This window comes from Oncorhynchus masou, chromosome 22, assembly GCF_036934945.1.
Source record: "Oncorhynchus masou masou isolate Uvic2021 chromosome 22, UVic_Omas_1.1, whole genome shotgun sequence".
NCBI classification, from domain to species: Eukaryota; Metazoa; Chordata; class Actinopteri; order Salmoniformes; family Salmonidae; genus Oncorhynchus; species Oncorhynchus masou.
The window spans coordinates 25235974-25380152 of NC_088233.1; the positions used below are offsets into that span (position 1 = coordinate 25235974).

The following is a 144179-nucleotide window of genomic DNA, read 5'->3' on the forward strand; positions in this document are numbered from 1 at the left end:
AGAGGCAACAAAGAGACCAAAGATAACACTGAAGGAGCTGCAAAGCACCACATTGGAGATTGGAGTATCTGTCCATAGGACCACTTTAAGCCATACACTCCACAGAGCTGGGCTTTATGGAAGAGTGTCCAGAAAAAATCCATTGCTTAACCTTTCTGGCACAGGCATTCCGCTAGCGACCCACTTTGACAACATCCGGTGAATTTCTAGAGCGCCAAATTTAAAATACAGAAATAGTCATAATAAACATTCATAAAAAATACAAGTGTTATACAACGGCTAAAATATTAACTTCTTGTTAATCCAGCCACTTTGTCAGATTTCAAAAGGCTTTATGGCGAAAGCATACCATGTGATTATCTGAGGACATCCTAATAGTACCGGTAAAGGTCGTCAAAACATGTCAAACGATGTTTATAATTAATTCTCATGTTGTCAATTGTCTAAACAATCGATAATATTTCAACCGGACAATAGTGTCTTCAATAGAAAGGAAAAACAACGAAGGGTGCACACTCAGTCACGCACGCAAACCAGCTCTGCATTGTTCCTCAGTCCACAGACAGAAAGGTCTCATTCTTCTTCATTTTTCAGAAAACAAGCATGAAACCATGTCGAAAGACCGTTGACATCTAGTGGAAGCCATAGGAACTGCAATCTGGGTCCTAACCCTTTAGAGGGTAGCCTAGTGGTTAGAGCGTTGGACTAGTAACCGGAAGGTTGCAAGTTCAAACCCCCGAGCTGATAAGGTACTAATCTGTCGTTCTGCCCCTGAACAGGCAGTTAACCCACTGTTCCTAGGCTGTCATTGAAAATAAGAATTTGTTCTTAACTTAACTGACTTGCCTAGTTAAATACAGATTAAATAAATAAATACTCTATACTCTAGGTATTCAAATAAACAAAATCCCATTTCCTGGATGGATTTTCCTCAGGTTTTCGCCTACCATATCAGTTCTGTTATACTCACAGACATTATTTTAACAATTTTGGAAACTAGAGTGTTGGAGTGTTTTCTATCCAAATCTACCAATTATATGCATATCCTTGCTTCTGGGCCTGAGTAACAGGCAGTTTACTTTGGGAGCGCTTCTCATCCAGACGTCGAAATCCTGCACCCAAGCCATAAGACGTTTTAAAGAAAAAAATAAGCAAATACGTTGTGTGTTCACCAAAAGGCATGTGGGAGACTCCCAAGAATATTGAAGAAGGTACTCTGATCAGATGAGATTAAAATGTAGCTTTTTGGCCATCAAGGAAAATGCTTTGTCTGGCGCAAACCAACACTTCTCATCATCTTGAGAACACCATCCCCACAGTGAAACATGATGGTGGCAGCATCATGCTGTGGGGATGTTTTTCATCATCAGGGACTCGGAAACTGGTCAGAATTGAAGGAATGATGGATGGCGCTAAATACAGGGATATTCTTGAGGGAAACCTGTTACAGTCTTCCAGGGATTTGAGACTGGCATGGAGGTTCACCTTCCAGCAGGACAATGACACTAAGCATACTGCTAAAGCAACATTTGAGTGGTTTAAGGGGAACATTTAATGTCTTGGAATGGTCTAGTCAAAGCCCAGAACTCAAAGAAACATACCCCATGAGACTTGCAGCTGTTATTGCTGCAAAAGGTGACTACAAGGTATTGAATTTGGGTGGTTGAATAGTTATGCACACTCAAATGTTATTTTTCTTTGGTCTAATTTCTTGTTTGTTTCACAATAATTTTTTTTTTTGCATTATCAAAGTGGAAGGCATGTTGTGTAAATCAAATGATACAAACCCACCAAAAATCTATTTTATTTCCAGATTGTAAGGCAACAAAATATGAAAAATGCCAAGGTAACTGCTGTGGCCCAATGTCAAGTACTTTCGCAAGCCACTGTATCCTCATGTCCTCCTATTCCTCATTGGGCCACAGCAGTTGCTTCTCTATCACTATGCAATGCTAATGTTCTAGATGTTTTTAATGTCCTTGAGATTGTAATGCCATGCTAATAATGGAAAACCCCTATGTATTATTCTCTGTATTCTTCCAGACACAGTTTCCTATGAATGACGGATGGTAGTATAGTGGTATTGCTTAGTAAATCATGGTTGGAGATACATTACATATATAGTGTCTTATATGCTAGGGGAAAATGTACTGGGAAAAAAGACATTTGACAGAAACAAAATCAATGACTCCATTGGTGGCTATTGAAGCACACTGAAAATAAACATTTAAGATTAAATTCAAGTGGCACAAAATGACAATCAAAATCAAAACTTTTACTCGCGCCACAGTAATGAAATGGTTTAGATGGCATGATTATTTTCAGCCACAAAGACAATCGCCAGCTACGTCAGCATTGCCCGCGGGCAGAGAGATCCATCCAAGTAGTGGCATTAATCTAACAGCAGGTTCCTGGTGCAGACCCACAGCTGTCTGGCTGTCTGCGATGACTAAACGTCCCAGTGTTTCTCTCAGTGGGAGGGGGGGGGCTGTGCAGTACCCCTTCAACACACATATTGTACACACATGCACACTAAAGCTCAGGAGTACTCACCTTGAGTCAGGACAAAGGGAATGTTCTACAAAGTCACCTCATCTGGGGCATGTCCACCTTCTGCTGTCAATTACAATTACACAACTGTCTTGCTTTTCTCTCCCTTTCTCTACATTTAAAAAAACCTCTCTCACTTTCTCTCTCTCTTTCTCTACTGAGTGTACAAAATATTAGGAACTTATTCCTAATATTGAGTTGCACCCACTTTTGCCCTCAGAACAGCTTTAATTTGTCAGGGTATGGACTCTACAAGGTGTCAAAAAAGCGTTCCACAGGGATGCTGGCCCATTTGATTCCAATGCTTCCCACAGTTGTGTCAAGTTGACTGGATGTCTTTTGAGTTGTGGACCAGTCTTGATACACACAGGAAACTTTTGAGTGTTAAAAATCCTTCTTTAACCTGTCTTCTCCCCTTCATCTACACTGATTGAAGTAGATTAATATGTGACATCAATAAGGGATTATAGAGTTCACCTGGATTCACCTGGTCAGTGTGTCGTGGAAAGAGCAGGTGGTCCTATTGTTTTGTATACTCAGTGTATGTTCCCCAGTGCAGCCTAGGATGATTACAAAGTGTCACTAAACAGGACAGGTTTCTGAAGCATGATGTATGCATTGTCGTGTCTTTGGCTATGCCAGATTAAGTGATATTACATGCTATTCTATGAAATAATTTCTCTGTAATTAATATTACCTGATTAAGCTAATCAGGTAAATAATTAACTAGAAAGTCAGGGCACCACGAAAGAATGTTTATAGAGCTGTTATCTTCGGAACAGATACAATGGCTGGTTACACAAAGAGAGGGGGTTGGGTTTGAGTGAAAGAGCGGGAAGACTGTGTCAGGATTTGGCCAGGGTTGTTCCGGGTTTTGGTTAGGGTTAGGGTTAGGGTGCTTTTTGACCTTATGTTTTTTCCCTTGTTCCCCATTATTATTTGCACCTGTGACTCGTTTCCCCTTATTGTATTTAAACCCTTAGTTTCCCTCAGTTCTGTGCTCTGTGTTTGTATGTTAGCACCCAGCCCTAGTGTTTTGTGTATTCTTGTCGTTTCCGGTGGATGCTCTTGTGGAATTCTGTTTTTGTTTTTGAGTATCTCTTGAGGCTTTTTTGTGCTATACCTACCACCTTTTGGATTTGCCATTTTGTATTGAAGGACTTCTCCTTTTTTACTTTATTAAATACACCGTCTTAAGTACTGCTGTGTCTGCCTCATCTTCTGGGTTCTGCTGACTATTCGTGGCTCAGTTGGTTAAGTGACTGTTTCTCACTCCGGAGACCCAGGTTCGTAACCGGGTCCTGACAGACTGGGTAACAAAGGGAGAAGCTATGCTATCATAAATACAGAATCTTATGCATTCTAAATAACCAGCCATTTGAAAGGAGAATGCAATAAATATTTACTCTGAGCTGCGTTTCGGTAGATTGGTCGTTGATGGATGGCCGGTTTGTCCTTTATGGATCTCTGGTCCTCTGAAGAATGTCTAGTGGTGAACTGGAGTGTGGTAGAATGGATACTCTGTCTGTCCTCTCATAGCCCACGTTTAGCAACTGCTGCTAACTCAACTGCTAGGAGGTATCACTTCTGGAGTGAATAAGAGTTCATACCAAGTTGCCATACTTTTAAGCTCATGCTATATTCTGGCTGGTATAGTTGAAATTCATCCTTCCGGGGTGTAGGTCGTCACCTTCACATTGAAATTCAATGCTAATTTCATTAGGTTCTCTAAGGTTCTTCTCATTTAAGTGTAGGACTGTCGCTCCAACGTCCTCAGAACAGAAAGTTACATTTTCGTCAAGGGCTTTATGTAGGAGGGGAGAGAAGGGCGTGTATAATAGTTCATAACCAATGTCTGTTCACATGGGAAGGGCTACTGAGTTGAGCATAGTTCACTCATGAAAACCCAATTCTCTCATTTGGAAGCTAAAATTACATGTCATATTTTCACAAATAGTTTCATATTTAAACATTTAAAATGCACAACAATTCCATGTGAATCTGATAACTACAGTGGGGAGAACAAGTATTTGATACATTCGCGATTTTGCAGGTTTTCCTACTTACAAAACATGTAGAGGTCTGTAATTGATATCATAGATACACTTCAACTGTGAGAGACGGAATCTAAAACAAAAATCCATAACATCACATTGTATGATTTTTAAGTAATTAATTTGCATTTCATTGCATTCACTAAGTATTTGATCACCTACCAACCAGTAAGAATTCCGGCTCTCACAGACCTGTTAGTTCTTCTTTAAGAATCCCTCCTGTTCTCCACTCATTACCTGTATTAACTGCACCTGTTTGAACTCGTTACCTGTATAAAAGACACCTGTCCACACACTCAATCAAACAGACTCCAACCTCTCCACAATGGCCAAGACCAGACAGCTGTGTAAGGACATCAGGGATAAAATTGTAGACCTGCACAAGGCTGGGATGGGCTACAGGACAATAGGCAAGCAGCTTGGTGAGAAGGCAACAACTGTTGGCGCAATTATTAGAAAATGGAAGAAGTTCAAGATGACGGTCAATCACCCTCGGTCTGGGTCCCCATGCAAGATCTCACCTTGTGGGGCATCAATGATCATGAGGAAGGTGAGGGATCAGGCCAGAACTACACGGCAGGACCTGGTCAATGACCTGAAGAGAGCTGGGACCACAGTCTCAAAGAAAACCATTAGTAATACACTACGCCATCATGGATTAACATCCTGCAGCGCACGCAAGGTCCCCCTGCTCAAGCCAGCGCATGTCCAGGCCCGTCTGAAGTTTGCCAATGACCATCTGGATGATCCAAAGGAGGAATGGGAGAAGGTCATGTGGTCTGATGAGACAAAAATAGAGCTTTTTGGTCTAAACTCCACTCGCCGTGTTTGGAGGAAGAAGAAGGATGAATACAACCTCAAGAACACCATCCCAACCGTGAAGCATGAAGGTCTGTATGGAGGAGTGGGCCAAAATCCCTGCTGCAGTGTGTGCAAACCTGGTCTAGAACTACAGGAAATGTATGATCTCTGTAATTGCAAACAAATGTTTCTATACCAAATATTAAGTTCTGTTTTTCTGATGTATCAAATTCTTATGTCATTCAATAAAATGCAAATTAATTACTTAAAAATCATACAATGTGATTTTCTGGATTTTTGTTTTAGAATCCGTCTCTCACAGTTGAAGTGTTCCTATGATAAAAATTACAGACCTCTACATGCTTTGTAAGTAGGAAAACCTGCAAAATCGGCAGTGTATCAAATACTTGTTCTCCCCACTGTATAATGTGTAGACTTTCCAAGATACAGTTTGTCGGCCTATCATAAGTAATCATGTCTCAGATGCCAACTGAACTGACATCATATTCATGAATTCCCAACACATATTTCCAACTGGTTCGATTACTGAAATATGGTTCCTTTCCCCCCAACTTTTGATGTTCCCAGACTCTCCATGTTTAACAAAGGCTTTTCAAGAGTCTTTCTGTAGAGTCAAGAGAGAGGAAAGGGAGAAAGGTATTTATGGGGGGGGGTCATAAACCTCACCCACAGGCCAATGTTATGACAGCACATAAAAGGAGCACTTCTCTCAAGTTCATAGGAACACATAAAAAAGCATACAGAAACAATGCATGCACATGACTTGCCTCAGGGCAAGAAGGCATGTCAAAAGGTGTAGGTAGTCTAGCGATTAAGAGCGTTGCATCAAATCCCATAGCCAACTAGATGAAAAATCTGTTGATGTGCCATCAAACAAGGCACTTAACCATAAAAATAAGCAACCCCCCTCACCTGGTTGTCTAGGTCTTAATTTAAAGTAAAAAAACAAACCTGCAGACACTAAGACCTCAGTGGAATGAGTTTAACACCCCTAATGGACTGTACAGTTTACAATGTATGTTACATGTGTTCAGTATGCTGTAAGGCTCGGCATAAGTTACCGTGAAGGGACAAACTTAGTCCGAAATTACATCAATATTTTTGTCAGGATGAAGCAGTTATTGGGAAGCACAGATAGAAGAGATATATTTTGGGTTTGTAAAATGAGCACATCTATCAATGTCATCAACTTTCTGCCAGTTTAATTTCACCACAACTTTATATGGATTACTTGCTCAAATTTCACATGCTGACATAGACAATTCATCAAAATAGCCATATTGTGTTCTTGTAGACAGTTAGATGGCACTTTCTAGAGAAAAAGCATGAATAACATTTCAGTAAGATGGGTATATATTTGTGTTCCAAATTAGCCCATTTTAAGGTAAAGTTGGAAAACTTTGGTACAAAAGGTGTAGCCTACGTAAGTAGATATCTTGCTTGTATGGCAGTCTGTCTCCTCATAGAATAGCATTGCTAGGTAATTATATGCTAATAGGATTGCAGCGGTATCAGTCATTACACAGTTGGAACGAGGAATGTGTAATTACTGATGTTTTACACATTTTCTTTATTCCAATTTGTAACTAATGTTACATACATTATTATTATAATTATCATGCACCTAAAGAGGAGCAAACAACTTAATGTAAAGTGAAACTCAACAGGGTATTTAATTACAATGTAACAACCTTTGCAGACAATTGAGTTACCAGGAATAATTAGGAGACAAATAACCACTTTAGTTACATTGTACTTATATATTAATCTTTAACAACCAATTATGTCATTACAATGTTACAATTTTACAAGGTATATACATGTATTTAAAATGTACTTATCCAGGAGCAAGCAATTGAATGTAAAGTGAAATGATATGTTTAATTACCAATGTAGTTACAATATAGCAACCTTTGTAGATAGAATAGGCTAAACATGACAAAATTAGGAGAAGGGGGAAAGTTTTCAGTTGGACTTTTCATTAATGGATTTGACAAAGATTCATATTGAATCCTTTCAATTTCAATTCCCCCTTTTCAAAGTGTGTAGTTACAGGTATCAATGTCACATTTTGGTTTGAGTTATTCACATGGTATTTCACAGGTAATTTTCAGGTGATTAAAATCAAAGTTCATTTGTCGTTTACACAGATTAGCAGATGTTAATGTGCATCCACTTGCTGGAGGTTATTACACATGTAATTATTAAACATTAATTACATAGTGGAACAACAACATTTGTAAAAACATCAGCAATTACACGTGTGGAATAACCTCCAGCAAGTGGATGTGTAATTACACAGACCTTGTTCCAATTGTGTAATAACTAATACCACTACAACCTATTATACTGCATTAACATAGTATTATCAATGTAACTACTATGTTGTTACTACAGTTATTACTGTGCAGTTACATAGTAATAGGGGCAACATAATTTAAAGTGTTGCAATTTTTTTACTCTCAAACTAGGGCTCTCTAGTTAGCATGTGCACTCAGAGGTCATAGAGAGAGCTAGATACAATATACCCAGGAGCTATCTGCAGACTGGCATACATTAACTTCAGTCTTAATGAACACATTTGTATTTCCTCTATGAGAGAGTTGGACTGCTCCACATACAGATGACACGTCAGAATGAGGATTTTTGATTGACAGACAAGATCGTGACTGGGATTCATTACGACTTGATTTTTGTAGAGCACTGTCAACAATACTGCTTTTAAAGGCAATGGTCCCACGTTCACAGAGATCACGTTCACTGTAAAAACGGCAGAATCTGAAATTACCTTTAAATGTCAAGCACTCTACAATGCATGATCACATTTATCCTAGGGGTAAATCTTTTTAGGATCTGAAAGGGTTTGGCATAACTCACAACTCTCCCAGAAGCTTTACTATGTTCTTTCCCTGAAGTAGACCCTTTTCTTGTCCTGAAGTAACTCATGTGCATGCATCTTATTTGATCTGTCTCTATTCTATATTCTCCAGCTGTACACCCATGGACTCCTCCTGTATATTCTGTTTATCCTCACCATGGTCCACATACACAGCTAACAAATGGCCTATGGAGGAGTAATGCAATAATAAGCCTCTCCACACCATTGATGGAAAGATTAATTGGAGGACCATATATTATTAGCCTACCAATTACATGCATATATCATTTGTTTGTAGCTCAGCTCTTCCTCCCCCAAAAGTCACAACAGAATTTTTGTTGCAGAGCACAAGGCATTAATCTCACAGATGAAACTCCTGTCAAAAAAGGTGCTAGAAAAGAAATTCCATAACGTCAGTGGAAGCAAGTGTGTCATTTGTATATGTTCAACAGCGCTTAGTCATTCCTTTCTCTCAGACTCTCCTCCGCCTCTGTATATCCAACAAAATCCCTGTAATAATTTTCATGCAACTTTTACATATTCACCAGTGGTAAACATATGCAGTGAATCATAAATATGATACAGAAAGACCCATTCCTCTACTCCATTGGATCCTAGATATAGAGTTTCCAGAATGCTACGCTAGCTTCGTCTTTTCACAGATCTATGCGTTTAATGGGATTTTGCTGAGGGCAATTATTGTCGGTAGTTGTTGGGAAAGCATATGTTGGGAAAGCAGATGAAGTGGAATAGAATTTTTAGACAACGTGGCCCTGCAGGACTAAGCTGAAGAAAGGTTGGCTGTGGAGAGAGAGAGAGGGAGAGAGAGGGAGGGAGGGAGAGGGAGAGCATTTTCAGCCCCTTAATAAACAGAGTGGTTTTCAGGGCATGCCCTTTATCAGTAATGTACAGGGCAAGACCACATCCAACTCATTGATGGACAGCAGTAGCAACAACAGACACAAGCTGCCAAGACCATATTATTCATATTTTGCAGTTTTGTAAAATCCAAGATATTTGATAGAAAATATAAAATCATGACCCCAAAATCATGATCTGTAAACAAGTTGTTCTGGGATATACAGTGAGGTACGGAATTATTTACACCCTTGATAAAGATTAGCAAAAATGACTGTATGAAATAAATAATTATTATATTGTTTGCAAAAAAATTGGGCAATTATATTATTTTATACTCATTAAATAGTTCAGAGAAAGAGATTTTGTTTAACAAGTAATTGTTTTGTTCCTCAAAAAGGTAGGGAACAAAATGATTGACATCGCTATTTTCAATACATTTCAGTACCTTTTTCTGAAAAGTTTAATGAGTTGGTGAACACATTGGAAGGGATCTTAGACCATTCCTCCATACAGAATCATTCCAGATCCTTGATATCCTTCGTCTGCGCTTATGGACTGCCCACACAATGACATACAGAGCATTCGGAAAGATACACCTCTCTACATACTGTTGACAGAGCATGTCAGAGAAAAAACAAGCCATGAGTTTGAAGGAATTGTCCGTAGAGTGCAGAGACATGATTGTGTTGAGGCACAGATCTGGGAAGGGTGCCAAAACATTTATTCAGCATTGAAGGTCCCCAAGATCGCAGTGACCTTCATCATTCTTAAATAGAAGAAGTGTGAGACCACCAAGACTCTCCCTAGTGCTGGCCGCCCAGCCAAACTGAGCAATCGGGGGAGAAGGGCCTTGGTCACGGAGGTGATCAAGAACACAATGGTTACTCTGACAGAGCTCAAGAGTTCCTCTGTAGAGATGGGAGAACCATCCAGAAGGACAACCATCTCTGCAGCACTCCACCAATCAGGCCTTTATGGTAGAGTCGCCAGACGGAAGCCACTCCTCAGTAAAAGGCACATTACAGCCCGCTTGGAGTTTGCCAAAATCCACCTAAAGACTCTCAAAACATGAGAAAAAAATAATCTCTGGTCTGATGAAACCAATATTGAACTCTTTGGACTGAATTTCAAGCGTCACATCTGGAGGAAACCTGGCACCATCTCTACTGTGAAGAATGTTGGTGGCAGCATCAAGCTGTGGGGATGTTTTTCAGCAGCAGAGACTGGGAGACTAGTCAGGATTTAGGGAAAGATGAACGGATCAAAGTACAGAGAGATCCTTGATGAAAACCTGCTCCAGAGAACTCAGGACATTAGACTGGGGCGAAGGTTCATCTTCCAACAGCACAACGACCATAAGCACACAACCAAGACAATGCAGGAGTTGCTTTGCGACAATTTTCTGAATGTCCTTGAGTGGCCCAGCCAGAGTCATTGACTTGAACCCGATTGAACATCTCTGTATAGACCTGAAAATAGCAGCAAAAATGCAGCAACGCTCCCTGTCCAAAGACCTGAAAATAGACCTGAAAATGCAGCAATGCTCCCTGTCCAACCTGACTGAGCTTGAGAGGATCTGCAGAGAAGAATGGGAGACACTCCCCAAATACAGGTGTGCCAAGCTTGCAGCGTCATACCCAAAAGCACTCGAGGCTGTAATTACTGCCAAAGGTGCTTCAACAAAGTACTTAGGAAGGGTCTGAATGTAATACATATTTCAGTAAAAATAAATATTTTTTTAAAATTATTTTTGCCTTTGTGATATTGTGTGTAGATTTATGAGAGAGAAAAATTATTTAATACATTTTAGAATAAGGCTGTAATGTGGAAAATGTGGAAAATGTCAACAGGTCTGAACACTTTCCTAATGCACTGTAGGTGACCGCTTTCACCTTGACAGGCCTGCTCAATTCCATTGAGAAATACAATGAGGTGTGCAGTGTTGTAGGATCCAAGGAATGGCCTACGACCTACCACACCATCTTCAGAGAAATCTGTGCACATGGAGATGCTTCCCCCACATTGTCCAGGCACTTGGATGGTTGCCCGTTCGCCAATGAGGTTCCGCCCACGGTTTTGGCCAGGCTGAAGCCTGCTTCATCAATAAAGATAGTTATTTTTGCAGTATAATTCTAAGATGATATTGTAAAGTAGCATGTGCATCAAATAGTAATACAGTATATAGTGCTGTACCTGAACATACTCGGCCCTCAGTTGTTTCACTCAGGGGTTGTTTCTCTCAAAAGGCACCAGGTAAATGTGTTTCATATATACCTGGTGCCTCTTCAAAAGGTGGGGAATTGTTGGTAGGCTGATGGTTGCCACATTGGCAAAAGTGTCATTGTTCTCCTAAATGGTCTGCTTTATTTCAGACAGCCATATGTCATTCCTGGTTGGTCAAACACATGGCCACGGTCCCCACCATGGGACCATCTAGCAGTTCTGAGGATAGAACTCCAGAGTGGCGCAGCAGTCTAAGGCACTGCATCTCAGTGCTAGAAGCGTGACTGCAGACCCTGGTTTGATCCCAGGCTGTCTCATAACTGACCGTGATCGGCTGTCCCTTAGGGCGGTGCCCAATTGGCTCAGTGTAGTCCGGGTTAGGGGAAGCCGGGGTAGGCCGTCATTGTAAATAAGAATTTGTTTTTAACTGTCTTGCCTAGTTAAATAAAGGTTAAATAAAATAAAAAATTTGATGGACTATGCTGTCAATAGATCATATTGTAAGAATAATGCAACATGTTTTGTGAATTTACATGTATTACAAGAAGTAATTTACTTTAAAAGTAACGGTAAAGCATTTTTCTTGGCGAAATGTTCTTATAATCAAATTGACAGTTGATCTTTTCAGATTGGGGTGAACTTATCTGGCAGCCTCTGCTATGGTAAGGCCTCTGTTTACCACATGGTCAAAGGACGATGGTATGGACTTCATTAGACACAACAGTTCCCTGCCGTCTGCCTCTCCCTCTCTGATGTCCACCTCTTTGACAGGGCCCATGCCAACCTTTTTGACCTCTTTGATAGGTCCCCTGATAGGACAACAAAATAATTTCCACTCAATGAAAACAATCCAGTTCACAAAAATGTGACAACAGTTTAACACAGAACAAACACGCACAAAACCCTATTTAACCAGAGGGTTAAATAAGGAACATAATTATGGGAATGGAAACCAGGTGTGTACAATGAAGACAAAACAAATAGAAAATGAAAAGTGGATCGGTGGCGGCTAGAAAACCGGTGACGTCGAGCGCCGAACGCCGCCCGAACAAGGAGAGGGACCAACTTTGGCGGAACCAACATTGAGTAGTCATTATGTATGGTTATCATGTATCATACATGTAATTCATAAACACATGTTTATTTCTGTAGTTCTCAAAGTCCATATTAAGTAAACAAGCCCATTTAAAATCTATAGGTTTATCAAATGGTTAAGTGATTAACCATTAAGCGCAGTTGGATTAAGTTAGAGTCAAATGTATTCAAACAAATGAGCAGAGAAAAATATTGTGAGCATTGCATTGTGAAAGGCAATTATTTTATATAAAAGTTATTTCTAGAAGAAACACTGATTAGGTTTGGTGAAAAATTTACTGTGTGATTTTGTGTGCTGCACAGTCAATTGAAAATATGCTTACAGTTTAGATGATTGTTTTGAGATTTGTACAGTTGTGAAATTTTACCAAATACTTGTGAAAATTGCACCAAAGCGATTAATAAACACTGAATATATATATCCCAGAAAGAGTAGAGTTCTTGATTTTTTTAGAGTTCCTGATTTTGTGTGTGTGTGTGTGTGTGTGTGTGTGTGTGTGTGTGTGTGTGTGTGTGTGTGTGTGTGTGTGTGTGTGTGTGTGTGCGTGTGTGTGCGTGTGTGTGTGTGTGTGTGTGTGTGTGTGTGTGTGGAGAGCCTGTAGGCAGGACTAGTTCATTGTGGTTAATTGGCTGATTGATTAATTGATAAACATAAATGACAAAGCGGATTAATAAGCCCTCTGAAGGACGGGGAGATTGATGTTGTGATGTAATTATGATACCATTCACCAGCATATGAAATGACAAAGCATCCACACCAATGCAAACCAGAGATCCATTCTGAAGGGTGCTCTGAAAGGGACTGGAAGACCAATATGGTTTCACTGACATCAGTCATTTATTTTCCTAAAAAAAGGAGAATGTAAGAGGCTCTAAGAGGTACACAACAACAAAGCTGCACATAGATAGATAAAACATCTCTAAGAGTGGTTCCAAAGAGACAGGGCACAGCTAAGAGGAACATGAGAGTGGCACACTAGGCCCTAGCATTGATCAGACGTTAATTTACCCAGGCTGCCTGAAGCGAAGGCTAAGGAGAGAAATGAGGAGTTTAATGGTGTATTAAGGAGAAGCAGGTGGAACAGTGGGCCCAGGGCTGTGTTTTGAATAGACTGATGTTATGAATACTAACCATGGCACATCCTCGACCTTGATCAAAGGGAAAAGTGCTTGGCATCGTAATGCATTGTTCCTTCAAGGAACAGCAGGGGCCTCAGCTTTTTGTATGTGCACCTTGCACATCGCTCTGAGTAGAAAGGAAAACATTTGAAAAATGTAGTGTAATGTATTGCGGTTGAAATAAATTATTTTGGCAATTGAAATAGCATTCATTGAAAGAGATAGAGACAGAGGTATCAACAACAATACCAATTATGTGCACCACACTGCTTAAACCATGGTGCATCGTTTTGTCCCCATTCTAAAATCAGGAGTAATGATGGATCAGTCCTACGCATTGGCAGTCAAGCCCTATAGAGCTAAAAAAATATTCAGCACTGCCCACTCTCTTGCCTAAACACCTGCTGGAACCAAAGCAGCCCGCCACCCCCAACCTGTCCTTCAAACACACACACCGTGGGGAAAAGAGAAAAAATGTATAGCTAATTATATAGCAAAAGTTATATAGCTAATCTCATGGTATTCCACACATTTTTCCATGAGGCTGAGAGAAAATGTATTCTCATCAATAACAAAGCAAACCCGACAGTAGACTGTCATGCTGTTTTTAGTGCTCAAACATAGTAAGAGTAAAACAGGTACAGTACATTTAGACATTGCTAACTACACATTTGCCTGCTGTGTTGTAAAGCATCTGTAGCATTTCTTGCAGGATCAGACAGTAGCACACACTGTGTTTACTGATGCACAGGTCCTATACTCAGGCTTCTGAATCCCTCATTCAATAACGCCTGAAAAATGTAATCCAGGCAGAAAATGACACGCTCCTGTCACAGGCTGGTAGGCATTTTTGTCTAATAAACATGGATCTAAAGTCCTCTAAAGTTTGATGTTATTTTACACACCAGAGAACTTTAAGTCTATCAGAGACTGTACATAGATTTTTCTTTTGTGTTATTGACTGTACGTTTGTTTATGTCTAACTCTGTGTTGTTGTTTTTGTCGCAATGCTTTGCTTTATCTTGGGCAGGTCGCAGTTGTAAATGGGAACTTGTTCTCAACTGGCCGACCTGGTTAGATGAAGGTGAAATAAAAAATATATAAAAAAAACAGACATAGATACGTTTTGGGAAAAATGTGGCTACAATGGATACAATAACACATTATTTCAGGTAAATGTCATTTTCCTTGATTCTGCAAACGAAGCCAGACATCCCATTTCAAATAGTTTACAGGTGCCTATTACGAACTTCAAAATATGTTTGCACTGAGGAAGCAACTGGGATTTGATTTGATTTGATTTTGAGGAGGCAACTGGGTTATAATGACTGTGGCTTGTATCAACACCTTGTTATTGCACAAACAAACACACAAAAGACAAATTCTTCCAAGTTGCAGAACATTTATATTTCAAATGAATTTCATTGCTAATGCTTCTTCTCCTCCCCTCAAGCGTCTGAATCCTCAGTTATGTAAAGTGTGCTAACAATAGACTTGCCTAGATTATCTGTAATTACAATCAGATTTTATGATTAGTTTAATCTAAATCTCATAAACCTTGGTGTGAAAAAGTCAAGCGCAGTTGTAAATCCAGACCTCTCCTCCCGGGAGGGTACTGTAAGAACACATGCTTTTCACTAACTACTGATGGTGTGGGGTTTTACGGGGATGGTGACAATGTGTTTACTGTTGTGGTTGTTAAATTAGAGTTAGTTATCATTACTAGTTAGTAAGTAGTTAGTAAGAGTACAAGTCATTAGAGAAGCGAGGCATATTGTTAGCACCTTGTATCCTTTTGACCCTGTTACAGTTTCCTGTTCTTCACCAGATTGTACAACAATTAAAGTAAGTAATAACCATCATCATTCACACTTTCCAGGTCTATATCTATAGTCTTTAATATGAAACTTGACAAGGACGAGTGCTAGTGGTAATTTGATAATCATTCCCACTGTATACAATCAACCATTTACAAGAACATTAGTCATTGTTGTAACCTGCTGGCAATCTCCATAATTATATGCAGAGACCGTGATGCTGTATGCAATGAATAGAAGGAGAAAAAGCTATTATCACTTCATATACAGCTGGCATATTCACTTACTTATACCGCAACCTCAACGGATGACCTTCCTTGCACAGAAAACACTTCTGGGTGGTGTGTTGTTTTGTGGCTCTAACTACAGAGAAAAAAAGGTTGTAAATAAGAACCAGACCGTAGAGAAAAACAACAATAGTTTATTTGTAACCTTATTTTTGTGTATGAACTACAAACTCTGGTTTCTATAATCAATCTTTATCTTTTTTAAAAGGTCATGAAAGTATACTTACATGATAATCAATTTCTTATTCTTTTACAGCATGTTTCTCTTTTTCACTTGTTGAACAGTTTGTTGGCACATGTCAAATTAAAATTTACAAATGTTTTTTTGTTGTTTTATTTTATTTCAAAATGTATCTTGATATAAATCTACCACTAGAACAGCATTCCCTTTCAGAGAAAGATAAAAATGACGTGGAAAGAAAAACCTCTTGCCCCATCTACCCAACCAAAACATTGAGATACAGTACATACAGAATGAGATGGATTGACTAAATGTCAATAGATCCACCATAAACAACTCCAAATGATGAAGGAAAGAGAAGGGAAGATGGATAAACTCTTATTTCAAGCTTTTGGATCCAGACCACGATCCCCAAACACACGAAGACATGGTTCACCACTGTGCTAAACTTCATGTAAACATGTTTCACCATGAGTAATTATTGTATTGGCAGGGATGTCACACTGAGGAACATGTTTGTTTCATGTTGACTACAACTGGGTTGTAGAAGCTCATGTGAGATGGAGTTAACTTAATTATTAATGACATCATTAAGTCCCACATGACATTAAAATAAGTTATTCATTCATCTTTGTGGATTTCGTCTTTCTGTGGACTTGCTGCCAAAAGTATACCATAGAAGTGACTTTTATACTGATTGCATCATTTATCTATTCTCTGGTTCTGAATCCCCTACTGTCTGGGTTTAAGTGGAAAAGTAACTGGGATGACACAACTTTGCATTATCATCAACCTCTATACCCTATTGTTAAATGCCAAACACTGGTCAAGTGCAAGGGGATGACATGCTATTACGTCACTGTAAAAATATTGTAACATAGTTGAGGTGTATTTCCATTAACACTATCCATAGAAATATTTCCATTTGACTATGAGTAATGAGTAAAGCATCTAGCCAATGGGAACTCTGTTAGCTCATGCCTTTCCGCTCAAGGTCATGATTTATATGGTGAATGAATCAGTCCAGTACTGTATTTGACATCATATCATTAATAGTGCTTTCTCCCAGAGAAGAACTAGATGACATCTGGATGGGAAACAATGATAAGAATTTACCCCCAACCTTCTGGAAAATGTAAAATACTACACAATCGTTTATTTTCTCAGAAACAGAATGGAACCGAATGAAAAAGGACTGTTGCATACTCCTTCTTAGATGTTTGACATTATGGAGGGTGTGGAAATCAAAAGTAAAAGGGAGAAAAAAATATCAGTTCACTTCATCTATAAAGAGACACCTGGGGCATGTGGCTAAGCCTTGGATGTGAAGGGTACTTGTTTGGCCTCTGTATTTATGGCACCATCTTTCACTGTGGGGCCTATTGGATGTTTTCCAGGGAACAGGGTGCCTGTGAAAAGCTGTCCACCCAAAGCCCCTGCAGGCACATCAATTAAAATGGAAATGGTGCCATGGCCGAGGTAGAGGGATGCAGGTGTGACCTGAACATCTGCTTGATGCCCGACGTCACACGCTTCATACCTAAATCCTCTCTCTGCAAAAGCCCTGGCACTCTGTCCTCTGGGCTTCATCCTGAACTTGGCAGGATCCCGGTGTGAATCTGAGGCTGCCGTGCCCAATGTGGGAACAGACTACAGACGACAGGCAATGTGCTGGAAGAAACAGCTGTGTTCGGGGTCCTAAACCCCCTCTCCCACTCACCAGTCAGCTCCTTGAATCAGGGGTCAGAGGTCAGAGAGAGTTCATACAGGATTCTCATCAGAATTATTGGGGGAGTTCTAGGTATCTTATTTTGGACAAATTATTAGATCTTTCAACACCTGGAGAAGTGCTTAATTTCTCAGGAACCACATTAATATGATACAGCAATCTTCTGGAAATGCGCCCATATCTGTGATGGAATGGCACACCATTATAACAGATGGTGTCAGATGGAAACAAGGGGTGTGACATTCAGGGAGCTCTCATATGCCTGACTACATTTGCCAACGTGATCTTAAAGCATCTTTGTGTGACTCACAAAGTTATGATGGATTAAAGCAAATAGAATAAAGAAGGAATCACAAATAGTATAAATGCACAACGTGTAAATGAGACAAAAACACTGTGAAACGTGTGATTTTCTGGCAAAATAAACACAGTGAAACAACTATGAATCGCTTGTTGCTAACAGTTGGCCCTGGGTTAGTTTGGAACACACTTCCCTCGTTTAACGTCCCCAATCTATCGATGGCAGAGCCAAGTGTACATCTGTGTCTAATGCATTTGAGTGGAAGATTTAATGAAATATTGTGTTATTATCAGATTTCATCGCTGACAGTCCCAGCGTTCAACCTCAGATAACAACCAAGCTTTTAATCCATCTAAATTAACAGATGGTCACAAAAGATTTCATCAATTAATTTGTGGCAGGAGGAAATCTCTGCGGTTATCTAGATATTCTCAAAGTATGTGGGGTAAAAAGTGATTGCCAACTTGCCATCACATACACACTTATGGTTAGCATTAGATTCACATAGAGTTTGTAAGCATATTAGTAAACCACCCTCCCTCAAATGAAGAAAAACAAAACATGATGAAATAAGTACTGAAAAAATAATTGCAGAATACAGTTTTTTTCTTGATTAACCACAATATATTTTTTCTTAAATAAATAACTTCTGTTTTGTAAAGACACTTTTTGAAACATTAGACATACCCTAGTTCCTTCCCAATGTCATTGAATAAACATCAACCACTGATACCCTGGACACACAGTGAGTCAAGTCCTCCACTTCCCATTCATAGTCCTCATAACTAATGTCCCTATTAGTAATTTTATCAGTTTGTCTCATTATGAAAAAAGTTTTAGATCTGGGTCTCTTGTACATTGTCTTTCGAGCTGGCCCGGATTAACAAAGGTTCGTGCGCCGAGCTGTGTATGGAGTTGATGGTGGAGACGTGGTTGTACGCAGTCTTATAGGTGTTGTAATGGTTGAGGTGCTCATGCTCAAGCGGGGGAAGAGTCAGGTGGCCCTCCATGGCCGGCCCGCCCGTCACACAGTCCTCGTCCACGTTGATGATCTCGATGGTGCGCTGGGGTGCATGGTGATTCTGCTGGTGGTGCTGCTTTCTCATCTTGTAGAAGATGATGAGCATGACAGCGGCCATGAGGGTGATGGCCACAAAGCAGCCTATGATGATCTTGGTGGTCTTCATCACCTCGTCCAGGCCGGTCATTGAGCCACCGTTCAGGTCTGTGACGGGGATGGTAAAGGTCTTCTCTGTGACCCGGGTGGAGAGGGGTGTCCGGGCCGTGGTGGTGGTGGTAGAGGTGGATGAGACGGTCTCCCAGGAGCCGGCAGAGGGGGTAGGGCCCACATTATGCCCAACTGTGGTGCGCCCTTCGTCATGCACTGGCTCTATGGTCTCCACTGTCACTGTGGTAAAGTAGCTGAGGACGTTCTCTGTGGATGACACGTTGAGCGTGGCAGATGCTGTGGTATTGCCGGCTGAGTTGCTCACCATGCAGGTGTAGGTGCCTGTGTCCTGCATGGTGACGTTGGTGAAGTTGAGAGTGCCATCGTTTAGCACGGAAATGCGGATCTTGTATGCACCGTGGGTCATAATGGAGCCGTTGGGTGTAATCCAACTGACTGAGGTCAGAGAACTGGCCCTGCACTTCAGCTCCGCTGCCATGCCCTCTGTCACATTCAGGTCAGCCGGAGGCTCTACGATAACCGGTGCATAACAATGGAAATAGTTCTGATCCAGCTCACCGATGTAGCGCCCCTTGTGGCTTGCTGGGGAACTGCAGCGGGCGCAGCAGCTGGTGTTGGCCGGCACCATCTCTTTGAGCCACCAGCTGAGCCACAGGATGTCACAGTTGCAGTTCCAGGGGTTGTGGTGGAGGTGGACTCTCTCCAGGTGGTGCAGGGGGGTGAAGAGATCATGGGGCAGCAGAGTGAGGTTGTTGTGGGCCAGGTTGAGCTCCACAAGCGACTGCAGGTCATCAAAGGAGTTCCTCTCAATGGTCTGGATCTGGGCGTGCATCATCCACAGCTTCTGCAGGTGGATCAGCCCTTTGAAGGAGCCGGGTCTGATGACCGTCAGCTGGTTCCCTGACATCTCTAGCTCATCCAGCTTGACCAGGGGTATGAGGTTGGGAATCTCCTTGAGATTGCACATGCCCAGGTTCAAGTAGCGCAGGTTGCTGAGTCCCTCGAAAGCTCCCTCTGAGATATACGAGAGGCGTTTCAGTTCCCCTAAGTCCAGCCTCCGTAGTGAGGGCACCCTGTTGAACGCATACGAGGGAATGCTCTCGATTGGGTTGTTCCTCAGCCACAGCTCCTTGAGTTTGGAGAGGTACTCAAAGGCCCCATTGGGGATTGTGGTGAGGCGGTTGTCGAACAGCTCCAGGGTGTTGAGACTAGCCAGGCCGTTGAATGCCCCAATCTCAATGTTGCGGATGTGGTTCTTGCTGAGCTGGAGGATCTCCAGGTGCCGCAGGTGCTTGAAGCTGTCCACCTTGATCACCTGGATGAGGTTCTCCTGAAGGTTCAGATATCGTGTGTTGGTGGAGATGCCGTCTGGGACATCACGTAGTCCCCGCCGGGTGCAGATCACCTTGCTGAACTGGTTGCTGCAGGAGCAGACGGATGGGCAGGTCTGCGCACGCACCAGGCCCGCCACCGCCAGGAGCTGGAGGGCCAAAAGCAGCACGAACAAAGGGTCGGACAGGACCCGGTTCCACCTAGGACCTCTCATCGTCTGCTGCTGCCAAGAAGAGGTCATTTTGTTCAACATTCATAATTCATTGGCTGGATCATCCACTCTTTGGGAAGAGGCGGGGTTGGGGAGAGCTGAAATGAGAGAAGAAGAGAGAAAGGGGAGGGGTAGGTTAAAAGGGAAGAATGTAAATTCAACTCCATCATGTATTGCAATATGAGGTGATTATAATGTGTTTACAAAATATAATTATAACATGTGTACATGAGCTCTGAGTCTTTTAATGCAGTTCTTCTGAAATGGAACATTGAAAGGATAAACCGTGCATAATTAAGGATGTGGCGGTCATTACATTTAGTCAGCCGGTGATTGTCAAGCAAATAACTGCCGGTCTCACGGTAATTGACCGCTAATTAACATAAACACATTTAGCTTCTTCTGGATTCCACATTTCACCTACAAGCCACTAATGCAGACCTTTTGAACATCTACATTTGAAAAACGAAACATGATATGTAGTCTATTTTAGAAGAACAGAATAGCATACTTTGAGTTGCCCTTATGTTACTGTAGGCCATGATCTGGCTATGCCAATGGCTATGGGCTACACTAATTAATTTAGCTGACAAGATATTCTTAGAGATCCATGGCATTATTTTAATTATTTTATAGTATGAAGAATACAACTGAACATAGCTGAATAAAATAGAAAGGATATTTTCCCAAAATGATTATAGGGAGTGCACACAAGTGGCTATTCCGTGTTGAGCAGTTAACAAAGAAACAGGTACACTTATATGCTTAAAACCCCCTTTTTTTCAATTTTGTCCTGAAAGACATACCCAAATCTAACTGCCTGTAGCTCAGGCCCTGAAGCAAGGATATGCATATTCTTGGTAACATTTGAAATGAACCACTTTGAAGTTTGTGGAAATGTGAATTGAATGTAGAGAATATAACACAATCGATCTGGTAGAAGAAAATATAAAGAAAAAAAACAACCGGTGTATTTTTAACGCAATCTGAAATGCAAGAGAAAGGTCACTGTTATAGCCATCACTCTGGTTTTAATTCCGATAGTGTCCACAATAGGGCAGCAGTGTATGTGCAAAGTTTCAGATGTATAACTTGGAGTATGACTGCTCGTCAAGACTTTTAGTGTGAAGTCCCCATGTATATTTGGGCAAATTATGAAAAACACATTCGTGTTCATATTCCATTTTTCTGCAAGAATATCAGCAAATCTGTATACTTGGACTTTTATTTAGCTTGCAAAACAACCAGTTTTCATAAATTCATAACTCTGAATATCCTCATATTTTTTGTCCAAAATGAAAAGGCATGATGTCGTACAAGGTTAGTACCTACATTTTATGACATATACATGGTTTACTCCCATAAATCCCAGCTCATTGGCTATCTAGATAGTTTTGTTTGACCCTGATTGTTGCTTATTTGACAAAGATACAGTCGTTCGAGTTTTTATTTTATTTTTTATTTCACCTTTATTTAACCAGGTAGGCTAGTTGAGAACAAGTTCTCATTTGCAACTGTGACCTGGCCAAGATAAAGCATAGCAGTGTGAACAGACAACACAGAGTTACACATGGAGTAAACAATTAACAAGTCAATAACACATAGTAGAGTGATGTCCACCCGCGTCTTTGGCGTGCCATGAAGTCGTCGCTCTATGACCAAATATGGTGTCCTATAGGATATACTACACTCCTAATGAAATAGTGAAGTCATGTTACCTTCTAGGATCTTTGAGGAATAGATATGAATGTGATTTGACTCGTTCAAACAACGTTCAGGGTGAGATTTTCACAGATTCCTTTATTTGCAAATTGAACATGTGGAAATACAAAATCAATCGTGTGTGTTATATGGACCTTTTTAGGACATGAAAAATGATTTTATCTAACAGAACGACACTTCATGTTATCTTTGGGACCCTTTGGATGATAAATCAGAGCAAGATTTCAGGTTGTAAGTACACATTTCACCTTCAGAGGTGAATTTATCAAACTTATCACGTTGAAAAAAGTGTTTTGTTGTTAGGAGCTCTCATAAAACAATGGCATGGCATTGTTTTGCAGTAATAACTACTTTAAAATGGACTGTGCAGTTATATTAACAACAATTTAAGCTTTCAGCCAATATAAGACATTATATGTACCGAAGTTTGTTGTTTCTCTAAAATCTGCGATCTTGACATAACACACTGTATGATTTACAACTGTCCCGTTGATGGAACGCCGAGTCATTTATGCAACTTTAATTGTGATACAAATGTTGGGCTATATGATTAGATGTTTATACATTCTAAGAATGCATGATGCAACTCTAATGATGATTTAAAAAAGTTCAATGAAAGGCATGAGCTCTTTGTTTGTTGTGAAGGCTGAACACACTTCATCAGTCTCTCATTTCCAATTTGACAAGCACTTGATAATGCCTCGAGTTTCCCGACTGCATCCACTTTGTGTGGCCATAATGCCTCCTGAAAGAATCTATGTCTTTTGGGGCCAGTGCCCATTGTGCCCTTGGGCTGAATATAATAATGATAGTTCCCTTCTCCCGGCTGCATGTCGAAGCACCTCTCACTCACATGGCTATCGGTCTTGTGATCTGTGTCCTTATCCAACTCTGAGGTGCATAAGGAAGATATTGGAAGAAATGTCCACATTTACTTTTCATTAGTCAACAAGATGAGTAGGCCTAACGAACTGTCACGATTGTTTGAATGATTGGACCAAGGCGCAGCGTGCGTAGAATTCCACATGTTTAATAAATAAGAAACTCACCAAACAAAACAGAAGAAAAAAGAAACGTGACGTTCTGGGTTGCTCACAGGCAGCTACACAAAAACAAGATCCCACAAACAACAGGTGGGAAAGGGCTGCCTAAATATGATCCCCAATCAGAGACAATGATAGACAGCTGCCTCTGATTGGGAACCATACCAGGCCAACATAGAAAACAACAAACTAGAATGCCCACCCTAATCAAACCCTGACCTAACCAAATAGAGAAATAAAAATGCTCTCTCAGGTCAGGGCGTGACACAAACAGCAAAAGCACTAGCCTAGTACAACAGTTGACCTATTCTATTCTGTGTGAGAAACAAATATTCCAAACATAGTCTGGGACAGTTGTGGGATGCGATAGATCCCAAATGAATACAATCACTATCATCAAAACACCTGTTTTTTAAGCAATGAGCCTGACGCAACAGATGAGAACATTTAGCTTAGAGTGTTGATCAACTATTTGGCTGTTTCTTCACATTATAAGCGCAGCAATGTTCACACAGCAGTAGGCTGGCTATAAGAGCAAATGTTCCATTAAGCAGGAAAAACAATTCTCAAAATTGACCACAAATGCAATTAGGCATGTAATGCTTTTATTATAAAGGTGCATTTTAATAGTGAAAAGTATCTTCCACAAACTCACGCGCTATGTATAGTATGCCAGCTAGGCTCTACACCCATTGCAAAGCAATAAACTGGGCATCATTCACAAGTGATAGGCTAATATTGTTAACCATCACACTATTCTTGATGTAATCTTGTCTTCACATACACTAAATAATATATGTTTTAAATTTGTTGTGATTTAGAATGGACCATTATCAGCACCTGACTCGAAACAGGGGCAGCGGAAAAAAATACATGTCATCTGTGCACTTAAATAGCATATGGGGGACCCTTTCCCAGTGTTCCTTTTCATGCCAGCCAGGTAGGCTACACTCCTGTTGTAAAGAGAAGCAAGGTGCTTAATATTAGGAAAGTTGAGACATAAATATAGTAGGCGTAGTGTGTAGAAAGCTGATGGGATCTTCCTTTTTTAAACCTTTTGCCGAGGCCATCACTTTTCTCACGCAATTCCATAGCCTATAGAAATGTTGCGCAACATGAGCTCATGCTGTCATGATTTTCAAATGTTCATTGATGTCAGAGTGATTAGAGGGCCAGTTGAGTGCTGAGTACCAGGCAGTTATCAAGTTTGGTAGGCTACTAATGGCCATCAGCAGCATCAGAGCTTGGAGAAGCCTAATTACTGTGACTAAATGTTCACGTGGAATTTGACTGCTGTCATGACTTGTGATCGCTGGTGTGGCGGTAATTCGGTCACCGTAACACCCCTATGCATAATCTGCTTAAAGAAAATGTTACAGGGTTAAATACACACACACACATACACAAAACAGAGACAGAGACACCAACATACACGCACACACATGCACACAGACATGCACCACACAGAGCCCAAAATATAAGCAATCCTCTGTCATTCACAGGTTATTCACAGGGTATGGCCACATCAACCATTTCAGATAGGATCTGACAAGACCATAAGGTGCCAAAACCCCAAACATAAAAACAGAGAGGGAAATGATCCCGTCCACCCCACAATACACTCACTCACAATGTGAACCACAATATGAACCGGCGATGACCTTGGCAGTGTGTTTTATATCTATTTCTGTCTCTGACAGTGTTCCCCTTGCAGTCTCAATCTCAGTCACATAAAGCAAAATCACAATAATTCCTCCAACATGTGTGCTGTATCTCTCCACTGGAGAGGAGGAGTGGAGGCAGGCACAGCCATGTCTGAAGCTGTGATGTGATTTATATTTCAGACTGTGGGGACATAAATAACAGGAAAGTTGCCACTCACCATTCCTTCAATCAAGCAGACATTTTAGGAAAGTTCTGATTACACTTCGCATTGATGCTCAGAGGCCTCTGTGACTGGACTGTGAAAAGGCAGAGCCACAAAGATAGCAGGGAATGATTATCTGTCATATGTCATGTTGTTAGGGGATGTGTATGCTGTACTATGCTTTCCTCCCCTCTGTGCTGGTGTGTGTGTGTGTGTGTGTTACAGTATAACTTTAGACCGTCCCCTTGCCCATACCCGGGTGCGAACCAGGGACCCTCTGCACACATCAACAACAGTCACCCACGAAGCATCGTTACCCATCGCTCTACAAAAGCCACGGCCCTTGCAGAGCAAGGGGAACTACAACTTCAAGGTCTCAGAGCAAGTGACGTCACCAATTGAAACGCTATTTAGCGCGCACCGCTAACTAAGCTAGCCGTTTCACATCTGTTACATGCGCATGCATGCCTTAGTATGTAAGAATAAATTATGCATGTGTACTTTCATGTGTTTGTGCTCTTAAGTTTCTATATGTACTTTTGCAGCAGGTTCAGCCATGAGTATATATTTGTCATACTTGTGCTCATATAGCTTTGTGTCTGTCTGACTGTCACTATGGATCAGTGGAATCACCATGATGCAGTACTGTATTTTAATGATATTTGACTTCAGTGTTGCAACTTATAGTATGTATGAGGGAGCCACACTAGTGCTCTTGAAGAAGGTCTTAGCTACAGTACATTCTCCAACGTGTCAGTCCAGCCATAGGGCCAGCTCTGGAACAAAATACGTCCCATTTTCACTGGAGGATGGGCAGGCTATTACTGTAACTACTGATTCATTTCATGATTACCAAGGCCATTCATTATTTAATTACCTTTACCCCCATTCTGATCAGCCCATAGCCTGAGGGCGGACGTGGTGTTTCTGTTCAGGAGATCAGGGAAATGTGACAGGGAACACACACAAGGCTGAAAATCACATACCATTACAGCTCCTTCATTTGTTGGGCAATAAGGCAGAAAGCAATTGACAATGGTTAGAAATTTAGAGCACAATGTTACTTTATTTTGGCATGCCTGGTCTCTTTCTCATAACTCATTGGTTACCAGGCCTTATGGATTGACATTGTATTGAAGGTGACTATTTGAGGGGATATATTCAGTGCAGTACATTAAATTAAGCTGATCAAACTTTTGTCCATAAGATACAGTAAGACTCACTACCTACATCCAGCAGAAGTTAAATTAGCAGCTACTTTTAAAGCACCCCATAGACAGCTGTATCCCTTATCCCCTTATGCAATGTCATTCTCTACTTATTTCCTCATCCCCTAATTCTCCACCAATAGAGCCTTGCAATAAATTAAACAATGAAATCAAAGGTACGCAATCCAATTCATGACGAGAGAGAAAAGAAGATGAAGTTGATTTACGAAGCAATCCGTCTCCTCACTGACAATGAGAGCAGCGAAATTGGATTTAGAGCTGGGAGGGAATTAGATGGAAAAAAAGATAAACAAAATGAGATTAAGAAATGAATAGGTTTTTAAACTTTTGTCCCCATAAGAGACGATGAACTGGCAGTAGGCTTCTTGGAAGCCTGAGAGCAGGGGAAATGGCTAAAGCATGACCCAGATTGGCAGAAAGCAGCAAAAATTAGATAAGCAAGATCTGTGAATTCATTTTCTATGTAGCTGACAATGGAGAGAACTGTTTGAGAAGGAGAGCTGTTTAAAACTTGCCATCTCTGTCATGAAATGAAAAGGCCTCCACAATGTCAACAATCAGGCAATTCCAGGTGATTAGAGTAACGCACAGGGTAAATGTTCTGCCTCACCAAAGATGTAGGATCAGATTCAGACTGAAAACCCAACCTTGATCATTAGAAGTATAACACCATCTGACCCTGGACAAGCAGTCTGAGACAATTATTACCGAATCCTAGAGCTGGACTGCAGAGGCCAATTACCCTGATCAGCACAGTAGCTCTCTGCCCTCAGAGCATGGCCCAGCATCATGGCTTAGCTTCATGCAATCACGCTCCCTGATAGTCCTCTCGCCACACTGCTAGGTACAGTGGGTGTAATGACTACAGCCCATGTGCCATCAGGCAGCAGGAGAAGAGCATCACTAGTTCTGCTGCACAGTCTCTTTATTTTTGGGATGTATATGCCCTTTGATATGACAAAGCCAATGTAGCCAGAGGTACATGTTTCAACTAAATTCCAAGCCATCAGATATCTGGGGAAGATAACCAATGCAGACCCAGTTCAGAGCAATGACTGGACAATACTTTGAGGTTAAGGATCGCAAACTGTACACAACATCAAACATGAATACAAATACCAGGGTAAAAAAGGTAAACCTTTACAGTATATAAGGCGTAACCATTGCAATATAAATTTGACTTAAATTCACCACATACTGTAGGTAGGAATATAAACTGGGTATACCAAACAATAACTTCCTAATATTGAGTTGGATGTCAAATCCTTCTTTAACCTGTCTCCTCCCCTTCCTCTATGCTGATTGAAGTCTATTTAACAAGTGACATCAATAAGGGATCATACACTACCAGACCAAAAGTATGTGGACACCTACTCGTCGAACATCTCATTCCATAATCACAGGCATTAATATGGAGTTGGTCCCTCCTTTGCTGATATAACAGCATCCACTCTTCTGGGAAGGTTTTCGACTAGATATTGGAACATTGCTGCGGGGACATGCTTCCATTCTGTGCAGGCCAGTCAAGTTCTTCCACACCGATCTCGACAAACCATTTCTGTATGGACCAAGGGGGCATTGTCATGCTGAAAAAGGAAAGGGCCTTCCCCAAACTGTTGCCACAAAATTGGAAGCACAGAATCATCTAAAATGTCATTGTATGCTGTAACATTAAGATTTCCCTTCACAAAAACTAAGGGACCTAGCACGAACCATGAAAAACTGCCTCAGACCATTATTCGCTCTGCTTTCGGGCAGTTAGTGTTCTGCTGGCATCCACCAAATCCAGTTTACTCTGTTGGACTGCCAGATGGTGAAGTGTGATTCATCTCACCACTGTTCCAGTGTCAGCAAACTTTGCGTATGGTGATCTTAGGCTTGTGTGTGGCTGCTTGGCTATGGAAACCCGTTTAATGAAACTCCCGACAAACAGTTTTTGTGCTGACGTTGCTTCCAGAGGCATTTTGGAACTCGATAGTCAGTGTTGTAACCAATAACAGACAATTTCTACATGCTTCAGCACTCGACGGTCCTGTTCTCTGAGCTTGTGTGGCCTGCCACTTCGCGGTTGAGCCGTTGTTGCACTTCACAATAACAGCACTTACAGTTGACCGAGGCAGCTCTTGCAGGGCAGAATTTTGAAGAACTGATCTGTTGGACAGGTGGCAACCCATGACGGTGCCACGTTTAAGCCATTATGCCACAACGTTGGAAGTATGCTTTGAATCATTGTCCATTTGGAAGACCCATTTGCGACCAAGCTTTAACATCCTGACTGATGTCTTGAGATGTTGATTCAATATATCCACATAATTTTCCTCCCTCGTGATGCCATCTATTTTGTAAAGTGCACCAGTCCCTCCTGCAGCAAAGCACCCCCACAAGATGATGCTGTCACCCCCGTGCTTCACGGTTGGAATGGTGTTCTTCGGCTTGCAAGACTGTCCCTTTTTCCCTCCAAACATAATGATGGTCATTATGGCCAAACAGTTCTATTTTTGTTTCATCAGCCCAGAGGACATTTCCCCAAAAAGTAACATTTTTGTCCCCATGTGCATTTTCAAACCATAGTCTGGCTTTTTTATTGCGGTTTTGGAGCAGTGGCTTCTTCCTTGCTGAGCGGCCTTTCAGGTTATGTCGATAAGGACTCGTTTTACTGTGGATTTAGATACTTTGGTACCTGTTTCCTCCAGCATCTTCACAAGATCCTTTGCTGTTGTTCTGGGATTGATTTGTACTTTTTGCACCAAAGTACTTTCATCTCTAGGAGACAGAACGCGTCTCCTTCCTGAGTGGTATGATGGCTGCGTCGGCCCATGGTGTTTATACTTTGCTTACTATTGTTTGTATAGATGAACATGGTACCTTCAGGCGTTTGGAAATTGCTTCCAAGAATGAACCAGACTTGTGGAGGTCTACATTTTTTCTCTGAGTTCTTGGCTGATTTCTTCTGATTTTCCCATGATGTCAAGCAAGGGGCCCTGAGTTTGAAGGTAGGCCTTGAAATACATCCACAGGTACACCCGCAATTGACTCAAATGATGACGCTTACAGATATGACAATGTTTGTATTGGTAGTAGTATGAGTTGGGATTATGCTGGTTCATTCTTTAGCTAGCTAACTAGCTCCATGTCTAAATAAAAGACTCCACTTCAGCCAGATTATTACATAACCCATCAAATTAGCCAGGTGCGTCTGGGGGTGATTATGGCCATCTATTGTATTTCATGTGTATATGTTTAAACAATAGTGACCCATCCAATTAGCTAGATGTGGCTGGGGGGTGGTTATAGCATTTCCTTCACATGACCCATACATTTTGAGAAGTGTGTCAGGTAAGCGTCATCTAATAATGATAAAATATTTATACAATATTTTTTATCTGGACACTTTCTGTTTTTGATATCGTTACTATGCAAGTAACCACTGTAATGTTTACACCTTTGTATCCTGTGCATGTGACAAATAAACTTCAATTTCATTTGATATACTGTTTGTTTACCTCATGGCCTCACATGTGAGTCCTTAAAATATGGGTGTGGCTAAGACTTAAGAGGGTGTGAATGATGCTGAATGGGTTTAGACAAAGACGAGCTCTTCAGTAGGTGTACCCAAATATTCAAGGGCCATTTTCTCAAAAGTGGGGTTACAAGATTTCTTTCAACTGTGAAATCAGAATTACTGTCCCATTGTTCCTTAGCTGTAGTGTATGATATACAATTTTTTTTAAATACACAATTTCAAATTTTGCTACATAAGACCGAATCGAGCCGGTCGGTCTAGTTCTTACCACATATTTAGAGATGGGTTATCTTCTTCATCCTGAGTATGGATTACATCATTCACATGTTTAATAATGTTTCAAATAAAGTAGCTTCCATGTGATTTGTCAATGGCTGAATCAGAAAATGAAAGGCTACGTAGTGAGTGAAGTGATGTTCTTTTTTAAGGTTAAAATATAAATATTATCTGCAATAATCTGAACCAATTTCAATGTTTCATTTGATATACACTTTACCTTTGATATACACCTACCTATAACTGGTAACTGCATAATGTAAATAGTATGCAAACTGTAGATGTAACCTAACTCTGTTTGACTGGAAGCATTAGTCACACAGTGCCTGAAAACACTGCCATTTCTATTACAGCCCACAGGACACGGCACAACTACTCACAGAATCCTGGTATGATCCTGCCTCACACCCTCTCCCTCTCTCTCTCTCTCTCGCTCTTTTGGACATGATAGGAGGACCTGTCAACGCAGCACCTGGAGGCAACCAAGTGGAAATAGACTTTGGCAGCGGCAAAAACAAAAGGCCCATCTTTTGCATGATACACCAAATCAATATCCCTCCAGTGGAGGGGCTCATACTTCACAAACACAAAGGACACCTTGCTCAGTGAGCTCAGCCCACCCTGGCCTGTCAGATACCTTCCTCGATGAACCTGAGAATCAGGGAAACACACACACACATACAAACATATATACACACACACTAAAGTATGCCTGCACAAAGGCACATGCATGTGTACATAAACACAAGCACAGTAACTCACACACAACCCCCCCAGCCCCCGTAACAGCAGCACACAAAGATACAAGGTTGTCTGCTTCTACATTGGGCAAGGAGCACTATGTCAAAAGGACATTCATGGCTGCCATAGAGCAGAGATAAAAGAGAGAGAAGAAACCAGCGAAAAATGCTGCTGAGGCTTTTTCCACTTGGTCATCGCTTCAGCGCGCAATCATGATGAGTTTTTTTTGTCATGACTGCTAGTCACATGGTGGGGTTTTGACAGAGCTTGGCATGTGATATGGATAACATGGATGGTATGAGAGGATAGGAGAAGGAGGATGTTGGGGACCCAGAAGATGTTCTGTGAGGGAGGAGGCGGGCTGGGACTGCCTATGGATGGTGGAAGGAAATTACATGATGGCACTGTGAGGTGCCTACAGAGAGACACACATTAATGAGATGCAAAACTGAATCAGGTCAGCTCTGGCAGAGCCTGACGTTTTACACAGTACTCCAATAACAGGAGAGAACAGGGGACCAAAAATACCAAATCAATCACACTCGCAATGCAGTATTTAAACAGGAGCTCATTTTCCTGTATTTTTTCTCTCTTTTACCCATATTTCAAATCCTATTGTTAACACCATGTAAAATGATGCTAACATTGCTGTGGTGGATTTGATTGAATTTGAGCTGTCAAGGGATGTTTTCTGGGACGGTAAGTCCCTGAGAAGGATTGTTGCTAGAAGTGTGGAACCTGCTGTATACCAAAGTTACCGGAATCTTTTGTCATTTTGGTCATCAACAGTATCTGCTTGTATCTTGGTAATCAATAGTATCTACATGTATTTGTGAGAGGTATTAACATGTTGAATGCACCGAGCTGTCAGTTAAACTACTGGCACACAACTCAGACACCCATGCATACCCCACAAGACAAGCCACCAGAATCTCGTCAAGTCCCTACATCCAGAACAGACTATGGGATGCGCACAGTATTACATAGAGCCATGATTACATGGAACTCTATTCCACATCAAATAAATCATGCCAGCAGTAGAATTAGATAAAAAAAACAGATAAAAAAAAATACAACTTAAGGAACAGCAGGGACTGTGAAGCAACACAAACATAGACATTTACATACAAATACACAATAAAATACGCACTATACACACATGTACACATGGATTTTGTGTTATAGATATGTGCTAGCAGAGTAGAGGCCTGAGGGCACACACTTAATGTGTTGTGAAATCTGTTATAAATGTATTGTAATGTTTTTAAAATGTGTAACTGTATTAATTTTGCTGGACCCCAGAAAGAGTAGCTGCCAGCAGATAATGGGGATCCATAATAAATACAGATATTTATGTATATCTATTGTAACTTTGGGAATTTATTCTTTAAAAACATTAATATATATTAATAATGTATTACATCTGTGTCCATACTGTACATGAGTTTCTAGTAGATCGACTATATGGTTCAAGAGCAAATAGCCTATCTAATGAAAATGCATCTAATCAATATTTGCATAATTTTTTTTATTAACTCTGCAACTCTTTCAAATATTGACTTTTTTCACAACTGCCACCAGTTTGATGCCAAAACATTGAAATCAAGTACATATTAACATAATCTGGTCAAACAAATGAAAAGTGTGTAAAAGAATATATAAAGGATATTTCATTCTGAAACACTCACATTAAACACCAATGGTAAGTTGATGGTTTATATTTAGAACAATGTCTTACAGCATTGTCATTTTATATATTTTTTGTCATCTTATTCAATTATTTCATTTACAGTTGAAGTCGGAAGTTTACATACACTTAGGTTGGAGTCATTAAAACTTCTTTGGGATAGGGGCAGTATTTTCACATCTAGATGAAAAACATGCCCAAAGTAAGAAGAAGCTAGGATATGCATATTATTAGTAGATTTGGACAGGAAACACTCTGAAGTTTTTAGAATTGTTAGAATGATGTCTGTGAGTATAACATAACTCATATGGCAGGCAAAAAACTGAGAACAATCCAACCAGGAGGTGTGAAATTTGAGGTTTGTAGTTTTTCAAGTGATTGCCTATCCAAAATCCAGTGTAAATGGGGTCAGATTGCACTTCCTAATGCTTCCAGTAGATGTCAACAGTCTTTAGAAATTTGTTTCAGGCTTCTATTGTGAAAGGGGAGCGAATAAGAGCTGTTTCAACAAGTGGTCAGCCTGAAAGCCATTAGTTGTGTCTCGCGCGTGGCCGTGAGTGCGACGGTCGTTCACTTTCCTTTCTAATGACAACGGAATTGTTGGTTGGTATATTATTGACGATTCATGATAAAAACATCCTAAAGATTGATTATATACATCGTTTGACATGTTTCTACGAACATTAATGGAACTTTTTTGACTTTTCGTCTGGACTTAGTACCCGCGCATTGTGCATTTGGATTAGTGAACTAAAGGTGCGAACAAAACGGAGGTATTTGGATATAAAGATGGACTTTATCGAACAAAACCAACATTTATAGTGGAACTGGGATTCCTGGGAGTGCATTCCAATGAAGATCATCAAAGGCAAGTGAATATTTATGAAGCTATTTCTGACTTTTGTTGACTCCACAACTTGGCGGGTAACTGTAATGGCTTGTTTTGAGCGCTGTACTCAGATTATGTGTGCTTTCGCCGTAAATCTTTTTTGAAATCTGACACAGTGGTTGCATTAAGGAGAAGTTTATCTTTAATCCTATATATAACACCTGTATCTTTTATCAAAGTTTATGATGAGTATTTCTGTAAATTGATGTGGCTCTCTTCAAAATCACTGGATGCTTTGGAGGTAAAATATTACTGAACATAACGCGCCAATGTAAACTGAGATTTTTGGATATAAATACGAACTTTATCGAACAAAACATTCATATATTGTGTAACACGAAGTCCTATGAGTGCCATCTGATGAAGATCATCAAAGGTTAGTGATTCATTTTTATCTCTGTATCTCTATTTCTACTTTTTGCTTTTTGTGACTCTCTTTGGCTGGAAAATGGCTGTATGGTTTTGTGACTAGGCGCTGTCCTAACATAATCGCATGGTATGCTTTCTCCATAAAGCCTTTTTGAATTCGGATTAACAAGAAGTTTATCTTTAAAATGGTGTATTACACCAATGGTGTATGTTTGAGGAATTTAAATTATGAGATTTCTGTTGTTTGAATTTGGCACCCTGCAATTTCACAGGCTGTTTTCAAATCGATCCCATTAACGGGATTTGATCCATACAAAGTTTTAAAACTTATTTTTCAACCACTCCAAATTTCTTGTGAACAAACTATAGTTTTGTAATTTTTCCAACAATGGTTTACAGACAGATTATTTTACTTATTATTCACTGTATAACAATTCCAGTGGGTCAGAAGTTTACATACACTAAGTTGACTGTGCCTTTAAACAGCTTGGACACTTCCATAAAATGATGTCATGGCTTTAGAAGCTTCTGATAGGCGAATTTGCATAATGTGAGTCAATTGGAGGTGTACCTCTGGATGTATTTCAAGGCCTTCCTTCAAACACAGTGCCTTTTTGCTTGACATTATGGGAAAACCAAAAGAAATCAGCCAAGACCTCAGAAAACAAATTGCAGACCTTCACAAGTCTGGTTCATCCTTGGGAGCAATTTCCAAACGCCTGAAGGTACCATGCTCATCTATACAAACAATAGTAAGCAAAGTATAAACACCATGGGCCGACGCAGCCGTCATACCGCTCAGGAAGGAGACGCGTTCTGTCTCCTAGAGATGAAAGTACTTTGGTGCAAAAAGTGCAAATCAATCCCAGCAGAACAGCAAAGGAACTTGTGAAGATTCTGGAGGAAACAGGTCCAAAAGTATCTATATCCACAGTAAAATGAGTCCTATATCGACAAACTGAAAAGCTGTTCAGCAAGGAAGAAACCACTGCTCCAAAACCGCCATAAAAAAGCCAGAGAAATGTCCTCTGGTCTGATGAAACAAAAATAGAACTGATTGGCCATATTGACCATCATTATGTTTGGAGTAAAAAGAGGGAAGCTTGCAAGCCAAAGAACACTAAACCAACCGTGAAGCCTGGGGGTGGCAGCATCATGTTGTGGCGGTGCTTTGCAGGAGGGACAGGTGCACTTCACAAAATAGATGGCATCATGAGGTAGAAAGATTATGTGGATATATTGAAGCATCATTTCAAGACATCTGTCAGGAAGTTAAAGCTTGGTCTCAAATGGGTCTTCCAAATGGACAATGACCCCAAGCATACTTCCAAAATTGTGGAAAAATGGCCTAAGGACAACAAAGTCACGGTATTGAAGTGGCCATCACAAAGCCCTGACCTCAATCCCATAGAAAATTTGTGGGCAGAACTGAAAAAGCGTGTGCGAGCAAGGAGGCCTACAAACCTGACTCATTTACACCAGCTCTGTCAGGAGGAATGGGCCAAAATTCACCCAACTTATTCTGAGAAGCTTGTGGAAGGCTACCCGAAACGTTTGACCCAAGTTAAACAATTTAAAGGCAATGCTACCAAATACTGATTGAGTGTATGTAAACTTCTGACCCACTGGGAATGTGATGAAAGAAATAAAAGCTGAAATATATAAATATCTCTACTAATATTCTGACATTTCACATTCTTAAAATAAAGTGGTGATCCTAACTGGCCTAAAACAGGGAATTATTACTAGGATTAAATGTCAGGAATTGTGAAAAACTGAGTTTAAATGTAATCTTCCTACTTCAACTGTATTCAACATGTGATTAGGCCACAGAGAGGGTCAGAGATTATTACAGACACCTGTGATAATTGGAAGTACACAAAAGGGCCATCTAGATGTCTTGTGATAGATTACATAAAATCCTTAAACGATGCCAAATTTCTGTCAGTTTACTGGTAAACTTCAAATGTTTCCAGTAATATACCATCCCTTGCAACCCTAGCTGCTGCACATACTACTCTCACTATGCATCTCACATAACCATGAGCACAAACTGAACATGAGAAAAACAAAAACTGTGACCAATGCAACAGATAGGATTACCATAGATCTTATCGCTGGCATGGTTGTATTTAATAAGCAAAGGGTTTACTGCTGTTAATCTAAAGCATGGGTATGGAGAGATAGGTGGGAAGAGAGGGCACAATTTCCCTTTGGGGCAAAGTCTACAGATTAAAAAACAGCGAGTGTTGTTGCTTTTGAGTACACCCAGAGCACTTGTTTTCTGCATGACTACAGCAAGCATAGCACCGGTACTGAAATTGTGCTATTTGTTTAAGCACAGTGAATAATTTGGAGAAACACTACAGTGTTACAGCATGGGATGCCCAGGGACATGGGATTCCCATAGCAGCATGCTACAACTAAACAGACCCCACCCATTGATATCCGAGCTGCCTCCCCTCCCAGCCCCCAACACATACTCACACAACACACATACACTTCATCAGGGGACCGCAGAAAGTTAATACTTTGTTTCTCGTTAGTAATCATTCTTTGGTTGGAATCATTTTACTTCCTGTCCTTGGTTGCCATGCCAATGATCACAAAGGGAAATACCGCTACTAGGCATACTAGATTGTTGTATAATACTCTTCACTGTCCTTCCTCCCACTGAATCCCAAGACACGTCTATGAGAGATATTTTTCCCTATCTAATACCTCTCTATCCTTGAATCATCTTTACCATTACAATAGCTTCATATGTAGGTAGGTAGCCCAGCGGGTGAAGAGCGTTGGCCCAGTAACCGAATGGTTGCTGGTTTGAAACCCTGAGCTGGCAGGGTGGAACATATCTGCAGTTTTGCCCTTGAGCAAAGCAGTTAACCCCCAACAACAACTGCTTGCCGTGGATGCCGATTAAGGCAGCCCCCAACACCTCTCTGATTCAGATGTCCACAATGAGTGGGAGATTGAAGGGTTTGGTTGATGGATCAAAATCACATTTCAAAATGCAATCTTCTTTTTAGTCTTTACAATGAAATAACTGTTTTCTGTATTAGCTGTACAAGCTTCTGTAGAGACAGACAGTCTATCAAAACACAAGCTTTTCTGGCACAAAATTACAGTTATAATTTGCAAAGCAATTTTAATACAATTTATTAAAGTATTATATTGAAGGAAATATGACACTTAAAGTGACAGACTAAGCTTTAAGTCACATAACTCATAACTTGTTTTTTTAAGTTGTTGGACTGTATACAAAACATTAAGAACACCTGTTCTTTCCATGGCATAGACAGACCAGGTGAATCCAGGTGAAAGCTATGATCCCTTTTTGATGTCACTTGTTAAATCCACTTCAATCCGTTTAGATGAAGATGAGGAGACAGGTTAAATAATACTTTTTAAGCCTTGAGAAAATTGAGACATGGATTGTGCATGTGTGCCATTCAGAGGGTGAATGGGCAAGACAAACACTGTAAGTGCCTTTGAACGGGGTATAGTAAGAGAGGGCCGGGCGCAACAGTTTGAGTCAAGAACTGCAACGCCACTAGGCTTTTCACGCTCAACAGTTTCCCTTGTGTATTAAGAATGGTCAACCTCACACTGTGGAAAGCATTGGAGTCAACTTGAGCCAGCATCCCTGTGGAATGCTTTCGACACCTTGTAGAGTCCATGCCCTGCTGAATTGAGGCTGTTCAGTGTAGTTTGGGAAGAGTATGCTAATGGAGGATAATTGGAAAACACCATGCATGAAAGACTAAACAAATTAATGAATAAATAAATGCAACAGTACTCGTCAAAACGTACATTTAGTGAGAAACAAATATGAAAACACATTTTTGATAAATAAAACTGTCAGTGTTTTGTGGGATTTCAACATTTTGGATTAGAGTTCTCTTCCTTAAACTGGTAGAGATTTGACATGCGTTTTTCTGGATATTTTTGTTGTTATTCTGTCTCTCACTGTTCAAATAAACCTACCATTAAAATTATAGACTGATCATTTCTTTGTCAGTGGGCAAACATACAAAATCAGCAGGGGATCAAATACTTTTTTCCCTCACTGTATATTTGGGGAGTTTCTCCCATTACTCTCTGCAGATCCTCTCAAGCTCTGTCAGGTTGAAATGGGAGCATCTCTACACAGCTATTTTCAGGACTCTCCAAAGATGTTTGATCGGGTTCAAGTCCGGGCTCTGACTGCAGGACATTCAGAGACTTGTCCCGAAGCCACTCCTGCATTGTCTTGGCTGTGTGCTTATGGTCATTATCCTGTTGGAATGTGAACCTTTGCCCCAGTCTGAGGTCCTGAGCGCTGTGGAGCAGGTTTTCATCAAGGATCACTCTGCACTTCACACCGTTCATCTCTCGATCCTGACTGGTCTCCCAGTCCCTGACGCTGAAAAACATCCCCAAAACATTATGCTGCTACCTCCATGCTTCACCACAGGGATGATGCCAGGTTCCTCCAGTCGTGATGCTTGGCATTCAGGCCAAAGAGTTTAATCTTGTTTCTCATGGTCTGAGAATCTTTAGATGCCTTTTGGCAAACTCCAAGCGGGCTATCATGTGCCTTTTACTGAGGAGTGGCCTCCGTCTGGCCCCTCTACCATAAAGGCCAGATTGGTGGAGTGCTGCAGAGATGGTTGTCCTTCTTGAAGGTTCTCCCATCTCAACAGAGGATCTCTGGAGTTCTTTCAGAGTGACAATCTGGTGCTTCATCACCTCCGTGACAAAGGACCTTCTCCCCTATTGCTCAGTTTGGCCAGGTGGCCAACTCTAGGAAGAGTCTTGGTGGTTCCAAACTACTTCAATTTAAGAATGATGGAAGCCACTGTGTTCTTGGGGACCTTCAATGCTGCCAAATTTTTTTCGTACCCTTCCACAGATCTGTGCCTGAACACAATCCTGTATTGGCACTCTAAGGACAATTCCTTATGTCTCATGGCTTGGTTTTTGCTCTGACATGCACTGTCAACTGTGGGACCTTATATAGACAAGTGTGTGCCTTTACAAATCATCTGAAATCAATTGAATTTACCACAGGTGGATTCCAATCAAGTTGTAGAAACATCTCAAGGATGATCAATGGAAACAGGATGCACCTGAGCTCCATTTTGAGTCTTATCGCAAAGTGTCTGAATATTTACGTAAATGTGATATTTCTGGGGGAGTTTTATACATGTGCAAACATTTATAAAAACCTGTTTTCACTTTGTCATTAGGGGGTATTGTGTGTAGATTGATGAGGAAATGCCATTTTAGAATAAGATTGTAATGTAAGAAAATGTGGAAAAAGTGAAGGGGTCTGAATACTTTTCAAATGCACTGTAGCTATACCCATTGAATCTTATACTGCATGTATAACATGCTTGTATCAAAATAAGAAAAGAAAAGTACACCAAAGCAACATATCAAGGTTATGTGTTACATAAACGAGCCTTGTGATTTGTAAGGATTTGTAAGCCCTTGAGAGATACCTTGCGATGGTTCTAAATGAACTCTTACATGGTTCTTCTATAAACACCTGAGTAAGTATATGTTATATAGAAGCAACGTATAATCATGCATATTTGATTATGCTAATTTGAACAACCATTATTTAAGGTACTAGACATCTACTGTGAAGCACCTGATACATTCATATACAACCACACACGACTCAGACTCTCACCGCACACTTTTATTTGACGCTATTTCGATATGTATGATATGTCTCATTTTCTGCCACTGGGGTGGCTGGCAGTGGCTCATTTGTGAGTCAACACTGACCATCGGTCTACATCCAGCCAGTGTCAGGGACGGCGATGTGGCCATCGGAGCATGAAAATAACCATGTAACGTGTCTGCAGGGCAGCCCATTCACTATACAAATGAGCTGGGATCATATCCATGGGCTACGTCTACAGCGCCGAGCCAGCCACAGAGCTGGAGCAATCGTCCGATCCCCCAGTCGGGGAATGACCCCGGAGCAACACATTTTCATGACAAATGAGGCGCAGTAATTCCGATTGGCCTCTTTAGACACGAGTTTCGGGCAGAGAGCTCATTTAGACTGTTGGCCCTGTAACCCATGTACGACCACAGCATCATGCACATGCACACAAACACGCACGCACGCAGGCAGGCACACACACACACACACACACACTCATGAATAGATACGGATATAGACACACACCGGCACACAAACGTACACACAGACAGAAGGCACAGAGCATTGTGTCAAGGTAAGTTTACATACTGCAAACACACAGGCTCATTCATTCAAACCCACATCACACACACGTATATACTGACATACACATACCCTCTGTCAATACCTCCCTTTCTTTCACATACACAGATTTTCTTTGTCATTGCTATGGTGTATACCTCACTGAATTCCTGACCAATTTCTTCACTGACCAATGGAGAGGTCTGTTGTTGTAGTCTGTTGTCCTTTAATGTCACTGATTTATTTCCACAATTAAGCAGCATCTGACACCCAGGTGCTTTATCGATCATCTCAGGCTGAGGAGAGGGAGGGGAGGGCACAACTCAGGAGATGTGTATCGGTCTAGATCAATCTCCCTACATGTTTTCTTTCACAATCAATGTCCAAATAGCTCTATCACATAGGCAAGGATAAAATCCCCAAGTCTGCGTCCTGTGTGTGTGTGTGTTCCTTTGTGAGTCTGTCTATGTTTGCGTTTGTGTGAGTCTGCATTTGGTCATGCTGTGTGTTCGTGTGTGTGTGTGTGTACCTCCCATTCTGTGATGCTTCATCCTGTTAAGGATTCCGAGTGACTGTGGTTAGAAAATGGCCTCTAAACATTATGCTGTCATTTCATGGCTATGTGAGGCAGTCAGAAGCACCTCTCTCTCTCTGTCCACATTAGTCCTGTCAACCTGGGTGTTTGGCAGAGGCCAGGGTGACCATGCACAACATAAAGTCTGACCCGGCCATCTAGAGGTCACAATCCTGGGCCGCCAGGTTGCAGGCTAGAGCAGCAGCAGCAGCCTCTGGTCTGTGTGATGGAAGACGTGCCACAGACACAACAGCTGCTGGACCAGGAATAGAGAGAGAGACAGAGGCAGCTCCCAGGGAACAGCTGTCTGCTAAAGGCTACCAGCGAGGGCAACAACTAACCAACCCAGGTGTTTGGTGAAGAACGGAGGAAGTGTTGCATTGAATAACCTTTGTGACCAATTTGGTTTCTGTGAATGGGGTAACTATAATCAAAGGTGTGTTATGAGTTTGGATTTCCGTTTCAAATACAATTGGATAAGCACGGTACAGTAACAACCCGTTGCATTTCTGTTTCAGCATATAAACCAGAGGTGTATTTTTTTATGTAGTTTTCATCTTGAAGTGCTTGTGTGGAACAGTGCATCGGGGAGCTTAATGACTCATGCTGACTGAGCTACAATACACATACCAAAGAATGGAGGAAGAGACAGAGTCAACTGAGCAATCCAGACATCAAGCCTATGGATGGAGGAGTATCATTCCCACGATAGAATGCCTATATCTAGTTAATAACAGCTAATTGAGCTCCAGGAGCTCTCTCTCATGCCCCGTCATTTTCAGTACACACACAAGCTCCTGGTGATTCTGCTTTTAGCCCATCAGTAACACACACACGAGCACACAGACAAACAGATACTCACACGCGTGGTCGCATGACTTTGTCTTAAAGGGGGGTGCAAAAATAAAAATATGTTTTTTTATTAAACATTTAAACATTTCTTCACCAAAATAAATTCTATTTAACTTGAATATTTGAATGAAACACAGGCCAGAAAAAAATGTGTGCATTTATCTAGACATTTATCTATATACAAAAGGTGCAGAACAATTGATAATATACAGTGCCTTCAAAAAGTATTAATACCCCTTGACATATTCCACATTTTGTTGTGGTACAGCCTGAAATCAAAATAGATTAACCTGTTGAGTGTAGGGGGGCAGTATTTTGATGTTTCGATGAAAAACATACCCTAATGAAACTGCCTATTTCGCAGGCCCAGAATCTAGAATATGCATATCATTGTCAGATTAGGATAGAAAACACTCTAAAAACACTCAAAAATACTGTCTGTGAGTATAACAGAACTGATATTGCAGGTGAAAACCTGTGGAAAATTCAACCCGGAAGTGCTGTTTTTCCTGAAAGCTCTGTGTTCCATTGCCTGCCTTCGCTCCATTTAAAGGGATATCAACCAGATTCCTTTTCCTATGGCTTCTCCATGGTATGAAAAGTCTTTAGACATAGTTTCAGGCTTTTATTTTGAAAAATGAGAGAGAAAGATCGCATCGAGTCATTGGATGGCTGGGTGCCAGCAGCGTTTTGCATGCGCAACAGCTTGGAGCAGACATTTTCTCCTTCTCTCCTATTGAAGAAGCTACAGTCCCGGTTGAAATATTATCGATTATATATTGTAAAAACAACCTGAGGATTGATTATAAAAAACATTTGACATGTTTCTACGAACTTTACAGATACTATTTGGAATTTCCGTCTGCTCGATCGTGACCGCTCAAGCCTGTGGATTTCTGGACATAATGCGCCAACCAAATGGAGGTATTTTGGATATAAAATAATCTTTATTGAACAAAAGGAACATTTATTGTGTAACTGGGAGTCTCGTGAGTGCAAACATCCGAAGATCATCAAAGGTAAGCGATTCATTTTATGGCTTTTCTGACTTTCGTGACCAATCTACTTGGCTGCCATCTGTTTGCAATGTTTTGTCTGCTGAGAAAGGTGTCCTTACATACACGCTTGATATGCTTTCTCCGCAAAGCTTTTTTGAATTTGGATTAACAACAAGCTAAGCTGTGTTTTGATATATTGCACTTGTGATTTCATGAAAACTAAATTGCTTTAGTAATTTAATTTGAATTTGAATTTGGCGCTCTCCAATTCAGTGGATGTTGACAAAAATGATCCCGGTAACGTGATGGGTGCATCAAGAAGTTAAATATATGTTTTTTTTTCTCACCCATCTACACACAATTCCCCATAATGACAGAGTGAAAACAATAACATATATCTTTTTAACATTTATTGAAAATCAAATACACAAATATCTAATTTACATAAATATTCACACCCTTGAGTCAAAACATGTTAGGATCCCATTTGGCAGAGATTACAGCTGTGAGTGTTTCTGGGTAATTCTCTAAGAGCTTTGCCACCTGGATTGTACAATATTTTCACGTTGTTATTTTTAACATTCTTCAAGCTCTGTCAAGTTGGTTGTTGATCACTGCTAGACAGACATTTTCAAGTCTTGCCATACATTTTCAAGGCAATTTTAGGTCACAACTGTAACTAGTCCACTATGGAACATTCAATGTCTTAAGGACCTCCAGTGTAGATTTGGCCTTGTGTTTTAGGTAACTGCACTACTGAAAGGTGAATTTCTCTGCCAGTGTTTGATGGAAAGAAGACCAGGTTTTCCTCTAGGATTTTTTCCTGTGCTTAGCTCTTATTTTTATGTAAAAAAATGATGACAAGCATGAGCATAAAATGATGCAGCCACCACCATGCTTGAAACAGTGAAAATATGAAGAGTGGTACTCATTGAAGTGTTGTGTTGGATTTACCCAAAACATAACACTTTGTATTATGGACATTAAGTTGATTTGCCACAGTGAAATCCCTGACCGGTTTCCTTCCTTTAGGAAATATGCCTTTGTCTTTGCAGTGACTGGGTGCATTGATACACAATCCAAGGTGTAATTAATAACTTAATCACGCTCAAAGGGATATTCAATGTCTCCTTTATTTATAGATGCCCTTCTTTACGAGGCAACGGAAAACCGCCATGGTCTTTGTGGTTGAATCTCTGTTTGATAATTCACTGCTTGACCAAGGGACTATAATTGTATATGTAGGGTATAAAGGTGAGGTAGTCATAAAAAAACATGGTAAACAATATTATTGCACACAGAGTCCATGAAATTTCTTATGTGACTTGTTAACTTCTTGATGCTATACCCATCCTTTTAGCGGGATAATTGTCATCAGCAACCGCTGAACAGCAACAGCCCCGCAACATTCAAATAATATTTCAAAAAATATTTATATTCATGAAATCACAAGTGCAATATTGCAAAACACAGCTTAGCCTTTTGTTAATCCACTTGTCGTCTCAGATTTTTAAAATATTTTTTATAGTGAAAGCAATCCAAGCGTAAGTTTATCGATCACCTGAAAAAACATTATAGACACTTAGCATTAAGTAGCTTGGTCACGAAAAGCAGAAAAGCAATCAAATGAATCACTTACCTTTGATGATCTTCGGATGTTTTCACTCACGGAGACTCCCAGCTACACAACAAATGTTCCTTTTGTTCTATAAAGATTATTTTTATATCCAAAATACCTCCGTTTGTTTGTCGCGTTATGTTCAGAAATCCACAGGAAAGAGCGGTCACGACAACGCAGACGAAAATTCCAAATATCCCAATATCCGTAATGTCCACAGAAACATGTCAAATGTTTTTTATAATCAATCCTCAGGTTGTTTTTAAAATATATAATTGATAATATATCAACCGGAAATATCTTAATCAGTAGGAGAGGGAAAAGCAATAGCTGTCCAAACTCTGTTGCGTGAGCAAAACTGAAGTGACCACTTGACACGATGTTATCTTCCTGGCTCATTTTTCAAAATAAAAGCCTGAAACTATATCTGAAGACTGTTGACACCTTGAGGAAGCTATAGGAAAAGGAATCTGGTCGATATCCCTTTAAATGGATCATAGGGAGGCTATGGAACATGAAGTTTTCAAAATAGAAGCTACTTCCTGGTTTGATTTTTCAGTTCTGTTATACTCACAGACAATATTTTGACAGTTTTGGAAACTTTAGACTGTTTTACTTTGGGAATGCTATTTTGCCAAACATAAAAATAGTGTCCCCTAGCTTCAAGAGGTTAAGCACATGTTTTACTCCTGAACTTATTTAGGCTTACCTTAACTTAACATTGACACTACTGTGGAAAGCATCAGAGTCACAAAAGGCCAGCAACCCTGTGGAATGCTTTCGACACCTTGTAGAGTCCATGCCACAACAAATTGAGGCTGTTCAGAGTGCAAAAGGGGGTGCACCTCTATTAGGAAGGTTTTCCTAATGTTTTGTACACTCAGTGAAAATTTTGTTAAAATATTTATTTATTGAAACTACAATATCACCTGGTGATATTATGTCATAGAAAACATCTTTAAAAATGTGGTAACATCAGCAGTTGTGCTTGATTGTAAGAACCCTATGGCCGTGCAATGGCATAGCCTTGTTTTGCTAATTTAGCAGACAGTATACGTATTTACAGAGCCCTTATCACAGTCAAAAAAACACAAGGTAATATAACAGAATAAAATGGAACAGAATATTTTCAATTTAGTTTATTCTGTTATTTGGAATTTTCTAAATGGACAATTCCATGTCGAAAACTGCATGACGATGAACTACTGCCACAACATCTGTTTGGTGAGTAGGCCTAGGCTTAATGATTCTGAAGAAAACATTATCTTTGTCTTCATCAAACCAATGTTTTTGCATATTTTGAGTGTGTAACGAGTCTATGTTTAAGGGGGTTATAGTGTAGCCCTAGGCTAACCAATTCTAAATGGCACTAGCAGATTGCGAAGTAGCCTAATCGGAAAATAGATTGGACACAATTATTTTAAAACTGCATCTTGTTGTTGGAACTTCAATCAACCAGTTCATTTTGGCATGGAATGTAGCTTGGTACCCCATCAGTTATATACATTTTTATAAGCATGTGCAGTGCCTTCAGAAAGTGTTCACACCCCTTGACTCATCATGTTATGGGTATACTTGTAATAGTTAAGGACTGGGGAGTTGTTCAGGATACAAAATAAATGGAATGGCGCAAAGCACAGTCAAATTCTAGAGGATAACCTGGTTCAGCTTCCCACCAGACACTGGGAGATGAATTTACCTTTCAGCAAGACAATAATCTCAAACACAAGGCAAAATATACACTGGAGTTGCTTACATTCAATGTTCCCGAGTGGCGCCGTGATTGGCTCAGTGTTCTGTCACTCATTTGGACCTGTAGATCACTGCCGTCATAATTCACTTTTTTTTCCAAGTCCCCAGTTGTCTTGAAAGCACCACGAATCCAGTGAATGCCAACCTCTGATGGCAAAGTTTGATGACAAAATTTGCCACAAGAAGGACTGCCGCGCCACCTTCCTGTTCAAGTGAGCACAGCACAACAAGGTGAGTTCAAAAATGGCTTGTATGCTTCTGCATACATGATATATTTTACCAGGGAGAAAGGAATACTGTAGCTAAGAAAGTAATACTAAGTGTATGTTGTGTAGTAAGCTGTTAGTAGCCCATGTGCCTCACCCTAATAATTTGGTCCCTTTCCCCCACATAACTTAGCCTACTGTTCTGACTAGGTGGTACACCTGTAGCCTTATAGCCTGTTTTAAAGAAATGTAATCATTAAATATTGTATGAGCTTTCAGTGTCTGCTTTATATGCCTCCTTTATTTATCCTACGGTTCTGACTTGGTGTACAGGGAGAATGCTGTAAAAAATGCCCCATGTTCTGAATTCTGTCACTGTACATTTCAAAAGTGCTGAACTAATAGTCATATTGACTACGTCCGTCCTAGCTCGCTCATTAATGTCTTATTCTAAATTACGGATTGCCTTTTATCCACTCGTCGTCCCCTTATGCCGTAGTTTGTACATCTCAATTGAAAGTAGAAACCACATTTGTTTAACCCCTGTGTAGTCTTAACGTGCTGTATACGCCCCTTGTCCTAAGTGTAAAAAATAACCCGCTTTTATTTTGCATGAAAAGATAACCTGTCATTCATCACAAACTTTGTGAATATCTGGGAAAGAAAGACTGCATTTAATCAGTGGACACCACTCTTTTTAATTACAACACACCTGTCATAATTCTTTTCTTTACTAAAGTAGAGGTTTATTATTATTATTATTGCTAAAGGTATTGCATAGCTGTAAACATATACTTTTTGCAAGAACTTGCAATTGTATAGCATAAGAAAGTAGCAGAACGTAGTTTTGAATGCATTTATTTGAAGGGAAACAATAACAGTCTTGAACTTTTTTGGCAACATAGAGATATATTGTTATATACTGTGCAATGATGAATTCAACTACAAAATACTAGTCTTCTCCCATTTTTGTAACCATTGCCCCCACCCACAAGGTATATAAACAACAACAATAAAAAATAATAAAATAAGGTAATAGATACAAAACAAAAATGGGAAGAATATAAATCAATCAACTCTAATTAACACATGTAAGACAGTATGCAAGTGTGTGTGCATGGACTTTGCTGATGTATTTCTCTCATGTGCAGCACATATTATTTGTTTTCCATTCCTTCTTTGGGGGCAGCATTGGCATCTCCTCCTCTTGCCTGCCCCAGCTGCAGCCTCAGGTGGATCAGGACAAGATTCAGCCCCCTGAACAGCTTTCACAAGCGCTGCAGAGGCTGCTGTGTGGGGGAGGCGCTCCCTTCTTTGAATATGTGAGGTTACAAGTGCCATTCCCTGCTGCTCCAGGAGGTAAAGGCACTTGTTCCACTTATCAGGCATCCAGGTAGGGTTTATCTTGTTCCATATCACAAAGGCACAAAGCCATATCCATTTATACAATGTGCTCAGGAATACCACATTATTGTTCCTCTTTGGGAGGTAAGAAACTAGAGTGGTGGCAGGGGTGAAGGCAAACTTTGATGAAAAGACCTCTCTCCCCCTTGTTGCGAGGAGTGCAGGGTTGTAGCTCAGGCTTGTTCTTTCTAACTGTGCCAACCATGGTGATCTTCCTCTTCATGAGTTGCTGGCTGAATTCAATTAGTATTACACATAATCTAATTTTCTCATTGTGTGTGTGTGTGTGTGTGTCTTTGTGTTTTTTTGTGGTGTGTAAATCATTGTATAATGACTCTAAGACAATATTTGTACCCTGGTGGTGTACAGCTTTCATGGAAATATGAACAAAGGCAATGTTTCACTTTTCCAATGATGGGGTCACTCAAGGAAAAGTCATCAAATTTCAAGTTGAAAATTATCATTTAGGGCGATTTCTGTGCTGTTAAACATAGTGGAGGTTTTTGACCCTTAAAACCTGTTAGAGATCGGGCTACTTTTTCGACATTCTGGTAAAAATCACGCAACATTTCAATGTCCTGCTACTCATGCCTGGAATATAGTATATGCATATGATTAGTATGTGTGCATAGAAAACACTCTGAAGTTTCTAAAACTGGTTCAATGATGTCTGTGACTATAACAGAACGTATTTCATGCTCAAAATCGCAAGGAAACCGGATCACAAAATCGACGAAGAAAAAATCAATCCGCCAGTCTCTGTATTGTCTATTGGAAGGAATAATAGTTAAGGATGGGATTACAGTTCCTACAGCTTCCACACGATGTCGCCAGTGTTGTGATTTCGATGCAACTAAATCCTTGGCCAGATGAGTAATAGGCACATCCGGTCTTCAGGTCCACAGCTGGAAAAAATGGAAGCGGAAAAGTGGACTACGTTTTCCAAACTTGTTGCTATTGAATACAGATCGCTCCGTGATCAATTTGATCGTTTATTAATGTTTACTAATACCTAAAGTTGGATTACAGAAGTAGTTTGAAGTGTATTGTCAAAGTTTATAGGCAACTTTTTAATTTAAAAAAATAACGTTGCGTTTAAAAACGGTGTTTTTCCTGGATCTGACGGTCTTCATAAATTGACATTTTGGGTATACAAGGACCGATTTAATCGAAAAAAAGACCCAATTGTGATGTTTATGGGACATATAGGAGTGCCAACAAAGAAGCTCGTCAAAGGTAATGAATGTTTTATATTTTATTTCTGCGTTTTGTGTAGCGCCGGCTACGCTAATTCTTTTGATAACGTCCCCTTCTGGTATTTCGGGGTGTTGCATGCTATCAGATAATAGCTTCTCATGCTTTCGCCGAAAAGCATTTTAAAAATCTGACTTGTTGGCTAGATTCACAACGAGTGTAGCTTGAACTGAGTACCCTGCATGAGTACCCTGCATGTGAGTTTTAATGAACGTTTGAGTTTTAACGAGTGCTATTAGCGAAGCGCATTTGCATTTATTGTTGGCAAGGTGGGACGCTTGCGTGTCGGGTTGCCCAGAGAGGTAAAGACAACACAAGGGTTAAGCAAGTCAGCCAAATCAGCTATGTTTTTTAAAGGCAATAAGTTAGGCTTAACTTCTTGCGACTCTCAAACCTGGACCCGGGAGCGTAATCATCGCCTCAAACTAATTAGCATAACGCAGCGGACATAAATCTTCCTAGAAAATCTTCCTATTCATGAAAATCACAAATGAAATATATTGAGACACAGCCTAGCCTTTTGTTAATCATACTGTCATCTAAGATTTTCAAAATATGCTTTACAGCCAATTCTAGACAAGCATTTGTGTAAGTTTATCTTGGCATAATGCTATGCTAGGCTCTGCTAGCAGCAGGCAACATTTTCACGAAAATAAGAAAAGCAATCAAATTAAATAATTTACCTTTGAAGAACTTCAGATGTTTTCACTCAGGAGACTCCCAGTTAGATAGCAAATGTTTCTTTTTTCCAAAAATATTATTTTTGTAGGCGAAATAGCTCCCGTTTGTTCTTCACGTTTGGCTGAGAAATCGACCGGAAAATGCGGTCACTACAACGCCAAACCTTTTTCCAAATTAGCTCCATAATATCGACAGAAACACGGCAAATGTTTAGAATCAATCCTCAAGGTGTTTTTCACATATCTATTCGATAATATATCCCTAGAGACAATTGGTTTCTCATTAGAAGCGATAATAGCTACCTCAGTACTTTACGCAAGATTTTCTGCGGGAGCCATCATGTGACCACTTGCTCAATGTGGTCCCTTACGGCTATTCTTCAACATAAATATGTAAAAAGACGTCACAATGCGGTAGGCACCTTGGGGAATACGTAGAAAGCGTAAGCTCATTCGTAACCCATTCACAGCCATATAAGGAGTCATTGGCATGAAGCACTTCCTGTTTGGATTTCTATCTGGGTTTCGCCTGTAACATCAGTTCTGTTGCACTCACAGACAATATCTTTGCAGTTTTAGAAACACCAGAGTGTTTTCTATCCAAAGCTGTCAATTATGTGCATAGTCGAGCATCTTGTCGTGACAAAATATCCCATTTAAAACGGGAATGTTTTTATCCAAAAATGAAAATACTGCCCCCTAGTCACAAAAGGTTAATGAACTGTTTCGCTGACAGACAAGTCTCCACTGATAGCCAGATGTAGCGGTGGTAAGGATTCACTCCATGGTTCTGAAAAGAAAGCTCTGCTGTTGGGACAGCTTTATTTAGGTCCTAACAGTTTGTGGGCACCGTTTGTCACCGCGATAGTGCAATTAATGTATCCTTTATTGTTATGTTGTGTCGTGGCTTTGCTGGCATGCAGTTTGCCCCACTAAGATTTACATACTTAAATCACCACTGCATAGGGGACAACACAGAGAATTAAGATCATTTAATATTGCTATCAAAGCGCTAAGGAGAGTAAATATCAAGGGGCTAACTTAGTAATCAAGAGTCAAATACTTGAACTTGATACTGTTTTTTAGTTACATAATCATACTTCCACAATGACTAAGGAATTAGCGCATCTTTGGTGCTACTGTATGCTTTGTTATTTCCTGGAACTGCATAAAGGAAGATTATTGGAACTGAGATATCAATTTTTATTGTGATAGGACACCATTGCCTGACAACGGCCACCCCGAAACCCTTTGGACCTCCCTTCAGGCCAATGAGGAGTCATGTCCCTGTCACTAAATCCCATGCTCCGCCCCTCCCCATCAGACTGGGCGGAGTCAGGCCCTGTGGCTAATCCAGGATTAGCCTGTAGCCCCTGGTTGTCTCTTTCTCTCCTTTTGCCTCTTGTTCTGCTCTCACCTGCCAATTTATTTACAGTCTCCGTGGTTTCTGGCCATCCTCACGTTTGCTCGCTTTCGGCTGCTGGCTCACCCTGAAAGGAGAAGAGAGGAAAAATTACTCATTATGAATACTTAAAAAAAGAGAAAATAATGGCTGTGTTTACAATGACAAGCCAAGCTGCTTGGATGACACTTGGTTTTGTGGGATCCTCACTTGGCAACTGTGGCTAGCGGAGTGCATTGGTACTGCGTAGAGGGTGCCAAGGTCTTTGTTGAAGCGGGGCGAGTGTAGTACCGCCAAAGCAAGGGCTTAGTGAAAGAAAATGTTCTACCGGATAGGCATGGAATCACAGAGACTCTTATTAGTACATCCCACTCCAGCTATAGACCTTTAAAAATACATTGCTGACACAGAATTCTGGCTAGGCCTATATCGAGTATCGCTGGAGACTATGTTGGCAGACTGAACCTGTTTTCATTAACCATGTGGAAACCATAAAAATCTTATCCACCCACATGACAAAAAAATAACTCATACCTCCCCAAACCCCTTTCTTCTCCAAAAATATCTCTCTACATTCCTGGCTCTATCCCCTGCCCCCTCCCTCCTCCTCCTCTCCCTTTCGGCTCTGCTGAGGCAGGTTTCGGTGCTTTTGAGGAACCAAGCGTTACATAACTGGAGGAGCGAACGTCCAGCTGGGCCAAAAAGAAGACTTTCTACTCAGTGGGGGGTGGGCTGCTCCACATACCCAGGGACAGCGGACAGTCACATCTAACCATAGACTGAGGAGAGGAAATAGAGGATCCACTCACTGAATAAATGATAGAGGAGTAAAAAAAACACACCGGTAAAGCCCTCAATCCTTCCATCCATTAATGCAAAGGGACGAGTGTTAATAAGGGAGTGTTTGATCCTCAGGAACATAAAAGTAGAGGCCTTTCCGGACCGCTGTCCTTATTTTCAGACTGTGTTTACAGTTGACTCCTCTCCTCGTCCCCTCACTGCACTGTTCTGTACTGAAACAAAGAACAGGTGACAGTAATATGGTTGATCCCTATCCAGCACTTGCTTTCACCAGTACACTTCCTTCCCCTCAGAGCAGATGAAGGCAGGAGCCATGGAGAGGAAGTCTCTGTAGACTACTGAGATCCCTTGTCTCATCATGCTGCGGCCCAGTGGGCGCTGTTCCACAATATTGTTGCATTATTTGCAGGCGCACGCAGCTCATGGCATTGAAGCCTTGCGTAAGCCCAGAGCATCCAAATGTGTCTCTGGTTGTGTGACTTTGTGTGTGTTTGTGTGTGCGTGCATGGGTGTGTGTGTGTTTGAGAAATAGTATCGAGAGAGAACGAGTGTTTGTGAGTGTTTGTGTGTACAACAATGAACTCATCACACATCACACAATACACTCCCTGAGGGCCCAAACCAGTGCATCTCTCGCTCTCTCCCTCTTTTTCACTCTGGAGCTCGCTGATGCCGCAAAGCATATATTCAACTGAGAGTGACTAATTATACTAACAAAGAAGATGATGGATATGAGCATTGCCACACTAATCATCATCATCGTCATCCTCATCAGCAATGATATCTTCATAAAACAAACACGCACACACCACACACACACACACACACACACACACACACACACACACACACACACACACACACACACACACACACACACACACACACACACACACACACACACACACACACACACACACACACACACACACACACACACACACATACCTCCTACTTTGACAAAACACTGCATCATCACATTTCCAACTGTGGATCTAGAGTCATTGTCTCATAACGGGAAGAGATATTTGTTCTCTCTAATGAGGACAGAGGAAAAGACATATTCAACCATTATGTCAGAGAGAGAAGAGTACCAGGGCTGGAGAAGCCTCCTCTGTGGCTGGGTCCTACCATGGAAGGATGGGGATATGCAACCTACAGTACATTGATATGCGTTCACTGTTTGTACTATATATAGTTAATGCTAGAAGAATAGTATAGAGTACATGCTGTCTATTTCAGCTCAGCCACAGGATGGAGAGAGGTCAGGTTAGTGCAGCTGATGCTCCGAGGAGGAGAATGAATGGAAAGAACAGCAGCATATATTTTGAATAGTTGTCAAGACATCTCTCAACATTAATAAAAAATCCTAACACTAAAGTCCTGAAATTGTATTCAAGGCACCATTTCACTTTGATTTCTGTATTTTTCTGTGAAATGTGTTCTACCTTTCCATATGGGTGAATGGCACTCTAACCGATTGTATCAAATGATGGGTCCTATGTATGGGATAAGCACAACAATTTACTGGTGTTTTTTGGTCTACTGATAATAACCTCTGAATTCACCAACCCTTGAAGTAATTTTCCACACAATGTGCAACCTCAATTTCAACCCAATAAACCTAGAGATTGCAATACCTCCTCCAAGTCTCCAGAGACTTATGCTTGTATCCTACCACCTCCCCACTACAGCAGAAAGGGCTAACATATACCATGCTCGTATCTTTCCCTCTCTCCATCTCTCCTGAACTCATGGACACAAGGTGTATCGCTCCAGGAGTAGAAGTCCAACAAATCAAGTGATGTCAGCAATCTGCGCTCCTTCTAATCCTCTGGCCGCCCTATCACCACCTGACCCACAGGTCACCCTCCATCATCCTGTGGAAATGACCAAGAAGTGTTGTCAACACAGCCGCTTCTATAATTAAGGCTTGGGGTGGGGGGGTCCAGGCTGCGGTGGTGAAGGGGGAAAGTGAGGCCACCCTGGCCAGGAACAGGATGTCCCGGAGGGGCTGTGAATGCTGAAATCACCTGGGCCGGTCTTCCCGTTAATCATCACCTAAATTCATCTGTGTCTGGACCAGCTCTCTCACCAGGCCAGCGCACACACACACTGACCACACCACCAAGTAAGAAGAGAGAGGGAGGGAGGAAGGGGAGAGGGGGATGTAATTGAAAGAGAGACAGAAAAGGAAGAAAGAGATGTATAGAGAAAGAGAGATAATAGTACACGTAGATGGAGATGTGTTTGGAGTGGAGAGAAGAATGAAGACATTGGGAGAAATAGCCTGCTGTGTGTGCAATCCAGCTAATAAAGAATGTCTGGATGCCCCGCTGTTAGGACAATGTCTGAAGACCAGACAACATTTTGTGTCGAGACAACAAATGTCGATGAAACATTTGAAAGACTTGTAACTGAATAGCTGTTCATCACACATACTTCAAATATCTTTATGAAGGCACCAGGAGGTTGACTAGGAGTATAGGGTTGCGGGCCCGACATCAATCTTTGTGTTGCGGTCATCATTTTTCGTGCAGTGGGTGGGAGCCGGAGGTCAGACAGACAACTATGGGATGAAAATATTTTTGGGATCCTGCAGATTATTTGGCAACGGTCTTCTTTCTTCTAGGCATGGGTTAGCATAGGTCTACCTTTTGTATTAATAGCACATATTTGTTGCATTATTCACAAACTCAAAATCCGCTGCTTCGACTTCAATCAGTCTACCTTTCCTCTTCTAGTTGTGTTCGTGAGATCAAGTGTGCCTGTAGTAGTCTGTATGTGTGGGCTCAATGCAATAGAGTAGGCTGCCTATGCATGGGATCACGTGGGGGTTGTCTTTCCAAGGAAATGAACTTAAGTATGATTAGAATAATAGTTTAGTACGGTGTCTATAATTGAATATTAATCATGGAAAGAAGTGAAAGGGGCTCAACCAACATGAGTCGAGGTGCAGTCCAAAAATGTTTCAATAAATATTGATTACCCATGTATTTGTCTCTGCCTGCAAATCCTCATCCTAAAATGTAGGCTATATCCTATATGCAAAACATAAGAGAAAGTGCAAGTGACCCGCTGTCATCATGCTTGCTGCTTCAAGTTCAGTAGCCATGTGTGGTCTCATAGAGTAGGCTATAGCCTACGCATGGGCGCAGAATCACGGGGCAGTTCATCTGTCCACGGAAATGTACTTAATAAATATGATTAGACTATAGTTTACTACATTGCCAAAATTGCCGTCTGAAAATTGAGAAAGTGCAAGTCTTTCCAACTACTCTCCTCAAACTAAGACTAGTATCACCAATAGCCTAATATAATGGGCCATGTGAGAATTATTTTTTTTTCTTCTTTTTTACTCTTAGGTTATTTTTGCTTATTTTGATATTAACTATAGGGTGCAGGTTTCCTGGGACTAAGCCTGGCAAGTGCGTTGTGTCACATATCCTTAAAATAGCATTGCTGGACTGTGGTTGGGTTTGGGACCAGTTTTTTGCAGTAGCGGGTGGGTGTCGGACAGAAAGCCAGCGGGGGTGGGCGGGTGCAGTATGAAAAGCTGTGGGTGTGGGCGGGTGCAGTATGAAAAGCTGTGGGTGTGGGCGGGTGTAGTATGAAAAGCTGTGGGTGTGGGCGGGGGCAGTATGAAAAGCTGTGGGTGTGGGCGGGGGCAGTATGAAAAGCTGTGGGTGTGGGCAGGGGCAGTATGCAAAGCTGTGGGTGTGGACGGCGGCAATATGAAAAGCTGTGGGTGTGGACGGGTGCAGTATGAAAAGCTGCGGGTGTGGGCGGGTGCAGTATGAAAAGCTGCGGGTGTGGGCGAGAGCAGTAGGAAAAGCTGCGGGTGTGGGCGGGTGCAGTATGAAAAGCTGTGGGTGTGGGCGGGTGCAGTATGAAAAGCTGCGGGTGTGGGCGGGTGTAGTATGAAAAGCTGCGGGTGTGGGCGGGAGCAGTATGAAAAGCTGCGGGTGTGGGCGGGAGCAGTATGAAAAGCTGCGGGTGTGGGCGGGAGCAGTATGAAAAGCTGCGGGTGTGGGCGGGGACAGTATGAAAAGCTGCGGGTGTGGGCGGGTGCAGTATGAAAAGCTGCAATGTGGACGGGGGCATATGAAAAGCTGCGGGTGTGGGTGGGGGCATATGAAAAGCTGAAGGTGTGGGCGGGGGCATATGAAAAGCTGCGGGTGTGGGCGGGGGCATATGAAAAGCTGCGGGTGTGGGCGGGTGCAGTATGAAAAGCTGCGGGTGTGGGTGGGTGCAGTATGAAAAGCTGCGATGTGGGCGGGTGCAGTATGAAAAGCTGCGGGTGTGGGCGGGTGCATTATGAAAAGCTGCGGGTGTGGGCGGGTGCAGTATGAAAAGCTGCGATGTGGGCGGATGCAGTATGAAAAGCTGCGATGTGGGCGGGTGCAGTATGAAAAGCTGCGGGTATAGCTGCGGGTATGGGCGGGTGCATTATGAAAAGCAGCGGGTGTGAGCGGGAGCAGTATGAAAAGCTGCGGGTGTGGGCGGGTGCAGTATGAAAAGCAGCGGGTGTGGGTGTGTGCAGTATGAAAAGCTGCGGGTGTGGGCGGGAGTGGGATGAAGAAATCACTCCCATGCAGACCTCTAACTAGGAGGTTGGGGAGAAGCAGAGAGCTTTTCCAAGCTGCCAATGATAGTTATAATAGAGTCATAACTAGGACCTGACAGTGATCCATAACAATTGAAAGTTGCTTTATTCCTGTCTTGACGTGTCTCATATACAGACAGGGATTTATAAGTAATGCTGGTTTCTTTTATTATAATAAATATGTCTTGGGAGATGATGGTGATGAGATAAGGCAAATTAGGGACTAAAGTGGGAATTAAGTGGGAATACATGTATCTGGAACAAAGAATATGATTTGGTAATTCTGTGTTAGAGGATCTGTGACTTCATTAAATTAAAATGCAGCTAAAGCTCTACTTTAATATGATTTGTAATTAACACATTTCTCAGCCATATACATAATTTCTCTTAAATTGTGCTTACAGGCTTTTCTGTTTCAACCTATTTTGTGAAACTGTCAAAGGCTTTTATGTGTATTGTATTGTAGTGTGTGTGTGTGTGTGTGTGTGTGTGTGTGTGTGTGTGTCTTTGTGGTTATTGTGGTGTGTAAATAATTTTAAAACAAAAATGACCCTTAGACAATCTTTGTGACCTGGTGGTGTACGGCTCTCGTGGAAATATGAACAAAAGCGATGTTTCACTGTGTGTGTGTGTGTGCATTATTTGCAACATGATGTGTTTACATGTTTCCTTGTAATCGCCTTTACTGACAACCAGCCTGTAATGCTGAAAAATACGACACTGTTACGTTTCACACAGACAGGCTAATAGAGAGACAATGGTATGGTGTTTAGCCAGATGCCCTTCTCAGTCATTGACAATGAGGACAGAGAAGGCCTGCTTATTCTTATGTCGTTGACAGGCCTGCTGCATCTGGTCTTTCACAACATCTGTCAAGACCTCAGAAATGGCTGCCAGTCTTATAAAACCAATGACAAGAGGGACGATTAACAGCAACAATGCGTGATGGACATGACCTACCATGTTATTGCATTATCAGTTCTTAACTGCTCCAGTGTACAACCACAATCATAGATTCTATTCAATGGTTTTACCACCCAGTGCTAATTCACAATTGTATTAACAAATGTGGATACTTAAGACACTGTGTTATGTAGTTCCAGAAGTACGGAGGGATCGTTATCTGCCTGCCTGCCTGCCTAATATATATATATATATATATATATATATATATATATATATATATATATATATATAAATAAATAGAATTAACACAATCAGGGGAGAGATATAGTATTAAAATGTCTGATTAAGTGGCTGACTGAATTAGCATGTGGAGTGTAAGGAGGGTTTTGAAGGGAGTGAAACAGTGGGAGGGAGGGATTATATAAAAAAAGATGTCATTACAGACGGACAGCGTCCCACTGAGAAGATAATATTTCCTGGTTTTACCTCGTCTAGTTACAGTGGGGCCGGGCCGTCTTTTCTCTTTGATTAATTCTTTTTGACAAGGAAATGTTCCTCCGATTCATCTGACTGTGAAATTGATTCATATTCACCCTTCTGTTTTAGGTTTTCAGTAGTACACATACCAGCTGTCAATTCTTCATGAAGGGGAAGATAATTGTTTTGGGCCCCTTGAAAACTTCAAATTCACAGAATAAATGATGAAACATTTTTACTGAGAGAGATACTGGAATTAAAGATGAGTGGACCTTATGAAAGTGCTTAACTGGGGAGAGGAGATATGAAGGCAGGTACAAAGATAATTTCCTCCTAAGAAGAGAGAAAAAAGGAGACAATGCCAAAAATTCAACAGGCAGAGGAAGAAGATTTGGAAAAGTAGTTTGTGAAAAAGCAAAAAGCTGAGAAGATGAAAGCCCTATATGGTGAGGCACGGCGGAGAGGAGTGAATTAACAATATATGGATTCACCCACCCCTCAGAACGTTTGAGTCTCCTATGAAAGCCTGCCAAACACTGGGATATAGGAAGGTTTCAGGCTTTAAGCATGACACTGAGGGAGTCATCTGAAGACACATTACATGCACATTTCATATTACTTGTTTTAACTTTCTCATTGAGCATGCCAGCTGAGTTGTATAATACCCATAACATGTTTACTGTTGAAACTGGCCTCAAATTACACGTTTATTACAGCTGTTTTCTATGGACCTATGTGGGTGGAAAGGGGTTAGGAAACGGGGAGAAGAGAAATAGCATAAGACTAGTGGAGAGGAGTGAGGGAGGGATAGATCAAAATAGTAAAAAGAAAGGCAGAAGAGAGAACGTGATGAGGGAGGCATGGAGTAAAGGAGAGCGAAGGAGAGCAGTGGGAAGGAAGAGGAAAAGAGTTGAGAATGGCATAATGTATGATGGTAGAGGAGAGGAGAGAGTAGTAGAGTAGAGTAGAGTGATTGGCTCGTGGTGATTCAGTAGGCCTACTCATCTGTCCACCACTGAGGCTAGTCTGGGTCACAGGGCGTGATGTCAGTCTGCCTCTCTGGGCCAGGGGAAGTGACCACATCGCTCGCACGCACGCGCACACACGCACACACACACACACACACACACACACACACACACACACACACACACACACACACACACACACACACACACACACACACACACACACACACACACACACACACACTTGCAGGCCCGGGGCCATGAAGACTCAGGCTCCTGGTCTCTCATCAAAGGGCCATGCTAAAAGACTGGGGTGATTACAAATTAGAGCAACACCTCTGATGTTCCCCTCTCTTACTCCCAGGAGACTCCTCCAGGGATGGAAGTCCTGTTGGTTCCTTAGCTGCCTCACAGGTTGGCTGCTGCTTTTATTCTACATTTAACATGGTCACATAAAGCTGTTGTTAAAGTTCAATTAAATTGTTTAACTGTGCAATAAAATCAACGGTGAATATCTGAACCATTAAGTGTTTATGCATTTATAATGTGCAGGCTGAACTAACTGCATAAAATATTTAATGGTTTGGGAAGTGACAGAGTGTGAACTGAAGATTCTGTCACTCCTTCTAACTGCCTCAGATCACAACACATCACTCTGTCCCTCCTAACTCTTACAACTACAACAAACCATTTCCACCGACTTCCATGTATCTAGCACACACACACATATACAAGTTCCTCAATCCGGATTCTCTCTTTCAGGTGGGAGCAACCAGTATTTGGGAGACTGAGGCCTAGATTCAATCAGATCAAGTGTTAACCAGCGATAGCAGCTACCCGCATAGCAGATGTTTTGGTGGTGTCGGATGCGGCTAAAGCGGATCTGATTGAATCAAGCTTTGTGTGTCTCAGTTTGAGAGAGGCCTCCCAGAGCATGTAAGCCTTGTGTTTCCGCACGCTTACACCCTTCTTACACCTCTCTGCTCCTCCTCAGCCCAATCTCCAAGTCCTCACAGACACGTCTCACCACAAAGTGTAACATCCCACACAAGTCTTGTCGAGGAGAGAACAGAACACGCAACTCATGCGATGAGGTTTTCCATCCTTCTCTCTCAGCCAGAGAGAGAAAGACAGAGAGAGGTGAGGGTCGGTTCAGCTGTCATTGCTGCTTCCTTAAGAAAGGATCTGCCCCTTTTTTCATATGCATATTCTTGATACCATTTGAAAGGAAAGGAAACACTTTGCAGTGTGTGGAAATGTGAAGTTAATGTAGGAGAATATAGCACATTATGTATGGTAAAAGATAATACAAAAGAAAAAAACATGTTTTACATTTTTTTTGTACCATCATCTGAAATGCAAGCAAAAGGCCATAATGTATTATTCCAGCCTAGACGCAATTTCGATTTTGGCCACTAGATGGAAGCAGTGTATGCGCACATTTTTAGACTGATCCAATGAACCATTGCATATATGTTCAAAATGTTGTATCAGGACAGCCCAAATTTGCCAATTTTGTGCACTCTCCTCAAACAATAGCTTGGTATTCTTTCACTGTAATAGCTACTGTAAATTGGACAGTACAGTTAGATTAACACGAATTTAAGCTTTCTGCCCAAATCAGATATGTCTATGTCCTGGGAAAAGTTAATTTACTTACAACCTCATGCTAATCACATTAGCCTACGTTAGCTTATCCGTCCTGTGGGGGGGAGGGGGGGGACAATCCTGTAGAGGTTATAAAGAGGATTTCAGATATCAGCGCTAAGCATATCGTTCATTACAGGTATTGAGGAGGGGAAGTGGATGGTGGAGTTAAGAAAGGAACTGCTGACGTGGTACCAGAGAAGCAGAGTGTAATGTACCGTCTGTAGGCCAGATTAGAAGACGGCCTCGTATCAGAAGAGCTGTGAGCCAGATAGCTTCATACCGTACACACACACACACACACACACACACACACACACACACACACACACACACACACACACACACACACACACACACACACACACACACACACACACACACACACACACACACACACACAAAACACACTCATCTGCTACTCAACAACTAGGATTGCTTGTGTGAAAAATACAGGAAGGGAGACACACATGCCTGTGTGCATGTGTGTGTGTGTGCCTGTTTGTGCAAGTGTGTGTATGTGTGTATGTGTTTGTGCAAGTGTGAGCTAGAGTGTGTGCATGTGTGTGTGTGCGCGTACTGCATAGCACCAAGGATAGAGCTCAAAGGATAACGTATACCAGATCTCTCAATAGACACTTTGAGTGGATTCTTTAGAGGTTTAATGATTACACACACTGTGCCAACAATATGCTCATTTGGTTATCTTACAAATATATCATTTTAACAAAGCATGATTGATAAGAGGTACTATCATTTTCACTTGAATATGGGCGAAATCATTTTATTGCTTAAAATGTTGACACAAATGATGATGCTGACAATTATGTGGTTGATAACAGCTAATTGTTATGCATCAACAACAATGGCAACAACAAATAACAATAATGAAGTCAGATGATTCCACTCAAATTGATTAGGTTTTAAGCTTGAACAATGGCAATGAAATAAGGGGAATGACAGAGGAGAATGGGAGGGAAAAATACAGCAAACAGACAGTCAGAAGGACAAAGAGACAGATAGAAAGCAATCCTAGTGGGAGAGAGAGCACTACTAGAGTGAAAGAGCAATGCTTGAGAGAAAAAGCACTGCTAGAGCAAAAGAGAGCACTGCTAGAAAGAGCGATCACTGCTAGAGAGAGAGAGCACTGCTAGAGAGAAAGAGTAATGTTAGAGAGAAAGAGTACTGCTAGAGAGAGAGATCACTGCTTGAGAGAGAGATCACTGCTAGAGAGAGAAAGAGAGAGAGAGAGAAAGTGAGAGAGAGCACTGCTAGAGAGAAAGAGCACTGCTATAGAGAAAGAGTACAGCCAGCCAGAGAGAGATCACTGCTCGAGAAAAAGAGGAATAATAGAGAGAGAGAGAGAGCACTGCTAGAGAGAGAGCACTGCTAGAGAGAGAGCACTGCTAGAGAGAGAGAAATGCTAGACAGAGAGAGAACTGCTAGAGAGAGAGCACTGCTAGAGAGAGAGAACTGCTGGAGAGAGCACTGCTAGAGGGAACACTGCTTGAGAGAGCACTGCTAGTGAGAGAAAGCACTGCTAGTGAGAGAGCACTGCTAAAGAGAGGACTGCTAGAGAGAGAGTGAGAGCAGAGCTGGAGAGAGCACTGCTAGGGAGAGAGGGCACTGCTAGAGAGAAAGAGTAATGCTAGAGAGAAAGAGTACTGCTAGAGACAGAGAGCACTGCTAGAGAGAGAGAGATCACTGCTAGAGAGAGAGAGCACTGCTAGAGAGAGAGAGCATTGCTGGAGAGAGGGCACTGCGAGAGAGAGAGAGCATTGCTAGAGAGAGGGCACTGCGAGAGAGAGAGCATTGCCAGAGAGAGAGCACTGCTAGACAGAGAGAGAGCACAGCTGAAGAGAGAGCACTGCTGGAGAGAGCACTGATAGCGAGAGCACTGCTAGAGAGAGCACTGCTAGAGATAGAGAGAGCACTGCTGGAGAGAGCACTGCTAGGGAGAGAAAGCACTGCTAGAGAGAGAGTGAGAGCAGAGCTGGAGAGAGCACTGCTAGGGAGAGAGGGCACTGCTAGAGAGGAAGAGTAATGCTAGAGACAGAGAGCACTGAGAGAGAGAGAGATCACTGCTAGAGAGAGATCACAGCTAGAGAGAGAGAGCATTCCTAGAGAGAGGACACTGCGAGAGAGAGAGAGCATTGCTAGAGAGAGGGCACTGCGAGAGAGAGAGCATTGCCAGAGAGAAAGTACTGCTAGACAGAGAGAGCACTGCTATAGAGAGAGAGCACTGCTATAGAGAGCACTACTAGAGAGAGCACTGCTAGAGAGAGAGCACTGCAAGAGAGAGAGCATTGCTAAAGACAGCACTGCAAGAGATATAGAAGCACTGCTGGAGAGAGCACTGTTAGGGAGAGAAAGCACTGAGAGAGAGAGCACTACTGCTAAAGAGAGGACTGCTAGAGAGAGAGTGAGAGCAGAGCTGGAGAGAGCAATGCTAGGGAGAGCACTGCTAGAGATATAGAAGCACTGCTGGAGAGAGCACTACTAGGGAGAGAAAGCACTGCTCGAGAGAGAGCACTGCTAAAGAGGGGACTGCTAGAGAGAGAGTGCGAGAAGAGCAGGAGAGAGCACTGCTATGGAGAGAGGGCACTGCTAGAGAGAAAGAGTAATGCTAGAGAGAAAGAGTACTGCTAGAGACAGAGAGCACTGCTAGAGAGAGAGATCACTGCTAGAGAGAGAGAGCACTGCCAGAGAGAGAGCACTGCTCGACAGAGAGAGAAATGCTGAAGAGAGCACTGCTAGAGATACCAATGCTAGAGAGAATGAGTAATGCTAGAGAGAGAGAGTACTGCTAGAGAGAGATTTTGCACTGCTAGAGAGAAAGAGCATTGCTAGAGAGAAAGAGTACTGCTAGAGAGAGAGGGCACTGCCAGAGAGAGAACACTGCTAGAGAGAGAGCATTGCTAGAGAGAGAGCACTGCTAGACAGTGTGAGCACTGCTAGAGCGAGAGAGAGAGCACTGCTAGAGACAACACTGCTAGAGAGAGCACAGCTAGAGAGAGCACTGCTCGAAAGAGAGAGAGAGAGAAAGAGAGAGAGCACTGCTAGAGAGAGCACTGCTAGAGAAAGAGCACTGCCAGAGAGAGAGCACAACCAGAGAGAGAGAACTGCTAGAGAGAGAGTAATGCTAGACAGAGAGAGAGCACTCTTGGAGAGCACTGCTAGAGAGAGCACTGCTGGACAGCAAGATCACTGCTAGAGAGAGAGAGCACTGATGGTGACAGTACTGCTAGAGAGAGCACAGCTAGAGAGAGCACTGCACGAAAGAGAGAGAGAGAGAAAGAGAGAGAGAGAGAAAGAGAGAGAGACACACACAGAGAGAGAGAGAGAGAGAGAGAGAGAGAGAGCACTGCTAGAGAGAGCACTGCAAGAGAGAGAGCAAGAGCACTGCTTGAGAGAGCACTGCTAGAGAGAAAGAGTAATGCTAAAGAGAAAGAGTAATGCTGGAGAAAGAGAGCTGCTAGAGAGAGAGAACACTGCTAAAGAGAAAGAGTAATGCAAGAGAGAAAGAGTAGCAGTGGTCTATCTCTCTCTAGCAGTAGTTACACTGCTAGAGACAGCACTGCTAGAGAAGGAGAGCACTGCTAGAGAAAGCACTGCTAGAGAGAGCACAGCTAGAGAGAGAAAGCAGTGCTAGAGAGAGCACTGCTAGAGTGAGGTCTGCTTGAGAGAGAGCGAGAGCAGAGCTTGAGAGAGCATTGCTAGGGAGAGAGGGCACTGCTAGAGAGAAAGAGTACTGCTAGAGAGAGAGAGAGCACTGCTAGAGAGAGAGCACTGCTAGAGAGAGAGAGCATTGCTAGAGAGAGAGAGAGAGCTGCTAGAGAGCGAGAGCACTACTAGAGAGAGAGAGCACTGCTATAGACAGCACTGCTAGAGAGAGCACAGCTAGAGAGAGCACTGCTCGAGAGAGAGAGAGAGAGAGAGAGAGAGAGAGAGAGAGAGAGAGAGAGAGAGAGAGAGAGAGAGAGAGCACTGCTAGAGAGAAAGAGTAAAGCTAGAGAGAGAGAGTAGTGCTAGAGAGAGCACTGCTAGAGAGAGCAAGAGCACTGCTAGAGAGAAAGAGTAATGCCAGAGAAAGAGCATTGCTAGAGAGAGTGAACACTTCTATAGAGAAAGAGCACTGCTAGAGAGAAAGAGTAATGCTAGAGAGAAAGATTACTGCTAGAGAGAAAGGGTAATGCAAGAGAGAAAGAGTATTGCTGGAGAGAGAGAGAGCACTGCCACAAAGAGAGCAAGAGCACTGCTTGAGAGAACACTGCTGGAGAGAAAGTGTAATGCTCGAGAAAGATCATTGCTAGAGAGAGCAAACACTTCTAGAGAAAGAGCACTGCTGGAGAGAAAGAGTAATGCTAGAGAGAAAGATTACTGCTAGAAAGAGAAAGCCTTGCTAAAGAGAGAGAGCACTGCTAGACAGAAAGAGTACAGCTAGAGAGAGAGAGGGCCCTGCTAGAGAGAGAGCACTGTTAGAGAGAAAGAGTATTCCTAGAGAGAAAGAGCAATGCTATAGAGAACGAGCACTGCTGGAGAGAAAGAGTAATGCTTGAGAGAAAGAGTAATGCTAGAGGGAAAGTGTAATGCTAGAGAGAGAGCATTGCTAGAGAGAGATCACTGCTAGACAGAGAGAGCACTACTAGAGAGAGAGAGAGCACTGCTCATCAGAGAGAGCACTGCTAGAGAGATAACTGCTAGGGAAAGAGTAATTCTAGAGAGACAGAGTAATGCTAGAGAAAGAGCATTGCTAGAGAGAAAAAGTACTGCTACAGAGAGAGAGAACACTGCGAGAGAGAAAGTGTAATGCTAGGGAGAAAGAGTACTGCTTGAGAAAGAGCACTGCTAGAGAGAGAGCACTGCTAGACAGCGAGAGCACTGCTAGAGAGAGAGAGAGAGAGAGAGAGAGCACTGCTAGAGAGAGCACTGCTGGAGAGAGCACTGCTGGAGCGAGCACTGCTAGGGAAAGAGTAATTCTAGACAGCGAGGGCACTGCTAGAGAGAGAGAGAGAGAGCACTTCTAGAGAGAGCACACCTAGAGAGAGCACTACTGGAGAGAGCACTGCTGGAGAGAGCACTGCTAGGGAAAGAGTAATTCTAGAGAGACAGAGTAATGCTAGAAAAAGAGCATTGCTAGAGAGAAAGAGTACTGCTACAGAGAGAGAGAACACTGCGAGAGAGAAAGTGTAATGCTAGGGAGAAAGAGTACTGCTTGAGAAAGAGAACTGCTAGAGAGAGAGCACTGCTAGACAGCGAGAGCACTGCTAGAGAGAGAGAGAGAGCACTGCTAGAGAGAGCACTGCTAGGGGAAGAAGGCACTGCTAGAGAGAAAGAGCACTGCTAGAGAGAAAGAGTAATGCTAGAGAGAGAGAGAGCACTGCTGCAGAGATCACTCCTAGAGATAGAGAGAGCACTGCTAGAGAGAGAGCACTGCTTGGGAAAGAGGGCACTGCTCGAGAGAAAGAGTAATTCTAGAGACAGATTAATCCTAGAGAAAGAGCATTGCTAGAGAGAAAGAGTACTGCTAGAGAGAGAGCATTGATAGAGAGAGAGAACTGCTATAGAGAGAGAGAGCACTGCTAGAGACAGCACTGCTGGAGAGAGCACAGCTAGAGAAAGAGCAAGAGCACTGCTGGAGAGAGCAGAGATAGAGAGAGCCCTGCTAGAGAGAGAGAGCACTGCCAGAGAGAAAGAGCACTGCTGGAGAGAAAGAGTTATTCTAGAGAGAAAGAGTAATGCTAGAGAGAGAGAGAGCACTGTTAGAGAGAGAGAGCACTGCTATAGAGATAGCACTGCTAGAGAGAAAGAGTTATTCAAGAGAGAAAGAGTATTGCTAAAGAGAAAGAGTAATGCTAGAGAGAAAGAGTACTGATAGAGAGAGAGAGCACTGCTAGAAAAAGAGAGCACTGCTAACGATAAAGAGTATTGTTAGAGAGAGAGAGTACTGCTAGGGAGAAAGAGTAATGCTAGAGAGAGAGAGAGAGCACTGCTAGAGAGGGAGAGCACTGCTAGAGAGAAAGAGTAATGCTAGAAATAGAGAACACTGCTAGAGAGAAAGAGTATTGCAAGAAAGAAATAGTATTGCTAAAGAGAGAGCGAACTGCTTGAGAGAGAGCACTGCTAGAGAGAAAGAGTACTGATAGAGAGAGAGCACTGCTAGAAAGAGAGAGCACTGCTAGAGAGAAAGAGTACTGATAGAGAGAGAGAGCACTGCTAGAAAGAGAGAGCACTGCTAACGAGAAAGAGTATTGTTAGAGAGAGAGAGTACTGCTAGGGAGAAAGAGTTATTCTAGAGAGAAAGAGTATTGCTAGAGAGAAAGAGAGCACTGCTAGAGAGGGAGAGCACTGCTAGAGAGAAAGAGTATTGCAAGAGAGAAATAGTATTGCTAAAGAGAGAGCGAACTGCTTGAGAGAGAGAGCACTGCTAGAGAGAAATAGTACTGCTAGAGAGAAAGACTATTGCTGGAGAGAGAGAGCACTGCTAGAGATAAAGAGTAATGCTTGAGGGAAATATTCTTGCTAGAGGTAGAGAGCACTGCGAGAGATAGAGCACTGCTAGAGAGAAAGAGTATTGCGAGAGAGAAAGTGTATTGCTATAGAGAAAGAGTGCTGATAGAGTGAGAGAGCACTGCTAGAGAGAGAGAGCACTGCTAACGAGAAAGAGTATTGTTAGAGAGAGAAAGAGTACTGCTTGAAAGAAAGAGTAATGCTAGAGAGAGAAAGCACTGCTGGAGAGAAAGAGCACTGCTCGAGAGACCTAGTATTGCTAGAGAGAGAGAGCACTGCTAGAGAGACAGAGCACTGCTAGAGAGACATAGTATTGCAAGTAATGCTAGAGAGAAAGAGTATTGCTACAGAGAGAGAGAACACTGCCAGAAAGAAAGAGTAATGCTAGAGAGAGAGAGAGCACTGCTAGAGAGAAAGAGTATTGCTAGAGAAAGAGAGCACTACTAGAGAGAGAGAGCACTGCTCGAGAGAAAGAGTAATGCTAGAGAGAACGAGTACTGCTGGAGAGAAAGAACACTGCTCGAGAGAAAGAGTAATGCAAGAGAGAAATAGTATTGCTAGAGAGAAAGAGTATTGCTCGAAAGAAAGAGTAATGCTAGATAGAAAGAGTTCTGATATAGAGAAATAGTATTGCTAGAGAGAGAGAGCGAGAACACTGCTAGAGAGAAAGAGTAATGCTGGAGAGAAAGTCTAATGCTAGAGAGAGATAGCACCTCTAGAAAGAAAGAGTTATCCTACAGAGAAAGAGTGTTGCTAGAGAGAAAGAGTATTGGTAGAGAGAGAGCCCTGCTTGAGAGACAGAGTACTGCTAGAGAGAGAGAGCACTGCTCGAGAGAGAGAGAGAGAGAGAATTATTGTTTATTTCACTTTATATATTATATACCTTACTTGCTTTGGCAATGTTAACACATGTTTCCCATGCCAATAAAGCCACTTGAATTGAATTGAATTGAGAGAGAGTACTGCTGGAGAGAAAGAGTATTGCTAGAGAAGGAGAGAGCACTGCTAGAGAGAAAGAGTTATTCTAGAGAGAGAGTACTGCTAGAGAGAGCGAGAGCACTGCTGGAGAGAAAGAGTAATGCTAGAGAGAAAGAGTACTGCTAGAGAGAGAGAACACTGCTAGAGAGAAAGAGTATTGCTAGAGAGAAAGAGCACTGCAAGAGATAGAGAGACTACTTCTAAAGAGAAAGAGTATTGCAAGAGCGAAAGACTAATGCTTGAGAGAGAGAGAGAGTAATGCTAGAGAGAGAGACCACTTCAACTTGAGCAACTTTCTTTTATCACACAACAGAAAGTGCTATTAAGTTGGAGTACCAGGCAATGTTAACACATGTTTCCCATGCCAATAAAGCCCCTTGAATTGAATTGAATTGAAAAGGGCAACCAGTGAAGAACAAACACCATTGTAAATACAACCCATATTTATGCTTATTTATTTTATCTTGTGTCCTTTAACCATTTGTACATTGTTAAAACACTGTATATACATAATATGACATTTGTCATGTCTTTATTGTTTTGATACTTCTGTATGTGTAATGTTTACTGTTAATTTTTTTATTGTTTTTCACTTTATATATTCACTTTATATATTATCTACCTCACTTGCTTTGGCAATGTTAACACATGTTTCCCATGCCAATAACGCCCTTGAATTGAATTGAATTGAATTGAGTACTTCTAGAGAGAAAGAGTATTGCTAGAGAGAAAGAGTATTGCTAGAGAGAAAGAGTAATGCTAGAGAGAGAGAGAGAGCACTGCTCGAGAGAAAGAGTTATTCTAGAGAGAAAGAGTAATGCTAGAGAGAGAGAGAGCACTGTTAGAGAGAGAGCACTGCTAACGAGAAAGAGTATTGTTAGAGAGAGAAAGAGTACTGCTTGAAAGAAAGAGTAATGCTAGAGAGAGAAAGCACTGCTGGAGAGAAAGAGCACTGCTCGAGAGACCTAGTATTGCTAGAGAGAGAGAGAGCACTGCTAGAGAGACAGAGCACTGCTAGAGAGACATAGTATTGCAAGTAATGCTAGAGAGAAAGAGTATTGCTACAGAGAGAGAGAACACTGCCAGAAAGAAAGAGTAATGCTAGAGAGAGAGAGAGCACTGCTAGAGAGAAAGAGTATTGCTAGAGAAAGAGAGCACTACTAGAGAGAGAGAGAGCACTGCTCGAGAGAAAGAGTAATGCTAGAGAGAACGAGTACTGCTGGAGAGAAAGAACACTGCTCGAGAGATAGAGTAATGCAAGAGAGAAATAGTATTGCTAGAGAGAAAGAGTATTGCTCGAAAGAAAGAGTAATGCTAGATAGAAAGAGTTCTGATATAGAGAAATAGTATTGCTAGAGAGAGAGAGCGAGAACACTGCTAGAGAGAAAAAGTAATGCTGGAGAGAAAGTCTAATGCTAGAGAGAGATAGCACCTCTAGAAAGAAAGAGTTATCCTACAGAGAAAGAGTGTTGCTAGAGAGAAAGAGTATTGGTAGAGAGAGAGCCCTGCTTGAGAGACAGAGTACTGCTAGAGAGAGAGAGCACTGCTCGAGAGAGAGAGAGAGAGAGAGCACTGCTGGAGAGAAAGAGTATTGCTAGAGAAGGAGAGAGCACTGCTAGAGAGAAAGAGTTATTCTAGAGAGAGAGTACTGCTAGAGAGAGCGAGAGCACTGCTGGAGAGAAAGAGTAATGCTAGAGAGAAAGAGTACTGCTAGAGAGAGAGAACACTGCTAGAGAGAAAGAGTATTGCTAGAGAGAAAGAGCACTGCAAGAGATAGAGAGACTACTTCTAAAGAGAAAGGGTATTGCAAGAGCGAAAGACTAATGCTTGAGAGAGAGAGAGAGTAATGCTAGAGAGAGAGACCACTTCAACTTGAGCAACTTTCTTTTATCACACAACAGAAAGTGCTATTAAGTTGGAGTACCAGGCAATGTTAACACATGTTTCCCATGCCAATAAAGCCCCTTGAATTGAATTGAATTGAAAAGGGCAACCAGTGAAGAACAAACACCATTGTAAATACAACCCATATTTATGCTTATTTATTTTATCTTGTGTCCTTTAACCATTTGTACATTGTTAAAACACTGTATATACATAATATGACATTTGTCATGTCTTTATTGTTTTGAAACTTCTGTATGTGTAAAGTTTACTGTTAATTTTTTTATTGTTTTTCACTTTATATATTCACTTTATATATTATCTACCTCACTTGCTTTGGCAATGTTAACACATGTTTCCCATGCCAATAAAGCCCTTGAATTGAATTGAATTGAATTGAGTACTTCTAGAGAGAAAGAGTATTGCTAGAGAGAAAGAGTAATGCTAGAGAGAGAGAGAGCACTGCTCGAGAGAAAGAGTTATTCTAGAGAGAAAGAGTAATGCTAGAGAGAGAGAGCACTGTTAGAGAGAGAGAGCACTGCTATAGCGAGAGCACTGCTAGAGAGAAATATTTATTCTAGAGAGAAAGAGTATTGCTAGAGAGAAAGAGTAATGCTAGAGAGAGAGCACTGCTAGAGAGAGAGAGCACTGCTAGAGAGAAAGAGTACTGATAGAGAGAGAGAGCACTGCTAGAAAAAGAAGACAATGCTAACGAGAAAGAGTATTGTGAGAGAGAGAGTACTGCTAGGGAGAAAGAGTTATTCTAGAGAGAAAGAGTATTGCTAGAGAGAAAGAATAATGCTAGAGAGAAAGTTTACTGCTAGAGAGAGAGAGAGCACTGCTTGAGAGAAAGAGTTATTCTAGAGAGAAAGAGTACTGCTAGAGAGAGCGAGAGCAATGCTGGAGAGAAAGAGTAATGCTAGAGAGAAAGAGTACTGCTAGAGAGAGAGAACACTGCTAGAGAGAAAGAGTATTGCTAGAGAGAAAGAGTATTGTTACAGAGAGAGAGCACTGCTAGAGAGAGAGAGAGAGCACTGCTAGAGAGAAAGAGTACTGCTAGAGAGAGAAAGCACTGCTTGAGAGAACGAGTTATGCTAGAGACAAAGAGTATTGCTAGAGAGAAAGAGTATTGATGGAGAGAAAGAGAGAGCACTGCTCGAGAGAGAGAGAGAGAGAGAGAGAGAGAGAGAGAGAGAGAGAGAGAGAGAGAGAGAGAGAGAGAGAAAGAGTACTGCTAGAGAGAGAGCGCACTGCAAGAGAGAAAGAGTAATGATAGAGAGAAAGTGTACTGCTAGAGAGAGAGAGAGCACTGCTTGAGAGAAAGAGTACTGCTAGAGAGAGAGCACTGCTCGAGAGAGAGAAACACTGCTGGAGAGAAAGAGTATTGCTAGAGAAGGAGAGAGCACTGCTAGAGAGAAAGAGTACTGCTAGAGAGAGCAAGAGCACTGCTGGAGAGAAAGAGTAATGCTAGAGAGAAAGAGTACTGCTAGAGAGAGAGAACACTGCTAGAGAGAAAGAGTATTGCTAGAGAGAAAGAGTATTGTTACAGAGAGAGCACTGCTAGAGAGAGAGAGAGCACTGCTAGAGAGAAAGAGTACTGCTAGAGAGAAAGTGTTATTCTAGAGAGAAAGAGTAATGATAGAGGGAGAGAGAGCACTGTTAGAGAGAGAGAGCACTGCTATAGCGAGAGCACTGCTAGAGAGAAATAGTTATTCTAGAGAGAAAGAGTATTGCTAGAGAGAAAGAGTAATGCTAGAGAGAGAGCACTGCTAGAGAGAGAGAGCACTGCTAGAGAGAAAGAGTACTGATAGAGAGAGAGAGCACTGCTAGAAAAATAAAACACTGCTAACGAGAAAGAGTATTGTGAGAGAGAGAGTACTGCTAGGGAGAAAGAGTTATTCTAGAGAGAAAGAGTATTGCTAGAGAGAAAGAATAATGCTAGAGAGAAAGTTTACTGCTAGAGAGAGAGAGAGAGCACTGCTTGAGAGAAAGAGTACTGCTAGAGAGAGAGAGCACTGCTCGAGAGAGAGAGAGCACTGCTGGATAGAAAGAGTATTGCTAGAGAAGGAGAGAGCACTGCTAGAGAGAAAGAGTTATTCTAGAGAGAAAGAGTACTGCTAGAGAGAGCGAGAGCAATGCTGGAGAGAAAGAGTAATGCTAGAGAGAAAGAGTACTGCTAGAGAGAGAGAACACTGCTAGAGAGAAAGATTATTGCTAGAGAGAAAGAGTATTGTTACAGAGAGAGAGCACTGCTAGAGAGAGAGCACTGCTAGAGAGAAAGAGTATTGTTACAGAGAGAGAGCACTGCTAGAGAGAGAGAGAGCACTGCTAGAGAGAAAGAGTACTGCTAGAGAGAGAAAGCACTGCTTGAGAGAACGAGTTATGCTAGAGACAAAGAGTATTGCTAGAGAGAAAGAGTATTGATGGAGAGAAAGAGAGAGCACTGCTCGAGAGAGAGAGAGAGAGAGAGAGAGAGAGAGAGAGAGAGAGAGAGAGAGAGAGAGAAAGAGTACTGCTAGAGAGAGAGCGCACTGCAAGAGAGAAAGAGTAATGCTAGAGAGAAAGTGTACTGCTAGAGAGAGAGAGAACACTGCTTGAGAGAAAGAGTACTGCTAGAGAGAGAGCACTGCTCGAGAGAGAGAACACTGCTGGAGAGAAAGAGTATTGCTAGAGAAGGAGAGAGCACTGCTAGAGAGAAAGAGTACTGCTAGAGAGAGCAAGAGCACTGCTGGAGAGAAAGAGTAATGCTAGAGAGAAAGAGTACTGCTAGAGAGAGAGAACACTGCTAGAGAGAAAGAGTATTGCTAGAGAGAAAGAGTATTGTTACAGAGAGAGCACTGCTAGAGAGAGAGAGAGCACTGCTAGAGAGAAAGAGTACTGCTAGAGAGAGAAAGCACTGCTCGAGAGAACGAGTTATGCTAGAGACAAAGAGTATTGCTAGAGAGAAAGAGTATTGCTGGAGAGAAAGAGAGAGCACTGCTCGAGAGAGAGAGAGAGAGCACTGCTCGAGAGAGAGAGAGAGAGAGAGAGAGAGAGAGAGCACTGCTCGAGAGAAAGAGTACTGCTAGAGAGAGAGAGCACTGCAAGAGAGAAAGAGTATTGCTAGAGATAGAGAGCATTGCTAGAGAGAAAGAGTTATTCGAGGGAGAAAGAGTAATGTTACAGAAAGAGAGCACTGCTAGAGAGAGAGAGAGAGCACTGCTAGAGAGAAAGAGTAATGCTAGAGAGAAAGAGTACTGCTAGAGAGAGACAGCACTGCTCGAGAGAACAAGTTATGCTAGAGACAAAGGGTATTGCTAGAGAGAAAGAGTATTGCAAGAGAGAAAGAGAGAGCACTGCTCGAGAGAGAGAGAGAGCACTGCTCGAGGGAAAGGGTACTGCTAGAGAGAGAGCACTGCAAGAGAGAAAGAGTATTGCTAGAGATAGAGAGCACTTCTAGAGAGAAAGAGTTATTCGAGGGAGGAAGAGTAATGCTAGAGAGAAGGAATAATGCTAGAGAGAAAGAGTACTGCTAGAGAGAGAGCACTGCTAGAGAGAAAGTGTTATGCTACAGAGAAAGAGTACTGCTAGAGAGAGAGAGAGAGCACTGCTAGAGAGAGAGAGCACTGCTAGAGAGAGAGTTCACTGCTAGAGAGAAAGAGTATTGCGAGAGAGAGATCATTGCTAGAGAAAGAGTAATGCTAAAGAGAAAGAGTAATGCTTGAGAGAAAGAGTTATTCTAGAGAGAAAGTTTACTGCTAGAGAGAGAGAGTACACTGCTAGAGAGAGAGAGTAGTGTTCAAGAGAGAGAGACCACTGCTATAGAGAAAGAGTTATTCGAGAGAGAAAGACTAAAGCTAGAGAGAAATAGTATTGCTAAAGAGAGAGAGCACTGCTAGAGATAGAGCACTGCTGGAGAGAAAGCTTATTGCTAGAGAGACTGAGTATTGCTAGAAAGAAAGAGTAATGCTAGAGAGAAAGAGTACTGCTGGAAAGAGAGAGCACTGCTAAAGTGAAAGAGTAATGCTTGAGAGAACGAGTACTGCTAGAGAGAAAGTCTAATGCTAGAGAGAGAGAGCACCTCTAGAAATAAAGAATTATCCTACAGAGAAAGAGTAATGCTAGAGAGAAAGAGTATTGGTAGAGAGAGAGCACTGCGAGAGAGAGAGAGCACTGCTAGAGAGAAAGAGTATTGCTAGAGAGAAAGAGCACTGCAAGAGATGGAGAGACTACTTCTAAAGAGAAAGAGTATTGCAAGAGCGAAAGAGTAATGCTTGAGAGAGAGAGAGTAATGCTAGAGAGATAGAGTAATTCTAGAGAGAAAGAGTATTGCTAGAGAGAAAGAGTATTGCTAGAGAGAAAGAGCACTGCAAGAGATAGAGAGACTACTTCTAAAGAGAAAGAGTATTGTAAGAGCGAAAGAGTAATGCTTGAGAGAGAGAGAGTAATGCTAGTGAGAGAGAGTACTTCTAGAGAAAAAGAGTATTGCTAGAGAGAAAGAGTAATGCTAGAGAGAAAGTGTACTGCTAGAGAGAGAGAGAGCACTGCTTGAGAGAAAGAGTACTGCTAGAGAGAGAGAGGTAACTTGGGAAAGATTTTCTGTAGCATTTTGAATTCAAGAATTCAAACCTTTCTTCAAGAAAAAAATGTAATAAGTAAATGTCAAATTGGCTTTCTCCCTAACCATCGCACTACTGACCATATATACACCTTACACACACTAATTAATAAACACGTCCACCAAAAAAAAGAGGGCAAAATCTTTGCTTGCTTTATTGACTTTAAAAAAGCATTTGATTCGATTTGGCACGAAGGGCTATTCTACAAAATTCTACAAAGTGGACTTGGTGGTAAGGTATATGACTTAATAAAATGTATGTACACAGAAAACAAGTGTGCAATAAAAATCAAAAACCAAAGAACAGAATTTTTTTCACAATGTCGAGGTGTGAGACAAGGCTGCAGTTTGAGTCCAAATCTTTTCAACATTTATATCAATGAATTAGCAGACATGTTGGACCAATCTCCAGCCCCAGGACTCACACTATTTGACACAGAGGTGAAATACCTGCTATATGCTGATGACGTGGTACTTCTATCACCAACCAAAGAAGGTCTTCAACAGAAAATTAATATTCTGGAGCAATATTGCCATAATTGGGCCCTGGCAGTAAATTTCCAAAAAACTAAAATCATGATTTTCCAAAAAAAAAACAGATGTCAGAAACACAAATATAAATTCACCCTGAACAACACCTTAATTGAACACACAAAAAATTACACCTATCTTGGTCTGACCATATCTGCATCGGGAAACTTTAATATGGCAGTGAATGCACTCAAAGAAAAAGCCCGCAGAGCAATGTATGCAATAAAAATGAAATTATTCAAAATCAACATCCCAATTAGAATTTGGACTAAAATATTTGACAGTGTAATCCTACCAATAGCTCTTTATGGAAGTGAGGTTTGGGGGCCACTCAATAAACTGGACTTTAAAATGTGGGACAAACATCCAATTGAAGCCCTACATGCAGAATTCTGTCGGAAAATCCTACAAGTTCAGAGAAATACACCAACTAATGCATGTAGGGCAGAATTGGGCCGTTTTCCAGTAATAATGAAAATACAGAAAAGATCATTAAAATTTTGGCTACATCTGAATTCAAGTCCAAATTCAAGTCTGCAATTTAAATCACTTCAAACCCAAGAGCTGAGCCCAGAAACGAGCCCTCTCAGTCAGCTGGTGTTGGACCTCACCAACCAAGCTGACACCAGCACTGCTTCAAAAGAAAGAATTCCAATAAGCAAAATCATGAACCTATCAAAGGAATCATATTTACAACATTGGAAAAATGAAACAAAATCCCAAAGCCGACTAAATTGCTATCTGACCCTAAACAGAGAATATGAATTGGCTGATTATCTCTACTCTGTCAGAGATACGAAGCAGAGACAGATCCTTACCAAGTACAGGCTGAGTGACCACCGATTGGCAATAGAAACCGGCAGACATGAAAAGACATGGCTACCCAAAGAGGAGCGTGTATGTGGTCACTGCATAACAGGGGAGGTAGAGACAGAGATGCACTTTCTCCTTTACTGTGATAAATATTCCTCACAAAGAGATTCATTATTCACAGAAATTACTAAACATATTCCAAATTTTTACAAATTGAACCCAGAGGAAAAACTAAGAATACTCATGGGCGAAGGAGCAATGGCTCCTCTTGCAGCCAAATATGTATTTTCCTGCCATAGCCTGAGGGACACTGAATAATAACATCTGCATAGTAAGCAGTAACTTAATTGTTATTGCTATTATTGTTATTACTGTAATTATTATTATTTTTGTATTTAATTTTGTATTATTATTTACTACACTTTTATATTTTATATTTGCTATCATTTAGAATTTTGTTACAATGTATATTGTATACATTGTTGCTTTGGCAATATTGACACAATGTTTTTCATGCCAATAAAGCAGTTTGAATTTGAATTTGAATTTGACAGAGAGACAGAGACAGAGAGAGACAGAGAGAGAGAGAGAGAGAGACAGAGACAGAGAGAGAGACAGAGAGAGAGAGAGAGAGAGACAGAGAGAGAGACAGAGAGAGAGAGAGAGAGAGAGAGACAGAGAGACAGAGACAGAGAGAGACAGAGAGAGAGAGAGAGAGAGAGAGAGAGAGAGAGAGAGAGAGAGAGAGAGAGAGAGAGACAGAGAGAGACAGAGACAGAGAGAGAGAGACAGAGAGACAGAGACAGAGAGAGACAGAGAGAGAGAGAGAGAGAGAGAGAGAGAGAGAGAGACAGAGAGACAGAGACAGAGAGAGACAGAGAGAGAGACAGAGACAGAGAGACAGAGACAGAGAGACAGAGAGAGAGAGACAGAGAGAGAGAGAGAGAGAGAGACAGAGACAGAGAGAGAGAGAGAGAGAGAGAGAGACAGAGACAGAGAGAGAGAGAGAGAGAGAGAAAGGCAGAGAGAGAGAGACACAGAGAGACAGAGAGAGAGAGAGAGAGAGAGAGAGAGAGAGAGAGAGAGACAGAGAGAGAGAGATACAAGATGTAGGAATTTGGAAAACTTATTCTGATAATCTATACAAAAACATCCCACAAAAAGACTTGCAACAGAACCAATTAGAAATTAAAGAAAAATTGAACATCCTTGAATCAGTCATTAAAAACAACCAAAATCCATTAGATTACCCAATAACCCAACAAGAACTAAATGAAAAGCTAAAATCTATTAAATCAAAGAAGGCTTGTGGTCTAGACAACATCAGAAATGAAATGCTGAAAAACAGCACACCTGAGTTGCAAAATGCTGTGCTTAAATTGTTCAACATGGTTTTAACTTCTGTCTGCTTCCCTGATGTCTGGAACCAGGGGCTCATCTCCCCTATCCACAAAAGTGGAGACAAATCAGACCCCAATAATTACAGGGGAATTTGCGTAAACAGTAACTTGGGAAAGATTTTCTGTAGCATTTTGAATTCAAGAATTCAAACCTTTCTTCAAGAAAAAAATGTAATAAGTAAATGTCAAATTGGCTTTCTCCCTAACCATCGCACTACTGACCATATATACACCTTACACACACTAATTAATAAACACGTCCACCAAAAAAAGAGGGCAAAATCTTTGCCTGCTTTATTGACTTTAAAAAAGCATTTGATTCGATTTGGCACGAAGGGCTATTCTACAAAATTCTACAAAGTGGGCTTGGTGGTAAGGTATATGACTTAATAAAATGTATGTACACAGAAAACAAGTGTGCAATAAAATCAAAAACCAAAGAACAGAATTTTTTTCACAATGTCGAGGTGTGAGACAAGGCTGCAGTTTGAGTCCAAATCTTTTCAACATTTATATCAATGAATTAGCAGACATGTTGGACCAATCTCCAGCCCCAGGACTCACACTATTTGACACAGAGGTGAAATACCTGCTATATGCTGATGACGTGGTACTTCTATCACCAACCAAAGAAGGTCTTCAACAGAAAATTTATATTCTGGAGCAATATTGCCATAATTGGGCCCTGGCAGTAAATTTCCAAAAAACTAAAATCATGATTTTCCAAAAAAAACCCAGATGTCAGAAACACAAATATAAATTCACCCTGAACAACACCTTAATTGAACACACAAAAAATGACACCTATCTTGGTCTGACCATATCTGCATCGGGAAACTTTAATATGGCAGTGAATGCACTCAAAGAAAAAGCCCGCAGAGCAATGTATGCAATAAAAATGAAATTATTCAAAATCAACATCCCAATTAGAATTTGGACTAAAATATTTGACAGTGTAATCCTACCAATAGCTCTTTATGGAAGTGAGGTTTGGGGGCCACTCAATAAACTGGACTTTAAAATGTGGACAAACATCCAATTGAAGCCCTACATGCAGAATTCTGTCGGAAAATCCTACAAGTTCAGAGAAATACACCAACTAATGCATGTAGGGCAGAATTGGGCCGTTTTCCAGTAATAATGAAAATACAGAAAAGATCATTAAAATTTTGGCTACATCTGAATTCAAGTCCAAATTCAAGTCTGCAATTTAAATCACTTCAAACCCAAGAGCTGAGCCCAGAAACGAGCCCTCTCAGTCAGCTGGTGTTGGACCTCACCAACCAAGCTGACACCAGCACTGCTTCAAAAGAAAGAATTCCAATAAGCAAAATCATGAACCTATCAAAGGAATCATATTTACAACATTGGAAAAATGAAACAAAATCCCAAAGCCGACTAAATTGCTATCTGACCCTAAACAGAGAATATGAATTGGCTGATTATCTCTACTCTGTCAGAGATACGAAGCAGAGACAGATCCTTACCAAGTACAGGCTGAGTGACCACCGATTGGCAATAGAAACCGGCAGACATGAAAAGACATGGCTACCCAAAGAGGAGCGTGTATGTGGTCACTGCATAACAGGGGAGGTAGAGACAGAGATGCACTTTCTCCTTTACTGTGATAAATATTCCTCACAAAGAGATTCATTATTCACAGAAATTACTAAACATATTCCAAATTTTTACAAATTGAACCCAGAGGAAAAACTAAGAATACTCATGGGCGAAGGAGCAATGGCTCCTCTTGCAGCCAAATATGTATTTTCCTGCCATAGCCTGAGGGACACTGAATAATAACATCTGCATAGTAAGCAGTAACTTAATTGTTATTGCTATTATTGTTATTACTGTAATTATTATTATTTTTGTATTTAATTTTGTATTATTATTTACTACACTTTTATATTTTATATTTGCTATCATTTAGAATTTTGTTACAATGTATATTGTATACATTGTTGCTTTGGCAATATTGACACAATGTTTTTCATGCCAATAAAGCAGTTTGAATTTGAAAAAAATTTGAATTTGAGAGGACTGCTCGAGAGAGAGAACACTGCTGGAGAGAAAGAGTATTGCTAGAGAAGGAGAGAGCACTGCTAGAGAGAAAGAGTACTGCTAGAGAGAGCAAGAGCACTGCTGGAGAGAAAGAGTAATGCTAGAGAGAAAGAGTACTGCTAGAGAGAGAGAACACTGCTAGAGAGAAAGAGTATTGCTAGAGAGAAAGAGTATTGTTACAGAGAGAGAGCACTGCTAGAGAGAGAGAGAGCACTGCTAGAGAGAAAGAGTACTGCTAGAGAGAGAAAGCACTGCTCGAGAAAACGAGTTATGCTAGAGACAAAGAGTATTGCTAGAGAGAAAGAGTATTGCTGGAGAGAAAGGGAGATCACTGCTCGAGAGAGAGAGAGAGAGAGAGAGAGAGAGAGAGAGAGAGAGAGAGAGAGAGAGAGAGAGAGAGAGAAAGAGTACTGCTAGAGAGAGAGCACTGCAAGAGAGAAAGAGTATTGCTAGAGATAGAGAGCACTGCTAGAGAGAAAGAGTTATTCGAGGGAGAAAGAGTAATGTTACAGAGAGAGAGCACTGCTAGAGAGAGAGAGAGAGCACTGCTAGAGAGAAAGAGTAATGCTAGAGAGAAAGAGTACTGCTAGAGAGAGAATGCACTGCTCGAGAGAACGAGTTATGCTAGAGACAAAGAGTATTGCTAGAGAGAAAGAGTAATGCTAGAGAGAAAGAGTACTGCTAGAGAGAGAAAGCACTGCTAGAGAGAACGAGTTATGCTAGAGACAAAGAGTTTTGCTAGAGAGAAAGAGTATTGCAAGAGAGAAAGAGAGAGCACTGCTCGAGAGAGAGAGAGAGAGAGCACTGCTCGAGGGAAAGGGTACTGCTAGAGAGAGAGAGAGAGAGCACTGCAAGAGAGAAAGAGTATTGCTAGAGATAGAGAGCACTGCTAGAGAGAAAGAGTTATTCGAGGGAGAAAGAGTAATGCTAGAGAGAAAGAATAATGCTAGAGAGAAAGAGTACTGCTAGAGAGAGAGCACTGCTAGAGAGAAAGTGTTATGCTACAGAGAAAGAGTACTGCTAGAGAGAGAGAGAGAGCACTGCTAGAGAGAGAGTTCACTGCTAGAGAGAAAGAGTATTGCGAGAGAGAGAGAGAGAGCATTGCTAGTGAAAGAGTAATGCTAAAGAGAAAGAGTAATGCTTGAGAGAAAGAGTTATTCTAGAGAGAAAGAGTACTGCTGGAGAGAGAGAGAGCACTGCTAGAGAGAAAGTGTACTGCTAGAGAGAGAGTACACTGCTAGAGAGAGAGAGTAGTGTTCGAGAGAGAGAGCACTGCTAGAGATACATAGTATTGCTAGAGAGAGAAAGAGTACTGCTAGAGAGAAAGAGTATGCTTGAGAGAAAGTGTAATGCTAGAGAGAGAAAGCACTGCTAGAGAAGAAGAGTATTGCTAGAGAGAGAGCACTGCTAGAGAGAAAGAGTTATCCTGCTGAGAAATAATATTGCTAGAGAGAAAGAGTAATGCTTGAGAGAATGAGTACTGCTAGAGAGAGAGGCCTGCTAGAGAGAGAGAGCACTGCTAGAGAGAAAGAGTATTGCTAGAGAGACAGAGAGCACTGCTTGAGAGAAAGAGTAATGCTAGAGAGAAAGTGTACTGCTAGAGATAGAAAGTATTGCTAGAGACAGCACTGCTAGAGAGAGAGAGCACTGCTAGAGAGAAAGAGTATTGCTAGAGAGAGAGAAACAACTGCTATAGAGAAAGAGTTATTCGAGAGAGAAAGACTATTGCTAGAGAGAAATAGTATTGCTAAAGAGAGAGAGCAATGCTAGAGAGAGAGCACTGCTGGAGAGAAAGCTTATTGCTAGAGAGACTGAGTATTGCTAGAGAGAAAGAGTAATGCTAGAGAGAAAGAGTATTGCTAGAAATAGAGAGCACTGCTAAAGAGAAAGTGTAATGCTTGAGAGAACGAGTACTGCTAGAGAGAAAGTCTAATGCTAGAGAGATCACCTCTAGAAATAAAGAATTATCCTACAGAGAAAGAGTGTTGCTAGAGAGAAAGAGTATTGGTAGAGAGAGAGCACTGCTAGAGAGAGAGAGCACTGCTAGAGAGAAAGAGTATTGCAAGAGAGAAAGAGCACTGCAAGAGATAGAGAGAGTACTTCTAAAGAGAAAGAGTATTGCAAGAGTGAAAGAGTAATGCTTGAGAGAGAGAGAGTACTGCTAGAGAGAGAGAGTATTGTTACAGAGAGAGAGCACTGCTAGAGAGAAAGAGTACTGCTAGAGAGAGAAAGCACTGCTCGAGAGAACGAGTTATGCTAGAGACAAAGAGTATTGGTAGAGAGAAAGAGTATTGCAAGAGAGAAAGAGAGAGCACTGCTCGAGAGAGAGAGAGAGAGAGAGAGAGAGAGAGAGAGAGAGAGAGAGAGAGCACTGCTCGAGAGAACGAGTTATGCTAGAGACAAAGAGTATTGGTAGAGCGAAAGAGTATTGCAAGAGAGAAAGAGAGAGCACTGCTCGAGAGAGAGAGAGAGAGAGAGAGAGAGAAGTGTGCGGGTAAAATTGGCAAAAAACACACACATTTCTTCACACAGGGTCGTGGGGTTAGACAGGGATGCAGCTTAAGCCCCACCCTCTTCAACATATATATCAACGAACTGGCGCGGGCACTAGAAAAGTCTGCAGCACCCGGCCTCACCCTACTAGAATCTGAAGTCAAATGTCTGCTGTTTGCTGATGATCTGGTGCTTCTGTCACCAACCAAGGAGGGCCTACAGCAGCACCTAGATCTTATGAACAGATTCTGTCAGACCTGGGCCCTGACAGTAAATCTCAGTAAGACCAAAATAATGGTGTTCCAAAAAGGTCCAGTCACCAGGACCACAAATACAAATTCCATCTAGACACTGTTGCCCTAGAGCACACAAAAAACTATACATACCTTGGCCTAAACATCAGCGCCACAGGTAACTTCCACAAAGCTGTGAACGATCTGAGAGACAAGGCAAGAAGGGCATTCTATGCCATCAAAAGGAACATAAATTTCAACATACCAATTAGGATTTGGCTAAAAATACTTGAATCAGTCATAGAGCCCATTGCCCTTTATGGTTGTGAGGTCTGGGGTCCGGTCACCAACCAAGACTTCACAAAATGGGACAAACACCAAATTGAGACTCTGCACGCAGAATTCTGCAAAAATATCCTCAGTGTACAACGTAGAACACCAAATAATGCATGCAGAGCAGAATTAGGCCGATACCCACTAATTATCAAAATCCAGAAAAGAGCAGTTAAATTCTATAACCACCTAAAAGGAAGCGATTCCCAAACCTTCCACAACAAAGCCATCACCTACAGAGAGATGAACCTGGAGAAGAGTCCCCTAAGCAAGCTGGTCCTGGGGCTCTGTTCACAAACACACCCTACAGAGCCCCATGACAGCAGCACAATTAGACCCAACCAAATCATGAGAAAACAAAAAGATAATTACTTGACACACTGGAAAGAATTAACAAAAAAACAGAGCAAACTAGAATGCTATTTGGCCCTACACAGAGAGTACACAGCGGCAGAATACCTGACCACTGTGACTGACCCAAAATTAAGGAAAGCTTTGACTATGTACAGACTCAGTGAGCATAGCCTTGCTATTGAGAAAGGCCGACGTAGGCAGACATGGCTCTCAAGAAAAGACAGGCTATGTGCTCACTGCCCACAAAATGAGGTGGAAACTGAGCTGCACTTCCTAACCTCCTGCCCAATGTATGACCATATTAGAGAGACATATTTCCCTCAGATTACACAGATCCACAAAGAATTCGAAAACAAATCCAATTTTGAAAAACTCCCATATCTACTGGGTGAAATTCCACAGTGTGCCATCAGAGCAGCAAGATTTGTGACCTGTTGCCACGAGAAAAGGGCAACCAGTGAAGAACACGCACCATTGTAAATACAACACATATCTATGCTTATTTATTTTATCTTGTGTCCTTTACCATTTGCACATTGTAAAAACACTGTATATATATATATATATATATAATATGACATTTGTAATGTCTTTATTGTTTTGAAACTTCTGTATGTGTGATGTCTACTGTTAATTTTTATTGTTTATTTCACTTTATATATTATATACCTTACTTGCTTTGGCAATGTTAACACATGTTTCCCATGCCAATAAAGCCCCTTGAATTGAATTGAATTGAATTGAGAGAGCACTGCTCAAGAGAAAGAGTACTGCTAGAGAGAGAGCACTGCAAGAGAGAAAGAGTATTGCTAGAGAGAAAGAGCACTGCTAGAGGGAAAGAGTTATTCGGTTGAGAAAGTGTAATGCTAGAGAGAAAGAATAATGCTAGAGAGAAAGAGTACTGCTCGAGAGAGAGCACTGCTAGAGAGAAAGTGTTTTGCTAGAGAGAAACAGTACTGCTAGAGAGAGAGAGAGCACTGCTAGAGAGAGAGAGCACTGCTAGAGAGAGAGTTCACTGCTAGAGAGAAAGAGTATTGCGAGAGTGAGAGAGAGCATTGCTAGAGAAAGAATAATGCTAAAGAGAAAGAGTAATGCTTGAGAGAAAGAATTATTCTAGAGAGAAAGAGTACTGCTGGAGAGAGAGAGCACTGCTAGAGAGAAAGAGTAATGCTAGAGAGAAAGTGTACTGCTAGAGAGAGAGTACACTGCTAGAGAGAGAGAGTAGTGTTCGAGAGAGAGAGCACTGCTAGAGATACATAGTATTGCTAGAGAGAGAAAGAGTACTGCTAGAGAGACTGAGTATTGCTAGAGAGAAAGAGTAATGCTAGAGAGAAAGAGTACTGCTAGAAAGAGAGAGCACTGCTAGAGAGAAAGAGTAATGCTTGAGAGAACGAGTACTGCTAGAGAGAAAGAGTACTGCTAGAGAGACATAGTATTGCTGGAGAGAGAGAGCACTGCTAGAGAGACAGAGCACTGCTAGAGAGACATAGTATTGCAAGTAATGCTAGAGAGTGCGAGTATTGCTACAGAGAGAGAGCACTGCCAGAGAGAAAGAGTAATGCTAGGGAGAGAGAGCACTGCTAGAGAGAAAGAGTATTGCTAGAGAAAGAGAGCACTGCTAGAGAGAAAGAGTTATTCGAGAGAGAAAGAGTATTGCTAGAGAGAGCACTGCTAGAGAGAGTACTGCTAGAGAGAAAGAGTATTGCTAGAGCGAAAGAGTAATGCTAGAGAGAGAGAGAGTACTGCTAGAGAGAAAGAGTAATGCTGGAGAGAAAGACTAATGCTTGAGAGAGCACTGCTAGAGAGAGATTACTGCTGGAGAGAAAGAGTATTGCTAGAGCGAAAGAGTAATGCTCGAGAGAGAGACAGAGAGAGAGAGAGAGAGAGAGAGAGAGAGAGAGAGAGAGAGAGAGAGAGAGAGAGCACTGCTAGAGAGAAAGAGTACTGCTATAGAGAGAGCATTGCTAGAGAGAGAGAGCACTGCTAGAGAGAGAGAGCACTACTGGAGAGAAAGATAAATGCTAGAGAGAAAGATAAATGCTAGATAGAAAGAGCAATGTTCGAGAGATAGAGAACTGTAAGAGAGAGATGGAGCACTGCTTGAGAGAAAAGGTCAATCTTGAGAGAATCGGTAATGTTAGAGCGAAATGCAGGAGAGAGATGCTGGAGAGAGAGCGAGCACTGTTTGAGAGAGAGATCACTGCTGGAGAGAAAGAGTAATGCTAGAGAGAAGGATTACTGCTAGAGAGAGAGAGACGACCACTAGAGAGAGAGAGCACTGCTGGAAAGAGAGAGCACTGCTTGAGAGAAAGAGTAATGCTTGAGAGGAAGAGTAATGTTAGAGAGAGAGAGCACTGCAAGGAGACATATTTTCCTTTTCTTTGATAATCTCTTGCATGAGGGACAATGAAGAAAGATAGAGATATAGACAGATATTTATATAGATAGAAGGAGAGCGATAAAAGAAGAGAGGGATGGAGAGGCAGCTGATGATGAGGAGTACAGGCCACGCACCATCAGCCATGCGTCCCTATCTTGCCCAGACCATCCGTCTTCCGGTGCTTTCCGGAATGATCTCACCCCAGTCTAGCCCATAGCCTCAGTGCCAGCAGCAGCTGTTGTCGCCCGACAGCCCTCCCCATCCAGGGGGTGTAGTGTACACACCAACGCATCAGAGAATCATCAGGGTACCAGAGTCAGATACTGTAGCAAAACTGCCTGCCGTGCAGACTCCTTGACACCGAAACATAGCAGAGAGAGTTACAGTGAGGAGAGTAGGATTGGATGTTGTGTTTAGTACAGGATTCTGAATAGGTAGGTTGCAGCTTTGACAAAGGGGTTAGAGATGTGAGGAGGTAAGAGACAGAGGGAAGAATGAGTTATAAAAGGAGAGAAAGAGAGTCAGTGAGAACGTGTCTGCACAAGAGAGAGAGAGAGAGAGAGAGAGAGAGAGAGAGAGAGAGAGAGAGAGAGCGAGCTATAGGGAGGGACAGAGAAAAGAAAGCAGGATAGAGCTGAAGAGAAACTGGAGGAGCTACAGTACAGCCTGTATTCCATTGACATGTTTGGTTATCAAGACCGAATAGTTCTGCTAGATTTGTTTGCTCATCTATACAGTCGTGGACTGATTTGATATATTGGCATTGGCCATATCTACACTCCTAGAAAAAAAGTGCTATCTCGAACCAATAAGGGTTCTTCGGCTGTCCCCATCGGAGAACCATTTGAAGAACCCTTTTTTGTTAAGAGGTAGAAAGAACCCTTTTGGTTCCAGGTAGAACCATTTTGGGTTCAATGCAGAACCCTTTCCACAGAGGGTTCTACATGGAACTCAAAACAGTTATACCTGAAACCAAAATGGGTTCTACCTGGAACTAAAAAGGGTTCTGCGATGGGGACAGACAAAGAACCCTCATTGTTTCTAGACAGCACCTTTTTTATAGAGTGTATTTGGGTAACAGCTGAAGGATATAGGCCATATTTCAGTGAATGGAGCCATGCTTGCAATGTACTCTCTGTAATTGATGGCTATCAGTCGAGGCGTGTGTGTGTGTGTGTGTGTGTGTGTGTGTGTGTGTGTGTGTGTGTGTGTGTGTGTGTGTGTGTGTGTGTGTGTGTGTGTGTGTGTGTGTGTGTGTGTGTGTGTGTGTGTGTGTGTGTGTGTGTGTGTGTGTGTGTGTGTGTGTGTGTGTGTGTGTGTGTTTGTGTCAACAGCAGGCTTACCAGACAGAGTCTACATGTGTGTCTGAGAGTAGGCATGTGAAATGATAGAGATAGAGACAGATGGAGAGTGAGCAACTCTCTCTCTCGCGCTTCTCTCTGTGGAGAAGCAGGGCATCTGAAGAGGTTATATATTTTTCATCTGGAGATGAAACTGAAGAGCTGTGTGGAGATCCCCAGTGGAATTACTGACTAGGGATGTACACTCTTGGGCTTGCTGTTTCTCTCTCCCTTTCTTCCTTTTTCTTTCTGCATTTCTCTCTGCTTTACCTCTATCTCTTGCTCTCTCTCTTCTCTTACGCTCTCTTACCCACCATTCTCTCTCTATCTCCCACCTCTCTGATCTTCCCCAGTGAGCTCACACTGCTCATTCTAGTCTCCCTCCTCCTCCCGGCTGCCTCTCCAGCCGTCTCACCTCTAATTCAAACTCCTTTCAGCCCAGACTGAACCATGACAGCCATGCTGAGATCCAGGCTCCTCATAAGTCCTGTCTGACTCTATGTAGGAGAGCACACACCACACACACAAGTGCGTGCGTGCACACACAGGCATGCACACACACATGCACACACACTTTTATTCAAGCCCTGATTATTAACAGCACCCCCATCCCACTCCACAGTATTTCAAAACCCAGCCCTCATCCCTCCGTCCTCCCATGTGTTTTCCTTTCATCCTTCCTTCTTGGGATCGGACAAGGTTTACGATGAGGACGGCGGCTCTGCTGACACCTTAACTCTGCCAGGGCTGCTGTGTAAGTTATAGTTGGGAGGTGAAATGAGGCTACATAAAGCAGAGTAAAGCTGGGTCTCCTAGGCCTGCACTGGGCCTGCTTGTGTCTCCCGGCGGTGATGTACGGAGCTGTACGAAAAGTGCTATGCTATCCCGTCAACTCCATCCTTATGACTGCAAGGAGCTGTACGAAAAGTGCTATGCTATCCCATCAACTCCATCCTTATGACTGCAAGGCACTACAGAGGGTAGTGTATATGGCCCAGTACATCTCTGGGGCTGAGGTCCCTGCCATCCAGGACCTCTATACCAGAAGGTTTTCAAAGACTCCAGCCACCCAAAACTGTTATCTTTGCTACCACACGGCAAACAAAACCAATGCACCAAGTCTGGAACCAGCAGGATCCTGAACATCTTCTAAGTCAAGACTGTGTGGCTCAGTCGGTAGAGCATGGCGCTTGCAAAACGTCAACTGGGGCCACCCATATGTAAAAGTAGTGGCCCCAGCCGACTTGTAAGTCGCTTTGGACAAAAGCGTCTGCTAAATGGGATATATTATTATTATTATATTAAGACTGCTAAATAGTTAGTTAAATAGATAATCCAATAGCTACCCAGACTATCAGCATTGACCCTTTTTGCAATAACATTTTTTTGATCACATGTGCTGCTGCTACTGTATATTATCTATCCCAACAGGATAGAACATGTATTACTAGCTATATGTACATATCTACCCCCAGTTACCCCATACCCCTGCACATAGACTCGGTACTGGTGACCAGTGTATACAAGCCAAGTTATCATTACTCATTGTCTCTTTGTTATTACTTTTATTATAACGTGTTAATACTTTTCTATTACTTCTCTATTTTCTTTCTCTGTTAATTGTTGGGAAGGGCCCATAAGTAAGCATTTCAATCTTAGGCTACATCTGTTGTTTATGAAGCATGTGACAAATAACATTGATTTTATTGGATTTTGGAGGTTTGGAGAAGCCACGTAATTAAGGTGACACTGTGGTTCTGGTGAAGTGGACCCAGGCAGCAAGCCTTCCTGCAAACTCTCACTTGATGAGAGTGTGGCGCCCTGTGAATTTACACTTCCTGACTGTTTCCTGTTTAAGCATCACTTCCTTTATCAATCTGACCCCCCGACCCAGTGTACACAAACACCCATCCTCCTCCTCCCTGTCCACATGTGTGCTGTGAGGGAACCAGAAGAGAAACGGAGAAGAACGTCACAGATAGTTGGGTGGGTTGTCTATGTTCCTTTTTCTATGTGGTGTTTTTGTGTTTGGTCTGGTATGGTTCTCAATCAGAGGCAGGTGTCGTTAGTTGTCTCTGATTGAGAATCATACTGAGGTATCCTTTTCCTACATGTGTTTCGTGGGTGATTATTTTCCGTTTCAGTGTTTGCACCAATCGGGACTGTTTCTGTTTTCATTTTGTTTCTCTTGTTCTTTTTGTATTCTGTATTCATTCTCATTAAATTACATTATGGATACATACCACGCTGCATTTTGGTCCTCCGATCCTTCCTACTACTCCTCGTCAGAGGAGGAAGAAAGCCGTTACAATAACCCTGTTCAGCGGTGCCGTGGATTGTCGTAGCGGGTGAAAGTGCAAGAAAGAAAGAAAGAAAGAAAGAAAGAAAGAAAGAAAGAAAGAAAGAAAGAAAGAAAGAAAGAAAGAAAGAAAGAAAGAAAGAAAGAAAGAAAGAAAGAGGGGGAAGGGAAGGAAGGAAGGGAGACAGGGGAAAAGAGACATGGAGATTGAGAAAAAGGGAGGATGGAAAGAGAGAGAGAGAGGGAGATTATTCAAATAGAAACAAGCCCAGCCTCAGCTAATCTCCGTCACAACAGAGCCTAGAAAATGGATCTCCACTTTCTTTGCCTCTCAAAGCCCTGGACTAACAATGGACAGACAGGGATGAAATCAAATTTACACTCCACACACAACAACACGCACGTATTTATCCACAAGCACACAAGACACACACACATCCCAGACTAGCCACTCATTCCTTCATCCCCTTTCCTCCCTCCATTCCTCCTGCGTCCACTCTCCCTCCCCCACCTAGTTAACTTCATTGGTGAGGGAGGAAGAATGCTGAGGGTGCAGACTCAGGAGAACCAGCATCAATTAGAGTCTAAAGTGCACTTTGTTTTGGTCATCTTTTGCCAAATTCAATTACGTAATCAATTAATATAAGCGCAATGGAGAAGAGATGAAGTCTAAAATTGAAACAGTCCTCAACTCCCTTTACCCCAGTGTACTGACGTGTTTTTGTAATGACTGTGTGATGGAACCACACAGTATGCAATAAAATATCCTCACATGCAAAGACACAAAGACCTTTTTTATGTTTTTACAATATAAAAAATATATATCCCTGCATTCATCAGAACTCAGCTAGAGTAGTAGCAGTGGGTTAGCCTTGTCAAGAGCAAGAGCCCCCACTGTGTATTGTTTGTTCTCTTTTCTCTCTTTTGACTTGGTTAGCATTTGCATATATTAGAGCAGATCCAACTGCTTTGATAATTCAGCTGAAAACACAATTAAACAAAGGAAACAAGATAACCTCAGTCAGTATGTGAGGAGGGGTGGTGCTGTGTGCATGTGTGTGTGTGTGTGTGTGTGTGTGTGTGTGTGTGTGTGTGTGTGTGTGTGTGTGTGTGTGTGTGTGTGTGTGTGTGTGTGTGTGTGTGTGTGTGTGTGTGTGTGTGTGTGTGTGTGTGTGTGTGTGTGTGTGTGTCACATGCACATTTGTCACATGCTTCGTAAAGAACAGTGAAATGTTTACTTTACTGTCATGCCAAATAGTGTTCCCCTTTACGTCACAATGGGATTCGATGAGTTCTAGCTTCTGATGCTAGGGCTGTTGCTAGAACTTGAAACATTCTGACCGGATTACGTAATGAACCAAAGCATCCGTTGCTATGCTGGTTACTTGGCTCTATTTTACCTGGTAAAGGTCGCGAAGAAAGGAGGATCTGGGCAGTTCCAGTTTAATTTCACCGCATAAATGCTTGATCAGTCCGTGCAAAATTATTACCTCAGAATTGCTCTCCAAAGATGGTGTTTTTTATGGTGACAACCTGCTGACTACCTACTGCTTCAGAGGACCGAAAATCCTGGAAAGAGAACATTTTCTTTACCATGTACGTGTCCTTATATAAGTGCATATTGTTAAATAGGAATAAATCATTTAAGCTGTTTTTAGATTTGCATTGTTAGCTACTGCACTTATATAAGGTTAATTTATATAACATTAGCTATCTAGCAAGCAAGCTACTGTAACTGTAATTTTAGCTTTCTGTTTGTATGTAGCTTGCACTTCAATGGCATCCCTCGAGGAGATTCTCTTTTATCTTTCCAACCAGGCAAAGTACTATGAAGACACCACTGATCTCAACAAGAGAAGGAACATTCAGAGAAATTCACAACCATTTTCGATCTAATGTTTGCTAGGTGCTGACTATACATATAGTTCAGTGGAGATCTGGAATGGTATTAAACATGTGATTTCCATGTGGTTGATACCATTCAATTGACTCTATTCAAGACATTATTATGAGCCATCCTCCCCTCAGTAGCCTCCAATGTTATAGTTATATGTCTGTCATATTGAGTTGTCTAGCTATAAGTTAAACCTGATCAATCAAATGGATAGGTGTAAGGAATTTTGGAAATGACAAATTCCCTTAACTAGGTGTCTTCGCTAGACAGACACAGAGAGGGGGGAGGAAGAAAGTGAGAAAGAAAGGATGAAAGAGAGAGGGAGAGAGAGGTGGGAAGAAAGTGGAAGTCAGACAGAGAGCAAGATGGAGGGAGAGAAACAGAGAGAGAAAGACAGCAGTGCAAATCTACTTAGACTTGGGTATTTCAACAACTCTTCTCTTCCAACTTGTCATATCTACTTACGGGGGAAGGATGGCCAGCCACACAGGAGGGTGATTTTTATCAAGGAGGAGAAGGTGGCTGTGCTGACCGAGATGTATGCTGGCCATTTTGGAGTGAAGCTTATGTTTGCCAAAATCAACCTACGCTTTCTTCAGATGGGGAAATGTCAAGGAGGTGGAGAGCTGGGCAAATGAAATAACTTTTTGTTTATCAATCACGTTCTATTATATACAATTATTGCATATACTGTAGTCTATCAAATGTGTGATTGACTTAGTGTTGTTGTTTGGCTATTGATGTGGTGGAAGTTGTCAATCCAGATCAGAAAGCCTTCGACAACTAGGCTGAGAAGGAGGTGGAGGTTTTCGACCAGGTAAAAAGGATTGTCTTCTGTTTATTTATTTTCTGTCCCTCCAAGAGATATGCAAGAAATGTATTTGTAATATTACATTTAATTGCATGTATTCCTGTCATCAATCAAGGTGAGACTGAACATGGACAAGGTGCAGGAGAAACAGAAGGAGAGATACCAGAGCCGAATCAAGAGGGGGACCAAACGCTATGACATATGGCTCAATTACTTGGTTTGGAAGAAGGACGAAAGGAAGGCGAGACCTGGGAAACCTTGCTGCTCTTTCGCTCCTAGCTGGGATCCCCATCTATTCAAGTGAATATAAAACATCTCAGATAATAATTATTTGCATTTGCACACAAAATAACCTGAAGCTAGTATTAACTTCCCTAACACAGATAAATATACCTGCTGGAGCGTGTGCTACGGGTGGGTGCTGCTATGGTGACCAGTGAGCTGAGATAAGGCGGGGCTTTACCTAGCAAAGACTTAAAGAGTACCTGGAGCCAGTGGGTTTTGCAACAAATATGAAGTGAGGGCCAGCCAACGAGAGCATACAGGTCGCAGTGGTGCGTAGTATATGGGGCTTTGGTGAAAAAAACAGATGGCACTGTGATAGACTGCATCCAATTTGCTGAATAGAGTATTGGAGGCTATTTTATAAATGACATCACCGAAGTCAAGGGTCGGTAGGATAGTCAGTTTTACGAGGGTATGTTTGGCAGCATGAGTGAAGGATGCTTTGTTGCGAAATAGGAAGACAATTCTAGATTTAATTTTGGATTGGAGATGCTTAATGTGAGTCTGGAAGGAGAGTTTACAAGTCTAACCAGACACCTAGGTATTGTAATTGTCCACATAATCTAAGTCAGAACCGTTCAGAGTAGTGATGCTGGACGGGCAGGCAGGTGCTGGCAGAGATTGGTTGAAGAGCATGCATTTAGCTTTACTTGTATTTAAGAGCAGTTGGAGGCCACAGAAGGAGAGTTGTATGGCATTGAAGCTCGTCTGGAGGTTAGTAAACACCGTGTCCAAAGAATGGCCAGATGTATACAGAATGTGGTCATCTGCGTAGAGGTGGATCAGACAGTCACCAGCAGCAAGAGCGACATCACTGATGTATACAAAGAAAAGTGTTGGCCCAAGAATTGAACCCTGTGGCACCCCCACAGAGGTTGCCAGAGGTCTGGACAAAAGGCCCTCCAATATGACACACTGAACTCTGTCTGAGAAGTATTTTGTGAACCAGGCGAGGCAGTCATTTGAGAAATCAAGGCGGTTGAGTCATAAGAATGTGGTGATTGACAGAGTCGAAAGCCTTTGCCAGGTCGATGAATATGGCTGCACAGTATTGTCTTTTATCAATGGCGGTTATGATATCATTTAGGACCTTGAGCCTGGCTGAGGTGTGCCTATGACAAGCTCGGAAACCAGATTGCATAGCGGAAAAGGTGCGGTGGGATTCGAAACGATTGGTGATCTGTTTGTTAACTTGGCTTTCGAAGACCTTAGAAAGGCAGGGTAAGATAGATATTGGTCTGTAACAGATTGTGTCTAGAGTATCTCCCCCTTTGAAGAGAGTGATGACCGTGGCAGCTTTCCAATCTTTGGGGATCTCAGACGATACGAAAGAGAGGTTGAGCAGGCTCGTAATAGGGGTTGCAACAATTGAGGCTGATCATTTTAAAAAGAGAGGGTCCAGATTGTCTAGCCCAGCTGATTTGAACTATTTCAGAACATCAGCTCTCTGGATTTGAGTGAAGGAGAAATTAGGAGGTTTGGGCAAGTTGCCGTGGGGGGTGCAGGACTGTTGACCGGGGTAGGGGTAGCCAGGTGGAAATGATATTATTTCAGTGTAGACAAGGGAAGGGCAGGTTAAAATAAAAACATGAAAGCCAGACAAGCCAGTGTTTGAATCAAATGGATTTGCATATGAATGGAGTGGAAATTAGCTGACTTCGTGATCTGTAAGGTAAGTAACTTCAATGTGTCAAGCAGATTACGTGTTTTCTTTGTCATTTCTGAAACATAGCAATGTTTAAGATATGGATTTCATGTTGTAATGTTAACAAGGTACCCAAAAGTAGTTTGAATTCATGTTTTCATTTTATTAGCTAAAAGAAAACTTGTTTAACCAGTGAAATCAGCCTTGTTTGAATAGCGATGATGAAAATAATATAATTTAGGCTGTAATGATCTCCAAAATGTTAATCATTAGATCGTCACACCGTTGATATAGCAACGGACGGTAATTGTTTATCGAATCCCACTGTGACGTAGAGGGGGGCATTATTTGGCTGGGAGAGATTATTTGGCATGACTGGCCCTTCTCAACAACTCAGTGAGAACAGAAATATATATAATAGAAAAAAGAATAGCACAAGGAATAAATACACAATGAGTATGTGTGTGTGCATCCATGCATCCTTGCCAGCATGTGTTTGTATATGTAGACTGCGCTGCCGATCTGCTGAAGTTGTCATTTATGATGTTGATGTCTGGAAGATGTGGATGTCTGGAAGATGTATCAGGACCAGAGGTGCTGAGGGCCTGTTCATTAACTCTCAGGTGTCAGATACACATGTCATGGATGAGGTAGCACTGCAGAAGAACAGGCCTCAGGTACACACACAAGCAAACACGTATATGTGTACGCACGCGCACACCCACTCGCACACACACACTTGCGCACACACACACACATACATACACACACATTGAGCAGCTTCTCTACTTGGGGTCATCAAGGTACATATCCAGATCAGGTATATTCAGTAACACGTTTATCTAGACCTGTTATACAATTATAGCAAACAATGTGTGGATCGTTGTCTTTCATCAGTGTTGCCACTTGGCGGTTTACGTAAGCAGGATTTAAAAATAGAATAAGCACAGTTTCTCTCCCTGACTGTTCTCCTCTGTTCCCGTCTGGGTAGGAATAATGAGCAGGTTTGTGATACTATTTTCATAATGAGAGAAAGAAGGGGAGAGAGAGAAAGAGAGAGTGAGACGGGGGAAGAGAGAGAGGGGGAGAGAGAGAAAGACAAAGAGAGAGAGAAAAAGAGAAAGAGTGAGAGACGCACATTCCCTTGCCACATCTGCCATTCACCACACTACACTGTAGTGGGAAGTGTCTTGGCCTCTTCTGTGTTCTTGGATGCTGTGTTGTCTTGGGAGTTTGAAGCTTGTGCATTTAATTTGGCATCAAAAGCATGGATCAAAAGAACAGAGCTCATGGCTTTGTTTCAGATTTGCTCATGAGAAGGAGCTTGTTGCAGTTCAAACAGGAGCAAATAGTCCATTACAGATGACGTCCGTACACTCAGTGCAAACAAGCACCGTTCTCTCTTTAGTTACTATTTGATCAGGCTCAGAGTGTGTGTGTGTGTGTGTGTGTGTGTGTGTGTGTGTGTGTGTGTGTGTGTGTGTGTGTGTGTGTGTGTGTGTGTGTGTGTGTGTGTGTGTGTGTGTGTGTGTGTGTGTGTGAAAGAGAGCGTCTGGCAGAGAAATACATAGTGTGTGTGTTCATGTGGTTCTCTGCCTGGCCTGAGAGACCCCAAAACTGTGAAAAAACAAGCCCAGAGGAGCAGCCAGAGAAGGGGGAAATGGCTGAACCCCTGAGAACAGCCAGTCTGCCATCAGAACCCTGGGCAGCTGGGTCTCCCCATGGGCACTGTTTAGGGACGCAACCAAAATAGTTATAAAACCCAATACATTTAGTTGCAGGGTGGGGGTAGTCACACAAAACAGATGATGTAACTTCAGTGTTACAAATACCCTCTCAAGTGATGAGGTTAGGGTTGGTAAGTGATAAATCAATCTTCTAAATAGGTGAATATAATATTCACATGGTTAATTAAGCTGTGACAAATCCCAAATCCATTTGATCACTGGTACACAAATGATAGGGTTTCAGTTGGGGACAAACAAAGCTCACCTTTGAAGACACGTTCAGCTGGGTAGGTTTCAACTTTAGCTAAAGATCCAGAGAGAAAGAGAGAGAGAAAGAGAAACAGATTAGAGGAGGCAGAGAGGAAAAAGAGGGATGAGAGAAAAAGAGAGTAGAAGAGGCCGAGGAGAAAAGGGAGAGGACAGAGAGAGATATAGATAAAAAAGAAATTAGGAGAAAGAAATGAGAGAGAGAGAGAGTAGCGAGAGCCTCAAGCACTGTGTCTTTGCAGTCAGATCACATCCAGCTTGAAAGCACATTCATTAAGAAAATCCCCAGGCAGACTAATGTGAACCAGGAAGATGCTATTATTGGTAACCACTGATTTCAACTCTTGTGGACCGAACACCACAAACACCCCAATGCTCTAGAAAGTGTTGTCTGACATACACTTCACAGATCAAGTGTCAAGTTCCAGACAGTGGTAAACAAAATGGTGGGGATGTGAAATTAATGCATTCATTTGTTGTGATCGAGGCAGCCTATCACATAGTCTTTCATAATGAAAATTTAAAAAATCCAATTACCTTGAGCATATTCATTCAATCATCTTTGAAAATCAATTCTAAACCTCAAGGATGATGCGATTCAATTTCATTGAGTCCAGACATAAAACTAATTTCTCAAACCTCTTGAACCCTTCTAAAAGAACAGGTTCAAGAGAGCTAGCCATCCTGATTGGGAAACTACTAAAGAAGATAAGAAGACAGTGGAGTCTTTTCAGCATTCTATTCTCGATCGTGTGTTCGATACTCACGACGACACACATGCTTCACCACAGCCTGTGTGCGTGTGTGTTTGTGTGTGTGTGTGTGTGCTGGCTTACATGTGTGTGACTGTTTGCCGATATTTGTTTGTTGATATATGCCTCTCTCTCTTTGGGGATATGGTCCTCTGAGGCAGCTGAAGCTCATACTAGTGGAGAGCATAGCCAGTGGAGGCATTGCCAAAGCCAGTGCCATCCATAACACTGGACATATTCTCCATATTTAAACACATGAATTACAGCACACACCTCCCACAAGGTCCAGCACCAGCAAAGCATAACAGAGGAGTGGGGGGATGAGAGGAGAAGAGCAGGGATACAGTATTTGGAACCAAAAAATGTAAATGCTTACTTTTAATCACACAATGAAAGACGGACAGGAAGAGATGATGCTGAGAGAGAGAGAGAGAGAGAGAGAGAGAGAGAGAGAGAGAGAGAGAGAGAGAGAGAGAGAGAGACACAGAATCAGGAAGTTTATTAAAACGAATGTAAAATGGTAAGATTGAGAGATGTGTGGAAGAAAAATGCTTTCCATCCTCTCTGAATGTGGCAGTAGTTGGAGTCTATAAGAAGGGGATTGTTGGAATCTGATTGAGCACAGATGTGTGTCAAGTCATGGCAATATTGTTGGGCTGCCGTCCTCTAGGAATGATTAGCCCAGAAGAGCTTAATATAGACAGGGAGAACATGAGAGGAGAGAGAAAGAGAGAGAGTTGAGAGAGAGAGGAGAGAGAAAAGAGGGGCAGAGGAGGGTGTTCAGCACCACAGAGACACTTTACCTCTCCACGTCAGACCATGAACGCAGGCATTTAGCAATCTGTCTTCTAATTAATCATGCACTCTAATCAGTCAGAGCTGCTGGATCTGTGTGTGTGTGTGTGTGTGTGGGTGGGTGGGTGTATGAGTCTGTGTAAATCTGGCGTGTATTCATGTGTCTGTTCAAGTGTGTTTGTGTGTTCACGTGTGTATGTGTTCATGTGTGTATATGTGTGTATGTGTGTGTGCATGTGTAGACCTGGGGCCAAAGCTTGATGCAGACTGTAAGAGGGGTCCAGTTAGTGTTTACTTCTGGACAAACTTGTTTCTCAGAATATGAGGTTGTGGTTTAAAAAAATATATTTGCTAAACGTTCGACCTGGTTATTAGAGCTGGTTATTTGACCTGGTTATTAGAGCTGGTTATTTGACCTGGTTATTCGACCTGGTTATTCGACCTGGTTATTCGACCTGGTTATTCGACCTGGTTATTTGACCTGGTTATTTGACCTGGTTATTCGACCTGGTTATTTGACCTGGTTATTTGACCTGGTTATTTGCCCTGGTTTGCTCCTGCTTCCAGAAATACTTTATGGGAACATGTGTTGATGAGAGAAAAAAGTGCTCATCTGTTCCAATTCCAAGACCTGAGGCCTTACTTTTAGACCATGTGAGTGAGACCAGGGTCATTTTCTCCACTGTGATCTTGTTAAATACAGGAGTCGGAGGAGATCTAGCAAAGCTAACAATTGCCTGTATTTTCCCTTGATTCCTGTCCAGGTGTGAAATCCTCAGGGTGAATAGGCTGAAGAATTCATCACTTTGATAATGATCTCTACAGTAGTGATATTACCGTGACGGGAGACGGATTGACTCCACCGCCACCAGGCCCAGCAATCATGTCTGCAGCCATCAAGGCTAATAGTGACACGGTGGCAGTGTTCTGTTTAGCAGGGGTAGCTTAGCTTAGCGGCCAAACTATCAGCACCAACTACACAATCTCCAGCTTGGTGACCAACAAAAGCACTGATGCAGTCACTTTCCAGATGAGCTGCTGTTCTCTCCCCCAACCTCAGGGCTGTTTGTGCAGGTCGGCGGCAGCCTTCTTTAAATCTCTCCCATTACCTTTGGGACGGCAGTGCCAAAATCAGCCAAGACATTGTTGCTCCCTGGAATGGCTGTCTGATTGAAGGCATGCAGGGGAGCGGATTCGGTGTGGCGCGAGTGGGGACGTGTGGGGGCCAGGGATGTGGGGGCCAGGGATAAACAGTTCTCTAAACCAATTACTGAGCATAGAGCATGCAGAGCACATTGAGATTAGTCAGACAGAAGAAAATGGAGTCAGGAGGGGGTAAAAAAAAGATGGGAGAGAAAGAGACTCACTGTGTGACAGAGGGGGGAGATTATAACAGAGAAAGTGAGAGGGAGTTGTCTTGGTGTGTGAGCGCTAATGCTTGTGTGCGTGTGTGTGTGTGTGTGTGTGTGTGTGTGTGTGTGTGTGTGTGTGTGTGTGTGTGTGTGTGTGTGTGTGTGTGTGTGTGTGTGTGTGTGTGTGTGTGTGTGTGTGTGTGTGTGTGTGTGTGTGTGTGTGTGTGTGTGTGTGAAAGAGAGCGTCTGGCAGAGAAATACATAGTGTGTGTGTTCATGTGTATCAGACACACAAGCACACAATGTGTCAGGCAGATATGGAAACTAAAGAAGCTTCATGTTGGGCCCAACAGTACAGGTCTCCATATTACCCCACAGTCTCTCTGAGAAAGACTCAAACCCTATTCTCCATCCTCAGAATCTTTGTGTTCCTCTCTGTCTCCATACAACTACTTATCCTCTACTTGTCTGCCCCCTAAGAACTGATCAGCCCCCACAGATCTCTGCTCCATCCTCAGTACAGATGTAGGATCTTCATTTAAGCCAGTTTTCTCAGTGTGTCTGCCTGCCCCCATAGAACTCTGCACCACCCTCAGTGTATACCGGCCTGCTCCCACATAACTCTACTGGAGCCTCACATGGACTCACCCTGAGGTGGCAGGCTAACTTACCCTGTACACCCCTGCAACTAAGAGCCAGAGTTTTCTGCTCTATCAGGAGTTCTGTGAAAGCAGAGACTGTCGTCTAGCTGCAACAGCACATTCTGCCCACTCGATTTGAAAAAGCCAGTGCATCATTAGCTAATGTACGTGGGTAAGGAGGTAAAGAATTTGGAAACAATCCTCATCTGATGAAGTTGAATGGCAGCCAAAGGAAGGTATGTTTCTACGGGGATGCAATGGCTTGAGACAGGAGACTTGTCTTAGCCCTTCCTGTCAAGTCAGCGTAGGTTAGTAGGCAGCTGGATTTACTTTAGCTTGGTGTCTGAATTCACTACCCAGTCTCACAGGAGACTCACTGCCCAGAACCTGTCCAGATGCTGAACCACCAATAAAATAAAGTTGAAGTAAATGACAAAGTTTCTGTTTTTATTTTTCATGTTCAAACTTTGTAAATATACTAAGAAATTAATGGAATCCACAGAGCCAGGGACAAACTAGCACTATTTCTCCCTTATACCTGAGGATCTACAGTATGTTCCCTCCCATGGACAGGAACCTCTGCTGTCACAACAGCTGATGAGAGAGAACATGGCTTTGGGGACTAAACTCCCTCCTATAAGCTTTAGCCACCCGCCCAGTCATCCATTTAAGGCCATTTGCATTTTTGACACTTATGGAAGGGCTTTCCGCGCTTTCGGCATAATTTATATGACTTGTACAGCTCATTTACGGATTGATAGCTGCCATTCCTAACAAAGTGTAATGAATGCCTCAGCAACATGTCTAAGTCAGTGTGCTGGATCAGACGCTATGGCCAACACTCCACAGAGACACTCATTCTTCATTAAAGCCTAATTTGTCATTGGGTAGGCAGCGACTCTGCAATATTCTTTCTCCCACTTTTTTATGCGTAATTTCGTTCCGTACAGGAAACACAATTGTCCGTTGAGGTTCATCTCCTGAATCTGAGGAGTGATATCAAACAGACAAGGAGCTTATTCCAATTAGCCAACAGTGCCTGGGAGAGATGAGAACAGGAGAGTGGATTGGAGTGCACGGGGTGACTGTGGAGGGGACAGGTCTTAGTCTGTAGCAGCCAAAATATCAGTATGAATCATGGGAAGTAGTCTTATTAGAGATAATAATGCTAGAACCAAATCAGCGCAGTCTCTCTGATAGTGTGCTATGACACTAGTTTGACCTTGAACATATCCTCAGGGCCGTCATTCAACATGACCTATCCTCTGTGACCTCATTGGAATGGGCCTTAGCTCCTCAGAAAGGACAGGCTTCTCTGAGTACATGTTATTGAGTCTAAGTTGTTAAGACGTTTTAACCAAAGACTCTCTTTCCAATTCAAAAGCTGAGAAAAAGAAATAGCGCGGCAGATTTGTGCCTTTGAGAATAGTGTAGAGAAGTCATTGTGATGACCAGGCTGTGATGGGGCCTTTCTGGAATAAAAGGAAACACCTTGAGATGAAGCTAATGGATGCAGAAGGACTCTGGGTCTCTTCCATGCTCCCATCAGTGTTATGCTAATACATAACACCCCGGTAGGGAAGGGAGGCGAGATGGGGGGGATTGGCATAGCACAACACGCCAGTAACTGAGGGGTCCTACCTGTTCCATCAAGGCTTAGGATCCTTTTAACCTGGCCGCAACACCCTGCAAACACACATTTCCCACAGGGAGGGCATACCCTGTCTGATGCTGCAGCCTAAAAACAACTCAGGTTATATTGCATTTGAAATGGATGGCTGAAAATGCACCACCTGGTCTTCGCATTTTTCTGTCTCTTTATTTACATCCCTTTGTTCAGACATTGTGAGACAACGAGATACATGTTTTTCTACAATGCAGTGCATGTCCACAGGGATTTCAACTATACAAATCTTTTCATTTCAACAGAGGTGGGATAAAAACATGATGCAGAGACTACAAGCGTTGTAACTGCTTCTCAGGAAGACTTCAACATAAATCAAAGTAGAACAGTGAAGGGTGCCTAACCTCCCTAGTCTAACACACACACACACACACACACACACACACACACACACACACACACACACACACACACACACACACACACACACACACACACACAAAGAAACTTACTAACACACACACACAGAGACACACACAGAGACACAAAGAAACACCCACCCACACAGCGACACAGAGAAACACACTAACACACACAAACACACATACAGAGACACAAAGAAATACACACCCCCACAACGACACAGAGAAACACACTAACACACAGAGAGAGAGAGAGAGAGAGAGAGAGAGAGAGAGACACAGAGAGAGAGAGACAGAGAAACACCCACCCACATGGAGACACAGAGAAACACACACACACACACAAAGAAACACTCACCCACCCACACAGAGACACAGAGAAACATACTAACACACATGCACACACATACACACACCGAGTCACCTCTGCAATCCCATAACAAAGGCAAACCTTCCAGTTTATGAATATGCCGATGAGATGCATCTGGCTCATTAACATGACACAGGCGTGATATGGAAGGCCGATTAGTACTATAACACCGTACATGGATCAGGTGGTGCCATCCAGGACCTGTATACTAGGCGGTGTCAGAGGAAATACCCAAAAATTGTCAGACTCCAGTCACCCAAGTCATAGACTGTTTTCTCTGCTACCACACGGCAAGCAAGCGATACTGGAGCATCAAGTCTAGGTTCAAAAGGCTCCTTAACAGCTTCTACCCCCAAGCCATAAGACTGCTGAACAATTAATCAGATGGCCACCGGACTATTTACATTAACCCTCCTCCATTTGTTTTGTACACTGCTGCTACTCGCAGTTCATTATCTATGCAAATTCACTTCACCTCTACCCACATGTACAAATTATCTAACCTGTACCTCCGCACACTGACTCGCTACCGGTACCCCCATGTGTATAGCCTCGTTATGGTTATTTTATTATGTTACTTTTTATAATTTTTAATTTAGTTTATTTGGTGACAAATAAACGTTTTCACTTTAAGATATATTCCTGAAGGCCTATACCTGGCAGGAATATCAAACATGCATTCAGGTAGACTCTGTAATCAATATGAACCACATGAAGTACAGTATAGTGAGTGGTATAATGTGGTAGCTAATGGGATGTGTACAAAACAGTGAAGTTTACACATCTAACTGGCTATCTTCACTTCATCTAACATTGTATTGTTTTATAGATATATATCCATACATGTACATGTGTGCATGGATGAGGTGATATTCTGTATTGCTGCATTACCAGAGGATGATAATAAGTACTGTATGTGGACAGACCTTGGCAATTGTATGACAGTGTTGTTCTGTTTTGTGGCAGACGGGCCTCTCACAGCCAAACATTGTGCCCCACAGGGCGAAGAGCCTGGCGTAGGCTGCAGGAGGTGTGCCATGGGGTAACACACACACACACACACACACACACACACACACACACACACACACACACACACACACACACACACACACACACAGCGAGATTGAGAGAGAAAGGGAGTCACAGTACCCTCCTATAACCTGCTGCCACTCCAAGTGACCAATCAGACTATTCTTTATTTTTTTTAATGACCATTTGCCTTAAATCATGTTGGCATGGTAGATCTGGGTATGGTTATGGGTGACTGTGGATGGGAGGAAGGGTGAGTGGATAGGGCAATATGTACAGGATAAGGGATAGGATAGGGTAATATGTACATGATAAGGGATAGGATAGGGCAATATGTACAGGATAAGGGATAGGATAGTGTAAAATGTACATGATAAGGGATAGGATAGGGTAATATGTACAGGATAGAGGATAGGATAGGGTAATATGTACAGGATAGAGGATAGGATAGGGTAATATGTACAGGATAAGGGATAGGGTAGGGTAATATGTACAGGATAAGGGATAGGGTAGGGTAATATGTACAGGATAGAGGATAGGGTAGGGTAATATGTACAGGATAAGGGATAGGATAGTGTAAAATGTACATGATAAGGGATAGGATAGGGTAATATGTACAGGATAGAGGATAGGATAGGGTAATATGTACAGGATAAGGGATAGGGTAGGGTAATATGTACAGGATAGAGGATAGGATAGGGTAATATGTACAGGATAAGGGATAGGGTAGTGTAAAATGTACATGATAAGGGATAGGATAGGGTAATATGTACAGGATAAGGGATAGGGTAGGGTAATATGTACAGGATAGAGGATAGGATAGGGTAATATGTACAGGATAAGGGATAGGATAGGGTAATATGTACAGGATAAGGGATAGGGTAGGGTAATATGTACAGGATAAGGGATAGGGTAGGGTAATATGTACAGGATAGAGGATAGGATAGGGTAATATGTACAGGATAAGGGATAGGGTAGGGTAATATGTACAGGATAAGGGATAGGGTAGGGTAATATGTACAGGATAAGGGATAGGGTAGTGTAAAATGTACATGATAAGGGATAGGATAGGGTAATATGTACAGGATAAGGGATAGGGTAATATGTACAGGATAAGGGATAGGATAGGGTAATATGTACAGGATAAAGGATAGAATAGGGTAATATGTACAGGATAGAGGATAGGATAGGGTAATATGTACAGGATAAGGGATAGGGTAGGGTAATATGTACAGGATAAGGGATAGGGTAGGGTAATATGTACAGGATAAGGGATAGGGTAGTGTAAAATGTACATGATAAGGGATAGGATAGGGTAATATGTACAGGATAAGGGATAGGGTAATATGTACAGGATAAGGGATAGGATAGGGTAATATGTACAGGATAAAGGATAGAATAGGGTAATGTGTACAGGATAGAGGATAGTACAGGGTAATATGTACATGATAGGGGATAGTATAGGGTAATATGTACATGATAGGGGATAGTATAGGGTAATATGCACATGATAGGGGATAGGATAATATGTACATGATAGGGGATAGTATATGGTAATATGTACATGATAGGGGATAGGATAGGGTAATATGTACATGATAGGGGATAGGATAGGGTAATATGTACATGATAGGGGATAGGATAGGGTAATATGTACATGATAGGGGATAGGATAGGGTAATATGTAGATGACAGGGGATCGGATAGCGTAATATGTAGATGATGGGGGATGGCATAGGGTAATATGTAGATGATAGGGGATAGGATAGGCACACATAACACCACTCTATCTGTGTACATTAAAGATCCAATCTCTAATTACAAATACATTGGATTATGTCAACTGTGAAGGTGTCATTTTGGTCAGGCACCGTGAAGATAAGATACTATTTAGGTAGCACCATATTGAATAGCTTCTATATAAAAACAATAGCTGCATTATACTGTATCTCAAGGAGTTGTTTCCACCATGTAGTTCCTTCCCTCTATCATCCATGTTGTCTGGGAGTGAGTTGGCAGTCTCTGTCACAGGGCCCTGACCTTACCAGGCAGACACACTAGTACCTCATTAGACTCCCCGGAGACATGCAGGATTACATCAAGTTCAAGTCTCGTCCTGTCAGATCAAACTCCCCTCATAGGGCAAATCCAGTCGACACACAGGTAGCTGAATGACTGACGCATCAAGGACAGAGACGAGGAGAAAGAGGGGAGAGAGAGAGAGAGAGAGAAAGAGATACATACATACATACTGGTTGAGATAGATGTGAAGAAAACCCAGACATTGTGTACTGTGCTGTACTCTAGTATTAACTAATTGACTGCCCGGCCAGGCTCTTCGTGCAGGGGAAGAGTGGAGCGGTGCTAGCTGTGTGCTAGCTGTGTGCTAGCTGCACTAGTGTTTGAGTCCTGCCAGGCTGATTGGGTCTGGGAGTTAAAGAGAGGTTCAGGGAGACAGATGGAGAAGCCCGTCCCAGCTGTCCAGATCCCAGACGCTCATCCTACACCCCTGGGTCTACAGAAGGCTGCAGTCTGGGGGAGACCAACACACAGGGAGGGAGGGAGGGAGGGAGGGAGGGAGGGAGGGAGGGAGGGAGGGAGGGAGGGAGGGAGGGAGGGAGGGAGGGAGGGAGGGAGGGAGGGAGGGAGGGAGGGAGGGAGGGAGGGAGGGAGGGAGGGAGGGGAGGGAGGGGGAGGGAGGGGAGGGAGGGAGGGAGGGAGGGAGGGAGGGAGGGAGGGAGGGAGGGAGGGAGGGAGGGAGGGAGGGAGGGAGGGAGGGGAGGGAGGAGGGAGGGAGGGAGGGAGGGAGGGAGGGAGGGAGGGAGGGAGGGGGAGGGAGGGAGGGAGGGAGGGAGGGAGGGAGGGAGGGAGGGGAGGGAGGGAGGGAGGGAGGGAGGGAGGGGGGGGGAGGGAGGGAGGGAGGGAGGGAGGGAGGGAGGGAGGGAGGGAGGGAGGGAGGGAGGGAGGGAGGGAGGGAGGGAGGGAGGAGGGAGGGAGGGGGGAGGGAGGGAGGGAGGGAGGGAGGGAGGGGAGGGAGGGAGGGAGGGAGGAGGGAGGGAGGGAGGGAGGGAGGGAGGGAGGGAGGGGAGGGAGGGAGGGGAGGGAGGGAGGGAGGGAGGGAGGGAGGGAGGGAGGGAGGGAGAGGGAGGGAGGGAGGGAGGGAGGGAGAGGGAGGGAGGGAGGGAGGGGGAGGGAGGGAGGGAGGGAGGGAGGGAGGGAGGGAGGGAGGGAGGGAGGGAGGGAGGGAGGGAGGGGAGGGAGGGAGGGAGGGAGGGAGGGAGGGAGGGGAGGGAGGGAGGGAGGGAGGGAGGGAGGGAGGGGAGGGAGGGAGGGAGGGAGGGAGGGAGGGAGGGAGGGAGGGAGGGAGGGAGGGAGGGAGGGAGGGAGGGAGGGAGGGGGAGGGAGGGAGGGAGGGAGGGAGGGAGGGAGGGAGGGAGGGAGGGAGGGAGGGAGGGGAGGGAGGGAGGGAGGGAGGGAGGGAGGGAGGGAGGGAGGGAGGGAGGGAGGGAGGGAGGGAGGGAGGGAGGGAGGGAGGGAGGGAGGGAGGGAGGGAGGGAGGGAGGGAGGGAGGGAGGGAGGGAGGGAGGGGGAGGGAGGGAGGGAGGGAGGGAGGGAGGGAGGGAGGGAGGGAGGGAGGGAGGGAGGGAGGGAGGGAGGGAGCCATTACATGACTCTCCTTAGTGTTTTTATCCCTTGATCATTTGTTGAATTAGACATGTTAGTACAACAATCTGGGATTGAAGGACACTGCCTCATTGAGATATACGAAAACTAAAAAATATTGATCATGAGACACCTCAGTGCAGGTAATACACATATCTAACGAAAATCAGGACAGAACACTGATCTATAACCTCAAAGAAACCATACGAGGGACTGATCCCAGCTTTGTTTGCATTATAGCACATATCTCAACAGGACCTGAGTATACAAATGCTCAAAATGGAGTCAGAGTACATGATCATATCACAGAAACATTATCATTTCCATTATCAAATCTGATGCTATTATATACTATGAATATGGGGTGATTATATTAAGCTCTGTAATCGCGTTAGTGAGTTTTCTGTAGCCTCTGATTAATCTAGATGTGAGGTAATATACGTGGGTGTTTGAGTCATCAGCGATGCAGGCTTCTCTCTCTACCTCCCTCTTTCTTTCTCTCTCTCTACTCTCTGCAAGGCCCTTTCATCTGCATAGTAATAGATGTAATAGCAATCCATGATTATGTTACAGCTTCACACCATAAAGCAGAGGTTATTGTTTGCAAGGAATGACATACTCATAAACGTAGCCTAAAATGTAACATACCATGCCTTTGATGCTAACTTATGACCCGTGGAATGGAGAATTTAGAATTTAACCTTAGATTATATAATGAGGCTCCTTGACTTTGCCCAAAGTTAAGAGGCAACAGGAAAAGATATTCCAGACACAGTAAATCTGAAACATTTCAAACACCTGGCTGACAGTTACATTTTCAGTGCATGTGCTCGGCTCAACCACCGTTGCCCTATTTTCTCAGCCAACAGTGATGAATAATGATGTCTCCAGACAACCCATGAAAGGAGAAACTCTCTGAGGTTAATGCATACACACAGGTGATATATTATGCCTGTCCTCATACTGAGGGTTGGCTTCAGCCATCACCATTCTCCCTCTAGACTGGGCTACAGTATGCCTTTGAAAGGGACTGCAGAGGAAAGGACTGCAGCGACCAGAAAATAAAACACAATCTCTCCCCAGTAACAGGTCACTCCTCCATACCAGCATCAGGACACCACTTCGCTGAAAGTCCTTCCATCTCAATTTAGAATCTTTCAAAACACCACATGTTGACAGGGGACACAGACAAGTCTGTGTTTGTGTCTGTATGTGCGCACGTGTGTGTGCATATGTGTGCTATGACACAGTCTTTTACAGAGCACATAGGCCCAGTCACCATGACTGATTTAGTCATTATTTTAGCTTGAAAGGTTCTGCTCAGGCTCTTTGTGAGGGAAAATTGCATTAATGAACTCAAATAAGAACAATCAACTCCAGCAGTCTCCCTTTTTCTGCATTTCCAAATAACCTATTACATGCAGATTACTGCTGCTCCCATCATTAACATTTCTTCTCTCTTTCTGTTTATCCCTCCATGTTCTGTCTCTTTCTTTTGGTCCTTTTTCGCAGTGAAGGGAAGGGATCTATAGTCTCACCTTCATTAGGAGGAGGCCTGAGAGTGGGCGGGAGGAGGTGAAAGACAAAACGTCACCCTCTCTCAGTCCCTTTAACCTTTTCATTTAGCAACAGAAACTAATGTGGCGACCTGGGCCACTATCACTTTCAGCACATGCTGTCACACTGCCCTGGAGGCAAGAGGAGTGGCTTCTCTGGAGACACGTGTGTCAGTGGTGTGTTGCCGTGTGTGTATGCATGCGTGTGTATGTTTTCCTTCACCCAGGCTGTCACGTCAGCACAACCTTACTTCAGGGGCCGCCACTTCCTCGATTCTGCACCTTGTACATTCATGCATGGTGTAAGGGGGAAGAAGAAAAGAGGGGGGGGGCTAAGTCATTAAGTTGAACCTCGGCAAGACTGACAAGGTGGGTGAGGTAAGACCTGTGGTGACTGACTAACGTGGCAACTTGAATTCCAGGTCACTACTTTTGGTTGAGTTTTGGGGCGGAAGAATGAGGGGTGAGGGGAGAGAGGGAAAGGGACATCGTTGAGTCACAGCACAACAAGAATATTTCAGCTTGCCATTACCTGCTACGGGTTAGACTACTGGACCACCAATATGGAGTAGACTACTGGACCACCAATATGGAGTAGACTACTGGACCACCAATATGGAGTAGACTACTGGACCACCAATATGGAGTAGACTACTGGACCACCAATATGGAGTAGACTACTGGACCACCAATATGGAGTAGACTACTGGACCACCAATATGGAGTAGACTACTGGACCACCAATATGGAGTAGACTACTGGACCACCAATATGGAGTAGACTACTGGACCACCAATATGGAGTAGACTACTGGACCACCAATATGGAGTAGACTACTGGACCACCAATATGGAGTAGACTACTGGACCACCAATATGGAGTAGACTACTGGACCACCAATATGGAGTAGACTACTGGACCACCAATATGGAGTAGACTACTGGACCACCAATATGGAGTAGACTACTGGACCACCAATATGGAGTAGACTACTGGACCACCAATATGGAGTAGACTACTGGACCACCAATAGACTACTGGACCACCAATATGGAGTAGACTACTTGACAACCAATATGGAGTAGACTACTGGACCACCAATATGGAGTAGACTACTGGACCACCAATATGGAGTAGACTACTGAACCACCACTATGGAGTAGACTACTGGACCACCAATATGGTGTAGACTACTGGACCACCAATATGGAGTAGACTACTGGACCACCAATATGGAGTAGACTACTGAACCACCACTATGGAGTAGACTACTGGACCACCAATATGGTGTAGACTACTGGACCACCAATATGGAGTAGACTACTGGACCACCAATATGGAGTAGACTACTGAACCACCACTATGGAGTAGACTACTGGACCACCAATATGGAGTAGACTACTGGACCACCAATATGGAGTAGACTACTGGACCACCAATATGGAGTAGACTACTTGACCACCACTATGGAGGAGGCTACTTGACAACCAATATGGAGTAGACTACTGGACCACCAATATGGAGTAGACTACTTGACCACCACTATGGAAAAGACTACTTGACCACCACTATGGAGTAGTTTACTTGACCACCACGATGGAGTAGTTTACTTGACCACCATTATGGAGGAGGCTACTTGACCACCACTATGGAGGAGGCTACTTGACCACCACTATGGAGTAGTTTACTTGACCACCACTATGGCGGAGGCTACTTGACCACCACTATGGAGGAGGCTACTTGACCATCACTATGGAGTAGACTACTTGACCACCACTATGGAGGAGGCTACTTGACCACCACTATGGAGTAGACTACTTGACCATAACTATGGAGTAGACTACTTGACCACCACTATGGAGTAGGCTACTTGACCACCACTATGGAAAAGACTACTTGACCACCACTGCCAACCCCTAAAAGGTATGCACACGCTACAGCTGTGGTCACTTATCCAAACCTCACAGGCCCCTACTCCTCTTCTGGTACAGTACAATTGGATGTAAAGGAGAGGACAGTAATAGGAGCAGTGCATGCCGGCATCCAGTGTGACAGAATAGATGTCTCTCAGATTATTCCCTGAGATTGATGGGAGAGAGGAGCAGCCATTGATTAATCCATCGACTGAAGGAATGTAGTGCTGCTCTCCTCCGGATCTGCTGTCCTTTCCCTGGATGGCACATTCAGAGAGACAAGCTAGAGACGATGACTAATGAGCAAGCCCACTACAGCCGCTGTGTGTGTGTGTGTGTGTGTGTGTGTGTGTGTGTGTGTGTGTGTGTGTGTGTGTGTGTGTGTGTGTGTGTGTGTGTGTGTGTGTGTGTGTGTGTGTGTGTGTGTGTGTGTGTGTGTGTGTGTGTGTGTGTGTGTGTGTGTGTGTGCTAATGTGGGCTGTGTGTGTGCTAATGTGGGCTGTGTGTGTGCCCAGAGCACCTGTGTGTGTTTGCACACACTTGTGCGTGATGCATGAGTTTGTGCCTGCCTGGCTGCTTGCATTTGTGTGTATGTGTGCAGGATGTCTGTACTTGTCTGTCGAGTTGATTTAGAAAGCCAGTGCGTTGGTCCACAGCTCACTGACGTCTTCAGTCTCCACATGATTGAAATAGTAACTCTGATCCTTAACAAGAATCTAGATCAATGTCAGGAGTGCCTGAACCCAAAACCAGAAAACTCTTTGAAGACTGGATTGATTACCTTAACTACCAAAAACCTGAATGAAAACACATTGCTGTTCCTATTTACTCTACTAGTATGGTATTGCACAGGGTCGCGAATGGTGTTAAGAGCTCCAATAAAGATCAATGCCTGTGTAGATCATTGTAGTGCTACAGAATTAGCTTGAGCCGACAAAACAATAACAACCACAAATAAAACAAAATAAACCAAAAGGTCCACTCTTAGCTAAGCCATTCTACAGCCAAATAATGACTCAACATCTCATCCACAAATAAACCACTTCGAAGAGAAATGAGTTGAAAAGAATGTGCATGAATAGCTCACGATCCCAACATCCTGTGTAGGACTTCTGTATGTTAGTTTGAGTGTCGGCTTCCTGCGGCTGGGGTCAAAATACATATTTCTAAGGTCAATTGTTGCGGGGGCACTCAACTACAGCTTTGGTGGTCATGAAATTTTGTCAGCCGATTATTGTCATGAGAATAACTGACCGGTCTCACGATAATTGAACGTTAATTAACATAAACACTTTCGCATCTCCAGGCTTCCACACATAGCCTGTCATTTGAAACAGGTCCTCCTATATGCTTAAAATAGAGTTATTTATGCAACTTTAGTTGTGATGCAAACCTTAGGCTGTTTTCATTTCTAATACATTCTAAGGCTGCATGATGTGACTCTCATGAGGCATGCGCTCTGCTTTGTTTCAAAAATAATAATAACTACAAACACTTCATCAGTCTCTCATTCACAATTTGACAAGCTTGACAATATTCTCACCCATCTGACTATTCTCAGTGTAATCTATTCTTTACATTTAGCCTACTAATATATGCATGGAATTATTTTTAATTTAGAATGGCCCACAAAAAAACATGTCATCCGTAAACTGCACTCGAATGGAGGAGGCGTTTTTAATATGCCAGGTAGTCTACAAAGGTTTTAAAGCGGATTAATATCCGTAATTTTAAGAATTGAGGAATAAATATAGCAGCATGAGAAAGCTGGGATCATCTTTTAAATAGTGCCTAGTCAAAACTCACATGTGATTGCACAATGACTGGGCTTATAAGAAAAGGTTTCACTTGGCTCTATAGGCTATGGGCTCTCTAACCCTGTTCCAGGGGTCATAGGCCTAAAGGATACACTTAGAGTTATTTGGCCCTTAGTTGGAATGCAAATCTTATCAAAACAAATAGGCCTATACTGAGCTAGGCTACATAAAGCATGCGATGATGATTTGAAAAAGTCGCAAAAAATGCATGTGCTGTTTCTTGCCTTCCTTCACAAGTGATATTGTCACACATCAGAATATTCTCAATGTAATCTTGTCTTTACATATTCTATACAATATACGTGTGCAATGAGTTTTGATTGAGAATGGGTCATTATCAGGGTTGGGTAGGTAACCTTCTAAATGTAATCTTGAAGCGAGCATAGAAGTCATTTAGCTTGTCTGGTAGCCTCATGTCACTGGGCAGCGTGCGGCTGTGCTTCCCTTTGTAGTCTGTAATAGTTTGCAAGCCCTGCCACATCCAATGAGCATCGGAGCCGGTGTAGTATGATTCAATCTTAGCAGTCTATTGACACTTTGCCTGTTTGATGGTTCGTCGCAGGGCAAAGCAGGATTTCTTGTAAGCTTCCAGGTTATAGTCCCGCACCTTGAAAGTGGCAGCTCTAACCTTTAGCTCAGTGTGAATGTTGCCTGTAATCCATAGCTTGTGGTTGGGGTATGTACGTACAGTCACTGTGGGGACGACGTCCTCAATGCACTTGTTGATAAAGCCAGTGACTGATGTGGTGTACTCCTCAATGTCATCGGAAGAATCCCAGAACATGTTCCAGTCTGTGATAGCAAAGCAGTCCTGTAGTTTAGCATCTGCTTCATCTGACCATCTTTTTATAGACCAACTCACTGGTGTTTCCTGCTTTAATTTTTGCTTGTAAGATGGAATCAGAAGGATAGAGTTGTGGTCAGATTTACCAAATGGAGGGTGTTACAGTTAATAGTTACCTGTCCAAAATTGTCATCAGTAACGTAACTTTTGGATTACCCAAATTCAGTAACGTAATCGGATTACATTCAGTTACCTTTAGATTACTTTCCCCCTAAGTGGCATTAGAAGAAGATACAAATATGTTACCAATTGAACAACATCTATGACAGGATAAATCAATGTTAAAGTTTACATAGCTGGCTATATATGGAGGTAAAGTGTTATTTTATGGGTTGGTTATGTAGGCTTCTTCAAACCCATCTCTTTCTATTACATTTAATAATATGATAAAATTATATCTATACATTAATATATATATATATATATATATATAACTTATAAGTTCAAAAAAGGATGTAGCAACTACAGATTGCCCCTTTAAGTCTATCAAACGTTTACGAGTTTGAGCATGTGTCCATTAGGTCTATAGAGTTTAGTTTTTTTCAGCATGAATTAGATTGAGCAATTAAAGCACCACTTTTATTTCATAGGCTGGGATCCGCACTGTGCAGCTGTTGCATTTTTTACTAGTTGTCCACTGGTTTCAAAAACAATGATTGATTGGCAGCTTAAACTTCTTGAATTCAAACATTATTGACTTCAAATACATATTTAGATTGTGAACAGCCATCCACAACAACCCCAATCAGTAAGCCACATATAGCTAAATGAGAGAGCAGCAGTGTGATTCACATCAATGCGCAATGTAGATATCAACAATAAGTGATATCCGTATCGCTGTAGACTACACCACTGCTGTCATCCTTACCTCTAAGCGTTTATTCAAGTTGGATAATCTGTAGTCTACAAAAGCTTTTCCGGCGATCCATCAAACACATTTGTGACTCATTTCAGGAAACTAGCCAAATGTCGTGGGTCACTACATCAAAGGAGAGTCATTTGAATGTAAACTTTTTTTTTTAATCAAAATGCATTTTTTTGGGGCAGAAATACCTTCTGGGACATGTGAACTTTCATATGCCTTAAAAACAAACGTGTAACCCATCTGTAAATATGAATACAATTGTTAAATTACGAGCCAAGTTTGTTATGCCACAGAAAAGGACAGCAACCTTCCCACTCTGACTTATGGTCAGACTCGCTCAGGTGGAACAAACTTAAATTTGAGCTTTTTTTCAATGCTGATTTAAATGTCATTAAGAAAACAGAGAATTGTCAAAGATTTTTTTCACAAACATCCTTTCTGAATTTAAAAGTAATCTTCAAAGTAATCATCTAGTTTTTCAAAAGTATCTGTAATCTGATTACAATATTTTTGATAGTAACAACGTATTACAGTTATGCTTTTTTTGTAATCCCTTACATGTAATGAGCTTGAGGCTATAAATAGAATCCCGGATCCGGGATTGCGCAACGCAAGGGGTTAAAGCTGATGGGATATTCCTATTTTTAATAGATGCCATTAAAACTCTGTTTTCTCATGTAATTGCATAGCATAGCCTATAGAAATGTTGCGCAACATGGGTTTATGGGAACACTTATTAATTCCATGCATCAACCAGCTATGAAGAGCGGGATCTTGCTGCGCAAGAGGTGATCCTTTTCCGCTCAAACTCTGAATGCCAGGGCTCTCATGAAGTGTTTGATTTTATTTTCAAATTTATTTGCATTGATGACAGAGTGATTAGAGGGACAATAGTGCGCTGAGTACCAGGCCATTAGCAACTGGCCGTAAGCAAGTTTGGTAGGCTACTAATGGTTTCAACGGTCACATGGAATCTGACTGCAGTCATGACTCGTGACTGCTGGTGTGACAATCACCATAACAGCCCTAGACTCAACCATTGTCTCCATCAGCACCTAGACATGGGAAGTCATCAAGGGACTGAACTCATGTAACAAACCACCAATCATCTGAGATGATGCATCCAGTTAGAGTTGATTGTGTATACTCACAGCACAGCAGCACTGCCTTGACCTGAAAACATATCTGCCTTCTCTCGCTCTCTCTTGGTACCCCAGCCCCCCTCCTCATCTCAACCTCCCCCAGTGTGTTTCTATCTGCCGGTCTGGCAGCCAACACTTACCCCAAAAGGGTTCTACCTGGAACCAAAAAGGGTTCTTCAAAGGGTCCTCGTACGGGATAGCCAAAGAACCCTTTTAAGTTCTAGATAGCACCTTTTTTCAAAGAGTGTAGATAACACAGGACTGCCTGACTTTTTAATTTCCCCTTCACGACCAATCCAATACCCAGAGAACATTTCTACCCAGAGAAGATGAAAGATGTACGGGCGGTTCCATTATTGATAGAAGTCCCCAGCAGTCAGAGAAATGAATGCTAATGGTGTCCTAAGCTGGGGCTTTACCCAGATTAATCCGATTTAACAAATGAACATTTATTAAATGGCACAAAGCGATGGCCCTGATCTGAACGGAGTCACAGTCTGAAGAAATAAGCAACATTTCAAAGGAGGATGTGGGAAAAGGAACATGGGCATATGCTCTGTGGCTTCACGAGGGGCTGACACCTTGTCGCAATGCTACCCTTTTCTGGCTGACAAGTTCATTAATTTTTTGACAGGGCCGCTTGGCACAATTTTCAACGGATTACTGAGACCGCAACGAGGGGAGGAATTGGACATGAAACAGACGTCTGAGGAGGTGACAATGTTATCAACTGAAATCTGGCTTGATGTTAGCAGCAGGACTTTTCCCTCGGTCCTCAGTACCCACACTGCACCTGGTCTGAGACCACTGCACCACTGGGGATGCCTGAGACACACTGGGGATTATGTTGTTGTCACTAGCACATAATAAAATAAACAAACACGTAGGTGCACATGACTCTAGGAGATTATGGGAAGTTGTCATTGTATCATTGACGTTTTACAGAGCATGGACCTACAACAACGATGAAGGCACTACTGTACGTGCTGAAATGTTGACCATCTTACTGCAATATTAAAAAACAAGAACCCCCCCCCCCAGCCCTAGACTGATGACTTTCTATCACCTCTATTGAAAGGAAAGCTCAGGAGGGAAGTGGACCTTTGAGAAGCGCTCAACATGCAGAAGGGATAGGCTCCCCGTAGGCATGAATCACTCTGGATCAGGCCACAACAAACACATGTCATCTTTGGGATTCATAGAGTGGATGTATCATGCTAAAATCTTTGACAGGGGAAGAACATAAAATGAGCAGTCTAATTTGTCTCCCCAAGGCAACATGCTTTCTCAAATAGGGTGAAAGATGTTCACTCCCTCACTAACCTGAGGGAATAGGGGGCCACTTTAATCAGGTGACAGAAAGCTGCGATCAATTCTACAACAGTAGAATGACAACCGTAACCTCAGTTGCAACTGAAGCTATAACATTACTACTTCTATTACTTCTACTGTGATGTATTATTAATGATTTACTACTACTGTTACTACTAAATGGCATATACTTCCAACACTGAAAGGTAGGATAGATACTGCATTTGTCAATCTAAAACCAAGTCATAATATTCTCTGCGCGTTCACCAAGCCTTACTACCTGTATCGCCTCAAATTACCTACATATATCCATGATTCAATGTAGCTGTATTATAGGAGAAGATGGTAAAAACATGATGGAAAAATACTATTTGATAGTAGCTTGTAGTAGCTTGTATCCAGTATATACAGTGCCTAATTCCACATTTTGTTGAGTTACATCCTGAATTCAAAATAGATACAATAGTTGATTTCTCACCAATCTAAACACAATACCCCATAATCACAAATTCAAAACATGTTTTCTAGAAAGTCTGACTTTTTGGAAAATGAAATACTGAAAGAAATGATTTACGTAAGTATTCACACACCTGAATCAATTAATGCATGTTAGAATCAACTTTAGTGATTAGAGTTGTGAGTCTTTCTGGGTACATCTCTAAGAGCTTTGCACAACTGGATTGTACAATATTTGCACATTCTTCTTTTTTTTATCAGGCTCTGTCAAGTCTTAGGCCAGTGACACAACATCTCGATTTAATCCATTTTAAATTCAGGCTGTAAATCAACTAAATGTGGAGAAGTCAAGGGGTGTGAAAACTTTCTGAATGCACTGTAGAGTACCTAGTTCATTGTTTTCAGACAAATGGGTGGTTGAAATAAGAAAACACAATTGGTTAAATTCACATGTAAGAGAGTTGTATACTGTATAACAATTGCTTTAAGCATGCAGATATGATAAAACCTCATTTTGAAGGAGTCAAATTTAATCTAACGTTCATTACTGGCTAGATGCAAGGCCCTGTGTGTGCATGTTCTCTGTGGTCTTCTGTCTTGCTGTCCCTCTGCGAGATCAAAGAGACCACTGTGTGAGAAGGAGGGTTCAGTGTGTGTGTGTGTGTGTGTGTGTGTGTGTGTGTGTGTGTGTGTGTGTGTGTGCATGCGTGCGTGCGTGTGTGTGTGTTTCCATGTGCTCCTGGTGCCAAGAATGAATGAATGAATGAATGAATGGAGAACCAATCCGTTTCAACCTATACACCATATCCCATACCATGGCACACTGTACATCAGTGCATGGTGATCAATTATCATCACTGGAATATAACCAAAACACCATTGCTTCATGTATGTGTGCTATACACCACACATTATGCTACGTTCGTTTCGAGCCATCAGAGTTTCTAGCCTACGTTCGTTTCTGGACATCATGACAAGCGAAGCTTGTCATTTCAGCACCACGTTTATGAGAGACAGCTCCCTCAATACCAGTAGTGAGCCAACAGCAATGCCTCCGCATTAAAACAGACACTACCCTACATGGATAGGTGGAAATGAAAGTGCATTAGCTACAGCCCTATAGTGTTCTTGCAAACATCATTCTCAAAGACATGGCAGTGCTCATATGTTAGGCTTTCCACCGGTCGCATGCGAGGAGCCTTAATAACAGAACAGTGTGAAGTCAATTGCACAGCAATGTGCTCTACAAATAGCTATTGATGGGCCTACTGTGCATATTATAATCAGCATAAAATATTAGATATTCTGAATGTTATTTGGCCTTTGGTAGGTGCTGAAATCCAACGGTCCGAATAGAGCAAATGGGATGCAACAGACTGCATCACCACTACTCAACAACCATCCTCTCCACACATTTTCATCAGTTTGGGTTATTTGTGGTATCAGCATCAGCCTCGTGATAAAATAAAATGTGTATAGGTTAGTCGAATAAAGTCTGAATCGACAAGCATTTCCTAGAGCGTTCCAACACAAACGCACGCACGCGAACACACACACACACCGAATGGTCCATTCATCACATCACACAAAATATGCTTTTTTTGACAGATTAAGTCTGATGAAGCTTTTTGTTTAGTCTATGTCGTAATATAACACGACAAAGAGAGATAGTGCAGCAAAGGAACGCGGATTTTAAATAGCCTACCTCTACCAGATTACCAATATGCTTTAGCTAAAACCGTAATTCAATGTGGGCAAGGTTTTAGTGGCATTTAGAAATCATTTCAACTAAACAAAAATAGCACATATAACTTACTTGTCACCAAAGATGCTGATGTTAGCAGGATAGCTGATTCAAACAACGACAGTTGTCTCTTCAGCTCCTTCCCCTCGAAAACTGCATCGAAAATACATCCGCAATTCTCAAGCAATTTGGCAGACTCCGTGGTGATACTTTCACACACCTTATCCGGTCCCCAGATTGCAAACGATGTAGAATTTAATCCATCAATGAATATCAATCAATCGGTTGAGATTTAGGACTTGCACATTGATAATAGAGTCAAATTATCCATCACCATAATCATATTTTTCAAGAAGCAAATAATACGGAGGCACTGTTGAAACTAATGGTTCGATGCAGAGCGATATCCCGCTGTGAGGTTAACAAGGCACAATTATATCTATGTCGCTGTCCGGTACCATTTCGTGAATCAGGAGAAATCCGAGCTCTTCCCAGATCCAGCCCTTATATTTTTATTTTCAATAAAAACAAACCAACCTCTCCAGAGCCAGACCACTAAAGACACCGTCTCACGCAGCCGTGGACTCCCAGATTGATAACATCCTCAAACCTCATCATAATCTACGGCTGAACATCATCGACATACATATTGAGCAAAAATAAAGAGGTTGATAGTTGTCTTCCCGCTGTCACGCTTTTAGCTGGAACTTTTCTCACGCTTCCCCTTGCTACTCTGCAACCCCACTGGAATCTGATTAGATTTCAACGCACAACCCAGTGCGGATTTCAAGATTCTTACTAATCTTTTCCTCCGTATTGAATGTCGTTGGATGGGGTCCCGGAGTTGATGTAGCCTATGAATTCTTCGGTGGATTGGACGAAGAATGATACAGTCATCAGGCTTATCTTTGTCTTCTGATAGATTATTCCATCGATGTTCATAGGCGTCAGTCAGTATGTTTGATGGAAGGACCTGCAGCGAGTCAGGTGGAAAATCCAGCAGGTTGTATAGCCTATAAATGCATTAAAGCCTTGTTTACAGGGTTAACAACGAAATCCCCTTCCTTGGTCTGACTCTCAAATCTAAGGCAAATTTTATGAGTATGTTTCATAGGATGAACTAATATAACGCTATATATTAGGCCTATTATAGTTCCAAAGGTTTCGTGTCCCGACTTCTCATTGCGTCTCGAGAGCCGTTTGTTCACCAAGCTGCTCCTGTCAGTTTTCCCCCACAGCAATCATAGCCTCCTCTCTCTGTTCTCTTGCTCTATACGTATGTCAGACAGGACTCTCCAGTACCGACAATCCACTGATATCCCACAAGAGGGAACGAATATCCACCTAGTGATGATCCTCCGTGCGCGCTCTTCACCAACTCAAATTGCGCGTTGGGATGATGACCAATAGCTCTGACCACAGCTTATACATGCAATGCATTTGTGCACTCTCACATAGATCATATGATACCATGCATGTGCAAGTTCGAAGGTCTAGACAATAGATAGTGGACAGTGTGGTGAAGTAGTTTCTCCTCTGTTTCAGCGTGCCGATAGCCTGACACCCAGGACGCACTGGCTTCCTCCCTCACTCAAAACAAGACCATTTGTATATCGCCAGTCAGTGCAGAAGAAATACTCCCTCTAGACTGGCTGAACACCTCTCCTTTGACGCACATTCATGTGTTGCGTCTGCCTTGTTGTGGGTCCCTCTATATTTTCCCCACGTACCCTTTCTCACTGTTGATGGGTGAAATACAATTATCCAATTTCCTGCCATCATCTACCCGCTGATTGGTCAATTGCATTATAACTTGATGTCATGAGGAGCGATGCGTCTGGGGGTAATATGGATGCGCGTGTGTTTGCCCCAGTGCGTGCACGACCTAAGAATGTGTGTGTGAGTTAGAGAGAGAGAGAGAGAGAGAGAGAGAGAGAGAGAGAGAGAGAGAGAGAGAGAGAGGTGGGGAGGCCTGTTTCTCAGTGGCTCCCTGCACCAGATGGGACACGACTGCCACCTACCGACCCCCCCCCCCCCCCCCCCTCTATGACACCATCAGAGCCACAGGCTACTGGAGCAGCCGGTCAGAACACGGTGCTTCTCTCATCGACTTACGTTTCACAACGGGTCCATTTTCTTATGACCTATGCTGTGCATTATGCACACAGACACGACTCCAGATCACACCCATTGTAGCCAACATAATTCAGCGTGAGTTTCAACAAAACTTACACACTCCCATCGAGCAATATCTGTAGCACCTGACCAGATACAATTAAATAGCCAGTCCATAGTTCTTTTTGGCTTCAGTGCGCCTACAGATCAATTCACACTGGGATGCGCAATTGCGACGTCACCAGAGCAGCGCAGATGACATTAACGGTTCTCAAAATGGGACTGTTTGGAAACATTCAGTGAACGGGCGACTCGGGCACACAACTATGAGAAGTACCAGCGCTTTTGACTAGTTTAATGTAACTCGAAATTATGCACATCATCATCAGGCAGTGAAAGAGGCCAATGCCTGGTACTATCGCTAATTGCTGTGTCAGGGGTGATTTCTCAATACCAGAACAGAATTAGAGTCAATACAGTGCAGAGTACACAGTATGTACATATAACTGTCTAACATGTTATCACAATTATGATAAAACACATGTATTTAAATCTAAACTATTGGTAACACTGAATGTAGTGTAGTTCAGCTGGGATTTCTGTATATGTTTGGATAAAATATGCATTTGCTATGGTCTCAGACAAGGGTACTTATCACTTGACTGTAGCCCACCAATCTACCTCTGCTGCACATACTACTTATGATGGTATTGTCAGTGGCTACAAGAAGCAGCAGTGAGTGACATGACATATATGGAATATACATATACTGTTAAAACTGGACAATATGGATAGAACTATTTGCTGAAGGGGAGGGGGGAGACATTCCACTTGCAGTGGTTGCAGGCCCTTTTTAAAAAACTTTGGTACTGTAGATGTGAGAGAACATTATTATGCCAGATCAAGGATCTGTCCAGCTGTCAACGTCTCATCACATCTCAACAGTGAAGGTGTTGCATCATCTATCAGTCTTCAGAAATGTCAGCATGCCTGTCTGTCAGTTGTTGGCCACTCGTCACTAAAAGTGCACTGCCATTATTCTGCATTCCTCGCCTATGATTGAACAACTTTAATTGTTTGACATTAAAGGGTCACTCTCTCTGTCTCTGTCACTCTCTCTGTTAGTCAGTCACTCTTTCTCTCTCTGTCAGTCACGCTACCTCTCCCTGTCAGTCTCTCTCTCGCTCTCTCGCTCTCTCTCACTCTCTCAACCCGCCCACACACACACACACACACACACACACACACACACACACACACACACACACACACACACACACACACACACACACACACACACACACTGACCATTCATTTTCTCAGACTGACCATGCAAATGTAACCTATTACAATTGCAAACAGCCACAAACAGCCACTTTCCACCTAGGCAGAGCCGTAACCTTTTCTATTAATCTCTCTCTTACCTCTGCACAGTAGATTCATGCTGCTCACATGTATTGTTTAGTTCACTGTCATTGCGCACTCTGCAATAATAGCAGCCATGTTATGACAGCCATGCCTAATGGTTTGGATTGAAGGCTTTCATTTGACCACTTTCTTGTGAATCAGGTGACCATTTACTTAAAACCCTATTTGCTCTGTGGGTGCCATCACAAGCGGTCATATTAATTCCCATTTTATCTGGATTAATGTGCCTTTTGGGGAAACTGAATGAATGTTGATTGATACATCCCACTGTTACCTTCAAAAACATCAACCTGTTCTCTTGTTAGTATGTTCTGAGTATACATATTTATTTTGTCTGAAATTGGTGTCTTTATTTAAAGATCATTTGTTAGTTTTGAGAAGGAACTTCATTTAACTGTAATTATTCTACAATATATTGATTCATTTCACGTCTAAACACCTAATACATGGTCAACAGAGCACTTTGATCTCTTCATATGTTTTAGTATTGTCCTTGCATATGGTTAAAAGGGTCTTGTCTTGTTACTTTATGCTAGACATCATTGCTGACATTACAGCTGTTGATGATGTCATGTCTGTTTTGACATGTGAAGTAATCTAAGATCAACCTGCACGGTGATATGAGGCAAGCCACAGCAAACAGGAAAAGGCAGTGTAGCTTGATAAGCACATAATGCACATGGCTCTGACAGAGTATGTGCATCTCTTGACTTAACCCACTTCCAAATCTTGGTTCAAAACATCACCCCTGAATGGCTCTGAAAAATGGAGTGGAGTCGACGTAGGTTGTTTTCATTATTAATGCTGTTGCTTTTGGAGGGTTTGGAGTAGCGTCACTTCGCTAGTCCTCCTGGGACTCAGAGGAAAATAGAATAATGTAGGAAATGAAGAGGCAGGTGTTGAGAGGCGAGAGCCTTAGTTTGTGTCTCTGAGAGTGCCACTCGTCACTGGCCTCAATTCCGCTCCAGCAGGCCTGGTGGCAGCGAGGGTTACAGTGGTGATAGGCGTACCTCTCTTTCAATCTCCTTTCTGTTCTCTTTCTCACTGCTTTCTTTCTCTTTGTTTTCACTGCCTTGTCTAACAGTAAATCTAACAGTAAATGTTCAGCCACAGTTGTTGATAAAAATAGCAATTGACAGCTCCTCTTGTCTGCTACAGTAATGCTTTTAGTTCCTGACCTCCAACCTAATATTTGCCTGCAACACAACAAGGACTCTGGTGATACATATTGTATGCACTGTAAGTGCCCAGAGTGGGGAAAAACACATGTTGCCATACAATACAGTGGAAAACTCAATGAGTAAAATCCCCACAAACACCTCAGCGACTTGAATGTGATTCATAGAGGTTCAGCAAATTTCAAGGACTTCATAATTAGGCGCATCAATTTGTTTGCCATCCTGTTTAATATCCACTTTGATTCACACTAATCTCTCACTCTACTCGTTATCCAAGGATTCTTTTGGCCCATAGGGCCACGATCGAAGAGCAGCAGCCCAGTCCTGATTCTCAACTCACTGCTAGCAGCCCCCGTCTCTGCCTTTATTCCTCTATTCCACCCATTCAACTGGCAACATTTTTATAATTCAGCGCCGGGCACACCCTAAAAGCATCCTCCGCCTTGATGGAATTTCAGTATATGACAGGTAACAGAGGGCTTGATAACTGACGGGGTTATTGGTTTTAGGCTGCAGCACAGAACAGTAAGCAGAAAGGACAAGGGCAGTGTTCTGCACATGGAAGGATAACAGGAGGTATGATGATCATGATAACCATAATCACTATCATCCCATTGATCATTACCATTCCTCAGCAGCAGCGGTAGCAGCAGGCCCACAGGCAGAAGCTCTACCATTAGCAACACACAAGAGAATATACATCAAAGACACAGCAACCTCATCTTAGTACAATCACAGGTTCACTATGTTGCCCACACAACGTATGACTGACAACTCCCGATTATATGTAATCACTTGGTACTGTTGTGAGTGCATGCATAGACCATGTAGAAGTCTCAATAACGTAGAAGGATTTTCATTCAAATTCAAGCTAAGGTACTGTACTGAACTGAAACAGAGTTGGCACTAATTCAATGTGCACCTTTCAGGAGTCGAGAGTCAAGTCCATTTTGAGAGAACCCTACACCTATTGACAGATCAAATGTGACGTGTGCTTTCAGGCATACTTCCAATGATAAAAAGTGCATATTTGTACCCAGGGCGCTCCCTCACTGCACCAGAGACATTATAAGTTGTATTTTAATTAGAAATATGGCTCGGTTCAGTTGTAATCACAGCAAAACATGTCACCTTATATCTTGTCTCGGAACAAACTGTTTAGGATGCTATGACTAAAAGAGATGCTCTAAAGTGGAGTAGGTGGTGGAGGAATACCCTGTAGTCTACTCTGTCAGCTGGTACATGAACAGGGTATGCCTTAAAATGCCTAAAAATAGCTATTTGGACATTGAGGTTTCTTTTGTCTTGTAGATATATATTTTTTTACAATTGAACTTTCCTTGTTTTAGGTCATCATCATAAACAAATTGTACATATACAGTTGAAGTCGGAAGTTTAAATACACTGAGGTTGGAGTCATTGAAACTTGCTTTTCAACCACTCCACAAATGTCTTGTTAGGATCCGTTAAGTCTGTTAGGACATCTACTTTGTGAATGACACAATACATTTTTTCCAACAATTGTTTACAGACAGAATTAATTCTAAGTGAAATAATCTATCACAATTCCAGTGGGTCATAAGTTTATATACACTAAGATGACTGTGCCTTTAAACAGCTTGGACAATTCCAAGCAATGACATCATGGCTTTAGAAGCTTCTGATAGGATAATAATCATAATTTGAGTCAATTGGAGGTGTACCTGTGGATGTATTTCAAGGCCTACCTTCGAACTCAGTGCCTCTTTGCTTGAAATATATACATGGGAAATCAAAATAAATCAGCCAAGACCTCAGAAAATAAATTGCAGACCTCCACAAGTCTGGTTCATCCTTGGGATCAATTTCCAAATGCCTGAAGGTACCACGTTCATCTGTACAAACAATAGTATGCAAGTATAAACACCATGGGACCACGCATCCGTCATACCGCTCAGGAAGGAGATGCATTCTGTCTCCTAGAGATGAACGTACTTCGGTGCGCAAAGGACGTTGTGAAGATGCTGGAGGAAACAGGTAGAAGGGTATCTATATCCACAGTAAAACGAGTCCTATATCAACCTGAAAGACCGCTCAGCAAGGAAGAAGCCACAGCTCCAAAACCGGCATAAAAAAGCCAGACTACGGTTTGCAACTGCACATGGGGACAAAGATTTTTTGAGAAATGTCCTCTGGTCTAATGAAACAAAAATAGGACTGTTTGGCCATAATGACCATCGTTATGTTTGGGGGGAAAAGGGGGAGGCTTGCAAGCCAAAGAACACCATCCCAACCGTGAAGCACGGTGGTGGCAGCATAATGTTCTGGCGGTGCTTTGCTGCAGGAGGGACTGGTGCACTTCACAAAATAGATGGCATCAATTGGCAGGAAAATTATGTGGATATATTGAAGCAACACTTCAAGACATCAGTCAGAAAGTTAAGCTTGGTCGCAAATGGGTCTTCCAAATGGACAATGACCCCAAGCACACTTCCAAAGTTGTGGCAGAATGGCTTAAGGACAACAAAGTCAAAGTATTGGAGTGGCCATCACAAAGCCCTGACCTCAAGGCTGATGAAAGAAATTAAAGCTGAAATAAATAATTCTCTCTACTATTTTTCTGACAATTCACATTCTTAAAATAAAGTGGTGATTCTAACTGACCCAAGACAGGGGATTTTTACTATGACTAAAAGTCAGGAATTGTGAAATGTATTTGGACATTTAAATGTATTTGGCTAAAGGTGTATGTAAACTTCCCACTTCAACTGTATGTGAATTTCTAAACAAAATAAGGTTACATAAAGCATAACATAACCAACAAGCACCCACATCTTCTCTTAACAGTAAACAATAACAAACACACACACACAAATCAATAATTATACATTCACTTTCAGTTATTTTCTCTCTTCCAGTGTTTCATTACCCCTAATGATCTTTCTTTACATTACATGGTTTTATTAAATTGACTGTCACAAAGTGTGTGGCTGTAGTATATACAGTAAAATACAACATACCTCTAAAGGAGTATAGAGGCCTTACAGCTAAACAACAACAAAAAGAATACCAGGCAACACGAAAGCCGTCCAATTGTACCAACGGAAGACCCGTAGTGTTTTATATGGACACTTCTCATTTTATCTGCAAGATTAGAGGGAAAACGTAGCTAAAAGGGGTCCCATATTGTGTAGAAGTCCCCTTCCTTGTTCCTAAATATATCACTTAGTTTCTCCAATGGCTGCACTTTAAAGATCTCATAGCTCCACTTATGTATTGTCGGTGGCAGGTAATTTATCCAGTTTAGGAGGATGCATTTTCAGGCCACAAAGAGTCTTTTTTTAAAGAGATTGAGCTGTGCTAAGGTAAGTGACACCCAATACAGATAGCCAATGGTCCATATAGGAGATCTGAACATGCCATCCAGCCTTGTTTTTACATTTTCCCAGAAAAATGTAGTCCAAAACAAGTGGCCATGGTGCCCTTTTCCTTCTTACACTTACAGCAGGTATCAGAGAATTTGGCATTCATTTTATTACATATAATTGAAGTCCTATGGACCCTTTGCATACACTTATATTGCATTTCTTGCACCTTTTTAGGTGAACAGTCATCTTGGATTTCTGTGTCTCTTCCCAGCTCCGTTTTCCCTTATTCTAATCACAGCACTTAAGTTAGTTTTAACATCGGAATGTATAGCAGTATAAAATTAGGATATTAAAGGTATTTCATCTTTCAACAAGAGATGGTCAACTGGGGGTTCGTATTTGGTTCAGTGGGGGGAACATCATCTGGAATTCATTAAAATGCCTTACTTGCAGATACCCAAAGAACTATCTGTACGGTACAGCAAATGTTTGTTGGATTTCCTGAAATGATAGCAATTTGTCTGGTATTGATTGGCTATTTTGAATTAAATTGAAGAGAAAACTCCAAAGCACTGGGAAGCTTTATTCTGTGTGAGCAAAATAGAAAATACTATGTGACTCATTTATCAACCATTCGGGCATTTGTTTATCAGATTTCTCATGTTCAAGGGGTCCACTTGAACAAGAAGTGACCCTCCCAGTCTTTTGATTTCCTCAAATGACAAGATATGGAACAAATAACACAAAGCCAACTGACCAACCCAGCTACAGTTTATCTCATTCATTATTTTGAAACAAACCTTGCCTCATTTAATTGTGAATTAGTAATTTGGGATGAGGAGGAGGGGAAGAGTTGTTTTGCAATTATAGTGGTGCACATTATAGTTTGTCCTCATGGAATACTGGCTCTAATACTGCCTTTTGCATAGTTCTCATGGTTATTGCTCTTCCCTCTTATTTGCCACAACTTCCTGAGCCAGAAAACAACTCAATGGCAGGCATGCTATTATCAAAATATATATTGTATCTTCTTGTAATGTGCTCAGATGTGATTCAAAGAGCCAGTGGTATGTTCTGCAGGTGAACCAGGAGAATGAGGATAGACATGACAAACTAAAAGTAATTCTCTGCCATTTCTCCTCCGGCTGTAATGGGCACTCTCATTCACCCATTCTATTGTGTGAAGTGTATTGTCACATGTCTGTGACAAGAAAATTATGCACAAATCCTCAATGCATTTGTGTAGACAGGAACAGCTTTTCAATAACAATTAAACAAAAATATGTAGAAAGCGTATGTGCAGTAATTCAGATATATTTACTTCAGCTCTGTTTATTAAATAGGAGTTTGGTTTTGTTTTTTTGTCTACTGACTGGTGAGGTCAAATTAGTGTCAGTTCCCCTTGTTTGGAGTATTACCAGAGGGACATGCTATAAAGGAAAAGGGTGAAATCACTCAGACATTATGTCGAGTAAACAGATACGTTGAAGCTCTATACCAACACATGTGCTGAATCTCTATATCTTGACTTAACATCAGGGTATGGTTTTTTAAGCATGGAGTGAAACCTTGTAATCCCCTATCATAGCAGATTTAGACTATCCTCAGTTCTGGGACTCTCGTTCGGCTTCATTTCTCATGGGAAGAAAACAATGTAAAAAAAATAAAGCATTACTCCAAACAATTGCATACCTATTCAGTCGCAAGGCATGGAGGAGAGCAGATATGTGGCCTACGATGGGCGAACCCTTCTCCAATTCTCTGTGTGGCCGTGTCTGTTCAGACGCGTTGGCAGTGGAGTGGGCAGCCCTCCATCCTCACCAACCCTGCTAAGAAACACAAAGAGAGAAACTGTTAAACATACACCGTTCTGAGAAGAACACAGACTTGCGACCGAACAGACCTTACAGAAGAGACAATTGTTTGGAAGAGTGCATGTTTAATTCTGCAGCTGGTAGTCAAATTGGTATTGTCTCATGAGGATGTGTGTCGTCATTGAAGCTGTAAGCTCATGTGAGACAGGGTGCTACAGTATCTAATGAGGTGTAGAGTTGAGGTGTGTTTAAGTATTTGTGTGATGGCTCCTCTTCCACTGTATAATACAGTTAGTATAATATTTACACCTTGAGACAATAGCGAATCCCGGGTTCACTGCATTATGATAGTCTGTAGGATTATCCTTTACAATAGATAAATAGTTTCCATAAATGTATTAATTGTTGTCATCATAACAACCCCAATTATATTCAAGAGTTGGCTTGAAGTGGCAACATGTATTTCTCCAGATGCAGTCTGGTCTATCAGAACCTTATGTTTATACAAACAAAACTGGGTCATGCGTGGGTCAAATGGAAAGAGTAGAGTTCAGAACATGACAGAGACCGAGGTCCCATTTGAAAAGGTCTGGCAACCCACTGAGAGACATCACACAAGTGACAATTACTTTCATCCAGCCCCGAGAAAGGTTGTTTGACAGTCTAGTTAACTACTAACGATAAATAGTCAATGACTGGCAAATGAAAAGATTCATAACTAGATATTCCTGAGGCTCATAGGTTATGAGACAAGGTAACATTTCTTATAGGGGTTAGCCTGGAGTTGAAGAATGGAGTGGGTTGTCACGACTTCTGCCGAAGTCGTTGCCTTTCCTTGTTCGGGCGGTGCTCGGCGTTCGACGTCACCGGTCTTCTAGCCATCATTGATCCTTTTTTCATTTTCCATTGGTTTTGTCTTGTCTTCCCACACACCTGTTTTCAATCCCATTCATTACCTGTTGTGTATTTAACCCTCTGTTTCCCCTCATGTCTTTGTCAGAGATTGTTTTGTTGTCAGTATAGTGTGATTGTTGTATAGGTGCGCGTCGGGTCCTCGTACCCATGTTTGGTTTGTTTGTACATTTAGTGTTATGGAGCATACTCTTGGAACATTATTAAAAGACTCCATTTTACACTCAGTTTGACTCTCCTGCGCCTGACTTCCCTGCCACCTATTACACCTATGCATGACATGGGTAGAAAATGTGAAGTGACTATAACCATTAAATGCAGTGAATGGCCAGGTTTAACTTCCTAACCTGACAATAGCAATTGTATGTTAACAGGGAAATTATGTGTTTCCGCCATTCCAATCAAATTTGACTAATTTTAAGGATGTACTTTTCTAGTTTTTACTTGCTAATCAGCTATCAGGGCATGCACCAATTTAAAAAATGTGGAAATAGACAGCTATACTCTGTGAAGTTAGCATCTCTTGATTGCTGTAAATTGGATTGTTTTAGGATGACCTTTGTTCCAATACGCCAATACAGTGTGTTTGAAATCATAAACGTAATGTTTCCTTCCTCTCTGTAATAGAATAGAATGAATTGATCGTCCTAAAGACATCTTCAGCAGAGAGCCTGAGGAATTAACTGTTACAGCACTACAGTGTGTGTGTATTGAATGACAGGACTTTGTTGCAGATGTCACGACAATGTCAAGCCCCAGACTTTATTGCAGATGTCACGACAATGTCAAGCCCCGATCTGTTTCACCTGTCTTGTGATTGTCTCCAGCCCCTCCAGATGTCGCTTATTTTCCCTGGTGTATATATCCCTGTGTTTCCTGTCTCTCTCTGCCAGTTCGTCTTGTATGTTTTTCAAGTCAACCAGTGTGTTTTCCGGTACTGCTGCTTCTATTCTCTTTTGCATTTCCTCCTGGTCTTGACTCTTGCCTGTCTTGATCATGAGCCTGCCCGCCGACCTGTGCCTCTGCCTCCCTCTGGAATACCGACCTCTGACTGCCTTGACCTGTCTTCTGCTTGCGCCTGTTGGAACATTAAACATTGTTACTTTGACAGTCTGCCTCTGGGTCTTACTTTGATTCCTGATAGTCAATGCTTTTGACCACCTCCATGGGAGTTCTGTGAACCCTGGCTGAGAGGTTGTGAGTAAATGACAGGGCATGTAACGGTTATCATTGTCCCTCTCAGATTGTCTAGCCTGCCAGCTGAAATCATCTCTGTTCAGTCCACCTGCTCTTGACCTGGTCTTTCCTCCTCCCTGAAAAGAGACACTATTCTCAGCACTGCCTGGCCACTCAAAGTCAACAGGACACTCACTACACAGTGCACTTTCAATGATATTACATGATATCACATTTCATAACTCGGAGACATTGGCATTTACTGTTAAAAAGCTCTGTCATTGCCAATATGTGGTCAATATTTGAATGTGGATATACTGTATCAAAGAGACGATGGCCAACAATGTTAATACATCCTCCCAAACCCCCTGTAGTCTGCTCAATAGTAAAAATAATATATATATATATATATATATATATATATATATATATATATATATATATATATATATATATATATATATATATAGCTGTGGAGAAGAATATGTGGAAGATATTATTGAAGTCTAGGCTGAGGGCTCTAGCTCTCCCTGAAATGTCATGGACATTTTGTCCAGTGCAGAGCGTGAAATGCAGAGATAGCTTTTAGGCATTTCACCGTTAGCATCAGTTTAAGAGCTGCTTCACCAGCTACATTGCCAGAGACAAAAAATGCTGGCAAAAAGACACTTGATCTCTGGCCGCTTTCAGAGTGAGTAATTTTTTTTGTATTAAAACCATGTATTTCTGCTTGGGAGAGGTATAGAGTAGGTCAGGTAAACACAACATTGTTGCAGAAAAATATTTAGCAAAAGTGTGGAGTGGGAACAGATGCCAAGTGGAATGTACAGAGTGGAAACTTTGGGCTATTTTAGCAGTCTGGATTGTAACCAATTTTCTACAGGAGCTATTACTGTCCTGTCAAGTTCCCCCACCACTCACACATACAGCCTACTTTCTGCTTAGTAAATACTCACTCAATATTCAAAGCCCATTCAGAGTTTCGGACAACAAAAACATACGTGCCTGTACCTTACCCATCCCCACAGAAAGTCCTTGTTATATCCTTGTAAAAATCCCATCATTCCTCTACTTAGCTGCTCCCTGTCCGTTTTCAATACCAGTGTGAGGCATGAAGGCATGTTCATAATGATTTTGTTTTTCTTTTAGCAGACCGTTGACGAGTTAGTTGTGCATCTAGCATTTCTATGTCGATAAAACAATGCATGAATGGTGTTTTGAACCCATATAGAAGGAAGAATGCACACTTACTTGGAAACAAAGACTTGGCGAGATTCCAAACCACCATTGTATCTCAGTTTACTTATTTTGGATCGTTTGTTTGTAGGCTACAGTAGGTTATTTCTCTGTGCTTGTATAAGCTTTTCCTCTGAAGCAAAGTTGGGAGAAAGTTGGGAAACCATGCCCAATTGACATTTTTGCATAATATTTCGCAAATCTCATTTAGAACGGATCATTAGCTAAAGAGTTCATGCATACTTCCCCCTCCTTTTAAAGGGATACTTCAGGATTTTGGTAATAAGTCAGATGAACTCATAAAAATGGTATCCATGTCTCTGCATCCAGTATGAATAATGTTAGAAGTAGTTTTGCGAGCCAATGCTAAGTATATGGTAACAACTAGCATGCTAACTATTACCATAGATTTCCAGTTATTGTACTAACGCTCGTAAGCAATTGCGCTAACGCTAGTTAGCAAGTTACTTCAAACTGCACACAGAGACATAAAAATGATATCCCAAGTTAATCTGACTCTAGGGGAATCAGATAAAGGGCTTCATTGCCAAATTCCTAAAGTATCCCTTTAACAGTCTATTGCTACTTTGTAATGTCATTAAGTAACTCAGAATGGTATTTTCTTATCATTTACTAATAATAAACCTGCAACCTCTTTTGTCAAATTCATTGTCTTGATTTATTCTTTAAGTCAAATGGGTACTGTGTCTCATGGCCAAGGGAGGCGATAGGTAGGCACAGTTGTAGGTTCCCCTCCTTCTCTCGCAGAAACCAACTGACTTGAATATCCTATGTCAGGAAGCCAGTGCTAGTGTGGAATAGGAGGTGACCATACTTGGAGAACAAGGAAATAATACAGGTAAGAAACGCTTATCTTAAATTCTGGGATGAATTATAGAAAATGGAATGTAGAATAAATCAAACAAGATGGTAATTTTACAAGAAGTAAAATGATTGGACTCACTTTACCTGTTTAAAAGTATTTTTGTTGTAGTTGAATGATTTTGGTAGAAGTTATTTCTGTTTTGATTTTAGATGTGAATATTTAACTTTTTTAATAACTTGTTGGGAATGTGGTCAAAGTAGCTGATTTGTGTCAAAAGTTTCAATGTTCCCAGTGAATGTCATGTGACTTTCTAACAATGGGGAGCTTTAATAGTTAAAAAGTATGAAAGATATAAATTCAGTCTGTATGTTTTAAAGTTTGAAAGATGTTTCTATCTTAAACAGTGTAGGAGAAGAAGGATGCAAAACAAGTACTATGCTCTACGTTGAAAGTATGACATAGGTTTAGAATAGGATTTTATCACAAGTCCCGTTCATTACTTAAAGGCAGAGAAAACACAGACAACAATGTTAGAGACTGGAATTTGTTGCCAAATCAAGAGGGAACTTTTTCTAGAACTCTAATGTCACGACCTAGATTTGAGCCAATATTACATAGTTGAACATGTTATTACTCCTACCTTGTGAAAGTGACTAACTGACACATTTTCATTTGCGTCAATAACAACTTTACATCAAAATTTGACGGCAGTTGAGCACAAGACAACTGCTCGAACTGATCACATGTTTCTGTGCATGAGCTTAGCTAGCCAACGTTGCCATGACATCACCTACAAGTGTGATTAGGGACTTATATTGTTCATACTGTACTGTCTTTGCTACAGTCATAGTGCACAGATGATGACTATCACATCTGTGGTCATAGGCAAACAAACAAACATTTTACACTGGGAAAATTAATCCTCATTACATAGAAAGTGATATGAGAGAATATGTTAACAGGAAAAACTGGTCAGATGAAGCAGATGCTAAGCCAAAGGACTGTTTCGCTAGCACAGACTGGAATATGTAGCACAAACGTCTGTAGCCATGAAGTGCTTTGAAAGGCTAGTCATGGCTCACATCTACAGCATTATCCCAGAAACCATAGACCCACATCAATTTGCATACCGCCCCAACAGATCCACAGATGATGCCAGCTCTATTGCACTCCACACTGCCCTTTCCCACCTGGACAAAAGGAACACCTATGTGAGAATGCTATTCATTGACTACAGCTCGGCATTCAACACCATAGTGCCCTAAAAGCTAATCACTAAGCTAAGGACCCAGGGACTAAACGCCTCCCTCTGCAACTGGATCCTGGACTTCCTGACGGGCCGCCCCCAGGTGTTAAAGGTAGGTTACAACACCTCCGCCACGGTGATCCTCAACACAGTGGCCCCTCAGGGGTGCGTGCTCAGTCCCCTCCTGTGCTCCCTGTTCACTCATGACTGCATGGCCAGGTAAGACACTAACACCATCACTAAGTTTACAGATGACACAACAGTGGTAGGCCTGATCACCGACAATGATGAGACCGCCTATAGGGAGGAGGTCAGAGACCTGGCCGTGTGGTGCCAGGACAACAACCTCTCTCTCAACATGATCAAGACAAAGGAGATGATTGTGGACTACAGGAAAAAAAGGACCGAGCACGCCCCCATTCTCATCGATGGAGTTGCAGTGGAGCAGGTTGAGAGCTTCAATATCCTTGGTGTCCACATCACCAACAAGCTGACATGTTCCAAGCACACCAAGAAAGTTGTGAAGGGTGTACGACAAAACCTACTCCCCCTAAGGAGACTGAAGAGATTTGGCCTGGGTCCTCAGATCCTCAAAAATTTATCAAGCTGCACCATCGAGAGCATCTGGTTGCATCACTGCCTAGTATGGCAACTGCATGGCTTCTGACCGCAAGGCACTACAGAGGGTAGTGCTTTGTGCCTAGTATATCTCTGGGGCCAAGCTTCCTGCCATCCAGAACCTCTATACCAGGCGGTGTCAGAGGAAGGCCCTAGTCATAGACGGTTCTCTCTGCTACCACATGGCAAGTGGTACCGGAGCACCAAGTCTAGGTCCAAGAGGCTTCTAAACAGCTTCTATCCCCATGCCATAAGACTCCTGCATTTCTAATCAAATGGCTACCCAGACTATTTGCATTCCCCCCCCCCCCCTTTCTCTTACACCGCTGCTACTCCCTGTTATCTATTCATAGTCACTTCAAGGATTACCCCCAACTCTAACTGCCTGTAGCTCAGGCCCTGAAGCAAGGATATGCATGTTCTTGGTTCCATTTGAAAGGAAACACTTTGAAGTTTATGGAAATGTGAAAGGAATATAGTAGAATATAATACAGTTGATGTGGTAAAAGATAATACAATCATGTTTCAAATGCAAGAGAAAGACTATAATGTATTATTCCAGCCCAGGTGCAATTTAGATCTTGTTCACGAGATGGTATCAGTGTATGTGCAAAGTTTTACACTGATCCAATGAACTATTACATTTCTGTTCAGAAGTTGGTATCAAGACTGCCTAAATATGCCTCCTTTGTTTATTAATAACTTTTCATGTTCAAAGCTGTGCACTCTCCTCAAACAATAGCATGGTATTCTTTCTCTTTAATAGCTACTAGCTACTGCAAATTTGACAGTGCAGTTAGATAAAGAAGTTAAGCTTTCTGCCAATATCAGATATGTCTATGTCCTGGGAAATTTTCTTGTTACTTACAACATCAGGCTAATCGCATTAGCCTACGTTAGCTCAACCGTCCCGTGGCAGGAACACCGATCCCAAAGAAGTTTTAATAACTCTACCTAAATGTACATATTACCTCAAATAACTGGTGCCCCTGCACATTGACTCTGCACCGGTACCCCCTGTATATAATTGGCTATTGTATTTTACTGCTGCTCTTTAATTACTTGTTAATTTTATTTCTTATTCTTATATGTATTTTTTTAAACTGCATTGTTGGTTAGGGGCTCATAAGTAAGCATTTCACTGTTGTGTTTCACTTCAATTTCTATTAATTTCACACAATTTTCTCTTGGTTAAAGAGAAGGAAAACATTTATGTCGTTCTCAGGCCCAGTGTCCCCTGTGATTCCAGTTGATCAGGGCTGGAATAAGAAATTGCAGGTTGTGTGGATTTAGTTATTTATAATGCTAGTGTATCCATCAATTTAACAGTCAAATTGTCAGGGTAAGAGGTTATAAAACACTTCTATGGATTGTATGTCTATGCCCACAACGCAACAAGCTGTATACTTGGTGCGGATGCTGCACAAACTGTGTAGGCATACCGGTAACTACCAAAAAAAGGAAAAACCTGAGTAAATGAGGAATACAAAGTATATGTTATGGTCCACTTGTAGAATCTATGCCAAGGCACATTGAAGCTGTTCTGGCAGCTCGTGGTTGGTGTTTCCTTTATTTTTGTTACCTGTATGTGATTTTGATAAAAATGTATCCACAGCTATTTTTAAACAATTGATCCTCTTTGGCTAAATTATGATCTCTGGTGTATTTTGGAGCACAGTCTCAGGTAGTTGGATAAAATATTATAATAATACAACTAATTATGTATTTTTGGCCCCCTATGGAATTGGGCCCAGTCTCTGACTCACACAATTGACCAGACACATTTATTGTGAAGTTTATTTATTTTATTTTATTAATCAGTTACCCAATCAAGGCAGGAACCTCCCAGTTACCCACGAGGGCATACCTCTCCTCCCCCATCTGATGATTAGCAGAGCGGCAGCAGGCAGTAGCAGGCTGTCTACATTCATTCAAGGCAGGCTCCTAAGTTCTCCTGTGGTTGGCGGATGCACTCCAAAAATATATATATATAGATACGACATATATAATATACACTGTATATATAATATATACAGTATATATTTCCTCTATTCCTTTATTTTTGTTTTCGCTTACTCTTGGGCCCCCCACAGCCTGGGCCCAGGGGCTTCAGCCCCAGTAAGAACCTGTATTAATCCAGCCCTGAGGAAGACTGTTATATTGCTGGCATGACTGTTACCCATTTAACATTTGATAACTTAGGTTACTACATGAATCAAATAGTCTGACACTTTAGATATGTTGCTAAATATTTAACATGGTTCCGAGAGGGTCAACACACAAAGTCACTATCACCCCTTAGAGCGAAGGTGACCATGATGGTATTAATTCAAACCTTCACTGAGCGAAGTATTCAGATGCCTTGACATTTTCCACATTTTCTTACATTACAGCTTAATTCTAAAATTGATGACATGTTTTTCTACACACAATACACACAATACCCCATAATGACGAAGCAAAAACTGTTTTTTAGAAATGTTTGCAAATGTATAAAAAATTCAAAACTTAAATGTCACATTTACGTAAGTTTTCAGACCCTTTACTCAGAACTTTGTTGAATCACCTTCGGCAGCATTAAACAGCCTCGAGCTTACTTGGGTAACAAGCTTGGCACACCAGTATTTGGGGAGTTTCTCTGATTCTACTATGCAGATCCTCTCAAGCTCTGTCAGGTTGGATGCAGAGCATCGCTGCACAGCCATTTTCAGGTCTCTCCAGAGATCCGGGTCCGAGCTCTGGCGGTGCCACTCAAGGACATTCAGAGACTTGTACCGAAGCCCCTCCTGCGTTGTCTTTGATGTGTGCTTAGAGGTCTTTTTCCTGTTAGAAGGTGAACCTTTGCACCAGTCTGAGGTAATGAGTGCTCTGGAGCAGGTTTTCATCAATGATCTCTCTGTACTTTGCTCCGTTCATCTTTCCCTTGATCCTGACTAGTCTCCCTATCCCTGCCACCAACATGCTTCACTTTAGAGATGGTGCCAGGTTTCCTCCAGACATTACATTTGGCATTCAGGCCAAAGAGTTCAATCTTGGTTTCATCAGACCAGATAATCGTGTTTCTCATAGTCTGAGAGTCCTTTTGGTGTCTTTTGGCAAACTCCAAGAGAAGTTTCATGTACCATTTACTGAGTAGTGGCTTCTGTCTGGCCACTTTACCATAAAGGCTTGATTGGTGGAGTGCTGCAGAGATGGTTGTCCTTCTGGGAGGTTCTCCCATCTCCACAGAGGAACTCTAGAGCTCTGTCAGAGTGACCATTGGGTTCTTGGTCACCTCCCTGACCAAGGCCCTTCTCCCGAAATTGCTCAGTTTGGCCGGTCGGCTAGCTGTAGGAAGAGTCTTGGTGGTCCAAACTTCTTCCATTTAAGAATGATGGAGGCCACTGTGTTCAGGGGGACCTTGAATGCTGCAGAATTTTTGGTTCCATTCTCCAGATCTGTGACTCGACACAATTCTGTCTCAGAGATCTACGGACAATTCCATTCAACCTCATGTCTTGGTTTTTGCTCTGACATCACTCTCAACTGTGGGACCTTATATAGACAGGTGTGTCTTTCAAAATCATGTCCAATCAATTGAATTTACCACAGTGTCACGTTCTGACCTTTATTTCCTTTGTTTTGTCATTATTTAGTATGCTCAGGGTGTGAGTTGGGGTGGGCAGTCTATGTTTGTTTTTCTATGATTTGGGTATTTCTATGTTTCGGCCTAGTATGGTTCTCAATCAGAGGCAGGTGTCATTAGTTGTCTCTGATTGAGAATCATACTTAGGTAGCTTGGGTTTCACTGTGTGTTTGTGGGTGATTGTTCCTGTCTCTGTGTTTGCACCAGATAGGGCTGTTTTGAGTTTTCACGTTTCTTGTTTTGTTAGTTTATTCATGTATAGTGTCCTTACATATTAAACATGAATAATCACCACGCTGCGTTTTGGTCCGCCTCTCCTTCACCTCAAGAAAACCGTTACAGAATCACCCACCACAACAGGACCAAGCGGCGTGGTGACAGGCAGCGGCAGCAGGAGCAGCGAAAGGAGGAATGGACATGGGAAGACGTTTTGGACGGCAAGGGTTGTTACACTTGGGAGGAAATACTGGCTGGAAGAGATCGCCTCCCATGGGAACAGGTGGAGGCACTTAGGAGAGCAGAGGCAGCCGGAGAGAGGAGCCGGCGATACGAGGGAACACGGTTGGCAAGGAAGCCCGGTGTCTCCAGCCCGGTGCGGTACATACCAGCTCTGCGTATCGGCCAGGCTAGAGTGAGCATCGAGCCAAGTGCCATGAAGCCGGCTCTACGCATCTGGTCCCCAGTGCGTCTCCTTGGGCCGGCTTACATGGCACCAGCCTTGCGCACGGTGTCCCCGGTTCGCCTGCATAGCCCAGTGTGGGCTATTCCACCTCGCCGCACTGTCAGGGCGACCGGGAGCATTCAACCGGGTAAGGTTGGTCAGGCTCGGTGCTCAAGAGCTCCAGTGCACCTGCACGGTCCGGTCTATCCGGAACCACCTCCACACACCAGCCCTCCAGTGGCAGCTCCCTGCACCAGGCTTCCTGTGCGTGTCCTCGGCCCAGTACCACCAGTGCCAGCACCATGCATCAGGCCTACAATGCGCCTCGCCAGTCAGCCAGGGGCCGCCAGTGCCGCCAGTCAGCCAGGGGCCGCCAGTCAGCCAGGGGCCGCCAGTGACGCCAGTCAGCCAGGGGCCGCCAGTGACGCCAGTCAACCAGGGGCCGCCAGTGCCACCAGTCAGCCGGACTAAGACGATGGTGAAGTGGGGTCCGCATCCTGCGCCAGAGCCGCCACCGCGGACAGACGCCCACCAAGTCCCTCCCCTATAGGTTAAGGTTTTGTGGCCGCCGGAGTCTGCACCTTTGTGTGTGGGGGGGGTACTGTCACGTTCTGACCTTTATTTCCTTTGTTTTGTCATTATGTAGTGTGGTCAGGACGTGAGTTGGGGTGGGCAGTCTATGTTTGTTTTTCTATGATTTGGGTATTTCTATGTTTCGGCCTAGTATGGTTCTCAATCAGAGGCAGGTGTCATTAGTTGTCTCTGATTGAGAATCATACTTAGGTAGCCTGGGTTTCACTGTGTGTTTGTGGGTGATTGTTCCTGTCTCTGTGTTTGCACCAGATAGGGCTGTTTGGGGTTTTCACATTTCTTGTTTTGTTAATTTATTCATGTATAGTGTCCTTATATATTAAACATGAATAACCACCACGCTGCGTATTGGTCCGCCACTCCTTCACTTCAAGAAAACCGTTACACACAGGTTGACTTCAATCAAGTTGTAGAAACATCTCAAGGATGATAAAGGGAAACCTGAGCTCAATTTCGAGTCTTATAGCAAAAGGTCTGAATACTTATGTAAATAAGATATTTCAGTTTTTTATTTTTAATACATTTGCAAAAATTTCTAGAAACCTGTTTTTACTTTGTCATTATGGGGTATTGTGTGTAGATTGATTTTATATTTTTATACATTTTAGAATAAGGCTGTAATGTAATAAAATGTGGAAAAAGTCAAGGGGTCTGAATACTTTCCGAATGCACTGCATGTTTACCACACAACCTTTGTTAATGCTCTATAAAGATAATGTTTAATTAACCCCAAAAGTGATAATATACGACCTTTGACTTTATGAGTACTTCTCTCATTTTCAGGTTTTAATAATTGTATGTTTTCAATAAAGTTGGAGGCGGTTAATAAGAGGCATTTATTAATGAGTATATGATTACTAGTCCAGAAAATGAACACTGCTATAAAAACAATAACTGTAGAATATTCTGGGACAATAATGAAAATCATAGTGTGTGGCAGTGTGTGTGAGAGACATAAAAGCGTTCACAGAGAACATGTTAGCGCACCCCAAGCTCTAGCAGTGACCAAAATGCACTTCACAACCAAGTAAAACTTTTTATAATATGTCAATTTTTTTTAAGTTGTATTGTCAAGTACACTAGATGGGTGTATTGCTATGTGTTGTTTTACAGGGTCAGCCATAGAAGTACAGCACCCCTGGAGCATATTAGGGTCAATTAACTATTTTGGCATTTTCACTTTTGGATAAATAGCATGCCCAGAGTGAACTGCCTCCAACTCTTTCCCAGATGCTAATATATGCATATTATTATTAGTATTGGATAGAAAACACTCTGAAGTTTCTAAAACTGTTTGAATGATGTCTGTGAGTATAACAGAACTCATATGGCAGACAAAACCTGAGAAAAATCCAACCAGGAAGTGGGAAATCTGAGGTTTGTAGTTTTTCAAAGCTTGGCGTACCAAATACACAGTGTCTATGGTGTCAAATTGCACTTCCTACAGCTTCCACTAGATGTCAACCATCTTTAGAAACTGGTTTGAGGATTCTACTATAAAGGAGACCTGTTTGAGTCAGTGGTCTGGCAGAGTGTCTCAGGCTCGTGATGCGGGCTCCCGACAGAGTTAGCTCTCGTTCTAGTGCTTTTCTTCAGACATAGGAATTCTCTGTTTGGAACATTATTGATGTTTTATGTTAAAAACATCCTAAAGATTGATTCCATTCATCGTTTGACTTGTTTCTACGACCTGTAATGGAACTTTTCTCTGGACTTTATGGAACAAAGCAGTCATTTATTGTCGAACTGGGATTCCTGGGAGTACCTACTGATGAAGATCATCAAAGGTAAGTGAATATTTATAGTGTTATTTCTAACTTCTGTTGACTCCAAAATGGCGGATATTTCTCTGGCTGGATTGGACTCTGAGTGCCGTTCTCAGATTATGTTTTTTTTTTTATCTGACACAGCGGTTGCATTAAGGAGAAGTCTATCTTTAATTCATTGAATAACAGTTGTAACTTTTATCAATGTTTATTATGAGTATTTCTGCAAAATCACCGGATGTTTTGGAATCAAAACATTACTGCGCGTAACGCGCCAATGTAAACTGAGATTTTTGGGTATAAATATGCACATTATCGAAACATACATGTATTGTGTAACATGATGTCCTATGAGTGTCATCTGATGAAGATCATCAAAGATTAGTGATTAATTTTATCTATATTTCTGCTTTTTGTGACTCCTATCTTTGGCTGGAAAAATGGCTGAGTGTTTTTTTGACTCGGCGGTGATCTAACATATTCAGATGTTGTGCTTTCGCTGTAAAACATTTTTGAAATCGGACACGATGGGTAGATTAACAAGAAGTTTATCTTTCATTTGCTGTATTGGACTTGTCAACCTCTAGTGACACCCCATCCCGTGAACGGGACCGTTGTCATCATCTGACACGAATTAGCATAACGCAACGGACATAAATATGACTAGAAAATATTCCTATTCATGAAAATCACAAGCGAAATATATTGAGACACAGTTAGCCTATTGTTAATCACCCTGTCATCTCAGAGTTTCAAAATATGCTTTACAGCCAAAGCTAGACAAGCATTTCTGTAAGTTTATCGATAGCCTAGCATAGCATTTTGTTGAGCTAACAGCAGGTAACTTGGTTGTTTACCTTTGATGAGCTTCGGATGTTTTCACTCACGAGACTCCCAGTTAGATAGCAAATGTTCCTTTTTCCAAAAATATTATTTTTGTAGGCGAAATAGCTCCATTTGTTCTTCACATTTGGCTGAGAAATCGCCCGGAAATTGCAGTCACGAAAACGGTGAAAAATATTCCAAAATAGCTCCATAATATCGACAGAAACATGGCAAACGTTGTTTATAATCAATCCTCAAGGTGTTTTTCAAATATCTATTCGATAATATATCCATCGGGACAATTCGTGTTTTCAGTAGGACTGATTGGAGTAATGGCTAAATCTGTATTTTCCGCGAAAATCTCTCTGGGGGCATCAGGTGACCACTTGCGCAATGTAGCCGCCTACGGGTATTCTTCCACATAAATGTGTAAAACTACGTCACAATACTGTAGACACCTTCAGGAATACGGAGAAACAGTAATATGGTTGATAGCCCATTCACTGCTCAATAGGGACACATTGGAACGCAGCGCTTTCAAAACATGAGGCACTTCCGGATTGGATTTTTCTCAGGCTTTCGCCTGCAACATCAGTTCTGTTATACTCACAGACAATATTTTTACAGTTTTGGAAACTTTAGAGTGTTTTCTCTTGCATATTCTAGCACCTTGTCCTGACAAGATATCCCGTTTACTATGGGAATGTTGTTTTTTTTCAAAAATAAAAATACTGCCCCCTAGTCACAAAAGGTTAATATGTGAAAGTTACATATTAAAAAATAAAAAAATTAGTTAACATAACATAATTGCAAAAATGTTTAACTTGGATTAGCTAACATAACGTTCCATTGGAACACAGGAGTGATGGTTGCTGATAATAGGCCTCTGTATGCCTAAGTAGATATAACATACAGATTCTGTTGGTCCAGCTAGTTATTTAAAACATTAAATGTCCATTTCTGATCAATTTGATGTTATTTTAAAAACAAGGACCTTTCTAAGTGACCCCAAACTTTCTAATGGTAGTCTATATACTGTAGATATATATACAGTGCCTTGCGAAAGTATTCGGCCCCCTTGAACGTAAAGATATAAAACTGTATTTTTTTGTGAAGAATCAACAACAAGTGGGACACAATCATGAAGTGGAACGACATTTATTGGATATTTCAAACCTTTTTAACAAATCAAAAACTGAAAAATTGGGCGTGCAAAATTATTCAGCCCCCTTAAGTTAATACTTTGTAGTGCCACCTTTTGCTGCGATTAAAGCTGTAAGTTGCTTGGGGTATGTCTCTATCAGTTTTGCACATCGAGAGACTGACATTTTTTCCCATTCCTCCTTGCAAAACAGCTCGAGCTCAGTGAGGTTGGATGGAGAGCATTTGTGAACAGCAGTTTTCAGTTCTTTCCACAGATTCTCGATTGGATTCAGGTCTGGACTTTGACTTGGCCATTCTAACACCTGGATATGTTTATTTTTGAATCATTCCATTGTAGAATTTGCTTTATGTTTTGGATCATTGTCTTGTTGGAAGACAAATCTCCGACCCAGTCCCAGGTCTTTTGCAGACTCCATCATGTTTTCTTCCATAATGGTCCTGTATTTGGCTCCATCCATCTTCCAATCCATTTTAACCATCTTACCTGTCCCTGCTGAAGAAAAGCAGGCCCAAACCATGATGCTGCCACCACCATGTTTGACAGTGGAGATGATGTGTTCAGGGTGATGAGCTGTGTTGCTTTTACGCCAAACATAACGTTTTGCATTGTTGCCAAAAAGTTCAATTTTGGTTTCATCTGACCAGAGCACCTTCTTCCACATGTTTGGTGTGTCTCCCAGGTGGGTTGTGGCAAACTTTAAACAACACTTTTTATGGATATCTTTAAGAAAGGGCTTTCTTCTTGCCACTCTTCCATAAAGGCCAGATTTGTGCAATATACGACTGATTGTTGTCCTATGGACAGAGTCTCCCACCTCAGCTGTAGATCTCTGCAGTTCATCCAGAGTGATCATGGGCCTCTTGGCTGCATCTCTGATTAGTCTTCTCCTTGTATGAGCTGAAAGTTTAGAGGGACGGCCAGGTCTTGGTAGATTTGCAGTGGTCTGATAGTCCTTCCATTTCAATATTATCGCTTGCACAGTGCTCCTTGGGATGTTTAAAGCTTGGGAAATCTTTTTGTATCCAAATCCGGCTTTAAACTTATTCACAACAGTATCTCGGACCTGCCTGGTGTGTTCCTTGTTCTTCATGATGCTCTCTGCGCTTTTAACGGACCTCTGAGACTATCACAGTGCAGGTGCATTTATACGGAGACTTGATTACACAGGTGGATTGTATTTATCATCATTAGTCATTTAGGTCAACATTGGATCATTCAGAGATCCTCACTGAACTTCTGGAGAGAGTTTTCTGCACTGAAAGTAAAGGGGCTGAATAATTTTGCACGCCCAATTTTTCAGTTTTTGATTTGTTAAAAAAGTTTGAAATATCCAATAAATGTCGTTCCACTTCATGATTGTGTCCCACTTGTTGTTGATTCTTCACAAAAAAATACAGTTTTATATCTTTATGTTTGAAGCCTGAAATGTGGCAAAAGGTCGCAAAGTTCAAGGGGGCCGAATACTTTCGCAAGGCACTGTATATACATATGTATTGTGGCAAAGAAGGGGGTCGAGTGGTAAATGGCAGATATGTGAGAGCAGAACTAATAAACGGGCTCTGCCCGATCACTAAAATGGCCACCCCTGTCAGAACTACAGATCACAAAATGGCCGACCACCAAAACTACAAGTCCCAGAAGCAAGGGGAACCCTCAGAAGGTGGAGCCAACCCACAGATAAAGGGTCAAGAAAAACCAGGAAGAGAAGAGGAGAGTGCTGGAAGGATCTATGAACAATAGAGAAAGAGACAATAGAGATTGGCTGGATTTACCATTTATGAGTTGGACTGTTTTGGACTTACCTGTTGGCGTTTGGACCTGGACCTACCGAGAACCCGATTCGTGTACTGAACCCTGTTATCCTTGACCTCGCCTACGGCCTGGGTGGACCAGGACGGAGAAACAAACACACAGGTACTGTCCTGTTCGAAAGAACTCTCATTCTTGGGGGATTTGGTGACAGTTTACCACTTAGTTTGTGACAAACGCTCCTAACCTTGAAGAGGTTTGCCACACGTGGTGGAGGATGCGGACATGGACTAACCATACCACTGGTTAGGTAGAAGAAAAATTAAAATGTTCAGTTAGCACTCCAAAGGGCAGTCAGGTTTTTTTTTGTGGCTTTGTTTGGTTAGTACAGTTTCTCAGGA

At 42.1% G+C, this 144179-nt stretch overlaps 1 protein-coding gene across 1 annotated transcript; it reads right to left on the reverse strand.

The window, feature by feature from the left end:
- Nucleotides 1–15822: 15822 nt before the first annotated feature.
- On the reverse strand, nucleotides 15823–119341 carry LOC135509238 (leucine-rich repeat-containing protein 4C-like). The gene is made up of 3 exons (XM_064929726.1): nucleotides 117573–119341; nucleotides 50974–51046; nucleotides 15823–20747 (listed from the first exon to the last, which is right to left on the reverse strand). Exon 3 carries the CDS (start codon nucleotides 20689–20691, stop codon nucleotides 18754–18756), a length of 1938 nt encoding a protein of 645 aa, XP_064785798.1. The 5' UTR covers nucleotides 20692–20747; nucleotides 50974–51046; nucleotides 117573–119341; the 3' UTR covers nucleotides 15823–18753.
- Between the last annotated feature and the right edge of the window lie 24838 nt (nucleotides 119342–144179).

What these genes read in the sequence shown, in the direction of transcription:
- LOC135509238 (XM_064929726.1), bottom strand. Translation starts at nt 20,691, where the DNA reads ATGTTGAACAAAATGACCTCTTCTTGGCAGCAGCAGACGATGAGAGGT.